A 121,933-nucleotide genomic window follows, 5' to 3' on the forward strand; every position below is an offset into this window, starting at 1 on the left:
TGGTAAGTAGATCTAGAAGCTTGACCAGATTCAGTTTTCAATTGTTGGCAAATCTGCTTCATAGGCAGTGGTATGTGTTTCTATCAGAAGGCTCATGATGTCTAGTTGGTTCTCTTTTTTTGATATTAGCAGCCACTGATGACCATGGCTTAGGTTTGTTAATTCTTTAGCAGTTATAAATTGTTTTTCTAATTCTATTATTCTTTCTTCATCTATTATTTGGGACACTTTGTGAAGATAAACTTCTTGTCATCAACCATTTGGTTAACCTTAGGTACTGCTCATCAAATAGGAAAGACAGGATCAGTTGTTGTTTCTTTACATTAATTTACCAGTTTTCATTAATGAGTTGATTCTCTAGCATCTTCCAAAGGTGACTAATAAGATTTTTAAATATGTTTTCTATGTGTTATAAAATCATGGTTTTAAAGTAGATGATGTGTTTCCATCCATTGCAGTTATTATCCTTATTAATACTTAAATTGTCCCATTCTTGGCCAATGACAGCCTTTTCAGGTTGGCTTCTAGGTCTTTTCAACACGATCTCAGTAGTGTTTCATAATATTCTTGCCTTTGATATGACAAGATGTTCCAAGTTTGTCTTATACATTTCCTTCCTCAGATCGTGAATCAGCCATTTCTCCAAGGTACTCTAGTTCTTCTTAGTGCACAGTGGTGCTTATAAACCACAATCTGTGAATAGGGGTCCTCATTGCTACTAGCTTGGCTGTTGCTACCAAATCTTTTCAATGTAAGGAGCTAGGAAATATTTTTGATTCCTTGTTTTGTTTTAGGACAAATTATAACTTTCAATTCAAAGTCAAGACTACAGGGCTTTTAGTCGCCTTTTGATTTTATATCTCTATCTCCTTTCTTTCATGCTGAATATATCAGTTCTCAATGACAGCAATATGATTCCTTTTTTATTTGCCTTATCCTACATAAAAACAGTCTTAAGAATAACAGAAACAATATTACTGTAAAAAATATGATAACTGAAACAGTCTAAGATTTTTTTTTCTGAGAGCCCTTTTTGTCTTAGAGTATATACTACTAGATAAAATTGTCATATTTATTTTATTTTATTTTATTTTGGTGACAGGTTCTTGCTCTGTAGCCCAGGCTGGAGCACAGTGGTGCAGTGAGCTGTAAAGCTCACTGCAGCTTTGACCTCCCCAGACTCAAATGATCCTCCCACCTCAGCCTCCTGAGTGGCTGGGACTACAGGCACATGCCACCACACCCAGCTAATTTTTTCTATATTTTATAAAGACGAAGTTTCATTATGTTGCATAGGCTGGTCTTTAACTCCAAGGCTCAAGCGTTCCGCCTGCCTTGGCCTCCCAAAGTTCTGGGATTACAGGTGTTAGTCACTGCACACAGCCTATTGTACTTTACAGTTACTTGAAATAGTTTCTCTCTGTGTGGTAATGCTACCAACTGGACTTATGGTTTGGATCATTTATTTCACTTTTGCTTTTTTAAATTTAGTTTTATTTTAGAATTATGTTAGAATATAGAGTTTATTTTAGGATTATTTTAGAATATATTTCAAAGGCCATATCTATAGAATTAGGTATATTTTAAGAATTTATGTTCCCATGACCCACTCCACTCTGTTTCCTCTCGCTATATAGAAACTTGTTTTCATGGTTTGTTCTTTTTTTATTCTGCAAACAAGTGTGTGTATATGTATAGACAAATATCTGCACTTATATGTGTATGTGCATATGTACATATGTATGTGTATATATAGATATATATGCACACCTTCCCACATACTTGTGTATATTAATATCTTACTTTCTTAGATAAATGGTGGCATACTATATGTATTGATCTTCATGTTGTGTTTTCATTTAGTATATCCTGAAAATCACTCTATAACAACAGGTAGAAATATTCAGATTCCCTTTAAAAATATTTTTTGCCCAAGTCTAATGAGGTATCACTGAAAGACAATAGTAAACTACAGGTATTTAAAGTATACAATTTGATCTCTTTTGACATGTGCATACACCGAAACTAAGATGACAAACATTTCTATTACTTCCAGAAATTTCCTTGTACTTCTTTATAATTTATTTCTCCAACTACCCATTTCCAATCTCTGATCAGCTTACTGTCACCATAGATTAAATTTCATAATCTAGAATTTTATGTAAATGGAATAATAGAATATGTTCTTTTATTTCTGGCTTCTTTCACTAAGCACAATGATTTTAAGATTTATCTATGTATCAGCAGTTTGTTTCATTTTATTCCTGAGTAGTATATTGAATGGATATACCACAATTAGTTAACTCATTCACCAATTTTTGGATATTTGGATTGTCTCCAGCTTTTGACTCTAACACATGAAGCTGCTATGAACATTCATGTGTCAGTACTTGTATGGACATATCATTTTATTTAAAAGTTAAATATATATGTATCACACAAGTCAATCATTCCATTCCTAGGTAATTACTTTTTTGTAGCTGCTCAGTGCTCTGTTGTGTAGATGTATCATAGCTAATAAGACAAGTTCCCTATGGGTGGACATTTAGGGTGTTATTAGTCTTTTACTATAATAAATAGTACTGCAATACAACATCTTGTGCATATGTCTTTTGGTATTTTTGTTAGTGTATACATAGGGCAAATTCCTAGAAGTAGGAAACCCCAGGCTTTTCTGAGAAAATAGCAGCAGAGGAGGGGCTAATAAGCAGAGAAATCATGTAGTTCCATGCTTTCTCGTAGTGATTCGATTCTGGACACTTATCAGAGTCAAATTCGAAGGTGAACCAGAAATATCTAAAATTGTATTCAACACTCTCCTAGCCCAAATAATGAGAAAATCAAGGACAGATGCACTTTGAATTCAAAGTCCCAATAGGCTAAAAGTAAAAGGATGAAAAAAGATATATTATGCACACAGTAATCATAAAAAATCTGATGTGGCTGTATTAATATCAGACAAAGTAGACTTTAAGGCAAGAAGTAGTGCCAGAGATAAAGAGGAACATTTTATAATAGTAAGAGGATCAATTTCTCAAGAAGACGTAACAATCTTTAGTCATACACTAAATTTTCTTTCCTTTTTTTTTTTTTTTGAGATGGAGTCTCACTCTGTCGCCCAGGCTGGAGTGCAGTGGTGCGATCTCGGTTCACTGCAACCTCCGCCTCCAGGGTTCAAGCGATTATCTTGCCTCAGCTTCCTGATAGCTGGGACTACAGGCGCGTGCCACCATGCCCAGCTGATTTTTTATTTTTAGTAGAGATGGGGTTTCAACATGTTGGCCAGGCTGGTCTCGAACTCCTGACCTCAGGTGATCTGCCCACCTCGGCCTCCCAAAGTGCTAGGATAAAAGGCGTGAGCCACTGCGCACGGCCCATATACTAAATTTTCATATGTAGTTGAGTATTCCTACATTTTTAGAAAGTTTGTTTCATTGTTCTGTCTGTCTAGTCATAGGCAAATGCCATCCTGTTTTCATTATAGCTCAGAGAAGCTTTTAATATGCCTTAATATCTGGTAGGTCTAGACCCTGGCCCCACTACTGTTCTCAAAGGTTTTCTATCAATTATTGTTTATTCCCCCTGCAAATGGAATTTATAATCAACTTGTGTAGATACAGAAAAAGAAAAAAAATCCTGGTGGTATTTTTTATTGTGTTACATTGGGTTTATAAATTTAGGAAGAAAAGATGTTCAGTCTTCCTTTTTAAGAACATGTATTTTCTTCATTTATTCATCTCTTTTGTTTATTAGTTTTTGACTTTTAGAATAAAGCTATAGACAAATAGCACACTTAATAGTAGTTACAAAACAGAATGTTATCAATCTTATTAAGGTTAAAAAAAAAAAGTATAGCTGATTGCAGTTGAGGGATAGAAGGAGAGGAGAAGGGGTGGAAAGAAGTATAGGGATTTTAATATCCTCAACTTACAAAGTAGGAAATCAGAGTTTACAAAACAAAAAAGAGGGGTTTATGTATTTTTAATAAAGGTAGAGAAATAAAAAAATAGTTATATAACTAAACTGTAGGAAGGAAGAAAGTCCAGGAAGGTGTATAGAGCTAAAGCATTGTCCACCTTGACAGAAGTTAACAGGTAACATCTAATGTGATACTCCTGTAATTTAGAAATATGGAAGGAACCACTTTAAGAATTCAACACAAAAACAATTAAAAGTAGTTGCCCCTCAGAGAGCAGACTTGGGTAGCCAGGTAAGAGCCTGTGGTATTTTATTATAAACACCCTTTTGTACTATCTGACTTCTTAGCTATTTGCATATAACATCTAGGTAAAAATATTTTAATAATTATAGTATATCATAAATTAAAAGATAGCTGTATATTGCTCAACTTCAAGATAAATATTTTATTTATTAACTTATTTCCTTAAGTAGGAGAAAGTAATTGAGTAGTAATTAGACATCTCTTCTGCCTGGATATTAGAAGATAATACACAGTTAACGATCAGCCTCCTACTTCTGATATAATAGCCTTGGGGAAGCCAGACCACAGTAAAACGATTATTTAATGGACAGTTGTGGGAAGTAGGTACCCTTAAAGACCTGGGCCCTGTTCTCAAACCTGGGCTGCTGCCACTTAAATTGCCTTCACCGGACCAGCACCTTTAAACCCAACCTTGTTTTGGAGGTTTTTCGCCTGAACAGCAGACAGGAAGTTGCACACCAATTAATGTGCAATAATTCCCCACCCTAGGAAGAACAAGATGGATTGAGGGTGAAGAAACAAGAACTAGACAATGAGTGTCTTTCTATCTTTTTCATCTTATCCCTGTACTCCAAGGACTTTTTTTTTCTTTTTATTAAGTTCCAGGATTTAATTGGATTGCTCATGCATACTAGGGGAAAATAAGTAGGCTGTAAATTTCTGAAGTGAGTTTACTGAATTCAGTCTACAATCACAAGTGGTGATTTGGGGAATTATTTAATAGATGATGGTGTAAAAGGACGAGGCTCCCTCAGTTAGTGTTAGAAAAGGCCCCAGCCTCAATTACACAACCAGCGCCTAAATCCTTCCATGACCTCCCAGCAAAGCCTCTCTCCACTTCCACCTGCTTCCTTCTGGCCACAGGTTACCCTTTTATGCCTTTTATTTTTTATCCTTTAGGGCTGTCCCTTTACGTATATGGATTAAAAATATGTGGGGTGGTGAATAGAGGTGGGGTTTGGGGAATGAGTAATAGAGTACAGAGTGCCATCTCTAGTCTTTTATCATTTTCCCCGTTTCTCCCAAGTTACATTCCAAGTTTTAAGTTTACCACCAGAAAGATTATTATTAAGAGTGGGCATGGAGGCCCATGCCTATAACCGCAGCACTTTGGGCATCCAAGGCTGGCAAATCGCTTGAGCCCAGGAGTTTGAGACCAGCCTGGGCAACATGGTGAAACCCCGTCTTTACAAAAATACAAAAATTAGCCAGGCATGGTGGTGCGCACCAGTAGTCCCAGGTACTTGGGAGGCTGAGGTGGGAGGATCACTTGAGCCTGGGAAGACAAAGTTACAGTAAGCTGACACGGAGCCACTGTACTCAGGCCTGGGCATCAGAGGAAGACTCTGTCTAAAAAAAAAATAAATAAAAGATTATTAAGTAGACTGGATTCTCCACTTTCCTGGCCTGCATATCTTCTTCCTATGGTGAGCCTACAAGTGAATTGTAATTTGAAGAGCGCTTGGTGATTATGGTGATCATGAAATAAAAGTAAAAAGAGCTGGAGAGGGCAGAAGGACAGCTTTTCCCATGAATAAAGGAAAATCGCAATATGACAAGCACCCTCATATCTCCCAGCCTCTCACCCCTGGCCCTCATGGAGCATCTTGGATATTAGCTTTCCAGGAAAGTGTCCAACCAGGGCTAAATAGAGTGCTACTTTGTTTTGGAGATTATTCAAAGCCAAACTACTGAAACAGTACACTTTTGTGTTTCTATTCCGCTCATGATGATAGAGTGTGGAGGCAGTTAGCACAAGGTCCCAAAGACTTCATTCCTGAATGCTGTGATTTGAAAACCACTCCATCCTACTTAACTTTCCTGATATTTGTCATTGAGAATTACTGTGTGTTTATTCCGGGAAAATGAATCATGGTTGTAAACATTTGCCTGGAACCAAGAGGCTGTCAGTCTGGGCATTGGAAGAATTACTAAGGACAAGATGACCTAATGTGACCCAGATATGGGAGGGAAGGAGAAGAAAAAAAGGAGAAAAATAATAACAAGAAAGGGGAGGGAAAAGGCCAGCAGCAATGATGGAAAACTAGAAAATTTTGTGTCTGAGAAGGAATTATGACAGAATACAAGTTGGGGGACAAGTTTGCCTTTGCTTCAAGCTCCTCCCTCCCTTGCCCTTCCCAGGCCAAAGGACCAGACTACCCTCAGAACCACCTGCAGAAGAATCCCATTCCCTCCCACGCTAAGTTTCTGGGTGCACAGTTAGAGGTCTTGCCTCTCTCTAACCCTGTTTTTCACCTGGCTTGGGATAATGCAAAGATAATGCAAAGAGTTGGAGCCTGTGCTCAGCTCTGTTAACTACTTGTGAGAGGTGGACACAAGCACAGGCCTGTAGTCAACATTTGTTTGCACCATGAATTTATTATTTATTATTGTGTCCCTGAGACAATATGACCCATAAAGAGGTGGTGCCAGTTAATCTTAGGTCAGTCTCCATTCAAATAAAGTCCACATTCTCTTTGGAGGGCAGACATCTTTGCAAGACTACTGACTACCAGACATCTCCAGCCTTTAGCTTAGGCTTGATCACTCTGACTCTGATAAGCTTCTCCTTGGCATACTAGCCTCACACGCTCTCTCTAAGTCTACTCCAACAGGCTTTCTGGCAGCTCTATTTTGTAGGCTTGGTCTGTCCCACCCACATATTTTCTATTGCTGATTGCCAAGATGCCTGTAGCCAATGTTTGCTTGCATCATGAATGTATTCTCTAGTAGGAGGAGGGATAAGAAGTTCAATAGCAGAATTAGTATACAAAAAGGGCAAAAAGAGGTAGGGTGGAAATATAAATTAAACTCTGTGGGATCCCAAGAGAAAAGATGATTAATTACAACTAAGTGAATCAGGAAATGCTTCATGGAAATGGTATTCACACTGGGCTTCTGTGGGCAGGTTTCAACAGGCAAGGCGGGAAAAAGGCATTCCAAGTGAGAACAATGTAAGATGGGGACAGAGCTGGAAAAGTTCAGTGTAGGTGGAGTTCTGATCATCAAGGGCCTTCAATGCTGTGCTCAGGAATTTGAACTTCATTTCATAGACAGTTGTGGACCAGTGGAAGCTTCTAAGCAGAGGAATGGTATCAGATCTGAGGATAGTGACCATTTATTGAGTACTCACTATAATCTAGGCCTCATGCTAAACACTTCACAGGAATTCACTTAGCCTTCATAATCACCCCATGAGGATGGTGGACTTGGACGGTAGTTTGAGAATGGGTTAGAAGCAGAATGAGTGGTTAGGGATGATATAGTAGGAGAGGCCATGGTCTCAGTGATTTAGTCTCTTGTCCCTAAATTGTAAAGTTTACTAATAATGGCAATAAGAACTGGAGTTAGAAATCGGAGGTGGCAGAATCAGAGGACCTGGTGGCCAGTTAGCTCCTGGGGTCAAAGGAAGCAAGTGATTAGGGGGTCTAGTAAACAATGCCAGCAGACCCTTGTCTTGGGAACTTAGCTCCCCTACCTTCCACCAAAATCCCAATCTCAGGAGAAAGAGGCATTTTGCTATCCACTGAATATGAGACTTGAAGATTCAGGAGATTATAGCCATGAAGGCTTTTCCAGTTCGTCCGGGTGGGAGATCGGACAAGATGTAGAAGCAAATCAATTAGGGGCAATAAAAACACTTCCCTATATGAAGCACTAACCATGTGGCAGGCACTGCACTAGGCACTTCACAGACCTTATCTCACTGAATATTAACAATAACCTCATGATTATGGTCCCTGCTGTACTCTAAGATATCCGAGATTTAGACAGATTAGGTAACTAGCCTGGGCTCACATACTGAGAAGAATTGAGATACACACCCAGAGTCTGTGCTTATGACAGTGCAAGAAACTGCCTAAGAGGAAGACAGACTTCTCAAAAAGCAGGCAAGACAAGTCTGGCTCAAATTGGATTCATTCTCATGTCTACTAATGCATTTATTAATTTACCCTTTCATTTATTCATACACTAAACAATTGCTGAACACCTGCTCTGTGCAGGCATTGTGCTAGCTATTTAGGATAAAAAAAAAAAAAACTAATAAGACACCATGCCTGTCTTCAAGGAGAATATTCTAGAAGTGAAGGCAGGCAAATGAACAGATAATTATAATGCACAGAGGAGGAAAGCAGCTAACCTGGCTTGTGGGGCTAAGGAAGGGAGTTGGAGAAGACTTTCTAAGGTGATACCTGAGCTCAGTCCAGGAGTAGAGGGTGGCTAGGCTAAGGCAAGGAAGTGAGAAGAGAGCAATGTTCCAGGCAGTAGGACTGGTGCAAAGGGGTTTGGATCATAATCCTGAGAGACATGATCCAAAATGCCATAATCCTGAATATTGAAATCCCAAAAGATTTAAACCCCTGAAGTCTAAATTACAATCACAGTATAGACGTATTATTTTAGGCAGAACTATTACCTTGTTATTGTCTTCATTGGAAATGAGGTATGTTTAAGGAGATGTGTGTGAGTGCCAAGTTGACAAGGGGTGAACTTGTGGACTTAATTTTAAATGTCAACTTGACTGGATTAAAGAATACTTAGAAATCTGGTAAAGCATTATTTTAGGTGTGTTTGTGAGGGTGTTTCCAGAGGAGATTAGTGCCTGAGACTGAGTGGATTAGCTGGGGAAGATCTTTCCCCAATATTAGAGGACACCATGCAATCGGCAAGGGTCCTGGAGAGAACAAATACAGAAGGCTATTGGTATCTGAGAGCTGGAACAGACTTTTCTTCTGCTGCCTTGGACATTAGAAAACACTGAAACTTCCTCAACAAATGAAGAGATGTCCTTTTTGTGCACCTGTATTTATGAAAGATAAGATTTCTCGAGATCGGCCGGGCACGGTGGCTCACGCCTGTAATCCAAGCACTTTGGGAGGTCGAGGCGGGCGGATCACAAGGTCAGGAGATCGAAACCATGCTGGCTAACACAGTGAAACCCCGTCTCTACTAAAAATACAAAAAATTAGCCGGGTGTGGTGGCAGGCGCCTGTAGTCCCAGCTACTTGGGAGGCTGAAGCAGGAGAATGGCATGAACCCGGGAGGTGGAGCTTGCAGTGAGCCGAGATAGTGCTCATCACGATGTGACTGTCAGTATACCTGAGTAGTTATGCTTGCAAAAATGTATTACTTTTTTCTATTTCATTGTATAAAGTGGCCTGTGAGTGTTCTGTCATTTTTATATGTATCTCAAATAAAATATCTTTAAACTAATTTTAAAACTACTTTTCCCAGAATTGTAATTTTGTGATTTTGATTTTTGGGGATTTCAACATGTGGGATTATCACATTTGAGATTGTGTCTTTTGGGATTATGATTGGCTCTTGGTGCAAAGAAACAACAGACAGAAACAACAAGCTCTATACTGAGATCTACAAGCAATTTGGATTGTCAAAGGCAATGATGAGAGGCAGGGGAGACAAGAGGCTGGAGTAGGGGCAAGAGAATGTTCCATTCAGAGTCATGGAGCTTGGATTTCATCCTACAGGCCATGGGGAGCCACTGAAGGGGAGACTTAGCTTCATTAAAGCTCACTCTGACTGTAGTGGGACAACAGTGGGCCAGGAGGTTGGGGAGGAGCCTGTTGCAATGATACAAGTTAAGGATGACGTTGATCTGGACTAGGGAATGCTGACAGAGGCCCAGAGGAAGGGCAGGTCTGAGTAATGTTTAAGGGTGAAATGGGCAGCACTTAGGAGTGATGCTGGGTGGGGACAAAGGGTTGAGGCCCCTTGAGGATGACTCATCCTTGAAGGAATCCTCCAGCAGGTTTCCCACTCTCAGCAGTAGCATAGGTAGTGTGGACACTATCAACCCTTATGCCCAGCACACATGGTCTGACCAAATGTGCATGGTTACCAAGACACTGCTATTGTGGGGAGCTGAGTCTCTATGCAGAAAGGCTTCAGTCCTGAGGCCACTGGCCAGAAAGAGTCCCTCCCCCTCCAAACTACCCCTTCTTGCTGGGAAGGAAAGCGTTAGCTCAGGAGATCTGAGTTGCTCAAACCCTATACATTCCCAAGAAAGGCCTGATTTCCGCAACGGCCCTTGGCCAGTTTCCGGGAGATGAGCTCTGAGTCCCTGGATATTCTGCCTGATAAGGGACATTTTGTTTGCTTGAGGCCTTGGGTCACATGTTACCAGTTGGATCAGATTGTGCTAACAATGTGACTTGTGGCAAACACTTGCTTTTGGTCTAGGAGTGCTGGAGTCTGAGAAGCTGAAACCAGTCACACAGGTACAGCATGCCTACATGACAGATCCCCAATAAAAACTCTAGACACCAAAGCTTGGGTGAGCTTCCTTGGTTGGCAACACTTTATATGTGTTATCACACACTGAGGCTGAGAAAATTAAATACATCCTGTGCAGCTCTATTGGGAGGGGACACCTGGAAGCTTGCACCTGGTTTCTCCTGGACTTTGCCCCATGTATCTTTTCCCTTTGCTAATTTTAATCTATATCCTTTTGCTGGAATAACCTGTAACCATCAGTACAACAGCTTTCTGAGTCCTGTGAATCTCTCTAATGAATTGTCAATGAAGCCTTGAGCACTTGGGGACCCCTGACACACACCCAACTCTGGAGTGACAGAAGAAGGGACTGTTGGGAAAGCATGCAGCCAGAACCTGGCATTTCACCACAGAGTAGGTTCTGTGCAAACAACACAAGTGGGGCACTTATGTATTGCACAGAACAGATGGGCAGGAATGAACACTTGCAGAAAACACTGGGAGGATGTTTCCCAGCTTATCCAGTGTCCAAGGCCATGCCGCTCTTCTCCAAGTGGCCTTGGGGGGTCTTGCTTTGTTTCTGACCTTTTGTCCAACACAGCACTTCACCTTTTAATTTTCAGCTTTTCCAAAAAGTCTAATTGTCCTTCTTCAACTCTGTAGCATATTTCTTTTGCCAGATAGTCATGTCCAAACTGGGCCCAGAACTGTAGGCAATTTTCAGATACTGTAAAGCAGAATTTACACTGAACAACAGTTGCAAGAATCTACAGTATGTCCTAGAAATGCAATATATTGCTGTGCCAGCAACTTATAGGTTATTTGAATAACATGCTGTAAACAACTGGTAAATTAAACTTCTCAGCAATGGGTATAATCCACAGCCAGAAAACCTGAGGTTTGATTTTATGCAAATACAAGCTTTTTGTGCACAATCTTACACCTTACTTTTATCACTTTGTCAGCTGGTTTATAAACCATAAGATATATTTAATAAATGGTGCCCACCTCCTCTACACTTTATCCAGACGAGGACTTAGATTAATAGGTATGTCTGCTCACCATGTAGTCCAAGCCCGTTCTTGTTTTTCAATGACAAGCCTAGGCACTATGAACATTTTACATTCCAGTTAACATGATGACATCCTTGTATATATTTGGAAAGCCTCTCTGAGGTCTCCCCACAACCAAGTGTAACAGCACATGTAACAGCACACTCCCTTCCCCTGGCCCTGCCACTTCCTGGCTTGGTTTTCCCTTCATTATCTCCCACTCTCCACTACTGTTGGGGCCCTCAGTTCTGCACCTAGGTTAGTGGCAAGCAAGACAGGAATTTCTTCATTGTTTATGACCTCGTAGAGGCAGCGTTCTATGCAGAATACAGAAAGTCGGTTATTATAAGCACACAGAAATGCAATACAGCAAATGAAGTAATACAAAGTGATCGAAAGGGTGGGAGGAGGGGATTCTAGGATGGGCCTCCAGAAAGCCACCACTGGAACTGCTGAGTTCAAAGACACGCTGCCATGCCTGCTACCCAAGGATCCACATCCTCTGCTGCATCCACCACCTCTTGATGCCAGGAAGCTAGGGATGGATACTACCACAGGACATGCCCTCTGTCCTCAATCTTGCTTACCAGCAACAACAGCAAATGGGACAGGAAGGCAGCCTCTGCCTTGCTTCCACTATTCAAATCTCGCTTGTGCATGTAAATGGCAGAACTTAAGTGTATGTAAGACCTTGCTTGCAAGGAAAGCTTGAGAAATGAAATGTTGAATTTTTCAGCACTCACAGTACAGGAAGCAGACCAGGAGGTGAGAGGATGGAGGTTGAGTCAAGCAGTTTGCTATATTCACAACAAGCTGGTAAGGTCCCTTTAAGATCTAACATTCCATGTCTGACCAGGATCCTGAGGAAGAAAATGCAGTAATTTTAAGGAAATAATACAGAGAGGGAAATGTGCCTTCTACTACCATCTCCTCTACCACTACCATCTACAGGAAGAAATAATTTCCAGATCACATGCTGGAGTGAAGAGAAACCCAAAGAAACTTGAATCTGAAGCTTTGCCTCTACAGTTTGGAGGCTTTCATGGGAAGAGTACATAGCTTTTTAAAACTATGATTTCAAACTTATGAGCTGTTTCACGTCTTGTAAGAGGTGGAGGTGGATATATAACAAAATTTAGATACGTAAGTAGAAAGTAGGATCCACGCCTGTAATCCCAGCACTTTGGGAGGCTGAGGCAGGTGGATCATGAGAGGTCAGGAGATCGAGACCATCCTGACTAACATGGTGAAACCCCGTCTCTACTAAAAAATACAAAAAATTAGCTGGGTGTGGTGGAGGGTGCCTGTAGTCCCAGCTACTCCGGAGGCTGAGGCAGGAGAATGGCATGAACCAGGGAGGCAAAGCTTGCAGTGCGCCGAGATAGTGCCACTGCACTCCAGCCTGGGCGACAGAGCGAGACTCCGTCTCAAAAAAAAAAAAAAAAAAAAAACATGAGAGAAAGAAAGAGAGAGAGAGAGAGAGAAAGAAAGAAGAAGAAAGAGAAAGAAAGAAAGAAAGAAAGAAAGAAAGAGAGGGTACTTGGGATGGGGGTGACGGGGTGGAGACTTGTCTAGTGAGAGAAACACATCTGGGACATGTGATTTTGAAGGATATAACAGAACTATTTACAGGATAACTCTGAACGAAGAGTTCAAGAAATTTGAGAGTGTGATTTTAGGAATTCAGATGAAAGAAGAATGATGGGAAACTAAGAGTTGGAGAGTTTGTACAATTCAATATCATTGTAACTTGCAAACAAACAAAATATTGTTTTAAGGCAGGATTTATTAACCTCAGCACTACTGACATTTTGGGCCAGATAATTCTTTGTTGTGCAGGTGTCTGATCACCAGCAATGTCTCCAGACACTGATAAATGTGTCCTGAGAATAAGGGGTAGGGGGTTGGGGGTTAGGGGATAGTTGGGAGCAAAATTTCCTCCAGGTAAGAACAACTGTTTTACAGTTTAGGCTTGGGTATCAGTGTGTAGACTCACATTAGCAATGGGAATAATAGGGAAGAGAACAAAGTTGGTAGAATTTGGAACTTGGAAAGTTAGCAGTTTCCTTTTAATCTTACATATTTGTTTTAAGGGTGTCTTCAGGACCTCAGCAAACACTTCCTCCTAGCATTTCCTGTTCATTCCAACATCCCACAGGTAGCTTCATTGATAAGGGCTCCCCCTACTGGGCATGATGTCCTTAGGCCTTCAGTTTCCAAAAGCTAAGATCTTAGCTAGGCTACTCGAGCAACCACCCCCTTTCTCCCCTGTCACTAATGTACTAAAGAAGTTCAGAGGCCATCTACCATCCCATTAGTGGAATAGTTCCACGTAAGGGCCTTTTAAAGTCCTAGTTAGATTCAAAGACTTCCTGGAAGAAAGGACAAAGTTCAGTGCAAGCATCAGTGACCCCTCTACTCTGAAATGAGATATCAGGGTTCAAGTCAGCCAACAGTCATACAAAACATTGTTACCTGGAGTATCTCCTTGCTTCATTACCAAAGCATGTGCTTATCTGTATCCTCAGTGAGTCTCTGCCTGTGACCATGTGTCTGACCCTGAGAAGTGTTTTCTTAATTCAACAACTGGAAAAGGTTCTATAAAAATATCCCTTCCTTTTCTCTCTTTATCTCCTCTGTGGCACCATGGACTTGGGAAACCAGTCATGGCTAAAATACTACTTGTTTCTGAGGCCTATACTGAGTCCAATAGGGTGGCAGAATTTCTAGAAGGAATGCCTTTGATATTAGCAGGGCTTTAAAAGCCCCTGAAACACCCTAGACATATGTAACCCAAGAACCAATTTATGGCATGCATCCATTGGTTTCAGGAGATGTTAGGGGCAGAATTCATTCATTCAATAATTATCGAATACCAACTATATGCCAGATATCGGGTTAGGTGCTGAAGACAGGAAGAGATATGACCCTGACTTGAGGGAACTTACCATCAAGTAGAGAAAATTGAGGAATAAATTGTTGTACTAGGGAAGCACAGCATGCCAGAGAAACACTTTCAAGAGCGCAAACAAGGGTTATCCATGACATCTAAAACCACTAAGTGAAAGGTTGATGGAGGACTTTATAATACATGGTTCAGCTAAATGGCATCAGAACCCAATGATCAATTCCAATATCTCTAAAAGTGAAACAACCAGTAATAATGTTCCCAGCAATGTGATGGAGATAAAAAGCACACAGCTTTAGAGCATACCATTTAGAGTATTACTGTAAAAAAAAGGTACATAATCTAGTTAAGTCTCTGGATTTAACTACTCATTTACAGTAAATACAGGGAATAAAGGAACATGTTAAATGACACCATGTGGATACAATCAGGCAAATTCAGAATGAGAGAAATTCTACAGGGCAAATAACCTAGTTTTTTCAATAAATAAATTGAATGAAATAACAAAAGAAAGAAAGAAATAAGAGAAACTGTTAGAGATTAAAAGAGATTTAAAAGTCAAATCAATCAAATGCAATGTGTAGCTGTGATTTAGATCTTGATTTAAACAAATTAACTATAAAAAGACATTTTTGGGACAATCATTTAAAATTGAATATAGACTAGATATTAAACAACATAAAGGAATTATTATTTGCTTTGTTGAGAATAATAATGGTATTGTGTGTGTGGTTTTTTAGAGTCTTTATGTTAAAGATAGATAAAAAAGAACTCATAGATTAAATGATATGATGTTTGGGTTGGCTGAATACTCCAGATATATTCATGTATTACTGGTACAGTTAAAAAGTAAGTGAAAAGCGAAAGAGAAAAAAAGGAACCTGGCCTTTCTTATTCGTGATTAACATACATTAGCATGCGAGAGGGACCTCATTTAATCTATGGAAATGGAGTGAAAGGCAGGGCTATAGAAACCAGGTTCCAACAGGTGAAACCTTCAAGAGGGAAGCAGGGAACAATGTGGGATGTGTTCTAAGCCCTTGCATCTAAGAGTGGTTCATGGCCCAGCAGCACTGGCATCTCCTGAGTTATTATAAATGCAAAATCTCAGGCCCACCTCAGACCCACTGAATCCAAAGCCATTTTAACAAGATCTCTAGGTGATTCACATGCACATTAAAGTTTGAGAAACACTGCTCTAGGTGCATGCTCATGTTTTAATTCAGTTGTTCCATTTTCTAACTCTGAAAGCTCTTAGTGACCAAATCTAAGATTTCATGCAGGATCCCCTGAGAGCAAAGATTTGTGTATTAACCTGCTGCAACACCTACACTGGTTCCCTTACTAATGGCTGATCCACCAACTATTCCTGGCCCCCAGCCACACAACATCCTCCCCGCCATGCTTCCTAATTGGTAATCTGCCACCCATGACCTTGGCCAGATGGTGTATTGCCTTGGGACCCCTGGCCTCATCAGCTGATTCCACACTCAGGCAGAACCACATTACAAAGGGAGGCTAGTGCCCAGAGCATCCATAGAGATAGATGGGCCCCCAAAGATTGTGGCATGCAATTAAAGGGAAAGAACTCTATTAAGTATTTTTATGAGAGGTTAAGGCCCTTTACAGATAGGGGTCATCAGACCTGCCATTAATCTAGTCTTGCTCTGTCCTCCAAATAGAAAATACTTTACATATGAAGAGATATGAGGAGGGCATAGGGGCAGCTCTGGAGTGCTCCAAATCCATTCAGATAAGTGGGACTTTTTTCTACCCTCCCTCTTCTCAAGACAGGAAGGAAGGTTTGTCTCCATTAGTGTTATCTCTCCTTTTGGGCAGAACCAACGTGGGAGTAGCATCTATGTCTTCTTTGTGATTAGCTTTTGTTCATGCACATGGCTGTTTAATGAATATTGATTCTGGTGATGGGTCTGATTAATAGGATCTGAGGTATTTCACACTTAGTACCTGAGTGGAGGTGAGGCATGTGGCATATTTCAATTCTCGGGGAACTGGCAACCACATCCTAGCCTGTTTTATGAAGTGTCTCAGAAGCAATCTCTTCCATATTTCTGAACATTTGCCATCAATATGCCCAGAATCTTCAAGTCTAACTTTTTCGGTGTTGCTTCAGCTGCCTGAGGATCAAGAAGACAGGGCTGAGTAGTGTGACTGTGTATGGGTAGTGGTTTAGGATATGGGTTTAAATCCAGTTTTGTCAGCTGTATAACACTGAAATTACTCTCTCTATGCCTCAGTTTCCTACATGTAAAATGGGGATGATAATGACATCTACTTCATTGTTTTCTTGTGAGGATTAGATGAGGTGATACATATCAAGCATCCAGAACAGTACTTGGCATAGAATGAGTACTCATTAACGTGATTTGTTATGACTTTCTACTTTCTAACCTCAATTCTCCAACACCAAGTGGATATCTTAGAATTCAAATCAATTTTGACACTAACTACCCACAGTTAGAGCAGACTGTACAAGTTAAGGGCAAAGTTATTTGCTTTTGACACTAACTACTCGAAGTTAACATTAGATACCACAAGTTAGAAGGCAAGGTCCCCAATAAGACTGCCCTTTCTTCAGATGTCAGCTGAAAGTGGTGTCCTTGGATACCTGCAATTCTGTCTGAGTTGGCTACAAATTTAGAAGTTCCCATGACCACATTCTAGTCATTTATTAAATGACTCACAGAATTTACTGAAGGCACACTAAAATTAAGGTTTTATTATAAAAGCTACTATCGGAGAACACCCCAGTGGAAGAGAAAAGCAAGGTCTGGGAGAAAGGCTTGGAGCTTCTTTGCCCTCTCTGGGTGTGCCAGCCTCCTAGCTTATCAACCTCTTCACCAACAAGGAAACTCCCCTGAACTATGGTGTTCAGAGTATTTATCTAGCGTCTCATTACATAGATATCATTGATTAAATGATTGGCCAAGTGATTGAACTCAATCTCTAGCTTATTTGCCCTCTTTGGAGCTGAGGAGGTGAGGCTGAAAATTCCAACATTCTCATTACATCTTGGTGTTTCTGTCATGGTCAGCCTCTCCCTTAAAACTAAGGTTTTACCATGAGTTGCCTCATTAGCATAAACTGAGGTATGATCAAAAGGGGCTCTTATGAAAACAAAAGACACTCCTATCATTCAGAAAACTCCAAGAAATTTTGAGCCAGGAACCATGGGCAAAAATCAACTACACTCTTTATTATATCATATTCAATAAATATTCTGAACATTTATCTTGAGCTAGGTACTATTGTAGGCATTGGGTATATAAGAATAATAATCTATGTTTTCAATGGCTTTCTTTAAATCATAAGACAGTGCCATATTCAGATCATGAATTGGGATCACCAACCTTGCTTCACCTTCATAACTAATCATATAGAACAGCATCTCAGGGGTTTTGAGAATCAGAATATTTTCAAGCTGTGGGGCACCTAAGAATTTGTTAATACAAATCCACTCCTTCACAGACGGAGAAACCAAAAGTTAATTGACAAAATGTTACCCCATGACAATGTCATGGCTGCCAATCTGGAGCTATTTCCACTACACCATGATCATGGGATCAGAAACATTGGCATCTTTGACAACGGAAGGCAGTAGATATTTACAATCCTTTGGATTAAGGACCTACTCATCTTCCTCTACCCACTTACTTATTATGGCCTTCAGAGTTGGTTCAGATGATGTATAGTACATGCTAGGGAGAACTGTGGTCTGGAAAATAGACTACCATTGCACGTTCCCTTCTCTCTCTTCTTCTTCTAAGTAAATCAGCTCTTCCACCACCAAATTCCACTGCTGGAGTAAAGATCCTAAAACTTTAGCTAGTCCATTCAACTCAGTATTTTGGGGGACATCTACTATGTAAAAAGCATTCTACAAACTGTTGAGCACACAGAGCTGAATAAGACTTTGTCTTACATACTATATGTACTTAACTTGAATGCAAAACCCAATGTGAGAAATGTGGTACCAAAAGCATAATTTGCTATTAGAATATAGGGGAGAGGGAGATTAATTACTGCAAAGAGTCCTAGTGAAACATTATTTTACAAGGTACTGACTCCCCTGTTAGTCTGAAGGCCAATGAGGAAGGATGAAAAAATATGTTTAGTATCTCCTATGCCATGCAAAGATATATTTTATTTTACTCTTCTTCAATATCCTAAATGAGAAAAGTTTTCAAACAATTTTGATTATGCACTCCAATTTATAAAGCATTCTGACAATGTTATAAATATATACATATTTAGTTATGTATAAAATATGAAGACGTACTGATACGTTGTGTAAAACACAAAATGTTGTATGACAATAAAATGATAATTTTGTAAGATTGCATTGTTCAAAGATGGCCATATCAACATAATTTGTTCCTACCTTTTCATCTTGCAGTGCAACATTGATACTACTTGACTGAAAGGCTATGTTCCTTCCCCTTGAACCTGGCAGAACTTTATAACTGTGCTGGCTAACTAGACTAGGTCATAAAAGAAGATAATGCTTCCGCCTAGCTCTTTTTCTCTTGGGACACATGCCTTGGGAGCCCCGAGCCAGCATACGAGAAGATGGCCCACATGGAAAGGAGCTGACAGTTAGCATTAGCTCCCAGCCTTCAAGCCAACCAAACTGACACCATGTGGAGGAGAGACAAGCTATCCCTGAAAGCTTTCCCCAACTTGCAAAATAGTGAGCAAAATCAATATTGTTGCTGTTCTAAGCCAGTAAGTTTTGGGATGAATTGTTCTGTAGCACAGTAACTGGAAAAAAATAAGAAAGATGAAATTAACGTTTCTAAAATTATTTTTTATTAATGATACGGAAACTTTTTGTACTCTTTTATAATTATAATTCACAATAATATTTTTAGTGGGAGTAATGTAGTTGGATACACTTTATTTTTAAAAATCAAATGTAGTTTAATGTTTTACAATGTAGTAATTCAAAGTTGTGATTCTAAGCCCAGTTTATTTATCCACTAGATTTTCATGGCAGATATGGCCAGAAAGATACCTCACTTCATGAAAACATAATACACACCATATAGCTCATACCCTGTGGTTAATGATACAAAGCTGTATTTCAGAAACTCCTGATAATTTTTAATTTTTTTGGCTGACTTTTTTCAGAGTTTATTATTCATCTTGGCTTTAATCTAATAACATGGCTGACAAAGAACTCAGGCTAAGAGTAGAACGCTGGCTCTGCCATTCTGTTGTTTGCTTTAGTCTGCTATGTCTTTGCAGGAATCTCTCAATGCCACTAATTCATTTAGTGAGACAGAATTTGGTTAAACTAAAGAATATACAGTTGATTCTAGAACAACCCAGGGGTTAGGGAAACCATCTCCCCATCCCCCCCACCCCCCTATCCTGCACAGTTGAAAATTTGCATATAACTTTGACTACCTCAAAATTAAAGTATTAATAGCCTACTGTTGACCATAGCCTTACTAATAACAAGTAGTCAGTTAAACATATTTTACATGTTATAGGTATTATATACTGTATTTTTAAATTAAAGTAAGCTAAAGAGAATAAAATATTATTAAGAAAATCATAAGGAAGAGAAAATATATTTACTATTCATTAAGTAGAAGTAGATCATCATAAAGATCTTCATCCTTGCTGTCTTTATTTTGAGCAGGCTGAGGAAGAGGAGAAAAAGGGGGGTTGGTCTTGTTGTCTCAGAGGTGGCAGAGGTAGAAGAAAATCTAAGTATAAGTGGACCTGTGCAGTTCAAACTCCTGTTGTTCAACGGTCAACTGTAATTGCAAATACAGGCATACCTCACTTTTTTGTGCCTCACTTTTTTGCACTTTACAGTCTTTTTTTTTTTTTTTGTACAAATTGAAGGTTTCTGGCAGCCTGTGTCAAGCAAATCTATCAGCTCCATTTTTCCAGTAGCATATGCTCACTTGATGTCTGTGTCACATTTTGGTAATTCTCACAATATTTTAAACTTCTCATTATTATTACATTGATTATAGTGATCTGTGATTGGTGATCTTTGATGTTACTATTGTAGTTGTTTTGGGATGCCATAAACCTTACCCATATAAGAAAGTAAACTTAATTGATAAATGTTGTGTGATCTGACTGCTCCACCAACTAACCATTCCATGTCTTTTTCTGTCTCCTCATGTCTCCCTATTTCCTGAGACACAACAATATTGAAATTAGGCTAGTTAATAACTCTAAAATGGCCTTTAAGTGTTCAAATGAATGGAAGAGTCACACAGCTCTCTAAACTGAAAGCTAGAAATGATTAAAGTTAGTGAAGAAGGCATGTTGAAAGCTGAGATAGGCCACAAGCTAGGGCTCTTGCACCTAATACTTAACCAAGTTGCAAATGCAAAGAAAATGTTCTTGAAGGAACAGTTCTTGAAATTCTTGAAGGAAATTAAAAGAAAATATGAATGATAAGAAAGTGAAACACCCTTATTGCTGATATGGAGGAAGTTTTAATGGTCTGAATAGAAGATCAAACCAACCACAACATTCCCTTAAGCCAAAACCTAATTCACAGCAAGGCCCCAAATATCTTAAATTCTATGAAGGCTGAGAGGTGAGGAAGCTGCAGAAGAAAAATTGGAAGCTAGTAGATGTTGATTCACGAAGTTTAAGGAAAAAAACCATCTCCAAAACAAAGAAGTCCAAGATGAAGCAGCAAGTGTTGATGCAGAAGCTGCAGCAAGTTATCCAGGAGATTTAGGTAAGATTATTAATCAATGCAGCTACACTAAACAACACATTTTCAAAGTAGATGAAATAGCATTGCATTGGAAGAAGATGCAATCTATTGCTACAGCCACTCCAACCTTCAGCAACCACCACACTGATCAGTCAGCAGCCATCAACACTGAGGCAAGACTCTCCACCAGCAAAACAATTATGACTCGCTGAAGGCTCAGATGATTGTTAACACCTTTTTAGCAATAAAGTACTTTTAAAATAAGGCATGTACACTGTTTTCTAGACAGAATGCTATTGCATACTTAATAGACTTCAGTATACTGTAAATATAACTTTTATATGCACTGGGAAACCAGAAAATTTGTGTGACTTGCTTTATTGTGATATTCACTTTATTGCGATGATCTGTAGCTGAAACTGCAATATCTGAGGTATGCTTGCTTCTCAGTGATCTGCTCACACCTTCTCTGTTTTCCACTTCTAGTGCCTCCTCATCACCCTCTGGATAAATATCCAAGCCCCAACCTGGCAGACCATATTCTCCACTCCCTCACATGTACCTGGACACAGCATTTTTTAATCCATTACAGCCTTTATTTAGTGTCTCACAATTAATGGTCATATAATAAATTGATATATCTAAATTCAAGTCTCACAGTGAATGGTTATAGAATAAATTGATAAGTCTAAATTTAAGTCAAATGTGAAGAATACATTGCCTCTTTAAAATGTATATATACCTCACCAATGATAACAGACAGAAGAAGTCCCATTTACTTGTATAATGACCTCATACGAAATGGCTGAGAAAACTACAGAACAATTTTTTTTTTTTTTTAAGTAGCCTGAAACTGCAGTGCTAGGGGCACGGGTTGGGGGAGTCCTTGTCATACCTAAGGAGTCTGTCCCAACCATGGCATGTTTGTCTCTTGTGGCTACTGTGGACAGCATAGTGAAAATCCTCCAATGGAGATCATCCAGTAGTTAGCTTTGATCATTTTCTCAACCTTAAATGTACTATATCATTATGTGATTTTTCCAGTGGGTTTTTCCTGCCCACTGCACAGACAAAATCAATTCTCTGAGACCACAGCATTGGAGTAGAGAAAGAGTTTAACTGATGTGAAGCCAGCTCATGAGGAGGAACTGAATTTATCACTCAAATTAGTGTCCCTAAAAACTAAGACATTAGGGGTTTTAAAGGATAGTTTGGTGGGCAGGAGACTAGGGGATGAGGGATGTTGCTTGGTTGGGTATGAAATCATAGGGGTGTGGAAGAAGGTCTTGATGTGCTGAGTCAGTCTCTGGGTGGGAACCAAAGGACCAGTTGAGACATGAGTTGGGGGTCTGGGTAGGGTCAGCCCTCATTAGCAATGCAAAAGTCTGAAAAACATCTCAAAAGGCCAATCATAGGTTCTACAACAGTGATATTTACAGGAGTAATTGGGGAAGTTACAATTCTTGTGACCTCTGGAACAATGGCTAGTTGTCATTTAACTACGCCTATGTCTTAGCAGAATTCAGGCCCCTCATAATCCTAACCTTGTAAGCTTTCATTAGTTTTACAAAGGCAGTTTAGTTTTGGGAAGGGCTATTATCATCCTTGCTTTAAGATTAAACTATAAACTATATTTCTCCCAAAGTTAGTTTGGCCTATGCCCAGTAATGACCAAGAACAGCTTGGAGGTTAGAAGCAAGATGGAGTCAACTACATCAGATTTCTCTTACTGTCATAATTTTGCAAAGGCAGTTTCATTTAGAGTCATATTCTTTTGTAAATATGGCTCCTATTATCTCCAAGAGCAAACTTTTTACATGGTATACAACTTTAGTTTTGAGATGGACATTCATGGCAAAATCTAATTTTGTTAATAAAAAAATTTTTTTTGTAGCTGACCCTTTAAAGAGCTCAGGTCTTCTATAAAGTAGGCATATTTATATTCCTGTTTTCCTTTAGGAATAAAGGAGGAAAATGGAATAGGCGAATGCTTTCAGCCGCCAGTTATTAATGTTGTGGATTACATTCTCTGTGGATTATCAAGGGTGTGTTTTTCATTCCGGGCCAACACTGACTGTTGTACCAAGAGAATAAAAACTCATTTTAAAATTAGCCCAAGCAAAAATAAATAATGAGGAAAGAAAATGCTTTGTAAAAAAAGAATAATATGATGCAGGTGAAAGCCAGATAATATGGTTTTGCTCAATCACCACTTTGGACTGTCTTTTCCCTGCTTTTGCTTCCATTTGCATGCACAATTGAATGTTGATGACACAATAAAAATGAACATTTATGAGAAAATGTTCACTGAGATAATCAAGATTTGCTAAACTTGTGCTTTACACAAGCTTACTTATCCTTCAGAGGCCACCCCCATCATTCAGGAAATTTCTTTTCCCTTAGATTTCAGGTTTGGTTTGCCTTTCTTAAGTAGCTGATGGCCCTTCTATGGAAGGACCCAGACTTTGTGCCTCAGCGTGTCCTAGGTGTTCTAATTGCATTTCCTTATAAAATTTTCTCAGGCTTTCACGTTTCCCAGGAGGTCCTAAGATGACATTTCTTAATGCTCACATTTACTTTTTATTTTCCCCTTCCTTTCTCTTTTTTTGTCATTTGGGAAATATCCTGAAGATGTGGATTTTTTCTTTTTCCAAATATATAGTGACCTAAACATCTTAACTCCTGGCAATCTCAGTTTGTGAATATCTTCATCCTTTCTTATTTTCCTTTTTACAGAAGTGATAGCATCAAAGTTAACTCAAGAGGAGAGGGTAGAATTTATTTTATACACTTTCAAAAAAATGGTAAGTCTGTATGTATGTGATGGTAATGCAGCTATTGTGGTGACTGACTTAAAATATACGGTTTATAATACAGATAAAAGAAAACTGATTGCAAATTCACCTTCCCATGGATGGTAAGATGGCCCAATAGCTCTGGCTTAAATTGTAGAGTAAATACCCAGGAAATCGTTTCTTCTCCTGCCTTAATGAACAGCAGCATGTACCAGGGCATTGGCAAATCTTGTGAAATAATCCCTTGAGGGTGGCCTATTGGGATTTAAGCAGCCGTCTCTAGGAGCCAGTCAGCCTCAATGAACTGCTCCAGGGAATGTTGCTCTGACCTTCCAGAGTTGCTTGCCATGCTTCTGCGGGCAAGCCGCTAACCTGATGAACCGAAGGCAACTGGTTTTCTTGTCCTCAACTGGAAATCACAATATTTTCACGGACTCTTCTTAGGAAGTTAAGGAAGTGCCTTTTCTTTTTTAACTCCTTTTATTATAATGCTCATTACTTGTCCTTCAACTTCATTCAAAGTAAGTGAAATTGGTCTTCTATGACTGTCTACACAGGTGAATTACTCAGCAGATTTCAGTACAAACAAATTGCTTTTTTCCTTTCCTTTCATAGTTCTCATTTTTCAATCTAGACTTACAAATGTAGTTATTTAAAAAAAAAAAAAACGACCTTTGGGCCTAATGTATTTTTTTTTTTTAATTTTAGTTTTAAATGGAACCTACATTGGCCTGACTTCCTTTTGTCTGAATAAAAGCTTAAGTACAGTATAAAAGGGTTGCATGTGCTGAAATGTTGCCCAAGGATATGTGTTATTATTCCTCCCCCCTTGACCAGCAGGGTCTCAGTTCTCTTTCCCTTTCAGCCTTTTGTTTGAACAGATGGGATTGGGGAAGCTTGGGGAAGAAAGCCATTCTGTTCTCATTAACTTTCCCCATACACAAACACAACCTGGGCTTCAGGGACTCAGAAACGGGACAGCTCCCACTCCATTGCCATTGAGACCTGATGTACCGAGATACAAAGAAAGCCGGGCTGAAGACCCACATCACCATATCAACGAGACAGCTAAGCAGTGAAGTCACATTTATAGATGTTTTTAGACATACATTTACGAAAATAGCACCTGAATAATATACAACACAAATATTATGGGTATAGAATAAATCAGTCTGTCATATACACTATATTTAATATATATTATTTTCAGAAATTCATTCATCATGGAGAGTGATATCTTGAGTGTTCTCTGAACTACACAATCCTTTTTATTTTTACTATATCTTTTCTGTTTACAATAGAGTCAAAATATATGAAGAATGATGGAGTTTCTCTTATTTCACGCATTTTTGTGCAGTTGTAATATAAAAATTATTATTAAAGTTCCTAGTTTGGATGATCTTGTTTGTTAAAGCATTCCTGACCAAGAAAAAGTCACACAAAATTTTAAACTATAGACCAAATATTGAAGGCTCTCTCTTTATGGTCCTTTTAAAAGTATAAGACTTTTTGAATATTTTGAGAGGAAGGAAAACATTTTCCACAACTAGATGAGAGTGTTTCTTTCCTGAGGAGTTAATTCCAGGAAGTGCTATCTTTTGTTCTGGATGTGGATTAGAAAGGGGTCTGGCCTATTTGTTAGATCATATTTGCTTTTAAATCTCTGTCCATCCTCATTACTATGATGAGGGTACTGAGGCAAAGATAAAGAGAGCTGAAAAGATGCCTTCTTATGGCTAGATGCACCTGAGCTTTTGACGCCATGAGCCCTGCGTCTCAGGAGAGCAAGGGAAAAAAGAAAACTCTGTCCAGGAAGAGATGCATTTATATTTCATAGCACATCCATGCATTCAGAAAGCAGTCCCAGCGGAGTGATATGCTCCTCTTCTTCTTCCAGGCCTTCTAGATGTGTGGAATACACACAATAAAAATGAAACAGATTTACCCAGCATCTTTCTTGGTAAGATCCCCAAATAGGGGGAAATAATTGTGTCAAAAGACAAAACATTTCTAAAGGATAAACAATCCTTTGTAGTCCTATCAAACATTTCTTGCAGTTTGTTGTAAACATAAATTAGTTCATTTTATTTACATCTGAAGAAACTGAAGTACAAAATGCCTCAAGTCTGAGTTTCCAATCAAAAAGAGAAACTGAGTGAAATTTTTACTTTTTATTAGCAAACGTTAACTCATGAAGACAGGATACCAAAGAACTTGTTGAAAATAAAATATTAAGTCAACAGTCCAGATTATGGTTAACATAAAAATATGTTGATATTTAATATGGTGTTATTCAGTTTTTACACAAAATTGTTTCTTAATGTATAGAAACAGACATAGATTTGGACTTTAACTGGAAAAGCTTGGGATATCTCTCAACATTTTTACTCTCACATTCGGCTCTAATTGACTAGGCTGAGGACAGGGGGAGGTGACTGTAAATTGGACAAAAAATTGCAAGAAAAAAAGGCCAATGATAAAAGGCAGCCAATCCCAAGGGGGGCTGTCTAGCAGGGTGCAGCAGGGGTCAGCCCTGGGTTTAGTCCTGTTTAATATTTTTATTACCAGTCTGAAGGGGGAAGGGAAACTGCATAAAAATGAATCTGCAGATGGCTGCTCATTACAGAGGATTTGCAGACCCCAGGAAAAGCAGGAACATAATTCTGAGGTTAGTTTGGAAAGATGATCAGAGAAGAACAAAGATAATACAGACTGGAAAGCCATGAAGTGGTGAATCTGAGGGAAGTAACTCCAGTGTGGTGGGTGAAAGGCATCTCATGCTGCAGGAATTCTGAAAATGCCCTGGCAGAGGTCATTCATACAAGCAGGTTTCGCCTCTGCTTGTTGGGGAGCACACACATAATTTTAGGTACTTGGACTGGCAAGGTAAAGCTCTTTTCCACCTAACATTTATGAGATTGTCCTTAGATTGCTGAGTTTGGTCACACGAATAGAAAAGGAATTCAGGTTAGAATATTTGACTTCATAATTGCAGGTGCTCCTGCTGAGGGGTGATTTAAGGGATATGGAAGGCTAAAAAGACCGGTATGTGACCAGGGTCTGTGCCATTGAGACATAGGAAGGCCATTCTTTGATGTGCACAGGCAGCCTCCATCCTCAGAGCCTGTCACTCCACGCAGTTGGCTCCATAGACACATATTAGCACAAAGCCTTTCTTCAGCAGAGCCCTCCCTACATGCCTAGCCTCCCTAGGACTGAAGTTTCCCAATGGTGTCATTGTTTGAAGTGCTACCCCTGAAACTTCTGCAAGTATTTCGTCTATCTTCCTCATTTGCTCAACAGAGAGAGTTCATCATCAACTTATTAAATCTCCCCTATACTCAGCAATCCTCTGTGGCTCCCCACTGCCTGTAGAAGTCAGGAAATCTTAAGCATTCTTTAGTTTAGGATTCTGATTATCTCCCAAAGAACATAAAGATTATGGCATTGTCCCTGAAATCAGATTGACTGACTTCAAATTGTATTCCTCACCAAAGGCCCATGACTAGGCACTTTCTTCACCTACCAAATGGGAATGATAAAAATAATATCAGCTGCCTAGCATAGTTGTAAGGGCCAAGGGAGGTAAATATATATCAAATGCTTATACAGTGTCTCATACACTGCAAGCTCAATGGATGTCAAGCTTTCCCTTTGACAATTATCCAAATCTTTTAGAAGTAATCTTCCTTTGTTTACTTATATGTGTTTTATTTTACAGGAAAATATTTAACCTATCATATAAAAGTAATATTTTTATATGAAGTAGAAGCTTCATGAACTGCTTCATGTTCACACAGGTGCTGGTGTTTGCAGCTGATGCTTGTAACTCTCCCTGCCTCACTGCATGTCAGATAGCATCCTTCACCCTCTATCCTCAGCCAGACTTTCCAGCCTCAGCCACCTCTCCCCTGGTGTCTTCCAGGCATATCTGATTACTTACCTTCTCTGACCCACCATGGACGTGATTACCCATGCTGTTCCCCCTACCTCACTTGCCTTGGATCTCCATGCCTCTGTGTGTTACTCAGCTACACATAGTAGCAAACCCCAGTTATTCTCTTTAAGACCCACCAAGGTGGCACCTCTTCTGTGAAGCCTTCCAGAACTACTCCCTGCCACCCCTTCTCTGAGAAATCTAGTCTCTTCCTGGGGGTTCCCACTATTGGAACTGCTGCATATCTGTCTCTATCTCTATTCTGACAGCTCCTGGGGTCAGAACTGTGTCTTACTCAACTCATGTCTCAACTTCCCGGCACAAAAGTCCTCAATAAATGTTTGCCAACTGTTTTAGTTAAACTTGTTGAATTCATGAATGAAAGTTATTCTTGCTACAGAAAGTACAGAAAACCAAGGATCTCCTAGGAAAGGGGCAGATCTGAGGTGTGGAGAGAGACAAGAGCCTGGTCTATCCACTAGGACCCCTGCTGGAGAGAGAAAGTGCTTTGAAATTAACAGTGGAACTCAGAGCCAGTCACCTGTGGGACTGGGTCTGGGTTAGCCAAAGAGAGGTGTTAGAAATGAGACCCCAAATGCAATTCCACTATTGGAGCCGCCTCCTTCCTCCAGCACGCAGCAGCACGCCTGTCCTGGGACAGGCACACAGACTGTGTAATCAGGCTCAGCTGGTAATCAGGAAGCTGCCAAACAGACGCGAGACTAAATTATCTCCCTGTCCCAGACAAAGTGGCCTTCTAGATGAGGGTTAAAACCAGTGATGGTAGAAAAAACAAAGGAAGGAAAGTGGCAGCTGCTACCAAACACCTGGCCAGTGGACGGCTCCCAATCCATCCTTATTCACTCACAGACCCTCTGAAGCCAGGGCTGCTTAATAAGAAACTGGTGTTTCAGACCTATGGTATTTGGTGCCAAAGTCATCGTTAGAGGAGGAAAACAATTTATGCCCACAGCGACGACATAAGGGGGCAGAACCAATTTCCTGTCAACAGCTCTAACACTTGCCAATGGCTGGCCAAGTAAACTCGGATGAGAGAATGTGCCTCAGTTTCTTCCTTTCTTAATTGAAGGGGTTGTGTCCTCACATCCAAGATGAAGATGGTAAGACCTTTTTGTGTGATTTCTTTGTTTCTATGACCTTGAAGGGCTGGGAGAAACCTTGCAATTGTGGTCAGAACCGTATGAGTTCATGAGCTGTAGGATAAAAGTGCTATAGAAAGGAAAGAAAACCCAGGTAATCAAATGATTACCTAGAAAAGGGGCAGCTCTGAGGCTTGGAAAAAAACATAAGCCTATAAGTCTAGTCTATTCAGCAGATACTTATTAAATGCTCCATGTGCCAGGCATGGCAAAAGCAACCTGAAGCTTGCCCCTGCCTTCATGGAGCTCACATATTGGGACAAATGGACAGTAAACAAATCTTCCTATGAGTGAGTGTGAAATTGTACCTCTAAGTGGTGTGAAGAAGAAAAGAATTATGGAAGTGGCTAGTGGGGGACTTTATCTCCTCAGGGAAGGCCACTGAGGTAGTGTCAACTGTGCTGAGAGCTGAAGGGTAAGTGCAGTTCACTCCACAAAGAAGGGAAGGATGGGCATTCCAAGCTGCTGGAAGAGCATGGCAGTTCCAAGTGTGCCAGGTCTTCTTATTCACTGCAATTATTTTCTGGTTCAGACATATTTTATACTATGCTATGCTATGCTATGCTATGCTATGCTATGCTATGTTATGCTACGCTATGCTATACTATACTACTCTTTAGAGCAAGACTGCTTTCCACTGTGGGAGTGGGCATGTGTGATGTGGCAGGGGTTCTTCCTGAGCAGGATGAAAAACTTAACACTTCATCAGCAGCTGGAGGCAGGTATCAGGTTTTCCTCAGTTTCACTGGCCAGTAGGAACGAGGTCAAGATGTCCTGATACAGCACCTGGGTAGCAAGCAATAAGATGGGCAGGACTTCCTCTAAGGAAGGCATTTTAGACAAGACTTGTGATATTACATCATATGTATTAGCCAACTATTCTTATTGGAATGCTGAGAAACAAGTTGGCCTAGCACCCAGTGGTCACCACAACCAGCCTTTACACTCATGCTTATGATCTGCAGGTTTTCTACAATTTAGCTGCTCTAGGATGAGCCGCCCAGGAGTCTCTGCTTCAGGCTGTGGGTTTCCTAGGTGGTGCTCCTGGCTTCAGGTTGGGCTTAGGTCCAGTCCACATGTCATTCTAGGGTCTAGGCTGAAGGGGAAGTGCTACTGAAGGCTTTTCTTCTCATGGAAGATCACTGGATGCAAAAGCCAAATGAGACATGCACATTTAACGCCTCTGTCAATGTCACGTCCATTAACATTCCATTGGTCAAAGAAAGTCAGGCATGGCTCAGCATCAATGAGACAGGGATGTATATTCCATCCACAGTGGGAAGGGATAGGGAATGAATATTTGCTGAACAATAATCTAAATTATCACACTATCCTTAAGACCACCCCGTGGTTACCTTAGGCTCAGAAACCAGTACTCTGGAAAGTCGCTGTTTGTACTGACTGCTATAATTTCATTTTTGTTCTCCCTTAGTATTTAGTTAAATTCATTTTGAAAATGTCAGGTTGTCTCAGCTGTGCTATGAAGAACCAAGGGAAACAATTTTGTCTACCTTTGAACTTGACTGTTAAATGGAAACTGATGTGCCCTAGGGTGAGAATCTCAAGTGGGAGGTGAAAACTCAGGAGAATGGTTTCTAAAAATTCTTGTTCAGTTGCCTCTCCTGCTTGGGTGGATTCTTCTTCCAGCATTCTTCTCTGCTCACACCTTGGAGGATACTGGGGTTTGATTTCAGAAGAAAACAGTTTCTTTGCAGTGTGCATGATGTGTCGGACTACAGCATAAATATATGCAATGTACTATCCGTACTATGCCAGCATCCTTCTGGTTGCCTTGCCATCCACAGCTGCATTGCTATTAGTAGAGCAGGGGAGCTGAGAACCTCCCTGTAGGCCCACTTAACACATCCTGGGGCATTTCCGTGGAAGCCAACAGCTCCAGGAATTTAGTTTGCAAGCCACAACAAATTATTGGCCTACATGACCTCAAAGGTCCTTCCCGTTCCAAGGCAGGGCTCACCTCATCTGCTAGAGTGCCCTCTAAGACAGGCGAAAGATTGAAACTAAACCCCTCCCAACAGTGGGACACCTGGCTATAAAAGACTTGGCCCCCTGCCTTTTGCTCTTTCACACACAAATTCAGGTTTTCAGGGATAAAGAATATATGTTAAAAATTCTGAGCATAGTGTACTATTTTCAAATCTTTAATTGCAAAGGACAGAAAAAAAACATGATCCAGGTTAAGCAAAATAGGGAGAATTTATTAGCTTGCACATTCAGCTTCGGAAAGATCACGGAGATTTGATCTGAAGACAACGGAAATGAAAGATTCAAAAACCTCTCTTCTCTTTTCTCTGCTTTTATTATGTGTTGATTCTCTTATCTCCTCCTGATGTGTCTTGAGTCAGCTCTGGACTGCCATTCTTCAAGCTTAGTAGAAGGGGGAAATATCTTTTGGCATACTATATCCAGTTAAGAAACATCTGCTTGGGGGCTCTGCTTGGATCATCCTGGGCTGTGTGTCTCTCCTAGGACCTATCACTATGGACAGAGGGTGGGGGGGGCTCTTCTTGGATCATCCTGGGCTGTGTGTCTCTCCTAGGACCTATCACTATGGACAGAGGGTGGGGTGTGCTCTGTGTGGGGCAGAATCCACTGGTGCAGCATGGCTGCTGGCAGAAGGCTACTACGAGAAGAAGGGGGAAAGTAAGAAGAAAGAGAGATAACAGAAATCCATCACAGCTGTCATTCTAGGCTTCCTTCAGCCGGGATCCAGCATACGTTCACAGCATTATTGCTCATTAAGGCTATACACAGCCTTCACTCCAGCCAGACTGTCCCTTGGTTTTTGCTTTTGTTTCTTGTGCCTGGCATGTCATTTTCTTCCTTCTCTATCAGGCTAAATATTGTACGTTTTCCAAGGGTCAGTTCAAATCCAGCCTCCTCCAGAAAGATCTTTTCATCCATCGTATATATTCCTTCCTTTTCCTGAGACAGAATCTTCTATGCATATATTCAGTGGTATGCTGGCAAATGTTTAACAGTGCTCCTGGAAAACAAACAAAACCCTAATTTATTATTTGCCAGTTTCCATGGTGTAAATATTCTCATCATGGTCAATTTCATGTTACCAACACGACATCACTGAATGCAGAGTTGGTAAGAGGTGTGCAATAGAGCACCATTATACAGAATTTCTACAATACAGATACAATAGATTAAAATTATTTGAAGAGCATATCTATTAGGAAATTATAGTAAAATAAGCAAGAAGTGTATGACTTTGGGGTATTTGTTAACTTTGTTTTAATATAATGTATTTAATCATGTTTATATAATTTAATTTTCAACATTGGTCATATTTAATAATCACCTCATAAAATTTTCACCTATTGAAAAATTAATAGCTATGGCTTGTTTTTTCTACAATTTCATTTATATAGAATCATATGCTATGTAGTCTTTTGACTCTGTGTTCTTTCACTAAGCATGACAACTCGTGTTGTTGCATATATCAGCAGTTTGTACTTTTTTATTGATGAGGAGTAGTCCATTATATGGATACACCACAAAGTTTTATCTGTTCATAATTTAATTTGTTCCCAGTTTTTGGCTATTATGCATAAATCTGCTAGGAATATTCATTCATTCGTTTACAGGTCTTTGTTCATGAGTTTTCACTTGTCTTGGATGAATATCTAGAGGATCGTTGAGTTGTTCGGTAAGGGTGTTTAACCCTAAAAGAAACCATCAAAATGTTTTCCAAAGAGGATGTACTATTTTGCATTCTTACCAGAAATGTCTGAGAGTTCCAGCTGCACCACGTGCTAACACTTAATGTGGTCAGTCTTTTTAATTTTAGCCATTCCAGTGAGTAATGCAGTGGTATCTTACTTTGATTTTTATATACATTTCTCTAATGATTAGTGATGTTAAGCATTGTTTCACATGTTTATTCACCATTCATGTATCTTCTTTGGTGAAGTGTTCATTCAAATATTTTGCTCAATTATTAATTGGGTTATTTGTCTTATTATTGTAAAAATTACTTGTATATTCTGGGTGCAAGTTATTGATCAGATATATATTTTGCAAATGTGTATGTTCATGCAGTCTATGGCTTTCATTTTCTCAATGATACCCTTTAAAGATCAAAGGTTTTTAATTTTAATGAGGTTGAATATCCTTTAAAGATAAAAGGTTTTTAATTTTTATGAGGTCCAATTTATCACTTTTTAATGGTTCTTTATTTTTATGTTCTACCTAAGAAGACTTTGCCCAATTCACAGTCACAAATATTTTCTGTCACATAACTAAAAGTATCATTATTTTTTAGCTCTTACATTTAGGACTGCAAGGCATTTTTATTTAATTTTTGTGTATAGCATGAAGCAAGGTTTAAGTTTAATTGTTTTGCAGAGGGATATTCAATTTTTCCAAGGCTATTTTTGAAAACTATCTTTTCCCCATTGAATTATCTTGACATCATTGTTGAAAACCAATTCATCATATTCATTTGAGTCTGCTCTCAGCCCTCTGTTTTGTTACATTGTGTCTAGGCTTATGCCAATATAATACTATCTTCTTTAATGTAGCTTTACAGTAAGTCTTGAAGTCAAGTAGGGTAGGTCCTCAAGCTTTCTATTTCAAAATTCTTTTGACTAGTGGTGATCATTTTTATTTCCATATAAATTTTAAAGTCAGTTTGCCAATTTCTATAAAAATGATTTCTGAGATTTTCATTAGGATTATATTGAATATATAGTCCAGTTTGTTGAGAATTAAAGTCTTAACAAAATGGAATTTTCCAATCCATCAGCAAGGTGTATTGCTTCATTTGTTTAGGTATTTTTTTATTTCTGTTAGCAATATTTTATAGTTTTTAGTATAAAGGTTTTATACATGTTATTAAATCTATCCCTGTAAATGTTGCTATGGTAAATAGTATTTTAAAATTACTTTCTAACTTTTGATTACTAGCATATAGAAATAAAGTTGATTTTTGCATACTGACATATCTTTCAACCTTGCTAAACTCACTGATTAGTTGTAGAAGCTTTTATTGTAAATTCCTTAGAATTTTCTACATAGACAATCATGTCATCTACAAATGGAAACAATTTTTTTTTAAATCTGTATATGTTGTATTTCTTTTTCTTGTCTTATTGGATTGGCTAGGCCTCCAGCACAATGTTCAATAAAAATGGTGTGAGTTGAAATTCCTGTTTAATTTTAGGAGGAAAAATGTATTCAGTCTTTCCTTATGAAATAGGAAGTTATTTATGATTTTTTGAAATTGCTCCTTTTCAAGTTGAGGAAATTCCTTTCTATTTCTCATTTGCTGAGAGTTCTTTTTTTTAGTCATGAATGGATGTTGAGCTTTCAAATGCTTTTTTATCCATCTATTGAAATGATCATTTTTTTGTTCTTCTGTTTATATGATAAATTACATTGATTAATTTTCAAAACCAATCTTGCATTTCTGAAATATATCCCACTTGGTCATGATAATACACTGCTGGATTCAGTTTGCTAAGGTAATTTTAAGAATTTTTGTGTCTGTGTTCAGAAAATATATTGGTTTGTAGTTTTCTTTCTTACAATATCATTTTCTTGTTTTCTTGCCTTCCTAAAAATGAGAGGGGAGGGTTTTCTTCTTTCTTGTTTTCTCGAAGAGTTTGAGTAGGTTTGGGATTATTTCTTCCTTAAATGTGAAGCCATATGGGCCTGGAGTACTCTTTGTGAGCAGGGTTTTAACAACACATTCAAATTTCTTAATAGATATAAGGCTGCTTTGCTTATTTATTTCTTCCTGAACAAATTTTGGTAGTTTGTATCTTTCAAGGAATTTTGTAAGATGTGTAATGATGTTCCTGCTTTCATTCATAATTTTGGTAATTTGTGTCATTTTTCTGATTAGTATTGGTGAAGTTTTTTATCAGTTTTATGTATCTTTTCAAAGAACCATCTTTTGGGTACATTAATTTTCTCTATTTTCTCTTTTATTTCATTAATTTCTGCTCTCATCTTTATAATTTCATTCTTTCTGCTTATTTTGGAATTAATTTTGCTTTATTTCTGGTTTCTTACAAGTGAAGCTGAGATAACTGATTTGAGACCTCTCCTCATTTCTCAAATAAGCATTTAATGCTATAAAATTCCCTTAAAGAAATACTTCAGAAGTATCTTACAAGTTTTGATATCTAGTGTTTTTATGTTTATCCAATTCAAAATGTCTTTGAATTTTTCTTGTGATTTTACCTTTGACCAATGAGCTATTTGGAAGTGTCTTATTAATTTCAAAATATTTGATGATTGTTTTCATATTTTTGTTATTTATTTCTTTTTTTTAGACAGAGTTTCACTCTTGTTGCCCAGGCTGGAGTGCAATTGTGCCATCTCAGCTCACCGCAACCTACAGGTTCAAGTGATTCTCCTGCCTCAGCCTCCCGAGTAGCAGGGATTACAGGCGTGTGCCACCACTCCCAGCTAATTTTGTATTTTTAGTAGAGACAGGGTTTCTCCATGTTGGTCAGGTTGGTTCAAACTCCCGACCTCAGGTGATCCACTCACCTCGCCCTCCCAAAGTGCTGGGATTACAGGTGTGAGCCACTGCGCCTGGCCTTTGTTATTTATTTCTAATTTAATTCTACTGTAATCAGAGAACATGCTCTGTATGATTTCAACATTTATATCCACTGACGCTTGTTTTATGGCCCAGAATATGGTCTACCTTCTTGATCCATGTGTATTTAAAAACTATGCGTATTTTGCCACATTAAAAAGTGAAGTATTCCATAAATATCAGTTAGCTCAAATTCATTGACAGTGCTATTCAAGATGTCTATACCCTAATTTTCAGCCTACTTGTTACTGAGAGAGAAATATTAAAATATCTGACTATATAGAAATATTAAAATCAGTTATTGAGAGAGAAAAATTAAAATATCTGACCATAGTAGTATATTATCTATTTCTCCCTTCAGTTCTATCAGGTTTGTCTTATTTATTTTGAAGTTATATTATTAGGTGCATACAGACTTATAGATTTTAGGTATATTGGTGAATTGACCCATTTATCCTTATGAAATGTTCCTCATTATCTCTGGTAAATTCCTAGTTTCAAAATTAATATGGCCATTCCAACTTCCCTTTGATTAGTATTAATATTTACTTGAAATTTCTTTTTCTGTCCTTTATCTTTAACATATCTGCATTTTATATACTGCACTTCATATATAAAATAACAACCCCACAACAGTAAATCTCCATCTCTCCCATACTATTCTTTACGGTATTGTTATAATACATTTTACTTTTTAAAAAAAGAGTCAAGGTCTTTTTACTTTTATATAGGCTATATATCCCATAATACATTTATATAATTTTTGCTTTAAACAGTCATAGTTTACCAGATTCTTCTGGAGCTACTCATTCCTTTGTTGAGTTCCAAATTTTCATCTGACATCATGTTCCTTCTTCCTGGGGAAATTCCTTTAACATTTCTTGTAGTGAAGGTCTGTGGATCATGAATTTGTCAGCCTTTATTTATCTGAAAAAGTCTTAATTTCTCCTTTTTATTAATAATTTATATAGCATTATTGATATATAATTTGCCTATAGTAAGTTGCACTATGTAATGTACAATTTTATGTACATTTCTGTGTATGTATATATAACCAAAATCAAGATTATAAACTTTTCCATCCTCACAAGATTTTTTATGCCCTTTTAAAATCCATTCTTACTTGTTACTTCTGAAACATATTTTCTCTTAGCAAAACATTCTAGGTCGACAGTTTTTTTTCTTTCATTTTTCTCTACAGTTATTTGGCTTGGATAGTTTCTAGAAAGAAGTATGCTGTCATTCTTATACTTGTTCCTCTGTAGATAAAGTATTTTCTCTAGTTGCTTTTAATAATTCTTGTTATCCTCTGTCTCCAGAAATTTCATTGTAATTTGCCTTGTTTTCCTTTTATCCTTTCTCTGATGGGGTTTGTTAAACTTCTTGAATGTGTAGGTTTATAGTTTTCATCAAGTGTGGAAAGCTTTTAGCCATTTATTTCTTAAATTTTTTTTTTCTGATCTCTCCTCTCTCTGCTCTTTCAGGGCTTCCAATTATATGTATGATAAGCTATTTATCACTGTCTCATAGGTCACTGGGATTCTATTTTTTTCAAATTTGTTTGTCTGTACTCTATTTACGTAGTTTTCATTGCTATTTCTTCTGGTTCACTGGTCTATTTTTACCCCAATGTCTAATCTGGGTTTAATCCCATATAGTATATTTTTTATTCCATATACATTTGCTCCTCTATTTGTAACAGGGTTATGTCCCGATAAATCCATTCTAAGTTGAAAATAAGTTGAAAATGCATTTAATATACCTAGTCTACTGAACATCTTAGCTTAGCCTAGCCTACCTTAAACATGCTCAGAGCTCTTATATTTGCCTATAGTTGGGCAAAATCATCTAATACAAAGCCTATTTTATAAGAAATAATTGATTATCCTATGTAATTTATTGAATACTACATTGAGAGTGAAAAACAAAACAATTGTATGGGTACTCAAAGTATGGTTTCTACTGAATGCATATTGCCTTTGCACCATGGTATAGTTTAAAGATTGTTAAGTTGAACCATCATAAGTTGGGGACCATCAATATTTTATTTTTCAGATCTAGAAGTTACATTCAGGTTTGTTGGTGCAGACATACCCTTGTTGCTTAGATACTTAGATCACTTAATTAGTCCTATCCAGTATTAAATAAGGCCAAGGAATTTCTTGGTAATAACCTAGCAGAGAGTAGTGAATGTGAAATATATAGACATGGATCACCTAGCTTATTAGTTGTGTCACCTCAGAAAAGTCACTTAACTTCTCTGAGTTTAAGGATTCTCATCTATAAAATTGGAGTGAATGATAATAATATTAACTGACTGTATAGGAATTCCTTGGAGCAGCAAACAAGTGGAGTAGGTATTTAGGACCATGAGGCCCCTCCCTCAAGCTCTGCAACCTCACCGCTTTGAGAGCTGGCTTTAGTTATGAGTCAGAGGGAGGATTAGCAGTTCCTTTGCTCTAGGAAGGAGTGGCAATGGAATGTTTCTGGATGCTACAAATGCAGACCACATGTTGCAAGATACAGCAGCTATTCCTGAAGCAGTGCTGAGATGCTGCCCTAGCAGATATCATTCCTGTTCTTATGAGCCCACAGGCCTCGGGGTGCCACTGCACCAACACCACAAGGACCTGCCCCATGCTTCACTTCGGTCATGTGTCTGTGCACTCCAAAGCACCTGAGAGCTCTGACAAAATCACACAGAAGCTTGAGCACCTCAGCTGCATCAGGCTGGTTGTGTGCTGAGGATGACAGGGGATTTCAGAGACTGGGTGGTTGCTACCACAAGAACCTAGCAAACAGGACAGGCAGAAAGAAGAATCAAAGGACTATATTAAAGCATGACTCAGAAAACTTAAAAGAGCCAGACACACTGAGGATGCTTGTCCTGGAACACTTAAGGAGAAAGTATTCCTCCCACTCTAAACTTATCCCGTAGCTTGTGAGGCAAGGAGACAGGGCTATAAAGGGCGACACAAGCTGAACCAGTGCTCATATACCAAACAAGGAATGAAATGTGCCATGTATTCTTCAGGCTCTGTGAGCAGGGTTAGGCACGATGACTGCTACTCAAGTCACAGGAACAAAACTCCGGGAAGTGTCCACGTAGAGGGGATCTCAATGCGCACATTGCAAGCTCTGTTTCAGTGTAGCTCAGGGTTTTTCAACCTTAGCACTAGTGACATTTTGGTTTGGACAGTTCTTTGTAGTGGAGAGTTGTTTTGTGCATTGTGGAACATTTAGCACATCACTGAGCTCTGTTCACTAGGGGCCAGGAACACCCCAGCCAACACATCTCTGAGTTGTGGCTATCAAAAATGTTTCCAGACACTGCCAAATCAAAATCACCTCTGATTGAGAATTGACTAATTTAGACTTCTGGTATTAAGCCTCAAAAGAAGTGAAAGCACTTGCAACAATACTTCCTGAGACTAGAGCTTGGTGTAAAATACAGAGACCTCTGCTAAAAATCCAACACTTATGTTGATTTATTGATATCTGTGACGCCAAAGCCATTATTTATCTAAAAAATTTGCCCCAAGCACTTAACAGAAGCGTACAGTGTAGTGGTTAATTACACATACTCTGGTGCCAGAATCCCAGCTGCTTGGGACACAACTTTACTGCCTACTATCAGGCGACATCGGGCAAGGGAATACCACCTCTTTTCAATTTTATTTATCTGTAAAATGTAGACAATGCCAGTGACTACTTCTGGCATTCTTCTATTCTGCCTCACAGAATATATATCTGTGAGGATATATATTCTTCACTGCATGTAAGATGGTTGGTACAGCACTTGGGACATGGTGAGTCCTACAAATGGCCTGTTTCAGCACTTCTCAGCTGGGGGTTGTGACAGTGTTCCCAGGGTTCATGACATTAATGGCACTAAGTCGTCTTATTCAATTTTATTTTTTTGTAAGTATCTAAAATACTAACCGAAATGTCTTGCCACTTAAAATAAAACTGCTGAGTGCCTCTGATTAAATATATTAGTCCACGTGGCCCTTAGTGGGGTCAGATGGGCCAGCTCCTGACTCAGGCTCTCAGATGATCACTCAGCTGCCACAGTGGTTTTGACTTTTGCAGAGCTTTCAATTATCTTTGTTCTTAGTCATCATATTGCCTAATTTGTGCCTATAACACATAAAGACAAGAACATACAAGAAACTTTGGTACTGAAACACAAGGGAAGAGGAACATACCAATATTATTAATTCTGCAAGTTCACCTCAAGATGATCTTCATAACTCTATTAGTTTAATTTGTCTGACCTAAATCCCATGTACACATCCAGATGTCTCCAAAAATATCTAAAATGAGAGTGCAAAAGATACTATCATAATTATAACAAATTTGGCTTTTCATTTATTAGGAAGGAAGAGATTGCTCACACTTATGTTATCTGTCTCAAAGCATTTACAAATGGTCTGATGCCCACCCAAGTGGACATTGTGATTGCAGTGTCCTCAGTCCCCTCAATCCTCTGAATTTTGACCGTGATCTGAGTATTGTTTGGGTATTCCACTCCTCTCTGGCAGCCCAGTTTTCAGGGAACTGACCCCACTGGAGTCTGAGTGGATTCTATTTTTCAGTTGTGAGCACATGATTCAATTTTAGTTTATGAGATTGGAGAAGATGACTGGGCTGGTTTCTGAGGGGAAAAAAATCTTCACACACTCTTTCTAGAGGAAAAATTAAGGAGCCCAGGAGTTGTTTGCAGTCATCTTTCAACAACCAGGCTTAGCCACTACTATGATGAGGGTTTAAGACAAGAGAAGGCAGTCTTCCTAACTGGTGTGAGATGGTATCTCACTGTGGTTTTGATTTGCATTTCTCTGATGACCAGTGATGATGAGCATTTTTTCATGTGTCTGTTGGCTGCATAAATGTCCTCTTTTGAAAAGTGTCTGTTCATATCCTTTGCCCACTTTTTGATGGGGTTGTTTGATTTTTTCTTGTAAATTTGTTTGAGTTCTTTGTAGATTCTGGATATTAGCCCTTTGCCAGATAGGTAGATTGCAAAAATTTTCTCCCATTCTGTAGATTGCCTGTTCACACTGATGGTAGTTTCTTTTGCTGTGCAGAGGCTCTTTAGTTTAATTAGATCCCATTTGTCTATTTTTGCTTTTGTTGCTGTTGCTTTTGGCATTTTAGTCATGAAGTCCTTGCCCATGCCTATGTCCTGAATGGTACTGCCTAAGTTTTCTTCTAGGGTTTTTATGGTTTTAGGTCTAACATTTAAGTCTTTAATCCATCTTGAATTAATTTTTGCATAAGGTATAAGGAAGGGATCCAGTTTCAGCTTTCTACATATGGCTAGCCAGTTTTCCCAGCACCATTTATTAAATAGGGAATCCTTTTCCCATTTCTTGTTTTTGTCAGGTTTGTCAAAGACCAGATGGTTGCAGATGTGTGATGTTATTTCTGAGGCCTCTGTTCTGTTCCATTGGTCTATATATCTGTTTTGGTACCAGTACCATGCTGTTTTGGTTGCTGTAGCCTTGTAATATAGTTTGAAGTCAGGTAACATGATGCCTTCAGCTTTGTTCTTTTTGCTTAGGATTGTGTTGGCTATAAGGACTCTTTTTTTGGTTCCATATGAAATTTAAAGTAGTGTTTTCCAATTCTGTGAAGAAAGTCATTGGTAGGTTGATGGGGATGGCATTGAATCTATAAATTACCTTGGGCAGTATGGCCATTTCCACAATGCTGATTCTTCCTATCCATGAGCATGGAATGTTCTTCCATTTGTTTGTGTCCTCTTTGATTTCGTTGAGCAGTGGTTTGTAGTTCTCCTTGAAGAGGTCCTTCACATCCCTTGTAAATTGGATTCCTAGGTATTTTATTCTCTTTGTAGCAATTGTGAATGGGAGTTCACTCATGATTTGGCTCTCTGTTTGTCTGTTATTGGTGTATAAGAATGCTTGTGATTTTTGTACATTGATTTTGCATCACACCAGTTAGAATGGCAATCATTAAAAAGTCAGGAAACAACAGGTGATGGAGAGGATGTGGAGAAATTGGAACATATTTACACAGTTGGTGGGAGTGTAAACTAGTTCAACCATTGTGGAAGACAGTGTGGCGATTCCTCAAGGATCTGGAACTAGAAATGCCATTTGACCCAGCGATCCCATTACTGGGTATATACCCAAAGGAATATAAATCATGTGACTATAAAGACACATGCACACGTATGTTTATTGCAGCACTATTCACAATAGCAAAGACTTGGAACCAATCCAAATGTCCATCAATGATAGACATCAATGATAGACTGGATTAAGAAAATGTGGCACATATACACTATGGAATACTATGCAGCCATAAAAAAGGATGAGTTCTTGTCCTTTGTAGAGACATGGATGAAGCAGGATGGTTCATGGATGCTTCCTCAGAAGCAGGAAACCATCATTCTGAGCAAGCTATCACAAGGACAGAAAACCAAATACCACGTGTTCTCACTCATAGGTGGGAATTGAACAATGAGAACACTTGGACACAGGGCAGGGAATATCACACACCAAGGCCTGTTGTGGGGTGGGAGGATGGGAGAGGGATAGCATTAGGAGAAATACCTAATGTAAATGATGAGTTAATCGGTGCAGCAAACCAACAAGGCACATGTATACATATGTAACAAACCTGCACATTGTGCACATGTACCCTAGAACTTAAAGTATTACAAAAAAAAAAAAAAAAGACAAGAGAAGGCAGAGCAGAGAGATGAAAACAGAAAACATCTGAAGGTGTTCTTGAGCAGACAAATCACACTGACCCTACAGCTCTCCCCATCTCTAGTTACACAAGCTGAGCTAGCTTGCATTGGATTTTTGTTACTTGCATTCTAGCATAATCTTACTGATATACCATTAGCTTTTTTTCTTTTCTTTCTTTTTCTTTTCTTTTTTTTTTTTTTTTGAGATGGAGTTTCGCTAGGATTACAGGCGCACACCACCAGGCCCAGCTAATTTTTAAAATATTTTTTAGTAGAGATGGGGTTTTGCCATGTTGACCAGGCTGGTGTCAAACTTCTGACCTCAGGTGATCCGCCCACCTCGGCCTACCAAAGTGTTGGGATTACAGGCATGAGCCATGGCACCTGGCCTATCATTAGCTTTTCTAATTATTTAGAAATAAACAAAACTTTATACAAACTAAATTACTTGAAATAAGCAATCTGCAAGAATACCCACCATCAGCTCATGAAAGCAGTTTTTGTCTACTTTTACTTGTATGATACATAGATAAATGCAGTGGACTGAAATTTTATGGCCCCTTCCTCATTGATACGTTGAAGTCCTAAACCTCAGTGTGATATTTGGAGGGGGGACCTTCAAGAGGTGATTAGGTAATGAAAGGTAATTCATGAATGAGATTAGTGTCTTTATAAAAGGGACCCCTGTAAGATTCCTCAGCCCTGCCACTGTGTGAGGACACAAAGAGAAGACAGTTGTCTATGAACCAGATAGCAGGCCCTCCAATGGACACCAAATCTGCTGGCAGCTTCATCTTGAACTTCCCAATATCCAGAACTGTATGAAATAAATGTTTGTTGTTTATAAGCCACCCTGTCTATGGTATGCTGTTATAGCAGTCCAAATTGACTAAGACACAAAATTTCAATTTTCTAAGGCTTCTGCTTCCAGGCAAAATGGAGTAACAGGGACCAATTTCCCCTCCCATCTGAAACAACTAAAAAATAAAAAAATAAAAAACATTTGAAGCAACAGTTTTTAAGATACTGCACAGTAGGCGACAAAAGAGCATAATCCCTGGGAGATAGGAAGCAAATCATTTAAAGCCTACAATTGCCCCACAGAATGCCTGAAGAGAGCTTTTAGGCAGTGGCACAGGGAGGGGTAACTAAGGTGGAATCCTGTGTTGGGAAGATAGAACTGAGGATCCAAGGAGACCAAGGAGTCTGAAAGCTTCACAGAGAGACAACCTGGAAGAGTGGCAGAGCATTACCCTCAGGTTCTTGAGCAGAGCACTGATCAATGCATGTGTTTTAAGGAAACTATGTCACACTAGGGAAAAGAACAATCTAAAGGATTCAACTAGAGAGAATAGTACCCATTGCCCACAGAGAGCCAGTGATGATGCCGACTTTCACCAACCAGGCTGGAAAACCTCAGAATACCTGTGTATTCTGATTATGAATACACTGGATGAGCTTTCAGAAAAATCTTGCCTCAATAGTGAAGAATAACTAGTCTTAGGCTCATTGCTGCTTTTGTCCCACCAAAAACAAAACAAAACAAAACAAAATCTTATTATTAAGACTTGAATGGATCAAACTGTTTCCAAATAACTTAACTGCATTTCAGAACAAAAGTAGAAAAGATTTAAAAATATTTTTAAAATCAGTAACTAATGAAGTAAAATGTACAAGGTCTTGCCTCTAATCAAATATTATTAGGTACTCAAAGAAGCAGAAAAATATGAATCATAATGATGAGAAGAATAATAATTGAAACTGACTCAGAACTGACACAGATATTAGAATTAGCAGCCAACAACATTAAAATGGTTACTGTAATTGTATTTCATATCTTTAAAAACCTAATTCAAGACAAAGAAATATTTTAAAGACCCAAATCGGGCTTTTAGAGGTGGAAACCATAATTTCCAAGATTAAACAACACTAACTGGTATTAACAAAAGATTATATGTTAAAAAAGAAAAGATTAGTGAATTTGAAGACACAGCAATAGCAACTACACAAAATGAAGCATAAATAATAATAATAATTTTAGAAAATAAAAAGAACATAAATTAGGAAACCCCAAGTGGCTTAATATATATAATGAGAATCCCTTAAGAATGGGGAGGAGACAGAAAAGCCATATGAAGAAATAATGGCCAAATATTTAACAAATCTGAGGAAAACTATGAATGCACAGATCCAAGGAGCACAGGAAACATGAAAAGAAAAAAAAAACCAAACACAAAAACCTAAATCATGAAAGCAAGGCACATCATAATCAAATTACTCAAAACTATTGATAAAAACAGCATCTTGAAAACAGCCAGAGGAAAAAAGAAATTATATACAATGGAACAAACATACGGATGACAGTAATTGCTTATAGAAAAGAATATAAGCAAGACAACAGTGGAGCAACTCTAAAGTGCTGAAAGAAAAAAAAGTCAACCTAAAACTTTTAACCAGTAAACATATCTTTCAAAAAAAAAAAAGCAAGATAAAAACATTTTCAAACAAACAAAAGCTAAAAGAATTGTCAGCAGACCTGCACCACAAGAATGTTAAAGGAAGTTTTTCTGGCAGAAGGAAAATGATACCAAATGGCAATCTGGACCTGCACAAAGCACTACAGATCAATATTCATCATGAACAAAGGTGCAAACATTCTAAACAAAATTCTCATAAATGAAATTGAAAAATTTATACAAATGATAATACGTCATGACCAAATGGGGTTTATACTAGAAGTCCAAGGTTGATTTAACTTAAAAAAATCAATTTGGTAATTTACCAAATCAACATAGTAAAAAAACAACAACAACATATGATCATCTCTATGGATGCAGAAAAAGTATTTGGCAAAATGCAATATCCATTCTTGAGAAATACTCTCAACCAACTAGGAAAAGAAGTCAATTTCCTAACCCTAGCAAAGGGCATCTGTATAAAACAAACAAACAAAAACTGTAGCTACCACCCTGCCAGTAAGTGAACTGAACTCTTCTCCTAAGATCAGGGACAAGACAAGGATGTTTACAGTTACCATGTCTGTTTAACATTGTACTAGAGGTTCTAGTTAGTGCAATAAAACAAGCCAAAGAAAAAAAAGGCATCCAAATTTCAACTGAAGAAATAAATAGGCCTTTGTCTGCAGGCGAAATAACATCTATGAAGAAGATCCAATGAGATCTACAAAATAGCTTCTAGAACTAATAAATTTAGCCGGTTTACAGGATACAACACCAACACACAAAAATCAATTATATTTATATTTGCTATCAACAAACAAATTGAAATAAAAAATTTAAAACTTTATAATTTTTTTAAAGCACAAAAATATGAAATACTTAAAGATTAAATCTGATGAAAGATCTAGTACCTAAATAGGGAAAACTATAAGACATTGCTGAAAGAAATTAAAGACTTAAATTTATAGAGAGATATATCTTGTTCATGTTTCAGAAGACTCAATGTTGCAAAGATATGAATTCTCCCCAATAAAACTCCCAACAGATTTTTGTTTTAGAACTTGTTGAACTGATTCTAAAATTCATATGGAAATGTAGGGGACCTAGAATAGCCAAAATAACTTGAAAAAGAAGAAGAAAGTTGGACAGCTAACAGTACCTGATTTCAAGACTTTCAGAGCTACAGTAATAAAAACTAATACACAGCATTGACGTTTTAAAAAGATAAATAAAAGGAACAAAACAGAGAGCCCAGAAACAGACCAACATATATATGGATGACCACTTTTTTTTTTTTTTTTTTTTTTTGAGACAGAATTTCGCTTTTGTTCCCTAGGCTAGAGTATACTAGTGCCATCTTGGCTCACTGCAACCTCCGCCTCCCGGGTTCAAGCAATTCTTCTGCCTCAGCCTCCAGAGTAGCTGAGATTACAGGCGTGCGCCACCACACCCAGCTAATTTTTGTATTTTTAGTAGAGATGGGGTTTCAACATGTCGGCCAGGCTGGTCATGAACTTCTGACCTTGAGTGATCCGACTGCCTGAGCCTCCCAAAGTGCTAAGATTACAGGCATGAACCACCACATCTGGCTGGGTGACCACTTTTTAACAAACATGTTAAAGCAATTCAGTAGAATTGGAGTCTTCTCAAGAAACAGTATAATACAGAACAATGGAATATGCCAAAACACCCCTACTTTGATTCATACTTAGTCACACTATATTAACTAGATTGAATCACAGATTTTAATTTTAGCCTTATGTGTAAAAATGACACAAATTTCCATTAATGGGGAAAGAATAAACAAATTGTATATGTTGATACAGTATAATTCTACTTAGTGATAAAAATGAAAGACAATATAGGCAACATTACTGAATATCAAAATAGGTACGCTGAGCGAAAGAAGCCACATCAAAGAAAAAAAAGAGAATAGGTAATGTATGATTCCATTTACATAAAACTATAGAAAATAAAAACTAATCTATAGTGACAAAAAAGATTGGAGGTTGCCTAAGGACTAGGCGGAGGAGGAGGGAAGAAGGATGGATTATAAAAGGACTCAAGAAACTTGTAGGCAGTATATATATTCAATATCTTGATTGTGGTGATAGTTTCATGCATGTATGCATATGCCAAAATGTATCAAATGTCACACTTTAAATATGTGCAATTCCTTGTATATCAATTATATCTCAATTAAAAAAATTAAAAAAAGGAAAAACTTCAATCTTTATTTCTCATATATATTTGTTTCCTAAACCAATATGTCATTTAAACATTTGCTAACAAATCAACCTTTCTGTTGTCTATTTTAATTAAATTAAACAATGAATCATTTATAAACTGGCAAAGTATAATTTATCTTCATTCTGTATATAATGATTATTAAGAATGATATTAAAATGAATTTTATAAGAGTCTGTAATAATATGTCAACCTAGACATATTTGAAAATCATTTCTTTTTAAATATATTACACAAAAACGGCAAGTTTAAAAAAACTCCTAAGGAGAGATATTGAGAGATGGTATATTACCATAAAAAAGAAAGGTCAAAAACATAGGAGAATGTGGATCTAGATTATTTTAGAGGCCTTCAGAGGTGTTAGTGACTTGCCTCAAGAGACATATGTCCCAGCTCCCTCATGGAGTGAGGATCAAAGGAACCATAAATGTAAATGACCCTATCAACTGAGCTGTGCTGAGCGGTTTTCTCATCTGTTTGGTACAGGCAATGGGGCTAGGCGAAGGTACAGGTTACTTTGCAGATAAAACAGCTGAGGCTATAGGATAGGAAGCTTTTTGTCATTTTAGGAGTCGGTTTTCACTGTCACTCTCTATTAGTTCCCTATTGCTGCTGTAACAAATTACCACAGACTCAGTGGTTAAAACAACACAAATGTATTGTCTTATAGTTATGGAGGTTAAAAGTCTAAAATGGGTTGCGGGGCTGCATTGCTCCTGGAGGCTTTCAGGGAAAATCCTCTCCTGGCCTTTTCTACCTCTTAGATAGAGGCTGCCTACATGCCTTGGCTGCTGGCCTATGTCATTCCAGCCTCTGCTTCCATCCTCCATCTCCTTCTCTCACTCTGACCCTCTTGGCTCTGTTTCACAAGCATCCACCAGGATAATCCAGGCTAATCTCTCCATCTCAAGATCCATAACTTAATCACATCTGCAAAGACTCCTTGGTCACATTAGGCAACACACACACACACACACACACACAGGTTCTGAGGATTATACTGGACATCCTATGGGGGGGGATGGGGGAATGGGGGGGCACTATTCCGCCTACCATACCCTCCATTTGGACCCTTTGATATGACCTCCATATTAGGGCTTTTTTTTTTCTGTTCTTTTACTGCTACCCCTGAGAACCCTGTATTTCCCCCCTAGTTCCAGGACAAAGTAGCCCTAAGCTTTCCATTTATCTGTTCTTGTCTACTGAATTAAATTTTTCCTTCCTCCCTTCCCCTGTCCTTCCTTCCTTCCTTCTCTCTCTCTATCTCTCTCTCTTTCTCTTGTTGCTGCTGTTAAAATACCTGGCTTTTTTTTTTTTTTTTTTTTTGAGATGGAGTCCTCGCTCTGTCGCCCAGGCTGGAGTGCAGTGGTGCAATCTCGGCACACTGCAGTCTCCGCCTCCCGGGCTCAAGCGATTCTCCTGCCTTAGCCTCCCGAGTAGCTGGGATTACAGGCAGCTGCCATCATGCCTGTCTTTTTGTATTTTAGTAGAGATTGGGTTTAGCTATGTTGGCCAGGCTGGTCTCAAACTCCTGACCTCAGGTGATCCTCCTGCCTCAACCTCTCAAAGTGCTGGGATTACAGCCGTGAGCCACCGGGCCCGGCCACAAAGTAATGCTACAGATTTATTTAACAAGCATTTAATGAGAACTACTACTTGCTATGAGGATGCTGTGAACAGATGCTGCCCCTGCAGCAATGAGGTTCAGCGGGGAGAGGGAGAAGGATCTCCCGTGAGAGGAGTGTTTCCAAGGAGAAGTACAGTGTGTAAGGGGAGTGAGTGTCAGCTCCTGGTCTACACTGAGGGCCTCCTTGAGGAGGTGACATTTGTCAAAACCTGGAATCATATTGGTGGAGCTTTGGTGCTCTTTTCCAGGATAGCATTGATCTCTTTCTGCTCGTTTCTGTTGAGGAGTTTCCTGGTGCAGAGGAGGCAGGAAGGCTCCAGGGATCACCTATTAAAGTTGAGAGAAAAGGAGGGCCTTGGGATTGCTAACAGGCTTGTTTAGATCTGGCCAGAGGATGCTAGAGGCTCATGGAGCACAGGGCTCTAGACCCGAGCATTTCTGCACTCTTTCTACCAGGCCAATAGGCTGTGCTTCCCTCCAGGAACGGGAGCAAAGAAGTAGGCCATTTTCTGTTTTGTCCACTGGGTGGAGTATTTTAGCCAAAGAAGGGGCCTTTGGCAGCAGTGACATCGTAGGCGATCTTTGCCTTGGAGAAGGGGCAAGCTTGGATTCGTCCGGAGTCACGCCCATCAAAACCCTCCTCCGCAGCTAACAATCATCAAACTTCATCACACCTGTGTGTTGGGCTGAGGCCTATCCTGGTAAAAGAAAACCTTGTAACAGATTTTAACATCTTAGAGCCAGAAAGCGGGCCGTAGGAGCTTGGTGACTCTAACCCTCTTTCACAAATTGGAAGTGCTAGGGCCCGAGCCTCAGGGCTCCTGACCTAATCACACAGGCTGGCGGAACCCAGGTCTCCTGCCTTTCTGGGGGCGGTTCTTTCTCTCTAAGCCGCCTCAGAGGCGCCCAAATGGAGACCTGCAGACCTTCCAAGGGAGGCGTGAGCACATACGTTTCTCTTCGTAGATAAAATGGTCTGAGAGAAAATCATTCTGCCACCTGTCAAGAATAAACAAAGTAAATGAGCTAGGTTAGATTAAGGGACTCTAGTTGGCGGCCACTCACAGTGAAGGACTGGAAATGGTTAGCAAAACAAGGGGCCTACGGCATATATTGTGACAACAATGAACATTTATTTGTATTGATTTGTGTGTTTTGTTCTACCCCTTCTTGTTTAAAAACAAAACAAAAAGTACCTACTAATGGCACATAAAAATGCACACATTTCTGCACAACCACATAAACTAAAAGTGCATGACACATTGGCTTGGGCCGCAGCTAAAGCTGGAACAAAACAGCTGATTTGCAGGATGCAAGGTTGACTCAGAAATGTGTGAAGCATTCTTTGTTTAAAAAATAAATGAATTGGCTGGACCCGGTGGCTCACGCCTGTAATCCCAGCACTTTGGGAGGCTAAGGCAGGCGGATCACCTGAGGTTGGGAGTTCAAGACCAGCCTGACCAACATGGAGAAACCTCGTATCTAATAAAAATACAAAATTAGCCAGGCGTGATGGCGTGTGCCTGTAATCCCAGCTACTCGGGAGGCTGAGGCAGAAGAATGGCTTGAACCTGGGAGGCGGAGATTGTGGTGAGCCGAGATCGCGCCATTGCACTCCAGCCTGGGCGACAAGAGCAAAACTCCATCTCAAAAAAAAAAAAAAAAAAAAAAAAAAAATTAAAGTTGGTGAGCAATAAGACAGAGGAAAAACAAAAATAGGAAAATGAAAGGCAGGCAGAAAATAAGCCTGGTACGTTAAATGTAAACTATGAAAACCTACCTCTTGCTGAGAGTGGGGGATGAACGTAGACCTCATATCTACCGTGGATGCTTGGGGGAAACCTGATCACCACAGCATATGTCAGTGGCTGCGTGTCCTCAGGCTGGGCTGCCTGGCCCAAATCGAGTCCATGATCTAGGGGCAGGAACTTTCTACAGCTCGGGCTTTTTGTAGTAAATCAGACTTGAAGGCTAAACTAAATTTTACAAAATTATTTCTTTTCCCTTATAGTTTTGTCAATTATAAGTCAGAAGGAAATTAAAAGACTCTGACTTTAAATAGCTTCCAATTTTTCAGTAACAGTTAAAAAAAACTTACTCACATATTAAGGAAAGTGGAGCAAATTCTAAATAAAGGTAACCCAGTGAGATTGAGACAACTGGGAACAGTTTGGGGAGGCTGACCTCAAAAAGACAAGACACACATTGTTTCACTCGGGAATCTTTTTCCCCTTAAATTTCCTAAAGAAAGCAGAGATCTTGCATGCTTGCCACTCACTTGGAAAGGTAAGTGCACCTTAGAATGGATATTCTTGGCTCCATCTTTTGAAAACTTAGAGACTACACCATTAGAAAGAACGGAATACCGTCAAGGGTTTTAGTGATGGGTTCTTCAAGGCCCCAACTTTCTACACATGAAAGTGTAGCATCAAGACAACCCCTTATCAGCCTGACTCTCGGTGTAAGTCCCTCTGACTGCAGGGGAGCCTTGCTTTACTCAGAGAGGCCACGGATCTTCTCTTTGCCTTCTAGACCCTGCAGAAGCTGTGCGTGACAGACAAAGTTGTCTTTCCAAAGCTAATTTATAACTGAAGGAGAACAAAAACTTGGTCAGAATCATGAATGCCCTAGATGCCTTTGAAGAGTGGAGAGACATGACTGGACTAGGGTTGGACTGGAAGAGATGGTCAAGAAGGTACTTAAAAGGGGTGTCTGCAAGGGAATCACCCAGAGTCAGAGGCAGAACAACCAGGAGCAGCAGCTTTGAGGCAGCGTTGAATTCTTGCTCCGGCAGTTAGAAATGCTGCAAACTCAGACAAGTTGCTGTTAGCTCAGCGGTAGGATGAGCCCTGATCACTTTTGCCCCAATTGCCTACTGGATTCAAGGAGAAAATGGACAAGAAAGGGTTCACAAACCATTCATATTAGGAACAGACAAATATCCATTATATAACCAATGTTCCACCAGTTCCAATGAGAAGTAAGTATAATAGCTACCATTTTTGAGCACCTATTTTGTGCCATGCTTTTTTGTCTATGTGTTTTAAACTTTATGGTTATTATCAGCCCCACTTTACATAGAGGGGAACTGAGAATCAGACGGGGCAAGTGATCCTCCAAAGTTCATTAGCTGTTAAAAGGCAGAGCAGGGATTTGAACTGTGAACCTTATTTCATTTTATTTTAATGAGGACAGATTCTTCTGATGTCAGCTGGGTTCAGCAGGGTGTGCCTGCACCCCTTGCCCAGTGGCTGGCAGAGGATTTTTAAGAAGAGAGGATGGAAGGCAGAAAAAGGCGGGAGTAGAACATGAAGAAATCTACCTCGGGGCTCCATTTTGTTCCATGTTGCAGTGAGGAACAGAGGATGAGCAACCACCGTGAGGGGACAGGCTGAGTTACCTCCCTGGGGTGATTTAACAATTCAGTAATGCATGAGTGTCATTCCGTATGTTTGAACTCTCCATTTGCTTATTGGCACCATAGTCCCTTATCTCTCTCCCTCTTGAGTTTCTTTCTCTTCTTTGACCTTTCTAGCCTCCTTATTTAATGCATGTACATTCTTGTCTTTTTCTTTCTGCCTCTTCCCTCTTCACCACTCAGACAGACTGTATCAGCGAATCCCTCTACAGTGTCGTATCTAACTTTTTTATTCATTGCATGATTTATTTTTAGCTTGAAACAACTGCATCCTAAAAATGGAGTTCCTAATGAGACAGAGGCTGAGCAGAGCTATGTAAGGTATCTGGGGCTTGGCCTCCCAGCCTCCCTAGCTTGGCTGTTTTTCTACTCTCGCGCGTGCGTGTGTGTGTGTGTGTGTGTCTATCTGCTCTTTGTCCTGAGCTCACGATTCCAGAGCTGGCTGGACCCAAGGAGGTGAAGAGTCACTTCTCATCCCCAGGAAGGGCAAAGAAGAGAGACAAAATCAGCCTGTCTGCTCCCTGCTTGGCTCAACAAGGCCTCTAACAGTCTTCTGTCCTCTCTTCCGCACACAGCATATTTGGGAACGAGAAACAAAACTTTTCCCAAATGAAGAGAACTCACTTGTTTATTGTGGGGGTTTATGTTCTGTCCTCTTGCAGGGCAGAAGAGGGGCTTAATTTCCCCACATATGATGGGAAGGACCGAGTGGTAAGTCTTTCCGAGAAGAACTTCAAGCAGGTTTTAAAGAAATATGACTTGCTTTGCCTCTACTACCATGAGCCAGTGTCTTCAGATAAAGTGGCGCAAAAACAGTTCCAACTGAAAGAAATCGTGCTTGAGGTAAGTAATCAAAGGGCATGCTGTCTGCGCTGCCTCAGTGAGGTGCCAAGGGAATGCCTTTGGCCAGGGGTTGGGATATGGGAACAAGAATGCAGAGAATATATACTGAAGTCTGCTTTATTTTGGCCTCACGTGAATCAGATTCCCTTGTCGCACAGCTGGGATGTGTGAACAATGAGGGGTGGGTCCTAACTCTTCAAATGAAGGGGACCAAACATGCTACACTATGATGGGTCTGATGTAAAGTCTTTATGGCCCCCTTGACTTTTCAAGGGCCCTTGTCCCAGCCATTGTTTACCAGATAGAATGTAGAAACTATTGTTAAAGCTGTTGGCTGAAATGAAATCCAGGGACTACTTGTGGATTTCACTCAGTGTGCCCACTCTGCTCCCTCAAATCTCCCCGTGATCCTGAAGAGACCAGAGTTACTTGACCTTGCCTCTCTCTGGGGGTCAGATGGAGAATATCACTAAATGACTTTCCTCTCTCATGATTTGCATCAGTCAGCATTACAGAATGTAGTTGTGTGCAGATCTTCTGAGCAGCATATTCATTTATGTGATTTTTTTTCTCAGTAAGTTCTTGGTGTGACTTTAGGGCAGAGCTGAAGTCAGTTCTTATTTTATCCGCATTACATGGCCTGCCTGTTTGTAACCTGGCACTGGGGCCCATTTTCTAACCCTTTGCGAGTGCCCCAGAAACTATTCCTGCAGCTCCTCCTGGACAGCTTAAGATGGCTTACACTTCAAGAGGGCCTGAGGGTGCCAAGAATGCTAGTGGGCACCAAGATGCCTCATCAGTCCCCATGCCTAGCTCAGGCGCAAACCTGTGAAAAGGATATTTAAGAATTACAGTTTATTAACCAGCACAATCAGAGAACTCAGGTTGATGAAATAGTTTGATTAACAGAATTATTGTATAAAACCCATGTGGATTTGAATTTTTTCAAATTGAAAAATTGACTGTCATAAAATCCAGCAAAACTATCCCAAATACATCAAAAGTATATCTCCAACCTTGGGTGCTGAATGTGGAATTCCAGTTCTCTCTGTGGGTTGCAAGAAAAGAGAAAACAGCGATAGTTATTAAGACTTTATTTTATAGAAATGAGCAAATCACAAGCTGGAAAAGAACGAGACATAGAACTTAGCTGCTGCTTAGCTCATGAAACCAACACTTACATTATATCTCCATCTCAAACTGCCATACTCAGTTACCAAGAGACATTGCTATGAAAACTTAATTGAAGGCATAAGGATTCTCCCCTCTATGCTCATCGCTGTCCAGTTAGCCTAGAACTCCAAAAGAATGCCTTTGGGTGGCCAGTACAGGCAAGGACATTCATTTCTGATTCTAATTTTTTTTTAAAAAAGAAATCTCCTTCTATCATCCATCCATCTATCTATCTATCTATCTATCTATCTATCTATCTATCTATCTCTAGCTCCCCCAAGTATATCTGTCCCCAAAGACTATGCAAAATCATGAACAGAAACTTCCCCTGGGCTTACCATCCCTCCAGACACCTTTGATCCAAGCGTGCCCTTTTCACAGTTGGGTGCCGGCCCAGCAGAGACCGATAAGGAAAAGTTCACCACAGGAGTTAATCTGATGCCCCTCAGGCTGCTAAAGCTGGAGTGAGGCATCGTTAGGAGAATAAGAACACAGAACTTGAAGTCAGGATATCTGGATTTAAGTTCTGGCTTTGTCTCTACTAGGCACAGGACACAGGGCAAATTATGTAATTTCTCAGAGCCTCATTTTCTTATCCATAAATATGGAAAAATAATAACTATCATGCAGGCTTAAGAAATGATTAAATAATAATAATGTTTATTAAATGCTTACTAAGTGCAGGGACTGTTCTAAGCACTTGGTATGTGTTAGCTTGTTTAATCCTTACAATAATTCTATTAAGTAGGTACAGTTACCAATTCCATTTTATAGATGGGGAAACTGAAGCAGAGAGGCTAAGTTGTACAAGGTCACACAGCTACTGCAGATGAAGGCAGTCGTACGTAACACCTACACGGCACTACTCCTGAAATCAGTGCGAAAACGCCCAAGGGGCTTCTGGGTAGCCTGTTTAAGATGGTTTCAAGAGTCTTCCTTAAACAGAGTTGCTCAGCCTCTGGGCCCGCATCTGATGATGCCAGCTGTACACCAGCATGGCTGAGAAGTACATGGCCTGGAGGCGCTGCTCATGCAAAAGTCCAAACTGAGGAGGAGGCCTGGGCTCCATTAGTGAAGGTTGAGGAAGGGGCAGGCCTTTGTTGAGATACTTGTCAGGTGCAGCATCAAGGGTAAAAATGGCTCCAGGAAGTCCATGAGTGGAAAGAGCGAACATGCCTTTAAACTTTCTTCATGGTCAAAACAACTATTTTGTCCTCTTAATCCTCTAGACCCCACACTTGCACTAAGAAAAATAGTCTTCCAGCTTCCAGGGCTGTGGCTGTTAGGGGGGTAGGGGGAAAAGAGGAGGCAGTTCCCAGTGTCCATCCATCAGGCAGTGCGGTCTCAGCCACGGGCAAATAGCTGGAGGGGAGGTGGCTCCCTTCTCCCTCGCAGCTTAAGGCGGCTTCTGACACTTTTTATCATGACCGACTATGACACAGTATATACAGACACACACAGACACACACATACATACCAGAAACAAAAATTTCATATAAACTATACTTATTATTATTACTTGGGGAATTAAAATTTTTTTCTATTTTTATCCTGTTCTCTTCTATTTCACTTTAAAAATTGATCTCAACCTATTAAGTTGATTTCGCTCTCCAGTGAGGAGTTGCCATCCCCAGGCTGAAACACCTGAGGAATTTCTAGGAATTAGAAACTCATAGCTCTTCACACTAGGGTCACCCCATTCTAAGAAACTCCGAGGGCCCTGTGGCCAGTCATGTATATTTTGTCTGCATCTCTAAGGGATGTCAATGAAAAGAGCCAGAAACAGCTCCATCCACAGAGCAAGGAGGTCACTGCCTGATGAGGGGCACTTGAAATACCATTCAATTAGTCATGCATCTGCCACCTAATTTTTGTTGGGGCCCTGGGATAGATGCTGTGGATACAGGGAAAATGAGACCCTCAAGTGGCTCACAGCTGAACGTGGAAGAAAACATGCAAACTAAGAGCTACAGTGCAGGGAGGTTGCTGTAACAACAGAGCAACTTATAAGTTTCTCAGGGAGAGTAAAGGAAAGAGGAAGAGCCAGAATTGGTTTGTGACATGAGTAGGAATTTACTGGCAAAACAGCAAATATTCTGATGGCTCTCAAGTATTTTTCCACCTGCTAGCTTTTTCCTAAAATTGGCCAAGCGGGCCTCATTTCTTTAGGGTAAGATTTTTGTCCCTACTTAGTCAAGGTCCTCTGGAAGAGGTAGACCTTTGAGATGTTGCCAATTACTTATATCCCCTGAGTCTGAATTCTGTCGTGAGAACAGGGCTTGACAAGCGGAAGAGGAGAAGGGGGAGAAGATAAGGCCTATACAGCTTAGCAAGAAAAAGGCAAGTAATATGACACCAGGAGGCAGCAAACTCAAACTTTGCTTTCCAATCTGGCCAGAGTCCAGCTCTGGAGGGCCCAAGGGTCAGTGTATGATCCATAGTTCTATGCAGATGTTCTACACATGCTTGTTGAATGAATGAATGAAATGTTAGAGCTCAAAAGAACTGTGGGAGTCATCTAGGTTGCTCTGAACCCCTCATTTCATAGCTGTAACCCCGACTTAAACAGCTGGCAGTTCTGATTCCTGCTTGGGTATTCTTCATCAACAAAGTAGCATATACTGATTTAGAAATTTCAGAGTATGTGGAAAAGAACTAAAAGGCAATAAAAGTAATCACACCAAAATAAACATGGATAATGTTCTGGTAGATTTCTTTCCAGTATTTTTTTCTATACATAAATATACATTTTTCAATTGGGGATTATACCATTTATATAGTTTTGTTTCCAGCTTTTTTTCACATCTGTTATTGTATTTCTATATTATTAAACAGTAATGTTAATACCAGCATAGTATTCCACCGTATCATCATACATATTTTTAAAATAATTACCCTATATTTGGATCTTGACACAATTTTTAGAGTTTAAAAAATCCCTTATCTTTTCATTGTTGTTTTAATGAACACTTCTTTGATTTCTGGATAAAGTTTTCCATAAAATTGTTTTGCCATTTATATATTTTTTCTTTCATAAATTATTTTTCTATGCCTTTTCTCATTTTTCTATTGGGGTGTCAACACAAATTATAAAGGGAGTTGCAATTTTGTATGCTGTCTCTTACAGCTTCCACCAAGATAGTAAATTTAGTCACACCACAGTGGCCAACTTCCATTAGCATTACAGGACTCAGAGACAGAGGACACGGGCAGGTAATTCAGTTTCTCCTTGCTGCTTTGTTTCCTGCTTCCTCTTTTTCCTTGAAACTGCTGTGCAAGCCACTGCTCCGATCATGTCGTATAAATATTGCCAGAGAAAGTCCTTCATTTCTCAACCTGAGTTAAGAAATGTCACCATTTCCCTCAGGTTGAAGTGCTTGAGAGATGGCATGCTCTAACACGGGCTTCCAGATCAGATAGACCTGGCTTCCTTATTTGCAAGGTGGAGATGATAGTACTGTTGTGAGGATTGAATGAGGCTGCCCAGCAAGAGCATAGCTCTGGCACACAGAAGATAACAAATGCTGGCTTCTTTCAGCCCACCCTCACTATTTCATCAGGATTCTAAACACCATACAGCTAACCCTATCAGTTGACAAACTGAGGAAACCAGGCCTTGGGAGCTGGGGACTGGAAATGCAGCCATCTTGCTTATTCACAGCCAGTTTGATTCACTCCTCCTCTTATTGCTTATTCACTCCTCCTCTCTGGGGCTGGAGGGGAGGAGTGAGTTGCCAGCGGTCACAGGTCGCTCTCGATGTACCTCTGTTTGGCGTTCCCTCTGCTCTCAAGGCTTTGCTGAGCCTGTGTCGGTTATGTCCAATCACCTCATCCATGCCATTTATTAAATTAGGCCTTGCCCCATTTTCAGTCATGGTTCAGTCTCACCTACTTTGAGAGGTGCTTCCAGTTTCCTTCTAATCCTTTCTACCTTACTCTTTCCCCCCATGGAGACATGGGTTGGATTTTTCCCTCTAGATTAGAAGCCTCATGAGAACAACCTGAATTAAAATCAAACTTGGTAATAGGGGAAGCGAAAAGCAAAGCAAAACAAAACAAAAGCAAACTGAGCCAAGTTCACATTGGGCAAGGATCAAGAAACTGCTTGTGACTCAAAAACACAACTAAATGAGTGCACTGGTCACATGACAACGTGATAGGTGGAGCCCCAGCTGGCCAGGCATGAGCAACATGGCCTCCGCATTGTGAGTTCCTGAGCCCTCTATACATGGCATTACCGTTCTGGCTAGCACCCAGCCCGGGATGAGGAATCATCGACTCCTTCCTCTTCCCCTTCTACCTTCACACATATCCTATCCCTAACTCCAAGACCTTTATCTTTTCCTCTACACCACTTCACTACTAGGAGTCCAGCATTCCAACCTGAAAAAGAAGGCAAGAAAAGGACAAAAGCTTTTTCCAGGTGAGCTTCACACTTACATAGAAACAATTTTATGGCCCCTTAAATCGTCTATAGAAGGAAAGGAGGAAGGAGACATGCAAGGACCTCAGAGCTCAGTTTTAGGACCTCTGGGCACTTTTCATTTTATATTCACATGTTTCGTAGTTAAAATTGTTGCTGTTAGCCATGTATATGTGTTTTGGGTGGCAGGGTGGAGAGGGGGGAATAGCAACTAAATAGACTAACCTGTAACCAATATGCATTTATTGGATTAAGGAAAGCTATGGGGAATTTTTTCAGGCAGCTAGAGAGTGTTTCAGAACATGAAAACAAGTATTGTAAATCCCTGAATAGAAATATTCATTCATTTATTAAATATTCATTGCTATTAACAGACACTCAATAATCTTTGCATGAGTCAACGAATGTATCAGTGAATGTATGGATAAGGAACAAGCAACACTTTCCAGATTCTGAACAGCAAAGCTTGGTTCATTCATTTAGGGTGAAATAGGTCCCTTGCTCAGGCAGGGAATCTGGAGTCTTGGCACAAAAATGGCCACATCTTCTTGGAAGTTGAACCAGGTCTACCTGCCGGTCCTGTAGTTTTTCAACAGGCTGCAACTAGAGTTCAAATTCTAAGGCTGCTGCCCGTGTACCCTTGGTGTGCTGCTTCTGCTTTTCCTGCTTAAGAAGGTCTCACTTTAGCTCACCAATAGAGGCTGTTGGGATGCTCTGCTGCCATCCACACAGTGCATGTCCAGGGGATCTCTCCTAAGCTTTCTTGGGTATTAAATGGCAGGACCACTACCTAAAAATGCAAACCAATTTTCCAGTGCTGAAACATAGGTTACTTTCCAATAATTTTTAGAGGATGACTCACACAGATTATCTATTAGGCCCTGTAGGGGAGAGGGATGCTGGTTTCATCATCTATGACAGGATCAAGAATCATAATCCTGTGTGATGTAGGCCTCTGAGTTTTGCAGCTGTTTAGTGGATCTCTTGATGCTGCTGCTTTCAGTCTGCCAGAGCCCCTAACAGACTGAGCTTCCTTCTTCCTTCAGGCCTCAGTCTCCTAAACTATCTGTATATCAATAAAAAGTAAACTTTAGCTGAGAGTGACTGTAGCCTCTTCAGGCTTTGCAATGTGCCCAGCATCATCATTGACAAGACTCATATGCACTTTATGAACACCACTCTTCTTCTTCTTCTTCTTCCTCCTCCTCCTCCTCCTCCTCCTCTTCTTCTTCTTCTCCTTCTCCTTCTCCTTCTTCTTATTCTTCTTTTTCTTCTTCTTCTTCTTCTTCTTTTTTTTGACTGAGTCTCATTCTGTTGCCCAGGCTGGAGTGCAGTGTTGCAATCTCAGCTCACTGCAACCTCCACCTTCTGGGTTCAAGCAATTCTTCTGCCTCAGCCTCCTGAGTTGTTGGGATTACAGGTGCCCACCATCATGCCCAGCTAATTTTTGTATTTTTAGTAGAGACAGGGTTTCACCATGTTGGCCAGGCTGGTATACCACCACTTTTCTATGTCCAACCTCAGATGAGGTATCAGCGCTTGGGAAAACTGAGAGCCGAGCACCTGAACTTCTCTCTTCTATTTACCCACTATCCTGAGCAAGTCACACAGATTCACCTCTTTACACTGACCTATGAAATCTTTGTGTAAAATCATCTATAAAATCAACCATTAGCTCCTACCTCCATGAATTAGGAGAATTAAATGAAAACAGGTGAATAAGAATCTCTTATAAAATTATAAGAATGTATAAAAGATTCAGGTTTTATTATTTTTATTACATTAGTTACCACTGAAGAAATTCATCTATGTATTAATAGAATGACTAATTGAGTGCTTGAAGTATAGTGGGTGCTTATCAATGTGAATTTCTTTCACTAGTCACTTGAACTTTTATACATGTTCTTAGTCAATTGTAGTAGTTCTCAACTTTGGCCACATATTAGAACCACATAAGGAGTTTTAAAAAATACTGATTCCTGGGTCTTATCCCCACAGGTGCTGGTTTAATTGGTCACTGGGTAAAGGCTGATGTCCAGATGCTACAATTTTTAAAAGCTCTCTGAGTGCTGTTAGGATGCAGCCAAGTTTGAAGGCCACTTGAAACCTGATGCTTAGAATGTGGACCCCAAGGTTGAAAGCAGCCCAGCTACTTGGGAGGCTGAGACTAGAGGATTGCTTGAGGCCGGGAGTTTGAGGCTGCAGTGTGTTATGATTGCATCTGTGAGTAGATACTGCACTCCAACTTGAGCAACATAGTGAGACCTCATCTGAATAAAAAGGCGGACCCCAGACCAGCAGCAAATGGTATCACCTGGACCATGTTAAAAACAAAGAATCTCAGGCCCTATCCCAGAATCAAACTTAGCATTTAAATGAGATCCCTGTGTCGTTTGTAGGCACATTAAGGTTTGCAAAGCACTGCGACAGTCTATTGGGTTGGGAAAGTTTTCCAGATGACCAGAATCATGTTGTTACCTGTTTGACCTTTGGATCATCCATTCTTCAGAATGGTGTTGGAACTGTCAGTATAGCTCTAATTTGGAGAGTCGCTGGGATGTTAAGTTGGTTCTAGGGGTGCAGGGATTCATATCTGATTTGGGACTCAGCCAGGCCTCCCAGGGTTCTCCCACTGACCCATCACTCACACAATCAGTGACTAATCCTTTGGACCTCCTTAGAAGGAAATGATCTGGGACTTGAGAAGTCTTACCCTATTTGAGATCTTTCCAGTTGAATTGCCTGGCTTTTAAAGACCAACTCAGAAGGTGGCCTTCTAACTATCCTCAGGTCAGGGTTCAGAGTTGACCTTCAGAAAGAGAAGACATGCATCTATTTGGTTGCTGTGGCACATTAGCCCTTTCCCCAAAAAAGATGGCAAATCTAAGAACCCTGAAGGTAGATGGAAGTGGGATATTAAGATGTTATGATGTTTAATGGAAAACCGTGGGAAAGCTTCTTAGAGAAAACTGGTGAGTATTTTGTAATATAAAACTAAGTCTGGTGAACACCTGAATAGAAATATTAATTCTTTCATTTATTCATGAAATATTCATCTTACTTAGTGTCTAAGTCTGCTTAGTGTTGCTATAACAGAATACCTGAGGCTGGATCATCTATAAAAAGAGGTTTACTTGGCTCATGATTCTAGTGGCTGCAAAGTTCAAAATTGGCAGCTGCATCTGGTGAAGGCCTCGTGCTGCTTCAACTCATGGGAGAAAGCAGAAAGCAATCGAGGAATGGTCAAGGAAATCATGTGATGAGAGAGAAAGAAAGACAGAGAAGCCAAGGAAGCCAGACCCTTTTAAACAACCTGTTCCCTCAGAAAATAATTTGTTCTCATTAAAACTCACTTACCCTTGAATGAGGGCATTCATCTATTCATCTGTTCATAAGGGGCCCACCCACATAACCCAAACACCTCTCACTAGACCCTACCGCTGAACACTACCATATTGGGAATAAAATTTCAACATGAGTTTTGATGGGGACAAACCACACCCAAATCATAGCATTTACAAAGATGCAGATGGAATGGCCCCAGTGTCTAGGGAAATGTTCCTCTTTTATTGATGATAAGAACTCACTTCCTTTAGGTCTATGCTTAAATGTCACCTTATCAAAGAAGTTATCTCCCTGACAACCTATGTAAATCACACTTTCCATGCACTCATCTTACCTCCTCTACCCTCCTCTATACTTTTTCTACATAGTACTTGGCGGACATGTTGCATATTTTCTGACACCCCTTCTTTCAGTACATTTGTGTTGCTATAAAAGAATACCTAAGACTAGGTAATTTATAAAGAATAAAAGGTTTATTTGGCTCACAATTCTGATGTCTGAAAAAGTTGAAGATTGGGTATCTGTATCTGGCTAGGGCCACAGGCTGCTTCCACTCATGGCAGAAGGTGAAAAGGAGCTGATGTGTGCAGAGATTACACAGCACCAGAGGAAGTGAGAGAAAGAGAGAGAGAGAGAAGGTGCAAGGCTCTTTTTAACAACCAGCTCTCAGAGGAACTCTAGGAGGAACTAATAGAGTGAGAACTCACTCAGTCACTGCCCCACCCACGGAGGACATTAATCTATTCCTAAGGGATTCACCTCCATGACCCCAAGACCTCCCATTAGGCCCCACCTCCAACATTGGGGATCAAATTTTAATGTGAGATTTGGAGGGAAAAACGTCCAAACTTCAGCACCTGCTATAGAATGTGACATTCACAAAGGCAGGGACTTTGTTCTACTCATTGCTATACCCCAGCACCTAAACCAGTGCCTGACTCAGTAGGTATTCAACAGCATTTGTCAAATGAATGTTGAACGAAGAGAAGAGGAAGGAGGAGAAGGGAGAAGCACATATTATGAACTTACCATAAACCATGCCAATATGGAGCTTTACATATGTTATTTTATTTAATTCTTACAACATTACAGACAGAGAAATGAGCCAGAGAGCTAAGTAAAAATTGCCTAAAGTCACAAAGCTATGAAACATTAGATTGTGAAGCAGGGTTTGAACCCAAGCCTATTTGGTTTCAAATGACATGTTCCTTCCAGTATGCCAAGGAGCAGCTGAAAGGGATTGCTTCATGTTTGTAAGCAGTGCCAACTTACGAAGGGACAGATGTCTTTAGTTTGGATTTTCACTCACACTTGAGCTGCATTAAATTGTACAACTAGACTATGTGTTGAACCTAAATGACCAATGCGGGCCAATGGGCTGTTACTTGGCACTTGGAATTTAATAAATGTTTGCTGGATGGATGGATGGATGTAGAGGGGAAGAAGGAAAAGGTCAAGAATTAGAAATAAATTGCTTATACTGAAAATATACTTCTCCTTGATCTCTTTTTAAAATTGAGTTAAATTTTTTAAAGTATTGAGTAAAATTGTAAAGAGGTTGAATTTGCCAGATTCAGGAACTGTTTGCTACCCTTGCTTAATCCCACCAAAACATGGGTAAAATTGATTTTTTTAAGCCATGGGTTTCTTAGCCCAAAATGTATATACACATGGGCAGAAGCCTCCAAGCTTTATAAGGCTGACCCTTGTTCTAAACTTATTTAGCACTGGCAAATATCCCAGGGGTGGTTGCATTTCCAAACCCCGAGAGAGGAAGGCAAAATGAAGTTGCTGGAGTTGAGCGAATCTACAGATGGAGCCACGTGGAAAAGCTGGGCAGGGAATAGCAACACACACAGGATTCAGGTATTTTTTCCAACTGTTCACTGCCCAAAAATGGCAATCTCCAAATTCACACCTGCTCCACTCTGAAAAATTAGATGAGGTCAGGCTTATTTTGGTTTGGCTTGGAGAACGAAGCCTCTCACAGAGCCCATACTCTCTCAGGAGGTGCTCACTTTTAAATCGCAGTTCTCTGTGAAGCCCAAGTGCTGTTGAATTCTGTGTGGAGGGTTGCTGGGCACATATCGGTAATACAGGGGATCCTTGGAGTGAGATGGTAAAAGAACAGAAATGCTAGTTGTAAAAGCATGGATTGAGTTGATTACAGTTAAATGTTTCCTTTCACCTATGGAATTATAAGGAAATAAAGGTTTCACGAACTGGAAAATACATTGTTGATTCAGAAGTTTTTAGACCATTGGAACCTTCTCTCACTACTCCTATCTCCAAAGCCCCCGGTATTGCCCAAGCCCTAATAGGACACCTATTCATCACATTCCTGAGGTAGACCTCCTCCCAAAGGTATAAGTTTATTTATTTATTTATTTATTTATTTAGAGACGGAGTCTCACTCTGTCCCCCAGGCTCCCAGGCTGGAGTGTGGTGGCACGATCTTGGCTCACTGCAACCTCTGCCTCCCGGGTTCAAGCAATTCTTCTGCTTCAGCCTCCTGAGTAGCTGAGACTACAGGCATGTGCCACCCTGCCCAGCTAATTTTTGTATTTTTAGTAGATACAGGGTTTTGTCATGTTGGCTGGGCTGGTCTCGAACTCCTGACCTCAGGTGATCCGCTTACCTCAGCCTCCCAAAGTGCTGGGATTACAGGCACGTGCCACCATGCCCGGCCCCCAAAAGTTATACATTTTAAAATGGGGACGTGAGATACCATGAAAGTCACCACTGCAGAAATATTATAAGGGCTATTATGATATAAGGCAGTAAAATTAAAAGTAAGAAATGAAATCTGATTCCAAATCACAAGATTTTTCTTTACTCAGCAGCCCTACTCTGTGGCAGTTTGAGCTTTACAGGTTGGTGCGGAGTATTTTTGCATAATTGTCAGCTTAGCTTTAGTGCGCATTCAAAATGACTTGTTTCTCCTAGAAAGTCAGCCCCCTGAAGAACTGAGCCTGTTCAAAGAAGCCTCTAAGGCTTTCCTTTTTATAAACTGGATGTGGTAGGCCAGAATTATCCAGATAAGCTGTTTCTGTTTGGACAGCCATACAGGAAAGGGGCCAGTACGGCATCTTGCAATGTGATGGGCTAGGCAAGCCAGAGCCGCTTCTGTGTGCCCGGAGTGCCAGTTCCAGGAGCTCCCACCTGCTACCCAGGTGCCCCAAGCCAGACAGGCCTCTCCTCACCATCTGCCATGAGCTGGGTGGCCAGGAGAGCCAACAGGTACTCCCTCACGTGCTCACCTGCTTCTACCTATACAACACACACAATTACTCTGGCCTCGGATATCTAACTGTTAGCCTGACCACACACCTCTGATTTATGAAGGGAGTGAAGCATCCTCCAGACACAGATGAAGAAGTGAATGCAACAATGCAACACACAAACGACTATTGGCAGTAGCACCTAGCAGTGTGAGATGCACAGGCTTTGGAGTTAGAGCCAGCTGGGATTGAGTCCTTGCACTAGCTGTGTGACTGCAGGCGGGTCACTTAGCTCCTCAAGGGTGAGTGCTTCCTTTATAAAATCTAAGCCACAGTACCCTCCTCATAGAGGTTTTAAGAAGACAAAACAGGTAACATGTGTGAAGTGATGGGCACATGCTTGGTGCTCAGTGAAGGGCTGCTCCTGAAATCATTGTGTATGTGAAAGCACATTGAAAACTCCCACTCTCCACTCAAGTTAGTTATCCATGGCATTTGCTGTCATTAGCAGATGCTATCAAAATAAACACTAGTCAGACATTTCAGAAAGTTCAGCCAAGCAGGAACAGGTTCCTCTTCTGCTTATTGCACTGTGGAAGCAATAAGTCAAGGATCTCTTCATTTAATCATTATTTTACATTTATGAGGCCTCTCCATGAGAGGAAGCAACCCACCCCCTTTTTAAAATGAGGTATACCAACCTCCACTGAAGGTTAGTTTAAAAAGGGATGATCCCTCTGGCTCCAGAAAGCACTGACTATCGTGTGGAACTTTTTCCCAAGGAGAGTCGGAAGGAGGGACTACCAGAGGAGGTCAGGGCCTGGGCTTCCAGACTGCATTTTCACAGGCTCTGGGGCACAGAATTCTGTTGAGAAAAATTGGTAAAGGGCATTGCCTTGCCCCATGTCAGTCAAATTCAGTCTTTAAAAATTCCATTGCAATAATATTTTTAGATAAAACAAAACAAACCTGGCCTTCAGGGACAGCTTCCCTCATTCTGTCAGTTTGGACATGGCAAAATGCTACGCAATAAAAGATTGTGATTTTGTGTTAGAGACTGGAAGAGCCACAGCTCTCAATGTGTGGGCCCGAGACCGGCAGCCTCAGCAGCACCTGGGACCCTGGCAGAAATGCAAATTCTTGGGTCCCATCCCAGATCTGCTGAATCAGAAACTCTGGGGTGGGCCCAGCAATCTCTTTTTACTGGCTGCCCCTCCAGGGAATGCTGATGTGCACCCAGGTTCTAAAACCACTGACTTAGTGTAGTGGGGTTTGCCCTGTAGTCAATTGGTAGGGAACTTTCACTATGTACTTGTATACATGATACTCTTGTGAGATTGGATCTCATAAGGAAATTGAAGATCAGTTAAGTTGTGACTTGCCCAGAGTCTCACAGCTGGTAAGTTGCAAAGCCAGGTTTTGGGCCCAGGTCCCTCAGAGGCCCAGGTATAGGAACAAAATGTAATGGATGAAAGTTTGGGCTCTGGAGCCAGAGTGTCAGGGTTGAAATCCTAGCTGGGTCACTTAAGCTCTGTGTGTCCCCAGGCAAGTTGGTTAACCACTCTGTGCCTCTATTTCCTCATCTGCAAGCCTCTACCTCATGAGAGTTTTGTAGAGAGTCAATAAGATAATTCTTATAAGGCAGTTGGAGCAATAGCTGGCATATAGTAAACACCCAGTAAGTGCTTTTTTTAAATTGTTGTTGTTATATAGCCTCTCAGAATTGTGGGGTGGAAAAAATACATAGCATCTTCCCTTGGGTCTTTTCCTTGGCATTGACCAATGTGATAGTCCAAAATGCCAATAAAAACAATCAACAGCCTCCCTCTTCCCGAAGGCTCTTTCAGAGGCCACCTATTCCAGCCCTAAAGAGGCCCCCGATACTCGCTTGAATCCCATAAAATAGCTGTCCCTTCATTGAGCCAGCCTCCTTCGTGAACACATCACATGCCAACTGCCCAGCTATACATAGCTCAGGCCTACTTTGAGGGCGGCAGAAAGTGACAGGAGATTACCGGAGCGAAACGTCAGCTCTCTGGTTTCAGGGGAGGACACACAGTTGTTGAATTGCTTGACATGTTGCCGGATGGCATGAGGGACAGTGGGTACAAATAGCCGTTTGGCTCTTGGCTTACATGAAAAGAGCAGGGTTACAGCCAGGGTGTTTTTAATGACTGGCCTGGGGGACATTCACTTGGAGCAGAGATCTGTGACATTTTCCCCGAGGCTCAACTTTTTTTTCAGATTCTTGGCCCTGCAGAAAGTAATCCCCACCCACCTCCCTTCAACAAGTAACCACCTCCTTTTTCTTTATGACCCTCCACCTCCCCACCTTCCCTCTGACTGTGTAGTAAATTAGTCTTTCTCCTCTACAAAGACAGTTCTTGGGAAATGGTACAAATGTAACTTTCTTCCTGTCTTTCCCTGGGTGAGAGCTGGTAAGTCCTATGAAGAGACTGGATTGGGTGGGGTCTTTATGTAGGTATTGGATGTGCTGTTCTGGGAGCCCCAGGGGCAGTCACGCAGCACAGGGCGCCCCTCTCGCTCCTGTGTGACGCCTTGAATAAGCTAGCCACACCTGCTGTAACATGTTCTTGCCACCCACCCAGCAGTTTAACTCCCAGTACTTTGGCTTCTGTCTCAGCTCTTCTCTAAAAGGTCACGCGTGACTTACCAGTCCTGAGATGAGAGGCCTCATGGGGGTCCTACCCCTCCTTGACTCCCTGCAACGTTTGATATGACCACCTGCTCCTTTGTGACTCTGGAGTCACAACACCAGGATCCTTTCTCTCCCCGCACTTCTCCCATAGCTCCGCTCTGCCTCCAGGGTAGGCTTCTTTCTCTTCCTTCTGAGACAGCCAGCCCTTGACCCTGTGGCTTTCTCTCATACTCATCTTCCAAAGATGTCACCTGTCCTCAAGCCTTGATCTCTCACGCGGGACCTCTCCCCTGAGCCCTAGATCAGCACCTCCGGGTCTGGGCTGGACTGCCGTGACTGTGAACTCTCTGGGTCTGAATCCACGCTGAGAAGCTTCCCCAGTTCTTTCATGCCCTCCTGCCATCACTGTGTGTCCTCCACTTCGTTTCCTCATGGGAGAACCTCAAACTATTGTGCCTCCTCCCTCTTCTTTGATCTCTCTCCCTTTTCTCTCCAAAACCAAGGAAGACTTACCAGGTCTGACTGATTCTCAACTTGTAGCACCACCTGCATGAGTCACTTTTTCTCCCACTGACACTGTCTTGGTCTGAGGTCAGAGACATCTCTCACACAGAATAGGACATTAGCCTCCCAACTGGTGGCCTTTCCTTTCCCCTCTCCTTTCTGTCTGCTGTACGCACTCAGATCCACTCTTGCCAAACACAACTTAGTCATATTACTCTTCTACTCAGACAACCCCCAAATCAGAGCTTCCAGTCCTAGTAGTTAAGTCCTTCACACTTTTTTTCTAATGTGATTTTAACACAGGACTTCTTTCAGCACCCCAAATAAGCCCACTGCTCAAGTAGGTCAGCCTGTTCTGCACACCCCTGCACATTCCCACCTGCAAACCTTTTCTTATACCATTTCTTCCTCCTGGGATGTCCTTGCAGCCCCCCTCCACCTATCCACACACTCCTCCTCCAAGGTCTAGCTGGCCTCCCCTTTTCTAAACAGCCTCCCTCTTCATTCATTCATTTACTGAAGAAACTACTGTTTTTATTTATTTTTTATTTTTTATTTTTGAGATCTAATCTGTCTAGGTATCATGCTAGGTGCTAGAGATAGCACGGGAGAAAAACAGACATGGACATAGAGCTTACAGGCTACAACATGGACAATTGCTAGACAAAGAATCATATAAATTAATGTGCACTTGCAACTGTGAAATGGTTGCGAAGGAAAAGCACGGGGTGCTATGATCAAGGGTAAAAAGGGAAAAGTTGAGATTGGGAGTCAGGGAATGCCTTTTGAGGAACTGACGTTTAAATGTAGACTTCAAGGAAAGTAGAAACGAGCAAACAGTCGGGGAAAAGGAATTCTATTTGGAGTGAGGGGTGTGTGTAGAAGCAGAGCAAGTGTTGGTGCCTTTGTGTGAATTAGAACAAGGCGTCCCTGCAAGAAGCTGAAGCTTCAACTGGCCTAGGGCTTGAGAGCACAGCTGAAGGAGGTGATCCTGTGCAAACACCTGAGCCAGGAATAAGCTTGAAGTTTTGAGGAGCTGAAGACAATTGTATTAAGTAAGAAATAGAGTGACCCCAGATGAGGCTGGAAAGACAGGTGGGACAAAGAGTGCAGGACATTCTTAGCCATGTTAGGGATTTAGGTTCATCCTGAGAGCATGGAAATTTAATCCACGGTATTCATCACAGCCCACTGGGCTCTGCAGGATTTCACCTCCCAGCCCACAAACTCTCTAAGTCTCCATAGCTCTTATTTTTTTGTCCTACTCCTGTGGCACCTAGAGCTATTTTTTTTTTTTTTTTTTTTTTTTTTAAGATGGAATCCCACTCTATTGCCCAGGCTGGAGTGCAGTGGCGTGATCTCGGCTCACTGCAAGCTCCACCTCCTGGGTTCACACCATTCTCCTATCTCAGCCTCCCGAGTAGCTGGGACTACAGGCTCCTGCCACCAGGCCCGGCTAATTTTTTTGTATATTTTTAGCAGAGACGGGGTTTCACCGTGTTAGCCAGGATGGTCTCGATCTCCTGACCTCATGATCCGCCTGCCTCGGCCTCCCAAAGTGCTGGGATTACAGGCGTGAACCACCGCGCCCGGCCCTAGAGCTATTTTTTTAATGAATTTCCTACCTTATTAAATCACAAGGTCCTTGGAGCTGACATGTGTCTTACACATTTTTGTTAACACAGTAGGTTCTCAATTAATAATCGTTCTCTTTCCATTACAATACTTTACACTATGGCATTTTTGAATTGGCACAAGATCCAGAACCCTAGCCAGCTGTCATAATATTAAGAAGAAAAATCTAATGTTTACTAAGCACTTACTGCATGCCAAGAACTGTGCCAAGCACTTTACATGCATTATTTCTGTTAATCATTAAAACAGTCCCATTGAATAGATATTGGTATTGTCCACTTTTTACACTGGAGTCACAGCACAGGCTTGTGGACAAGTCAAAAATCCAGGTCTCTGATTCCAAGCCCTGTGCACTTAACAACTGGGACATAGTATCCATGAGTCATTTATTCATTCGAAGATGAGATCTACTTGGATCCACCCTGTCATTACAGGGGTAACAGTGGTGCGATAAATACCTACAGGATACAATCTTTTAACAAGAGTAAAGCTATATTATAAATATCCACTTCTTTCCTATTGAATTATGCATATTATTTAAATAGAACTTTTTAGGCTGGGCATGGTGGCTCATGCCCGTAATCCCAACATTTTGGGAGGCCAAAGTGGGAGGATTACTTGAGCCCAGGAGCTCAAGACTAGCCCTGGCAACAAAGCAAGACCCTGTCTTGACAAAACTTAGAAAATTAGCCAAGTGTGGTGGTGCAGGCCTGTAGTCCCAGCTACTCAGGGGGCTGAGGTGGGAGGATTGCTTGAACCTGGGAGGTCAAGGCTTCAGTGAGCCGTGATTGTGCCACTGCACTGCAGCCTGGGCAAAGGAGTGAGACCGGGTCCCAAAACAAAACAAAACAAAACCTTAAGGACCTTAAAAGAACTTTTAAAAAACATTTTTTTGTACTCAAAAGAATCAGCAATGGTTAAAGCAAATCCTAATGTTTCTAGAAAGAATGAGCACTGACCAATGTCCAGAGGCTGCATATAACCAACCGATAAGAGACAACCCCATTCGCTAGGATGGACTATCTGAGAGGTAACTAACCAAACAAACAAAACCAGCAGAGAAACAGTTGTACGTCAACAGGAGAAAATTGCAATCCTATCTGAAAAGTCTGTACTAGTTTTCTGGGAATTTAGGAGATATATTGACTCTACCTTTTATTCTCACGTATGTAACTCTTTGTCACTGTATTTGATGACAATTGCTTCTAACTCCTTGGCTCACAAGGCCCTGAACTTGTGAAGTATTTGGACCAATCCACCCATTCATCCACAAGCATGCTGAGTGTCTCCAAGAAACTGCAAGATACAAAAGAAGCACAAAACAGGATCCTTCTTACGGAGGAAAGAGTCACAATGTAGAGACTATACACAACTCTAATGATTACACAATAAGTGCCAGAGTACTGTGCCCTTGTGAAGGGCTTTTGGAGTTCCAGAGAGGAGAATGGGGTGAAAGATGAACCTGGAGCTGGGCTCTGAGCCAACGGTGGCCAGGACTGGTAGCGACCCAAGAATGCAGTGAGACTAGGCTGCAGGAGAGAAGGGAACATGTGAGCTGGAGATTTAGGGCCAAAGCAAAGGTGGAGGCAAGGCCAAGCCAAATGTGAGAGGTAGACAGACTCCTGCCTGCCCCACTGGCCCAGCAGAGGCTCCTGGCTGCCATGTCAGGAGTCACCTACCTGGCACCCTTGGCTCCCATGAAGGAGACTTGCTAGGACTGATGGCAGTGATCACAGAACTCAAGTGGGCAGGCTTTGGGTCTTATCAGCGCGGGAGGCAAGTGTGGTGGGAATTCTGGAGGGATTTTGACGAAGGGAGCCAAAAAGGAGGTGCGAAATTCTCAGCTAGGCATGGGATCCTGGCCCATGTGTTATTGCCTGCTCTGTCTCTCCATCTATGGCACAGAACAGTGATTGGCTGTATTTAGTTAACCAGGGAATCAGGAAAAAAGAATCGAGTTCATTTGAGATAGCACCTCCCACTCATAAATCTTCAAAAATCACATATAAATGTCCATAAGATAACCAGAAGGCCATGCTTTACATGCCTATGAGAGGCACACATTTGGATCTACCCAAAACCAAATAAAACATGGTAGTGCATACCTAGGAGAGATCAGAGTTAAATTCTCTGTTTAATTCTCAGAGTTAATTTCTTATTTTATGTCATTGGTTATTCTTACTATTATTAATACATCTCTCCTATGCAAAAGGTAGACAGAGGGGCTTAAAGAGCCCAGCAGTTAGAAGAGCACTGTGTCATATCACTTTGGATGTGCTAACAACCATTTATAGCAGTGTTTTTCAGAGTGTGGTTTGAGATCTGCTGTGTTAGAATAATGGGGTGTGGTAGTGTGGTTTATAAAAATGTAGATTCCTGAGCCCCACCCAGGTCTATTTTCTACTGTATTGTGCTGAGGCCCAGGAAGCCCCACTTTAGTCCCTGGGTGATTCTTATGCACACTGAAGTTTAAGAACCACTGTCAGAGGCTCACGTACTAGGAGTAAGGAAACTTACTATACCACAAAGCCATTAGGTCCTATCATTACTGACTCTGAATGATATACAAGGGAACATTCAACTTAAGATTTTGACAGCACTAAATAGAACACAGGGGCTTATGTTGGAAACCAGAAAAGTCATTAAAAAATAGCCTTGTCTAACTGATTAAATGCAGTGGAGTGAAGCCAAGTGACTTGCAGAAAGGTTGGTCTGTTTAGGCACTGCAGAAAATCTCAAGATGAGTCATACATAAACACTGATGATGCCTTTCATCCTAAGTGTTGCCTAGTTGCAGCCAAAATAAAAGAAATAAGAGAAAGCTGAATGAGGGGTGGGGGTGGGGGTAGGCTTATTTGTTACCTGCCATTCCATTCCCACCCCCCAGTCCCCAACCACCAGAGGTACTCCTCGGAGCTGCTCTTGGTGCTTCTGCTCACAATCCTTGCTCTTTGAGGAAGGGAAATGGTTAGAAGCCAGAGAGAAAGAAACAGGCTGGGAACAGATGAAAAGGTCTGGGAGGGAAGAATAAATATGCAAAGAAAAACCTCAAGATGTTCAGAAGAGGAGCTCTGAAGGAGAAGACACAGATTCTAGGAACAATGAAAGGAAGACATAAACTTGAAGAAGATATGAAAGAAACAAACATAGAAAAGAAAGTAGAGGGATTTATAGTATGAGTTGTAGAGCCAAACAGACCCAGGGTCAAAGCATCAAGAAGACAATAAATCCTAAATGTGTCTGGACCAAACAATAGAACTGCAAAATACGAAAAGCAAAAACTGATAGAACTGAAAGGAAAAATGAACAAATCTCTAAGAATGGGAAATAAAAAATTTAAGAAAACAAGACATTCTTACCACTCTTATTCAAAATAGTGCTAGAAGTTCTCACCAGTGCAGTAAGAAAACATAAAGAAATAAAATGTCATGCAGAAAAAGGAAGAAATTATTTGCAGGTGACAAAATTGTCTGCTTAGAAAAATCCCAAGGAATCTACAAAACAAAAACTTCTTAAAACTAATAAGTGAGTTTAGCATTAACATTAACAAATTAATTGTATATCTATATACTTGCAATAAACACATGGACATGAAAATTAAAAATACAATACAATTTACAGTAGCTGAAATAATTTAACTGATTAGATATAAATCTAACAAAATGTGGGCAAGACTTGTAGGCTGAAAACTATGCAATGCTGATGAAAGAAACCAAAGAAGATCAAATAAATGGAGACATACCATATTCATGAATTGGAAGACTCAACATAGTAAATATGTCACTCTCCCCAAGTTTATACACAGATTTAATGCAATTCCTACCAAAATTCTAGTAAGATTTTTTTGTGTGTATAAACAAGATTATTCTGAAGTTTATACAAAAATGCTAAAGGACTAGGATAGTTAAAGCAATTTAGAAAAATAAAGAATAAAATGGAAAGAGATAGTCTACCTGCTTTCAGATATACTTGATCCTAGCTACTGCAATCAAGACTATATGGTGTTGGCAGAGGAACAGACATATAGAGCAATGGAACAGAATTGAGAAACCACAAATAGACCCACATGAATATGCCAACTGATTTTTGACAAAGGTACAAAAGCAATTGAATGGATGAAAGACAGCCTTTTCACCAAAAAATAGTGGAACAGTTGGACATCTATTGGCAAAAAAAGAAAAAGGAACCTCAACCTATCTTAAATTTTATCAAAGTGAACCACGAACTTAAATGTAAAATGAAAAACTATAAAACTTTTGGAAAAAATAGGAGAATTCAGGATCTGAGGCTAGACAAAGGGTTCTTGGACTTAACATCAAAAGTAAAATCCATGAATGAAAAAAGTGATCAACTGGACTTCATCAAAATTGAAAATTTTTGTTCTGTGAAAGATCCTATTAAGAAGATGAAATGATTAGGATATTGAATGTTCTCAACACAAAAAAGTGATAAATATTTGAAATGATAGGTATGCTAATTACCCTGATCTGATCACTATACATTATATGAATCAAAACATCACTGTGTACCCTATGGATATGTACAATTATTATTTGTCAAATAAAAAAAGAAGATGAAATAACACACATACAGAGTAAAAAAAAAAAAATGCTTGCAAACCATATATCTGAAAAAGGACTGCTATTTAAAAAAACTCTCAAAATTCAACAATCAAAAAGCAATCCAGTTGAAAAATGAGCAAAAGATGTGAACAGGCATTTCATAGTAGAGAACATACACATGGCAAATCAGCATATTTAAAAATGCTCAACATTATTAGCCATTAGGAAAATGCAAATTAAAACCACAATGAGATAGCACTACATACCTGTCAAAATGACTAAAACGAAAAATGGTTATGCTACGAAGTCCTGACAAAGATGTGGAAAAACTGGATTATTCATACCTTGCTCATGGGAAGGTAAAACAATACAGCTACTCTGAAAAATATTTTGGCAGCTTCTTTAAAAACTAAATATGTAACTACCATACAACCCAGCAATTGTACTATTAGACATTTATCTCAGAGAAATTAAGACTAATATTTAACTCAAAAACCTATACACAAAAGTTTATAGCAGCTGTATTCATGCTAGCCAATCACTGGGAACGACCCACATATCTTTTAATGAGTGAACAATTAAACAAACTATGGTACATTCATACCATACATTCTACTCAGCAATAAAAAAAACAACATCAGCGTATTGATACATGCAACAACCTAGACAAATCTCTACATAATTATGCTGAGTGAAAAAAGTCAGTCTCAAAAAGTTACATACTATATAATTCCATTTACATAACATTCTTGAAATGACAAAATTATAGGAATGGACAACAAATTAGTGGTTGCCCAGGGTAAAAGAGGGGATGGGGACACGAACCAGTGGGTGTGACCATGAAGGACAACAGAGGGATCCTTGTTGTGATGGAAATGTTCTGTATCTTAACTGTATCAATGTCAATATCCAATTTGTAACATTGTACCTCCATTTTGCAAGATGTTACTGTTGAGGGAAACTGGATAAAATGTACAAGATATCTCTGTATTATTTCTCACAACTGCATGTTAATCTACAATTATCTTTTTTTTAAGTTTAACTAAAAAAAGTAGTAGTAATATTTCATGATCTGTCTGGTAGCATCTCCATTCTGTTTCTGTTTCAAGTCCCTGTTCAAACAGATGGCAAGAATTAGGTCTCAGTCCTGAAGTAAGCAAGTGTTTCCTACTTGCTCATATCTGCATTGCAGGAAGCTTAACATAATGCCAATCTTGTGCTTGGTGTCATCATCTATGCTGGTGTCTACCCAGAGAAGTTTTCAGCTATCTGTCCATCTAGGACACTGCTGCATCCTCCTGGCCTTTGGAGCCGAACCCCTGACCCCCAGTACTCTACTAGTCTCAGTGTGCTTCAGGGAACCTTGAGAAGACATCTCAGGTCTATTCACCCAATGGGCATTCCTACTTCACAAGCCCAGGAGTTGGGGAATTGAGGGCAATGCTTGGATATTGAGGACATAGGCCTCCTTTATTCTTAGGTCCTCTTGTGTTCCCACTCTGCCCCAGGTACATTTGGCAGCTAGAGAAGGGCTCAGGGCCCCTTGTCAGGCACCCATGCTTCCTTCCTGCTTCTTCTTTCTCCTGATCCAGGTTTTATCTACTCCAAGGGCAGAAACTGGTATGTGGATATATTCTTCCAAATTTTCTGTCTTAGGTCCGCTCCTCAGATTTTCCCTCCTTGATTCTCAGCATTCTCCTGAATCCTCCTTCTCCTGAGGGGACAAGAATACATTTCCTTTGCTGCTGCTCAACTTGGTCACATAGTAACAGAAAGCAGAGAGGAAACCCTTCCATTGATACATGAGGATAGTAATGTTGTAATATTTTCTACCATCTTTCTGCCCTTAGCACACTCATCTTTCCATTTGTTTCTTCAGCTTGTGGCCCAGGTCCTTGAACATAAAGCTATAGGCTTTGTGATGGTGGATGCCAAGAAAGAAGCCAAGCTTGCCAAGAAACTGGGTAAGTGTGATTTTTGAGATACTGTATGTGGGAAAGAAATGAATGTGTCTTGCAAAAGGAAAAGTACAGTTGCAATTATTCTTGCATAAGCGGACTATCTTTTAAAATATATAAAATGATCCTGCATACCTTCATCTCTGGTTGGAGAAGAGTTTCATAAAAGTAAATATAGGCCTGAATTGAATGGTTTCACATTAATCATGTAAGAGATTGTTGTATCAGTACAATGAAGAAGGTTTCTTCCTGGAGAAACTGATGCTAAAGAGTCAAGCTTTTATTTTCAGCTTTTAAAGCAAGCTAAAAGTCCAGCTTCTCTTATCTCACCACTGTGGTGATCTCTCTGAGAGAGTTAAAAATTCTCTTCTTTCATCACATATTATTTCGTTGCCTTGCGGCTGAAGCAACCAACAAAAGACAGCATTAATAGTAATAATGCCAGGGTAACAGTGCTTTTTAAATTTAAGGCTAAACCCCAGTTGGGCATTGTCACCAAGGATGAGAAGGAGGACGTAGGTGAGGTACGGTTAAGTGACCGTACATGGAAATTGTACTCTCTAGTGTCGATATGTCATGCTTAAGTGCAGTGCACTTTAGGATTCACAACCCTGTAATCCCAAAGAGAGAGAATATAGGTATTTCCTCTGGTTTTCTTTTTCTTTTCTTTTCTTTTTTTCTTTTTTTTTTTTTTTTTGAGACAGGGTCTCACTGTCACCCAGGCTGGAGTGCTGTGGTGTGATTTCGGCTCACTGCAACCTCTGCCTCCTGGATTCAAACGATTCTTGTGCCTCAGCCTCTTGAGTAGCTGAGATTACAGTCACACACCACCATGCTCAGTTCATTTTTTTTGTACTTTTAGGAGAGACACGGTTTCACCATATTGGCCAGGCTGGTGTTGAACTCCTGATCTTGAATGATCTACCTGCCTCAGCCTCCCAAAATGCTGGGATTACAGGCGTGAGCCATAGCTCCCGGCCCGCTCCTCTGATTTTCAAACACTGACACACATGTACTGCCCATTTGGCTTTTTCTGCATGATCAGTGAAGAATGGCTATTAAAAAAATAGCGGGTTATAAAACAGGATCTTTGAAGAAAGGTTAATTGGATTTGGATAGTAAGTACAGAAAAAAAAAAAAAAAGATTAGTGGTGGCTCAATAAATACTTTCAGGTACGTAAAAGTCCATTATCCTGGAAGATTGCAGACAACTGTTTTCTATTTTATTTTCAAGAAGACTAGCCTTTTTTTTAAAAAAAGATTTTAATTATAGGAAACTATTAAGGACTATACAATGATAATGAGTTATTAAGAATGTCTGGGCACTTTGGGAGGCCAAGGGCAGAGGATTGCTTGGGCCCAGGAGTTTGAGACCAGCTTGGGCAACATAGCAAAACCTCATCTCTACAAAAAATTTAAAAATTGGCTGGGCATGGTGGCATGTGCCTGTAGTGCCAGCTACTTGGGAGGCTGGGATGAGAGAATGGCTTGAGCCAGGGAGGTCAAGATTGCCGTGACTTCTGCCTGCATGATTGTGCCACTGCACTCCAGCCTGGGCAACAAAGTGAGATTCAGTCTCTGAATAAATAAATAAATAAATAAATAAATATAAAGAATGCCTGGGATGTCTCTTTCCCTGGAGACATATTGAGGGATATTTTTCTCCCTTGAGTATGGGAGCAAAATATGTTAAACTCTTTCCCTAGAGTCAAAAACAGTTTAATGGCTGGGCACAGTGTAATCCCAGCACTTTGGGAGGCCGAGGCGGGCGGATCACAAGGTCAGGAAATCAAGACCATCCTGGCTAACACGGTGAAACCCCGTCTCTACTAAAAATACAAAAAAATTAGCCGGGCATGGTGGTGGGCGCCTGTAGTCTCAGCTACTCGGGAAGCTGAGGCAGGAGAATGGCGTGAACCCGGGAGGAAGAGCTTGCAGTGAGCCGAGATCGCACCACTGCACTCCAGCCTGGGCGACAGAGCGAGACTCCATCTCAAAACAAACCAACCAACCAAACAAACAAACAAACAGTTTAATGAGTTCTGTCTCCTCCCCCAGCAGTCTCTTGATTCCTCTTCTGCCTTCCCATTGTTTTAATGAGAAGTTGAATTTGGGAGAATTTCCAGCAAATTTACTTAGAAAAAAATACCAGTGTCCCAGTGATCTAAAAATTTTGGGTGGACAAGCTGGGCAAGTATACATAAAAATAGACTAGCAAAGAATATGATGGGGCTTGATACACTGAAACAAGCTCAGTTTGGAAGAGTTGGGGCAGGTTCCTTCTGGTTATTTGATCCCTGGGGGTTTATAGGACAGTGGAGGTATTTTGTGAACCTGCTCCTTCATCTTCATTCCTCTTCCATTTGCCTTATTTTGGCCTCTATCAAGTTGTGCCTGAACAATTGCAGTAGCCTTCTTACTGTGGTTTTGCTCAAGACAAAATCCAACAGCAGGACACTGGCCAGTGTTCCCTAAGGCACCTTTTGAGATTGGCCATCATTGATATCAAGAAAATCTGGCAGGGCCAGACATGGTATCTCATGCTTGTTTTATATATATATAAATATATATATATATAAAAATATATATAAAAATATATAAATATATATAAATATATAAATATATGTAAATATATATAAATATATATATAAATATATGTAAATATATATAAATATATAAATATGTGTAAATATATAAATATATAAATATATATAAATATATGTAAATACATATATGTAAATATATAAATATATAAATATATAAAATATGAAAAAATATATAAATATATATAGTATAATTTTTCATATATATAAAAAATATATAATTTTTCATATATACGTATGTATAAAAAATATATAATTTTTCATATATACGTATATATGAAAAATTAGCCAGCATCATAGCACATGCTTGTAGTCTCAGCTATTCAGGAGGCTGAGGCAGGAGCCCATGATCATGGCCCTGCACTCCAGCCTAGGTGACAAAGGGAAACCTTGTCTCAAAAAACAAACAAACAAAAAGAATACCTGGCACATTGCTCCTTTTGATTTACAAATGGTGCCTCCACTATTTCCCGCCCATGTGCCAGAGACTGCTTATACCTCATGCATGCCTTGGGACACAGCAGGCGGCAGTCCAGTCTTCCTGTCCCTGGAGGTTCTGCAGAAGAGTTCATCTGGAGAAAACTTTGTCCAGCTAATAGAGTTTTACAACAATCTAAGGAATTAAGGATGCCATGCAATTGGACTAAATGCCAGTTTTGATTATTTAACATTCCTAAGCAGGAAAATGCATTTTTCCAACAAGCATTTGTTAAGGTACACAACATCAGATCAAGGGTGCTAAAGGGCAGCAAAATAAGAAGACGCTGAGTCTGTCCTTGCAACATCTACCAGCCAACTGGATAAAGAAGATGTGTGGGATTCAACTGGAACAGGAAAGCAAGCTGTCCATCCTGGCCACATATGTTAATGGGTTGCTGATGTACACAGGCTCTGTACAAGGCGCTGGGATACCAAGAAGACAATGAGCCTACTCTCGGAGAACTCACTGTGATAGTGAAGACCTGAAAATTGAGCTGAAGAAAGATCAATAATGGCATGAGTTCAGTGAGACTGAAGTGACCTTTCTTAAGAAAAATGAATCCTAAGCTGAGACCTGAAAAAGCTAACCAAGATGGAGGTCATTCCAGGCTGGGGGAACAAGAAAAACTAAGTCTAGAGAATAATGCTCAGTGACTTTTCCTTTACTCACCTTTTCATATAAGCATGTGGGCAGGAAGCAAAGGGAGTCCCACAAGGGACAAGAGAGCAGTTCTCAAAGGAGTACAGGTCTACCCAAGGGAGAACAAGAGGGATAGATTTGGAAACAGATTTTAGAGGGACTTTAACACAAGGCTAAGGAGTCAGGTGGACAGTGGCCATTACAATTCTTTGATAAGGAGAATGACATGGGGTCAGCTGTATTTTTGGAAAACTAAAGCAGTGGTGGGGTGGAGAATAGACTTTTCTTTTAAGTCAAAATCCAGCTGGAATTGTTCTTGACTATTTCCAATTAAATGTCCACTTCAGGAGCTCTTCAAAAGTGTTATTTCAAGGCAACTGCTTCTTGGGTTAATGCTAGTTCCACTAATCCTGACCCCACTGTCACCCAGAAACCGAGTCAGACCTCAGCCAATGCAATCGCTCTTCCTACATCAGGATGACCTTCTCTGTGGGCCTCTTTGTTTCTTACAGGTTTTGATGAAGAAGGAAGCCTGTATATTCTTAAGGGTGATCGCACAATAGAGTTTGATGGCGAGTTTGCAGCTGATGTTTTGGTGGAGTTCCTCTTGGATGTAAGCGTTTATACACAGTGACCCTGCATGGAGCTGCCTCTGCTCAAATATAGGGAGAGATAGAACCCCAAAGAACGGACAAACTGGAGAACCTGGCCTCATCTGTGACAGGTTTTTCAGGATTTACAAAAAACTAAGGAACACCTATATTATTGCACTGTCTACTCTACTGGGAAGGTGATCTTTAAGTCACGCTAGAAACTGTTGGGGGCCATGTAGTAGTAATATGCTAATTCTGTTACTAGTTATACATAGACATCTATTGAAATCTCCTTGGCTTTGCTCCACTGCTGCTGAAGAGGAGCTGGGGAATGTGGGGAGAGAGGGGGCTAACTAGCCACCTGAAGAGAGAGGAGGGATGGGAGTACCAATCAGTCAGGTCACCCTGAGTTAGCTACCCTCAGAGCAACATAGAGAAGTGGCAGAGCTAAACAGCCCCCCAATATCACACTTTTTCAGCCATGGACATAGCACACCCTCATATCCATATGCTTAGACAAACATAGGAACAAACTTTATAAAAATATTTCATCCATAGATAAACTCACACTTTCAGTAACCACTGTGAAGTTCAATGCTTTGAACACATATTCTTGCACAGATAAAGAACCTAGCATTGAGCATCCATGCCGATGATTCTTTATCTACCAGCCAGTACCCAGTGGTCTATCATTCTTTCTCTACAGTGTCAAAAACCAGAGGGAAGGTCAGAAGTGAGTTGGAAGCTAACTTTTACCAAAAAAGTGACCCACTGTGCTTGGCCATCTCATTGACTCACACCCACCAGCCCTAAAAAAGTTGAGAGGGGTAACAGAACAACTCTGGGACAGCATGGTGCTTCCCCAGCTTAATCAGCTAGGAGGAGGCTTTTGGAAATAAGACTAACTGCTTCAAACAATAAACAATGTGATTGACTTACCTAAGTAGAAGGCTCCAGTTAGAGGAGACTTTAGACTTGATCGAATCCAGACACTGGCACCATTTTTCTCTGTAAATCACAGATAACTGTGTTTTCAGTATGTTGCTTGTGTCCTCAAGCTGACTATTCTCAAGTTAGCTATAAGATGGCCAGCAGTAGGAATGAATACATTACATTTCCTCATTCATATTTCATGATAGAAAAATAAATTTGGCTTCCCATTGCCCTTTTAAGAGTAAAGAACTTTTCCCAAAGCCTTCAGCAAATCTGTCCTTATTGGGCCAGTTACTTGCCCATTCCTGAATCAATAACTGGCAGGGGAAGTTATGAAATCCACCTAAATGTCCATCAGCAGATGACTGGATAAAGAAAATGTGGTATATGGCGGGGTGCGGTGGCTCAAGCCTGTAATCCCAACACTTTGGGAGGCTGAGGTGGGTGGATCACGAGGTCAGGAGATGGAGACCATCCTGGCTGACACGGTGAAACCCCATCTCTACTAAAAACACAAAAATCAAAAAATTAACCAAGCATGGTGGTGGGCGCCTATAGTTCCAGCTACTCAGGAGGCTGAGGCAGGAGAATGGCGTGAACCTGGGAGGCAGAGCTTGCAGTGAGCCTAGATCACGCCACTGCACTCCAGCCTGGGCAAGAGAGCAAGACTCCATCTCACAAAAAACAAAAAACAAACAAAAAGAAAATGTGCTATATACACAAGGGAATACTATTCAGCTTTAAAAAAAAAAAAAAAGAAAGAACTATCATTTGCAACTATACAGATGGAATTGGAGAACATTATGCTAAGTGAAATAAGCTAGGCACAGAAAGACTAACACCACATGTTCTCACTTATTATATGTGGAATCTAGAACACGAGAACTCAAAGAAGCAGAGAGTAGTTACCAGAGGCTGGATGGGAGTGGGGGTGGTGGGAATGGAGAGATAATGATCAAAAGGTGCAAAGCCTCAATTAGACAGGAGGAATAAGATTTTGTTCTTTGAGATATATTGTACAGCATGGTGAAATAGTGAATAATATGTATTACATATTTCCAAATCACTAAAAGAGTAAATTTCAAATGTTCTCACCACAAAAAATGATGAGTATTTGAGGTGATGGATTGGTTAATTAGCTTGATTTAATGATTTCACGTATTTATAGATCATAGCAACACTTTACATCCAATAAATACATACAACTATAATTTGTTAATCTACAATTAAAAATGAATGTTTTTTAAAACTGGCAAAAGGAATACGTTGCCCCCGCCAATCATCTCACTCTTTAAGTTAAGGTCTATTCCTCAGAAGGTACTGCTGGTATGCTCACTGGGGGTTGTGGGGAGAATGGAATAGATACTTGAGGCACCAACCACAAAGTCCGCTACAACTTCCCTCCAACGCACTCTGTTTCCCCAGTGAAGAAGGAAATCTCTTGTTTGAACATGTGTGTATGTATGTGTGGCATTTCAGCTAATTGAAGACCCAGTGGAGATCATCAGCAGCAAACTGGAAGTCCAAGCCTTCGAACGCATTGAGGACTACATCAAACTCATTGGCTTTTTCAAGAGTGGGGACTCAGAATGTAAGTTGTCTGCCAACCCCAGCCGATCAGTCTAAAAGCTAGATTCCAAACAAGGTATGTCAGGTTACCCCAAAAGAGGATGGGTCTTCAGCACCTCTTTTGCTGGGTAGAATAGAAGTTAGAATTCTTCCTGAGCCTAACACAGTGGAGTACATGTGCAAAAACTGTACAAAACAGTCAGGAAACCTGAAAGAATGTTAAGGAGGGGCCAGGTTCTCTGGCTTTAAAGCAAGCTGAGTGTTCTACAAAAAAGAGAAAAGCTCTTTTCCACTTTTCCTGCCTACCCACCTCCCAGTCGGATTCTCCCCTACAATGGGAGAAGCAATGGGCTGTCTCCCTGGCATTGGTAGCTCCTATGGTCACCAGCTGGAGAGCTTTGCAGTCAATTGGAAAGCATGAGTGGAAAATTGGGGTAGGGATGGGCTTAGCAGTGGCTACAGAATGTGAAAAATCGCTGGCCAAGCCCACAGCTGACCACCAAGGCTGCCTGTCATAGTGCAGCCACACCCTTGGGCATATTCCCTTTGAAAGCTTTGTGACCAGGATTTGGGTGGACACAGGACCTATGATAACATCACTACAGCCCGTATAGGGATGAGAGGGTGGTGGGGGTGAGTCAGGAAGAGCAGGCAGAAGGGGCCAGGAGGAGTAAGCACCTGAGTACTGTACATATTTAAAACTGCTTTGGCAGCATGGCCCCAATGAGGTAGGCTTTTTTCTGGTATCTCAGCCTTGGAGAGAGGAACAGCATTAGAGCGGGTGATTATAACTCTGGTAGCATTCATACACGTAGGAAGTACAAATATGGGCTGCTTATGACTATTTCTGAGAACCCCAAAATATTCTGAAATTGTCTGCAAACCCATTTCTTTAACCAGTCTTCCCACTAGCATCCTTAGTCACCTCATCAACAACCCATTCATTTTCTGTCTCCCATGCCCCAACTTAACCCTCTTTTCATTTGCTTAATTAAAACCTCCATTTACAGTGCTTAAAATGAATGTGCTAGAGGGAGGTGGCTAACCGGGGAGATTTGCCCCAGTTCTTCTTTAGGCAATTTTATTTTAGTTTGTACATTTCCATATCAGTGCTGACTACTCTGGGGTGCTTCTCCTTCCCCTTCCTTTTCAGTTCCTCTGTCTCAATTTGTTTCCATCTTTATGTTCCTCTATCCTCTTCATCCATGTAGCTCAGGATGGCAGATAAGAGGGAAGCAAAACAAAGTTAGGATAAAGAGCACACCTTTCAGTACCCCTGGCGTCTTCCCCCGCCTAGATGAATCATCATAATAATACTATTTAATTAACACATTTCATATGCTAGGGCCTATGCTAGGAGCTTATATGGATGCCTTAATTTCATTCTCACAACAAGCCTGTGAGGTGATTATCATTATTATCTGCATGTTAATGATGATGAAAGGATGGAACAGAAAGGTGCAATTAACTTGCCCATTATCACATGGCTAGTATGGTGTACAAGGTAATATGAAATATATTACATATTGCATTGTAAAAAAACTCCAATTTAAAAAAAAATTTTGAATGAGAATCTTATGCTTGCCTCAAGAATATAGCTTTTTTTTGAGACCTAGTTTTGCTGTTGCCCAGGCTGGAGTGCAGTGGCATGATCTTGGCTCACTGCAACCTCTGCCTCCTGGGTTCAAGTGAATCTCCTGCCTTAGCCTCCTGAGTAGCTGGGATTACAGGTTCCCGCCACCACTCCTGGCTAATTTTAGTGTTTTTAGTAGAGACGGGGTTTCACCATGTTGGTCAGGCTGGTCTTGAACTCCTGACCTCAAATGATCCACCCGCCTCAACCTCCCAAAGTGCTTGGATTACAGGCATGAGCCACTGTGCCCAGCCCAGGATATAGCTTTCTGATATTAGGTTTTATGCTTAAAATAGCAACATGAAATTCCTGATCAAGATTTTAAATGATGATCTCTTCAAATTCTTGATGGTCACCATGGACAAGAGACTTCACTTGTACATGTGGATAGTGACAAATGGGAGGACAATATCCATTGCTTTTTCTATTTTTTTTTTTTCGGGATGGAGTTTCACTCTTGTTGCCCAGGATGGAGTGCAATGGTGCAATCTCGGCTCACTGCAACCACTGCCTCCCGGGTTCAAGCAACTCTCCTGCCTCAGCCTCCTGAGTAGCTGGGATTACAGGTGCCTGCCACTATGCCTGGCTAATTTTTTGTATTTTTAGTAGGGATGGAGTTTCACCATGTTGGCCAGGCTGGTCTGGAACTCCTGACCTCAGATGATCCACCCTCCTCGGCCTCCCAAAGTGCTGGGATTACAGGCATGAGCCACTATGTCTGGCCTGCTCTTTCTTTGACTGATGAGCTTTCTTTTTTTGCCATTGGACATAATTCAGATAATTCCGTCTCTAAAGTGTCCTTCAAGGGCACTTAGTTCAATCTGACAGCTATCGCTTTTGTTTTCATTGACAAATGTAATGCTCATATTCCTTATAATAATTTGAATGAATTTGAAAGGATTACAGATCTTAATTAAATTTTGTATATCATCAATATTTCAAAATAATAATGAAAATTTTCCTTAGGAATACACAGATATTGCTCTACTGGTCTTAATAATCATTCTTAAAATTTAATAAAATTGCTAGTGAATCATTTTAACCTCTTTTTAAGGTTGAATTTTTGTTTTTAAATTTATAAACTTTGTTAGTACATTATATATTTCATGTAGTCCTTGCAATTTTCAATTAAGTACATTCAGGTAGGTGTTTAGCAAGATCTAGCCTTTTTTGAAGCCAATAATGATCCCTCAAAATATTTTCAAAATAAGTATAATTCATAGCATAGTTTTAAATCTAGTTTTTAGCTGATAAACTCTTTGTAAAATTCTTGCCCAGTTAACCCACTTTAGGATGAAAGGGCAGGGAGAGGTCTCCTGAACCCATTTCTTCACCAAAAGCTATAAAGAGAAGGAGTTATACAGGTTTGAATGTTATTGGAGTCACTTTTTAAAAATAACAACCTTTTTGTGGAATGCAGATTCACAGGCAAACCTTTATATGATGAACTTTTTCTCTGAATAAATATTATTTGAATCTCAAGATCTTCAGAAAGAACTTGATGTAAAGCCTTTACACCTTGTCATTGTAGCTGTACTATCAATATGTGAACTTGGACATTCAAAATCTGACTTCAGAGTGTAACTGTGTATAGAATTCATACACTATAAAGTTTATACATTTAATTGTGTACACTTATTTTGTGCAGTGCTTTCAGAACCTATTTTGACATGTTTATCTACTTCTTTGAATATTTCATCCCCAACAACTTGGTTTGGTTCTTCTTTGTAAGACAGATGATATTATTCCAAGCATTTCTGGTCAGGGTTTCCAACTGGTGCCATCAACCACACCTAGTAACTAAAATCTGTGATACTAAATATCCAGTATGCACAACCCTGAGAGAGGGGAAGAAAGGAGAGAAAATGCTAAGATAAGTTTTTAGGAAGCTGGAGGCTGGGAACTCAATGTTCAGGAGCCTATTCCAGAAGCCAAAAGAGTCATCAGAGAAAGTGGGAAAGGGGTCTGACTGGAAGGGACCAGGAACAGGCTGGTCAGGAGGCAGGGAAAGCCTAGAGATGACCTGAGCTCCAACAGAGCAGAAGACAAGAGGAGGCTTCTTGGAAAACAACTGCTGTTTGGCTGAGGCTAAAGGTCAAGCCACATTTTGAATCACGCATCTGGAGGTCACCTTGCTCCATTCTTCATCTTAAAGTGATGTAGACCAGCTCTCTAAGAGAGGATGGGAAGCTCCTGACACAGGCCTAAGCCATTCTTTCCATCAGGGTGGGAGTTCTTGGAGGGGAGGAGAAATTCATCGGGGACATGGGGATTGGAAAAGAGGGGGACAGAGGATTCTGATAGAGCCCACTGCTGCTTTAGACACAGATGGCTTAGGTGTTGCTTTAGCCATTCTACTTCCTTACCTTCACTCCATTCATTCTTCAAATGCTCTCAGCCATCTTCTCCCCTCCACCCAATTCTCGACCCCAGCTATGAGGTTACAGGATATCTTTTCTGACTACCCACTTACTTTTATGAGGACAAGTTAGTGTGAGTGTGTATCAGTATGTGCAAGTATTCTCATGACTTTACAACCCCTCTCTCACCTGTGCTTGTGGCACTCACCTCTGTTGTAACAACTGTCATGCTGCATTTTGATTCTTTAAGGATCGATAGCTCTCTCCAGGCTGAGAGCTTTTGAAGATCAGTATCTTTGTCTTATTCATTTTGGCATCCTATGAATTAACATCGTTCTAAAAAATTTTTGATAGAATCTTAGTAAATTCTGCATGGTCCCAGAATTCTAACAAAGGCTTATACTTCTGATGGTTAAGGGAAATGGAATTCCATGAAATGGAAAGAAGTTAATCTTGTTAAGAATAAATCACAGGCTCATTGACTCTCAGGCTTATAGCATTTATTCATAACCACCACCACCACCACCACAATTACCATCACCCTCACAACTAAGGCTTGAGGACCAATCTCTTTCCCAAGTAACTCCCGGGTGTACCAAGGTACACCACTCCAGCACTCACCTGATATCATACTGCCTTGGCCGGTATGGACTCGAGTTTGAGACCATAGTCAATCAAGGGCTTGATTAAGTTTAAGAAATCCTCTTGAGGCATCAGAATAAAAAAGAAAACTTTAAAATGAAAAAAGGGGAAAGAAAACTAGAATTCAGCAACAGGGGTACTTCCATTAAGAAGTTTAAAATACTTCTGTGATGTCAATTGTGATTGAGGTTACTTTACACTGTGAGATGAATTTCCTTCTTACTTAGGGCTCATTTATTCTGGCAAACTGCACTCTCTAGAGGGCATGATTATAAGTAGCAGTGAGTTAGAGTGAAAGGCCTTTTTATTTCGGTTTGGAGTTTTACGTGTCTTTTTCTCTCTCTTGCCCTCCCGGTTCCCTCTGTTTCCTGCTTTCTACCTGCAGTTCATAAAAGTGTGGTGAAGGGGTCTTCTCTTGGGCGTTTGAATGCCAGTCAATTCCAACTCCTTGGGGGAAACTATGGGTTTAAATAGTATTAAATAATACCTATCTAAACAATATCTGCTAAATTATTATCCAATCAGGATTAATTGGCTTTCTACTCTCTATATCATTTACAAAGAAGATTCTTCAGTGTGCATCTTGAAAATGTCTCTCCCTTCATCTTTATTTTTCCCCTTAGACTACAAGGCTTTTGAAGAAGCAGCTGAACACTTCCAGCCTTACATCAAATTCTTTGCCACCTTTGACAAAGGGGTAAGTACCTATGAAACCCCAATTTGAACAGTTTTGTAGACATGAAGAATTAAAGTTTGAACTCCCACCACTCTTTCTCTTTCTTTTCTTTTAGCAACATTAACCATCCTCCCTTGCCTCTTTCTCTAGAAGGGTTAAGAATTATATCACTAAGTCACTATTGGATTTAAGATGAGTACAAAGATGACTAAGTCAGAGGATGTAAGAATATTTATAAAAACATCCAAGGAAAAGTGATGGCTCGCTGTTATCTTCTCAAACACTGAGATGGTAAACGTGTGGGCCCAGAGTGTGCCAGCCCACTGAGCTACTGCTTCCTTTTTCCTTAGGGGGTATCCTCTGTCTTCCTGGGGTTGCATATTTCCCCTTCTACTGCGTCAGGATGGGAAGTAGAATGAGAACTCCTCTGTGATGAGTTCAAGCAAGTGTTCTGTGAGAAACAAGAGGAAGCCAGTGAGCTGAAGCAGGGAAGGGGCACGGTGGGATGAGATTGCGTTCAGTTCATGTATATGATGAACCACTTCTGTGACCGTGGCCCTGTCTTCAAGCCTATGATCCAGAAGAGTGGTCTATAATCCAAGTAACATAATCTAAACTTGAAGAATGTTTATCCTAATTAGTTGTATTACAGTTGGGAGGGATCTTGAGCAAGAATATTCAAAAAAACTATCAGTATTAAGTGCCTATTATGGGTCAGGCACTGTGGCTCACACCTGTAATCCCAACACTTTGGGAGGCTGAGCGGGGTGGATTGCATGAGCCTTGGAGTTGGAGACCAGCCTGGGCAACATAGTGAGACCCCATGTCTACAAAAAATACAAAAATTAGCTGGGTGTGGTGGCACACACTTGTAGTCCCAACTACTTGGGAGGCTGAGGTGGGAGGATCACTTGAGCCCAGGAGGTTGAAACTGCAGTGAGCCATGATCATACCATTGTACTCCATCCAGGGCAATGGAGTGAGATCCTCTCTCCAAAAATAAAAATGTAAAAAATAATAAATTCAAAAAAAATTTTATGTGCCAGAGTCTGTGCTAAGAAATCTCTTTGTGCCAGAGTGTGTGCTAAGACGTTAACATGGATTTTCTCACTTCATCCTCTCAACACTCCCATAAGGGAGGAATTAGTATCCTCATTCTACAGAGGATGAAACTGAGGTGCTGAAAGATTAAGTGATTTTTTCATGATCATGTAGTTACTGAATTGAGAAGCTAGCTATAATCTCAGACCAGCCTGACTTCAAAGTCAATGCTCTGTCCTACTTTACTCCAGAGAAAGAAGCAATATATGCAAACTGCCTCGCTGATGTTTGGCACACAGGGAGCATTCGTAATAGTTAGCCAGCTATGAGCACCATTGTTCATAAGAAGGCAATCATGAAGGCTCAGGAAGTGGGAGGCTTGGATAGGATATTAGTAGAGAAAGAGAGGTACAGAGAAGCCGAAACTGAATCCATTACTGACATATGGTTCTGATGGAATACTTAGTTCTGATGGACTAAGTGTGGCTAAAGTGGCTCCTGGGTAAGAATCCAGCTGAAAGGAAGAGAGAGGCAGGCCAATTAACAAAGCCTTAGTTTTTAGAGGGGTGGTTCAATGTTGAGCTCAGGGTAGTATCTGTTTGTAGAAGTGCCTCCTAGTGCAACTGTATAGCTTCATGCCTGTGGTCCATGAAAAAGGTGAGGTCAGGCTATGATTAAAAATTCAGAGAGATGCTTTATTATAACTCTGTAGGACACTGGCCATAAGTGCCAGTGTTCATGTAGCCTTGTTGGATTTCAGAACATTTAAAAAGACAAAGGCTCACAGAGGGGAGAGCACTGAGAGGACTCTCATGCCATCTGGTGCTTAAGAACTTGCACCCATCAGTTGGGGTGAAGGGGGTGTCCAAGGGGAGATGGTGGGGTCCAGAAGGCACCCGATAGAGCCTCAGTGGTTTCCAGCAGGGAGTGCTAGGACAGAAGAGGGAAAAGTAATAAATGTGAAGTGGCTGAAAAGACCTGTTTGTACAACACACCCTAGGGAATCTCAGAGGGACCTGGAGGTGCTTTGTTGAGGTCTGAAACCAGGAGAGGCAAGGGACAAGAAAGCAATAATGCAGTCACAAAAATGCAAAAAACAACTGGCACTAGTAAAAGTGGATATAACAAGAAGATCTGGCCATTGATGAGATGATGAGAGAAGGCCTCAAAATAACTTAAGATAGCAAGTCTTGGTGTCAAGACAGCAAAAATTATGAAGCTACTGGAAACATTAGGAAATCTAGGAAGAAGAATCTATTGAGGAACATGAGATGGGGTTATGAGTTCTATCTTCTAAAAGTTGGGGAAACATTCAACTGGAGATGTCTTTAATTAATTAATTATTCAGTCATTCATTCACTCGACAAGTATTTATTGAATGCCCTTTATGTGCCAGGCACTCTTCTCAGTGCCAGGGACACAACATTGAGCAAAGCAGATTCCTGCCCTTTAGAATTTAAAGTTTATTGTTGGAAAGAGAAGATGGAAAGACAGAAAGTTCAAAAGTAAACAAACCAATAAATACATCATATGAGTTGCAGGACTGTAAAGAGGGTGAGATGTCATGGCTGCTGATGTAAATTTAACAGTCAGTAGTTCCCAACCACTATCCATATTAGTATCCTCCAACAAGCTTTGAAAACCATTAGTCTCTGGGCCCCAGCCCTGGAAATTTTAATTTTTTAGGGTTGTGGCGGTGTCTGGGAATCTGCATTTTAGAAAGCCTCCCAAGGAATTTTAAAGGGTATGCAGGTTTAGGACCAGTACTGATCTATTGATACTAATCCTAAATCAAGCCACACGAAGGCCCAACCTCTCTGAAGAAGCAGTTAGAGCAAGAAAGTGTCAGAGGGCCAAGGATGGTTCCACTCTGCTGCACCTCACAGCCTGAAAAATATCAGTTCTTATAATCCCATGTCCCCACCCACTGACCTGTTCGTTCCTCTCTCTGTCTGAGTGAACAATGAGATGAAAAATCACTTTCTTTTTTAAATCACACTGGAGCCAAAGGGTGCTGTGACTAAACAAAGTTAGTGGAGAAGATAGATGTTGGGAAGACCTAAATTTAGTAATGGCAAAAACCATTACTTTGGGCAAAAACTGCGATTACTTTTGCACCAACCTAATACTTGAGTTGGTTTCATTGGCAGCAACTAAAATGACTTGCTAACTGGAGGAAAAATGATTTGTATCAAAATTCATACACATGCACATGTCAGAAAATTGGTATTGTACTTTGTAGTTTTCTTATCTTTGTTAAAATCTATTCCAACTAGTTAACAGATAAAAGCATGAAAGAATTCATTTTTATGGACCCATTTGGTTCTTAATAATATAATTCATTCTTACATAATGCTAATACCCATGAACCAGATCTCCTCCTGGAATAATGCCTTGGATTCAGTAGGCCCCACTAAATACTTACTGAATAAATGAATGAATAAAAGCTTCAACCAATCAAATCCCCTTCAGTCCTTACCATCCAAGATAGGAATAATAAGAATGAAAGAGGGGGGTCGGGCGCAGTGGCTCATGCCTGTAATCCCAGCACTTTGGGAGGCCGAGGGGGGAGGTGGATCACCTGAGTTCAGTAGTTCCAGACCAGCCTGGCCAACATGGCGAAACCCCATCTCTACTAAAAATACAAAAATTAGCTGGGTGTGGTGGCCTGTGCCCATAATCCCAGCTATTCGGGAGGCTGAGGCAGGAGAATCGCTCGAACCTGGGAGGCAGAGATTGCAGTGAGCCAAGATTGTGCCATTGCACCCCAGCCTGGGCAACAAGAGCAAAACTCTGTCTCACAAAAAAAAAAAAAAAAAAAAAAAGATGAAAGAGAAGGATTCTCTGAGATACAAGATGAGGGCACTCCATGATGGTGGTAGGGAGACAGTGAAGAGATCCCTGGGAAATTTTACTCAGCATTTCCAAGACTTAAATTAAGGACACAACAATCCAATTTTTACATTCATAGCACTGTGGACCCAGACATTGGCATTCAGAGACTGGAGACTATCACCACCACCAGGTGGGTTTGACTTCTGGCTCTGCACCCTCCAGATATATGATCTTGACAAATTTCTTACCCAAATTGTGCCTCAAATTCATCATTTGTAAAATAACTATGATAATCATTCTTACCACATACAATCCAAGTGAGAATTAAACAAAGAATCAACCTAAAACACCTGGCAGCAGTGCCTGGCACGTGATAAGCACTCTATATGTTTGTTATTATTACTGTTTTCATTCTGATCACTTCTCTTTTCATGGAAACAGTCTTCTGGTTCCTAGAATACATAGTAAGTGAACTCAGAAAACCAGAATTCAATGTCATTTTCTTGCCCACTCTGGCTCCCTGCCTCATCACCTCATCATCTACATCACCCTCCTACCCCTGAGAAAAGGGAAAAACAGTTAGAAAAAACTCCACGTTTCCCTCTCTTGAAATTAACCTGACAATAAAATCTCCCTTGACTGACCATAGCTGTCAACACGGCCTGTTTTCTTGATCTCTGAGTAGGATGCTGGAATTTCTCTCCCTTAAGTACTATATGAAATGCCTTTCAGAATATAGTGACCTGGAATTCATAGAAATTGATGACAAAAACCATATGGATATCAGTGTTTCCTCAGAATGGATCTCCTTGTGTAAGAGCTTATGCAATACCCAGCTCCTCCCCTTCCCCAGTTAGTTGCAGCCGCCCTGGGTCACGGCACCACGGGTTACCACCACAGAGCGTCAGCTCTTAGGCAGTTCCTCTTCAGCTTAAAGGGAACCACTGTTCATCCCTGTGCTTTCTTGAACCACAGCTCTGAACTAGAAAGAGTGGCATTTGGTTTTCTATAGAGTGTTGCACATTCCAGGCCTCTCAAATCATTTCACAAACAGAGGTCCTGAGTTCAGCAGCTGTGCAGGCAAACAGCAACCATTCTGCCTTGACAACACACTGAACATGTGGCTGCTTTAATCCAGAGAGAAAATGTCTTGCAGGCTATGGGCTGGCTCTCCGAGCTCTTTATCTGTTGTCAGATGAGCAAATCATCCTGGCTTACTGGGGTCTGTCCAAGTTTTAGTACTGAAAGTCCTACATCCCAGGGAGCCCTTCCACCCAGAACAAAGCAAGATGGTCAGCCACCTCATAACTGCTGACAAACTGGGCGGCTCCCAAAGCCTGACAAACCACAAAGCAAGCTGGGTACTGAGAGATTTAACTGTAGGGCCAGCACTTCAACCTAAAAAGCAATTAGGGCTATCAGCAGATGAAAGACAGGCTAATGGGTTGGGTTCTGATTCTGAGTACCTATATGCCTTAAGGATCTCCATCAATTGCCTGTTTTATCAACATTGGTTCCATTAAATCCATACAACACAGGATAGTAAATATGCTCCATTGGTATTTGCTTCCCATCCAGCCCTGGCAAATGCAGTAGACGGTGATTGTAGAATTAAATTTCCCACTTCGCATCTCAACTGCTCCCTGCCCCTGCCTGACCCTCATTTGCTAGATAAGTCTTTTTCCTTCCTATCCTTCCTTCTTTGATCACAAAAGAAGATTGGTCTAGCCAGGCCTTGGGTGATAAGTTCCTATCACTTCAACATTGAATTAAAACTGCACATCTGTTTTTATGTCTTTGCCAGAAAACATACACACTACACACTTATCTTAGATGGACAACACATTGCTATTCTAGACTAGCATTCAAATAAACTTTGTCTTATTTCTAATGGTTACAGGTTGCAAAGAAATTATCTTTGAAGATGAATGAGGTTGACTTCTATGAGCCATTTATGGATGAGCCCATTGCCATCCCCAACAAACCTTACACAGAAGAGGAGCTTGTGGAGTTTGTGAAGGAACACCAAAGGTGCCTGAGATGGCATGTGGGGGCTGGGGGCCTGGGGTCTGGGGAATGGAGAGGAGCCTCTCTGTGCTAACATTTCAGACCTGCCAAGAGCAACAACCTAGTTAGTACCCCAGCAGTACAGAACTCAGTAGTATGGCTTTGTTGATCAGTGATGACTAGCAGGGATGTTATTACTTCTGAATCTAAGTCTGCACCTGCAAGCAGAGTTTGATAAATCCCTCAGTCAGCAAATCCCCTCAAAGCCAGGGCAAGATATAAATAAAATTCTATACTAGGAATGATAGCAATTTAGTGAAAGTTCCTATATACCAATAACCATGCCAAGTACTTTAGGGAAACTATTTTATCTAATCTCCAACCTTACGGAGTAATTATTATTATTATCCCAATTTTACAGATCAAGGAATTGGACTCAATAGTTAAGTAGCTTAGCCAAGGATGAACACTCTATGCATAGAACTTCTGGGAGAGAAATGCTTGATACCACTTAGTGTAGCTCTAGCATGGATCAGCAAACTTTTTCTGTAAAGAACAAAATGGTAAATATTTCAGGTTCTGTGGGCCAGATGGTGTCTGTTGCAACTACTTAACTGCCGCTGTGGCATGAAAGCAGCCAAGGATCATGTATAAACAAATGGGTATGGCTGTGTCCCAGTAAAAGTTTATTTAGGAAAACAGGAGGCCCTGGCTGGATTCGTCCCACCAGCTGTAGTTTTTTGACCCCTGCTCTTGAGGGAGGGAAGATATGGGAATATGGAACATGGTAGTGGACTCACTGGCTTGTCCATCCACCCTACCTGGCTTGTACACGAGTGTGTTCATTGGACCTGCAGTACTGTGATCCCCCTCACCTGGACAGTCCTAGTTCCTTCAGGAAGGCAGGACTTGGAGGAACAAATATTAATATGTCCAGCACTATTTGCCAATATTCAGAAAGAAATGAAACTATGAGCAAAATATAGATCCTGTCTGCTCCCCTAAATATCCCTAAAGGACTTTCAATGTGTACCCCAGATGATAAAACAAAGGCAGTTTTAACCCACAAAATCCGAGATTTCCTGTTTTTCCCCTCAGGTTTCTCATTCTAGGCCTGCTGTGGGCTCTCTGGAGTGGTGGCTATCTGTGAGGAGGGAAATGGCATCTTGCCCTGGGAATGAGCTGACCCTGTGCCCTCTGACCCATTGTTTGTAATAGACTTTATAATTCTTGGATCAGTGGGTCTATGAAAAGGCTGAGTGGCTTGGCCCAGCTCGCTGTCTGACACAGCAGAGTAGAGCAGTTCTGTTTCCTTAGAAGATAAGTGGGTTTTTAGGGCTCTCCATGCCTTGCAAAGGAACCATCATCTCATTTTACATTTCATGATGCTGTGGCTGCCGTGGCTGCCACAGTGATCCCTACTCAAGGAAGCTCCCTCTTTTTTTTTTTTTTTTTTCCAGACCCACTCTACGTCGCCTGCGCCCAGAAGAAATGTTTGAAACATGGGTAAGAAAGAGGCAAACTCTCTTTGCCCTGTAGAGATGAGTATGGTCCCAAAGAGGAGTGCTTCTTAGATTAAGTCCCCAAACTCAAACCAAGTTTATTTGGCTGAGGTGGATGTCTAGATGAGTATTTGAAACATGGACAGATTGGGTACGAGGGCTCAGAACTGTAATCTCAGCACTCTGGGAGGCCGGGGCCGGGGATCACTTGAGTTCAGGTGTTTGAGAGCAGCCTGGGCAACATAGCAAAACCCTGTCTCTACAAAAGAAATACAAAAAGTAACCGAGCATGGTGGCATGTGCCTGGAGTTCCAGCTACTTGGGAGGCTGAGGCAGGAGGATTGCTTGAGCCTGGGAGGTCAAGTCTGCAATGAGCTGTGATCCTGGCGCTGTGCTCCAGCCTGGGCAACAGAGTGAGACACTGTTTCAAAAAAACGAAACAAAACAAAACAAAAACATGGACAACGTCATGCTCAATTAAAACACAGTTCTCCATGGATCAATCTAAGCCTCTTTGGTACTACTTACTAGGCGAAATTGCTCTTAGTTAATTTCCCACAGTGACTATAGCTTCTGTTCATTGACCATCAGAGCCGCACAGTAACACAGTGGAAGGAACTCAGGCTACAAAGTAATAGAGACTTGGGTTCAAGTCCAGAATCTGCCACCTAGTAGCTTTGTGTCCTACGTCAAGTCCTGTGGCCTTTCTGAGCTGTCTAAGTTTCTTCAACTAAAATTGGGACTTTTTATAAGGATGAATATGAAGAGTTCAGAATACGGCAGCTGTTTTTTTAAAATATCGACTGAAGGCACTGGTAAGCAGCCGAGCCAACTTGTCCTCTAGGTCTGTGTCATGGATAATATGTCAGGCAGCTCAAATAGTGTTAGATAGAGGGCCTTGGAGATAAACCCCCAACCCACACCTTATGTACAGAAGTTCATAAATAACAAAGGCTTTGGAGCATTTTTCAAAGCATTTCGTGCATCTTTTTATTTGGATCTTCCAATAGCTCTAGAAAGTGATGTAGAACAAGTATTATTAATTAGTCGGGCATAGTGGGGCACACCTGTAGTCCCAGCTACTTGGGAAGTTGAGGTGGGAAGATTGTTTGAGCACAGGAGCTTGAGGCTTCAGTGAGACATGATAATGCCACTGCACTCCAGCCTGGGCAACACAGCAGGACTTTGTCTCCCCAAACAAACAAACAAAAACCAAATACTATTTTAGCCCCGTTTTACATAGTCAGAAACTGATGCTCATACAGATTAATCACTAAAGGACACATAACTAATAACCATTAGTTCTTGGAACTTAAATATAGGCCATCTGGAGCCAAACCTGGTGTTCTCTGCAGAATGCCTCCCCAGAGTGACTATGTCCCCACAAGGGGCCATTTGGGGTGAGGGCTGGGGAGGAGGAGAAAGGAATTAACACAGAAGTATTTATCTATTTAATTCTTTGAAGTGATGGATGAACAGAACCAGGGAGTAACTTGACACTGTTTCACTGGTCTGTAACTTACTTGGATGTTTGAAGGTAGAGCAAACATTTCACAAGATACGAAAGGGTAAATAATCCAGTCCAGAGGAGCGGGACTATTTAATAACAACTCAGCACAATAGAAACAAACTTTCCTAACATTTAAACCTTTCAAAGATATTAAAAGGGTCTTATTGCTAGGCATAGTGACTCATGCCTGTAATCTCAGCACTTTGGGAGGCCAAGGTGGGCAGATCACTTGACGTCAGGAGTTCGAGACCAGCCTGGCCAACATGGTGAAACCCCATTCCTACCAAAAAATACAAAAATTAGCCGAGTATGGTGGCAGGCGCCTGTAGTTCCACCTACTCTGGAGGCTGATATAAGAGAATCACTTTCATCTGGGAGGTAGAGGTTGCAGTTAGCTGTGATTGCACCACTGCACTCCAGCCTGGGCAACAGAGTGAGACCCTGTCTCAAAAAAAAAGAGTCTTTTTAATGTATTTTAAAATAGTAATAGCAAAAAGATATAATAGTGCTTTAAAATAGTATTTTTTAAAATTGTTTTTACTTTTTACCCTAAAATAATTTGTTGTACCAAAATAGTGCAAAGAACTTCATTATCTCTTCACCTAGATCTCCCAAATGTTAACATTTTACCATGCCTTCTAGCTACATAGATACATAGATAGATAGATGATAGATAGATAGATAGATAGATATAGAGAGAATTATCAAAATCAGGAAATTAACACTGATATAATAAGTCTACTACCATTATTCAAATTGGCCAGTTGTCCCATCAATGTCCTTTACTGCAAAAGAAAAACATCTCTTTTTCCTGGCCCAGAATCCAATCCAGGATTCCACACTTGCCTTTGCCTACGTTTCTCTTTCTTTTTCTTTTATTATTATTATTTTTTTGAGACGAATTCTCCCTCTGTCACCCAGGCTGGAGTACAGTGGCACCATCTTGGCTCACTGCAGCCTCTGCCTCCCAGGTTCATGTGATTCTCCTCCCTCAGCCTCCCAAGTAGCTGGGATTACAGGTGCATACCACCACGCCTGGCTAATTTTTGTGTTTTTAGTAGAGACGGGGTTTCACCATGTTGGCCAGGGTGGTCTTGACCTGCTGACCTCAGGTGATCCTCCCTCCTCGGCCTCCCAAAGTGCTGGGATTACAGGCATGAACTACCACATGCGGCCTGCTTATGCTTCTTTAGTCACCTTTAATTTGGAACAGGGTCTTGGTCTTTGTCTTTCATGGCACAAAATACCACTTTAAATTGAAAGTCATTATTGATGTTCTCTTCTGCTATGGCTTTATCTTCAGTTTTTTTCTTTTTATTGTCTTTATTCCTAAGAGGCAAGTCTCAATTATCTAGGTTCTAGGAAAGGAGGGAATATAACACTGTGGATCCCTTCTCCCAGGTCTTTCCTTCCTGTCATAGCAGTATCACTCAAGACCATGGTGTTCTGTAGATGGGGAGCCTGTGTCCTCACATATCCCACACTGCTGCAGAAATACTCCCTGTTGACACATTAGAGGCAGATGTTCAGAAAGGAAGTTCAGTGTCTGGTTTCATTGGAACTCATTCTCTCCTTTCTTTTCATTTGATGAATAAGATAAAATACAGCCTTTTTGCTATAATATAAAATAATGGTGATGGCTCATATTTTCCACATTATTGCATACTGAATTGTTCTCAACTTGGGGAAGAGCAGCGTATTGAATTTAACCAGGTAGAGAAAAGGGCGACTGAAACGGTTTATTCCTTCCCTCCCCATTCTGGAACAACCCCATGTCTTACCCAGGAATCCTAACCAGACCTAGTCAGCCCCTCATTCAAGTCTCCAACTAGAGTGAAGGCAGGACAGGCCTCTCCAGTGTCATCTTTGTTTCCTTGAAAGGGAGAAACAGAAATCAGTCCATCCAAAGGACCCCTGAGGAGCCACTTTCCATACCCCCTCCTCTACCTGGGCCCCCTAGCAGGTCACTGCTCTAAAGAGTGCCATCCCTGTGGGCCACGTGGCCACAGCAACTTAAACCACAGATGTGGCTGTGGAAAGTGACCAGTTAATGAATTTCAAAGTCTTTTTGGCCAGGCAAGGTGGCTCATGTCTATAGTCCCAGCACTTTGGGAGGCTGTGGTGGGCAGATCGCTTGAGTCAAGGAATTCAAGAGCAGCCTGGGCAACATAGCGAAACTCCGTCTCTGCAAAAAATATAAAAATTAGCTGGGTGTGGTGGTGTGTGCCAATAGTCCCAGTTACTTGAGAGGCTGAGGCAGGAGCATCCTCTGAGCCTGGGAGGCAGAGGCTGAAGTGAGCCGAGATGTGCCACTGCACTCCAACCTGGGCAACTGAGTGAAACCCTGTTTCGAAAGAAAAAGAAACATCTTTATCTTCAACATCCACTTCCCCAGACATCTACTTCCAGAGACATTGAGAAATATTTAAATAAGATGGGAAAGTCAGCTAGGACTAAAACAACTATTGATCTTTCTCTCTCTCTAATTGTGCAGGTTTTTAAGATGCAGGCCATAGAAAACACATCACATATGATTACTAAAGAAACTGGTGCCTGGTAATATTTGCTATGTGTACATTGGAAAGCTATTTATTTATTTTAAATACTCAAAGAATGTCAAGCTGAGGCAGGGCAAAAAGAGACCCAGTGCTGATCTGTCATTCCCCTTGGAAACCTCACCGTCGATCTAGCCAAGTGGCCTGCTAGAGTCCTGGGGAACTGCCCACAGGGAAGGAGAGTCAGCAATTTCTTCTAAAAGAAGCCTCTCTATATCGCAACAACAAAATACTTTCAAGATGGGGTCAGAGACCCCCAGACAAGCATCTAGGTCGCTCCACTGCACCTTAAATAGGGAGCCTGCTTATTTTAACCGCATTTTTCTTTGCATCTCTTCATTCAACATGAGAACAAACATTCAACAGAGACTGGAAGGAAACTGAGTAAGATATTAAGTGGTAATATATGTTGTTGGTAGGTAATTGATAAGCATAGTTTCTTCTTGGTATACCTAATATTTTCTAATTTTCTTCAGTGAGTAAGGTTTTTATTGCCATACTCCTTTTTTGAGTCTATAGGCATTAAAAAGAACCTCTGTGCTAAACAATGAGATTATAAAAACTAACATTGCTGTCCTGTCCTTAAGAGCTCAGATTAAGTAGATGAAACAGTCTCAAGACATATAACGCCAGCCCAGTATGCTCACTGCTGCAACAGAGGGGCGTACAAAGTGGTGGGGTATCCAAAGGAAGGGATTCACTGACGTTATTCCCAAATCTCCAGTTCTTTGGGAAATCTTGCACTCAGTTACTTTATATACAGGTCTCTTTCCAGCCTCTTTCAACTTAAGAGCCATTGATCCAAGTTTACAACATCTTCTGCAAACCCTGCAGGGGGCAATAAATTCATGGAGCCTGTTCTGCTGGTGGTGGTGAGAAAGAGTACAGGTTCTGTGGTCTGAATGTTTGTGCTCCCCGGGCAAATTCATACATTGGAATCATAGCCCCCAAGGTAATGGTGTGAGGAGATGGGGCCTTTGGGAAGTGATTAGGTCTTGAGGGCTGAACCCTCATGTTGGGATTAATGCCCTAAAAGACGCCCCAGAGAGCTAGCTGGTCCCTTCCGCGTGAGGACACAGCAGGAAGGCACTGTTTCTGAGCCAGAAAGCAGGCCTTGCGAGACACCAAATCTGCCGGCGCCTTGACTTCCCAGCCTCCATAACAGTGAGAAATAAATTTCTGTTGTTTATAAGCTACCCAGGTTTTGATATGTTGTTATAGCAGCCCGAATGGACCAAGACAGTGGGCTTTGGGGCCAGACAGAACTGGCTTGAATCCCCCTTCTGTCACTACTAGTTCTGTGGCCTTAGGTAAGTCACTTTGATTCTTCAAGCATTCAATAAGAATAAGACTTGCTTATGAGATTTTGAGATAATGTACTTACAAAGAAAGTACAGAAAAAGTGGCAAATAGCAGATATTGCTGCCACTTTAATAACTGTTGTTATCTTAAGGCATAATCCCTTCTTTTAGTGAGCTTTCCAACTAGTTGAGGAGGGAAGATTCATGCAATTAAAAACAGAATTTCCAAGACAACGTGACCTAAAGACCAAATGAGAGATCTGGGTAGCAAAGGCTGTGGGATTCAGAGAACTCCCGGGGGTTCTCAGCCCTGAAGTCAGCACAGCTCTTCCTCCCCTGTGCAAGCTGGGTTCTCACTGAGTAACCCCAACTTGCCGGCTTTCCCATGGGTTCTGGCTCTGTGAGTTTATTACTTGAAAATGCCTGGCACCTAGCGCTGGCCTGCTTCCTTGTGGATGTGGAATACAGGTCTGCGTGCTGAATCTTTGTGACGCACACAGAGACAGGCTCTTTCCCTTGGTGACGGTGCTCCCTCCAGGGACCATCTTGGGTCTGGGGAGTGACAGCCGTATTATGAGCAGCCTCCTAGAAAACAAATATGGATTCTTAATTCTAAAGCCAATTTCCAAATGTGTTCTAGCAGGGCACACAGAAATGAAGCCTGCTTCACAGAGTTAACAGCGCTCACTCCCATCTGATGGCAGGAGACAGAGACACAGGCTAGCCTAATGAGAACTGATCGGGATATTCTGTCTGGTGATAATAGCAAATGTAAAACAGTGAAACCTCAGACTCCCCTTCTGGTTGCTGTCGGATTTGTGTAATAAGCCGGCACACACAGGCACACACATGCGTATATCTGTAAAATTAAAGTCCCCAGAGAATCTGACCAAGGCAGTGCCCACTTTCATGTTTTTAATAATAATATTTTCCATTTAATCTTTCTTAGAATTTGTGGAGGCTTTGTCCATTCCAAACTCAAAGGAAAAAGATTAGCATTTAGATAGGATTGCACCAGCATTAAAAGAGGTCATGGGAAGGTTGAGACGCCTGGAGGTTTTTCCATAGGATGATTCTGATATGACATTCAGGGTGCCCAAAGCATACCTCTCCCCGTGTCTCATCATCAGTATGCACTCCGCCTTGTCCCCAGGTGCCTCTTTCTCACACATATTCCTCCCCAAGTCTCCTGAGAATCACATTTGTGATAGCAGAGCCCCTTCCAAGCTCTAGCTCCTATTTCTCCAGGAATAATAATTGCAAAGGAGACACAAGGCATAGGGTCCTTGCTGTCCAGGGTGTAGAGACATGAAATGCCCCTCGTTTGCCCCATAGGCTTAAAATACTCTCTCTAGATTCTTCTTCCTGCCCCCGCCCCCACAGCCATACCCCACTTTTCTCAGTCACACACCCTCAACCTTCCTTACACTCAAATTCCAGACAGTTCCTGCAGCCTCAGAAATGCACTGGAGGCCTATACTGACTGGGCAAGGACTTCAAGGAAGTCACCTAGAGGTCACAGTCAGCAGTGTACCCTACACACTACATGGGTTCTGTAGGCAGGGTCCTAACAGGGAAGCACAACCCTTGTCTGTGATTCTTGTGTGAACAACACCAGCCCACATCCTAATTGACCTCAATGATTCCTGTCTGCCATCCATTTGGATATAGTTTCAGGATCTGTCCACAGCATTTAGAAGCCTCCATAATCTGGTGCATCACTGACTCTATCTGCCAGTGGTAAATTCTTGAAACAGAGACTGACAGCTGCTTTTACTGAGCTGCCTCTAGAGCCATTGTTGCCCTCAGATCTCCTGATAAACCAGACTCATATTCTTTCTCATTTTGCCTTTTACTGCTGCACTCCTGGAACCACCAGACCACAGGAGTGAGGCTCATTTAGTGCTAATGTCTTGCGTGTGGTTGGTATTTTCCTGTCTTGCAAACTCATTTATCTGAGTCCCTGATCCAAACCCTATGCATTCCTGGCAGTTGCTCCTCAGCATTCCTTCCTTAATGTGAGCCCCACTGTACTCCTCTGTGTCTCTGTGTTCGTCCCCGCTTCCACACCTCTCCCTACCTCTCCTATTTCCATTCCGGCTTCTGAGTCCCTGCCCCCGGCTCAGTCCTTTGTATCCCTCCAGCTGGAAGTGTAACTTTTGATTCTTTTCTCATACAGGAAGATGATTTGAATGGGATCCACATTGTGGCCTTTGCAGAGAAGAGTGACCCAGGTAGGAAACCTTCAATCTGCTCTTTACAGCTTTAGAAAGAACCGATTTCTTACCTTTGTCAGCCTTCACCTTTCTCTTCTCTCACATCCCATCCACAATGCAACTGCAAGATATTGGGCACCCCCTGGTGGTCGCCCATTAAGTATGAGTTCGTTTTCAGTTGTGCACATGGCTAAGAGAAGAAAAGGTGTGAACAAATCAGAATGTTATAGACTACCATGTTCCTACACCTCTGCACAGCAATGGACCAACACACTGAGTCAGTGGGATTTGCAGCAGAGAAAGAGTTTAATAATCTCAAGGCTGCCAAATGGGTAAGGGGACGGATTCTCAGGCCACAAATCCAATTCTTCAAGGGGTTCTGGGCAAGGGTTTTTAAGAAGATCATGGAAGGTGAGGGCCTGGAAAATTGGGGTCATCGATTGATCTGGGTAAGGGGATGAAATCGTGACGATGTGGGAACTGCATTCTTCCATAAGTCAGCTCCTTGCTCGCCTTTTAGACCGGCTGATGTCAATAGTTTTACTGGTATGCAGAACCTAAAAGAGAAACTCAAATGGAAATCTTATTGTATTAGTCCATTCTCACATTGCTATAAAGAAATACCTGAGACAGGGTAATTTATAAAGAAAAGAGCTTCATTGGCTCACAGTTCTTCAGGCTGTACAGGAAACAGGATAGTATTTGCTTCTGGGGAGGCTTCTGGGAGCTTTTACTCATGGCAGAAGGCAAAGCGGGAGCAGACATCTCACATGGCAGGAGCAGGACCAAGGTGGCGGGGAGGTGCCACACAGTTTTATATAACCAGATCTTGTGAGAACTCACACCAAGTGGGGCATGGTGTTAAATCATAAGAAACCACCCCCACGATCCAATCATCTCTCACCGGGCCCCACCTCCAGCATTGGGGATTACATTTCAACAGGAGATTTGGGTAGGGGACACAGATCCAAGCCATACCACTTTTAATCTCACCGTGTCTTAAATTTTATCTATAGAACAGAGAAGGGACAACAAGTCTTGTGACAAGGGCTACATTATCCTGGGGTAGTACACAGTGAAGAGAAGTGGGCCAGAGGGCAAGCCAGCTTCACCATTGCTGCTGATGGTGTGGGAAGCCTAGCGGGATTTTATTTTTTTCTCCAGTTGATTTTATAAAGTGTTTTTGGAGATGCTTTCAAAAACCTCAAACATTCTGCTTTGCTGCCCAAACATAGAAAGGTACACTGGGCACTGGGGGAGATATTAAAACATACCAGCTTTACAGGGTGTGTGTGTGCTTGTGTGTGTGTGCACGTGTGAACTTCTGCTCACATTAAGTTTATTTACCAATTTTGCCATCTAGCCTGTATCAACCACAATTCTACCTGAAAATAGGATAAATGTATACTTTGATCCATAAAATATTGTCTGTGCTTAGGAAATGAAGTAGGAAACATTCCCCTAAATAATGAGAACTGGGGAAAATGAGCAGCTTGTTTTGAAAGTGCAAGGTGACCCTGTAAATGGATGGGTAACTTTGTTTTTGGAACTTGGACAACTTTTCTCTGGTTTCACTCTTTTCAACACCAGTGGAGAGTGAAGTGCAGGAAAATTAATTTTGCAGGTAGCAATTCCCTATGGCAGTGCTCTGTGAGATAGAGAGTCCCCAAGAGAAAGTGGAAGCACAGATTCTGAAGTGCATTTTGGAAACCCTGGGACAACCCAGAAGGTAACCAGAGAAGACAAGGGAATGTAGACTTTCACGGTATTTGCTGGGGGCTTCAATCTCTTGTATACTCATAGGGAGAGATCTAGAGATGTTTCTACTAGACAGATCAGGAAACAGCGGTTTAGAGAAGTTAAACAAACTGCCCAAGAGAACACAGTTAGTGGCAGATCATGAACAGATCGCCTTTTTCATCAATATATAGCTGATTCTTGCACAGTGTCTTGACTTATGGTAGGTGCTCAATAAATAATTGTCTGGCAGATGATTAGAGAGTTAGATGACCAACCAAGACAGACCCCCAAACTCTTCACTGGCAAACCAGCTTTTCCTTCCCTTTTTTGGCAATACACTAATAGCCTCCATAGTTTCTTACAGAGTGAAACCCACATTTTTAATCATATAATTTATAAAACCAAGATATAATCCATATACCATAATAGTAACCCTTTTAAAGTGAAGATTTCAGTGGTTTTTAGTACATTCACAAAGTTGTGCAAACATAATCAGTATCTAATTCTAGAACATTTTGAAAAATAGCCATTAGCAGTCACTCCCATTTCCCTCTCACCCACCTCTGCAAGCAGGAATTACCTACTATGTCTAAAATTTGCCTATTCTGGACATTTCATATAAATGGAATCATTTAATATGTAGCCTTTTGTGTGTGGCATCTTTCACTTAGCATGATGTTTTCAAGGTGTCCCAGTGACATTGCACATATCATTCTTTTTAAGGGCCAAATAATATTCCACTGTATCAAAACCAAATTTATGTTCCGAATTATCTGAGCACTCTCTTGTTTTTTTCACTTTTCAACAAGATCTAGCCCTTGTCTCCACCCTCTCAAAAAAAGCCAGTGTGGTTTCAGTGGGTTTTCCACAGATTCTGGCCACCACTCTTCCCTGGAGGAGCAAATAGCAAAGGAAGCCAATTGCCTAAGGTTTACAAGCTATAATCAAACAGAATTGGATCCCTGGTGTTATGTGAACAGAGATGCAGTTGCCATAGGCAGCAGCCTGCTGGCCAGACTCCAGAGGTCTCCTTCCCCACCTCACCTGCCCCCTTCCAGGATTGTGGGGAAGCCTGTCTGGCTCTTTGGAACAATAGAACAAAGAGGCCTCCCTGAAGTTGCAGGAACCTGTTTGACCGAGATTGCTGCTATAATGAATCAAGTTCCAGAAACTACTTCCACCTCCTCCCTGCACAAATATCCCTGGGCCTGAAGCTGTGCCTTTCCCCAAAAGAGCCCAAGCTGGGGCTTGTACTGGGAAGCTGTAAGCATGCACTGAGGTGAGGGCAGGGGGATGGGGAGGAGCTCTAGAAGCATCTTCTGTGAGCGAGGGCCTTGCTACTCAGGGTTGGGAAAGGGCAAGACTTGTCTGTGAAAGTCCCTGACTCTGAATTTGTGGTTAATCAGTTATTTACCTGCAGAGCACTGATGTGTAACCTGGGGCAATGGGCCTGACTGCAGGACTAGGAATTTCATTCCTGCAAAACAGTCCCTCTGCATTCCTTTGCTCTTGCTAACGAGTTAGACATGGCCTTTCACCCCAACCAAACACCTACCCCCACCACCCCAAGGAAAAAGCTCATACATCCAGGAAAATAATACAGTTCTTCTTAAAGAACTAACAGTATTGAGGAACTGTGTTAGGAGCTTTATGTAGATGACCTTATTTAGCACCTAAAGCCACTCTGTAATACGTGCATGATGATTATTATTCTAGTGTCAGATGAATAACGTGAGTTTTAGAGGTTAAATAAGTTGCCCAAATCACTCACTGTACCTAAGCCAAGATTCAAATTCATGCAGGCTATCTTGACCTCTAAATACATCATGACTATGAGGCAGATGATGATGATTGTCACTTACTGTGTACTTATATGTACACAAGAATCCCATGAGGAAGGCATTATTTTTATTACAACTGAGGAAGCTGAGGCTGAGAGAGCTTACCTCACTGGGAAGCATAAAGTTGGAATGATGCTGAGGATGTCTGGCTTCCCAGCCCACACCCTTAACCACAAGGCCCTGCCATAGAGTTATATGAAGTCGTCAGGGTAGCAACTCTGAGTGGCATATAAGTCTGTAGCAGGGCCTTATGCTAAGTGATCATTCAGTCCTCCTTCCTGCCTCTCTATTGCCCTTCACCACCTTCTCCACCTCCAACATTTGAAAGACAAGAAAGTGGAGACTCAGGGCAATGCAATGGCATGTTCGAGATCACAGGGTTATAGGAATAGTGGGAAATCGAGCTTAGATTTCCCAAGGGCCCCTCCTGTGCACAGTCCACCCTATCACACCAGCTCCAAACAATGCCCCAGCCAGTGCAGGCTCTGAGCATGTGCAGTGCTGCCACATGTACTGGGGAAGGGGACACGAGCAGGCAGAGCAGGCGGAGGTGAGAAGAGCGCAAAACCACCTGGAAGCTTGAGAGCCTAGTTAGGGAAGAAAAGTCCGGCTTCCTCCCACTGTCAGTCCAGGTTTGGGATCTAAGATTACACAGCAGCAACAACCACACGTCCCAGTGATCCAGCTGCCCCAACCACTTTCTTCCCCCAGCAGTTCTGACATGACCCTCATGGCCAAGAGCTTGAGTTCACCCAGTGTAGAAAGCTGAGGGCGCGCAGCAACCCTGTACTCCCACCTCCACCTGCCAGGAGGCAGGGTCTGCTCTCCTGGCCCTCGAGCCTAACCGCTGGATCTCTCCTGCTGTACTCATCCCATGCCCTCAGGCAGGCCCGGCTGGGAAGGACATTTTCTAGCCCTGTGCTCTTGCCTATTGCCTGGTGGTGCTGCCAGTCTTCCTCCAGCTCCTGCGCTCAAAGTGCCCGCCAGAGCCGCTCGTCTGACAGGTTTGAAAATGAATGACTCTCTTCCTCACCACCCTTAGATGCGTCTGTGTCAGGCTGACATCTTCTTTATAACATGTGATGAAAGGTTTGCAAAGCAGCGTTTCTACATGAGTGCATGCTAGATGGATATCCTCAAAGGGCATGGGGAATATTAGCGCTAACAAGCTGGAAATGCAAGGACAGGCTGCTGTCTGCACACGTGGAACAGAATTAGTGACAGGCCCTGGAAGGAACGTCTCCAAGCTCTGTTCCATTCAAGCTTCCACTGCTTCAGGTTCTTGTAAAAATCTTTTTGAGACCAATTGTCTCAAGTAGGACTACTAACTGCCTCCTTGAGCGTTTGATTGTAAGTTTGGTTTACCAAATTTAACATTTGGTTCTTTCTTTTTTTTTTTTTTTGAGAGAGAGTCTCCCTCTATTGCTCAGGCTGGAGTGCAGTGGCACCATCTCTGCTCACTGCAACCTCCACCTCCTGGGTTCAAGCGATTCTCCTGCCTCAGCCTCCCAAGTAGCTGGGATTAGAGGCATGGGCCACCACACCTGGCTAAGTTTTGTATTTTCAATAGCCTCCCAAAGTGCTGGGATTATGGGTGTGAGCCACTGTGCCCGGCCTGGTTCTTACTATGTGTTGAATGTTATTCCAAGCACTTAACAAGTATCAACATATTTAACCTTTGCACCAACCCAACGTGTTAGGTGCTGTTTTTATCATCTTCCCCGGTATACAGATGATAAAATACAGGGACAAAGAAGTTAAATAATGTCCCCAGCTCACATGGCTAATCAGTGATAGAACTGGGCTTCAAACCCAGCAGTCCAGCCCCTAGTCTGGGCTCTGTAACCATCAGCTTAAGCTTCTCTTCATCACAACACCATATCATTTGATTTTTTCACCAATTCTGGGATCTTAGGGCCAGGAGAAGACAGGTAGAGAAAGAGGGTTGTGGTAAGCAGTGGTAGCATATTCACATGTCTCAAGTGCCATCTCACAGCTGTGGGGCCCAGACAATGTCCCCTGTCCTATGCGGATGTCTGACTCTCACGGGTGACTTCTTGGCAATTCCATCTTGTGACAGGAGAGCTCCCGGCCTTGTCTGTCCCTCTGAGGTTTCCCAAAGGATCCAGTTCAGATGCTGGGCTGCTTTTTGAGAATTCCATACTTACCGAGTGAGCTCTGGCCTAGAGACCAACAAGGTCTTTCTGAGAGAGGACCTGTCCTATACACCCTTGTGTCTCAGCTCCTGGCTCTGGGCTTAAGATGTTGTGGGAACTCAAATTATACCTGCCTGATGAAAACAAACAAACAAAACCCTTATGCCTGTAATCCCAGCACTTTGGATTACAGGCAGGTGAATCACAAGGTCAGGAGTTCGAGACCGGTCTGGCCAACATAGTGAAACCCCGTCTCTACTAAAAATACAAAAATTAGCTGGGCGTGGTAGCATGCACCTGTAGTCCCAGCCACTCGGGAGGCTGATGCAGGAGAATCACTTGAACCCGGGAAGCAGAGGTTGCAGTGAGCCGAGACCACACCATTGCACTCCAGCCTCGGTGACAGAGTGAGACTCCACCTCAAAAACAAAAACAAAACAAAACAAACAAAAACCCTTCCCATCAATGAAGGATCAAAGTAGTGAAAAAAAAAAAAAAAAAAAACACCTTAAAATGAGTAAGAGTTTGATGGGGGTGGAGGAGAGAAAGGAAGAAGACAAAGTCTTTATGAGGCCCTTCTGCATGTGTGTCCCTACACACTTTACCCAACCCACATGCTGATAGCATCTCGTTATATCAACATGCCTGAGAGGTCATGTGGCAGCTGTCCTCTCCACTTTCAGAGAAGGAGATGAAAGGGGAGCAGTTAAGTGACCTGTGCAAGGTCTTTAAACTCCAGACCCAGTGCCCTCTTTAGACACAACCTCTAAGCTGTGTGGTTCCAGCCCCGGCCGTTTATCTGTCCACCTGCCACACAAGCAAGGGCAGGACCCCACTCTAAGAGCTTGGCCCTCCCAAGCTCAGGCCTCTCCTCACAGGAGCAGAGATCCTGAGGCCCAGAACTTCCCACGGCATGGAGTCAGGAAGGGTCCCTTTCCAGGCCTTTGTGGAGTGAGCACAGCCAGCTGCCCCAGGAGTGGGGCCATGATGACAGATAGCAGGGCAGGGCAGGCTGCGTGCTGTGGGCCTGTTCGCTCCTGGGCCACTGCTTGCTCTGAGACACAGGAGCCTCTGCCGTATGTGGCCTTGGCTCCTGACTTGGCTGTGCCTGGCCTGGGACCCGTCCCCTAGGGCTTGGTGAAGGCTCATTCCCACCAGTTCCTGCCAGGGAAACAGGAGAGGATAATCATCAGTTTCTCCTCCCACAAAGATGTGATTCCCAGAGGCCAGTCGCTTGCCGTGGGAAACCTCCTGGTTCAATGTGCATCCTTTGGCTGTGGGTCATGGTCTCTCAGGACTCCAAGCCTGAGTGGCAGGAGAGGAGTTGCAGTTCTCACAGCTCCAGGTCTCTTTATTTACATCCATCTCTGAGATGCCAGTCCCACTCAGAGCCATCCCTGAGTTAGCCAACCCATCATACTACAGCTGCTGGGAGGGGAGGGCTTGGCAGCGTGGTTTGAAGGAGGGGAAGGGACCCCTCCATGGGAAGGTAGAGGCCAGCCCACCAGCCCTGGGGCTGACCCCATGGACAGTTTCCTCAGTGTCCCAGCCCCTGCTTCCCTGATATTGAAGCTTTCACACTGGGCTTAAAAATCTCAAGCACAAACTCGAGGAAGGAAGATGGCAGCAACACTGGTAGGAGTGCGGAGACCTCAGAGGGTAGGAGACAGTGGAAGTGGCTCCAGACGTGCAGACTTAAGACCTGAGTTCAACTCCCAGCTCTACCATTTGCTCCCGTGTGATGCTGGGCAAGTCATTTGCTCTCCTTGGGTCTTAATTCTATCCTCTTTAAAATGGAGATGATAAAATCTTCCTAACTTCCATCAAGACTAGTTGTAAAAATCAAATGCAAAAGTACTCAGTACCCAGTAAGTGTTCAATAGACACTCAGAAAATAAAGGTTGGAGCAGCGTGATTATAGACTTTCTGCATATGGAGAACAATGTTCTGGGTCCTGGCTGGGCATGGTGGCTTTCGCCTATAATCCCAGCACTCTGGGAGGCTGAGGTGGGAGGATCGCTTGAGCCCCGGAGTTCAAGACGAGCCTGGGCAACACAGAGAGACTTCATCTTTACAAATAGTAATAAAAAAATTAACTTCATGGTGGTGTGTGCCTCTGGTCCCAGCTACTTAGGAGGCTGAAATGGGAGAATCACTTGAGCCTGGGAAGTCAAGACTGCAGTGAGCCATGATTGCACCACTGCATTTCAGCCTGGGGAACAGAGTGAGACTCCATCTCAAAACAAAACAAAAAAGAACAATGTCCAGTGTCCATAAAGGAAGAAACTGGGGAGTAAACGTCATGTGAAAAAAGATTTCAATTGGATGCAAGGATAAGATTCTTGGCTGTTAGAATGATCAACTCCGTAGTCAGCCTTTAGCAAGGTCAAAGGGTCTCACTCCTGGAAATATTCAACAGACAAATGTTCTGAGTGAGGGCTATTCAACTACCTGGAGTTTGGAATGTCTGGGTTGCGGGGGTCTCTTCTGATTTTGAGAACCGATGCTTTTCTGATAACTGCCGAGAATAGTCCTCTACTTGCTTTGTCTAGATAACTATTAGCCTACACATCTCTGAATAGTGTTTCCCCCTTTTCTCTATATAGTTTTTTGAAGTATAGGCTACATTACTTATGAAACATACATGACCACAGTCTTGAAAGGGCTCCAAGCCATGTCTACGACTGATAAAGGAAACATTTACTCATTTTAAACTCAGTCATTCATCCATGTAATTTTAACAGTGGACTAGTCCTTGCTTAACATTGAATTACTAAAGTGAAATGCAGCTTCCTACACCTGCCTTCCTGGTCAAAAAGGGAGGATCCACAGAGAATGTTTCTCTTTTCCAGGGGACCTGACAGTTTTACAAAGAAACAGAGGCTCTCTTTGGAAAAAACTGAACTTGTAACTTACAGCTTTAGCAACTGAATACATGTGAGACCAGGTTAGCTGCCTTAACTCACTTTCACAGATTGACAATCCATTTTAACAGGTCTGCACTCAAGGCTGGTGTCTGAAGAGGGGAGAGCCTCGGAGGCTCGTAAGCCTTTGATCAGGAATATCCACATAAGCTAATGCCTTAAAAGCAAAGGAATTAAACCTTTCCCTGACCCAGTTATCAAGGCAGGGTTCTTGTGGTCACACCAGCTGGCACAACCATCCCTGAAGCTTTTGGTCACAGAATCGGCAACAGGAGCTGGAAGGAGCTGCCCCACGCTGTATACTCTTGTGATATAGTTTTCTGTGAGCATGTACTGCGTGGATCCAAGACTGCCTCTACCCCACTCTCGGTGCCCAGATCACTGAACCTAATACCGACGTGGTAAATGAACAGAGGGATGGCCAGGCTTAGGGAGTTCCAACCAGCTTCCTTGCCTTTGAATATAGAATGTCAGGTAATTTAAGTAAAATAATGGCTAAACCTTACTATACGCCAGGCACTGTCCAAGTGCTTCAGAGATACTGATTCATTTAACTCACAACTACCCGATGAAGTAGATGCTATCATTTTCATCATCCCTGTTTTACAGATGAGGAGACAAACATTAAATAACTTGCTCTAAGTCACACTCTAAGGGTATATCCGGGACCTTGGCCAAGGTCATTTGGCCCCAGAGTCTGTGTGTTTAAGGGCCATGCTGGGCTGACTCCCTGAAGAATGGGCTCTGTTCTGTCACTGAAAGTATTCGGGGTCACAGACATTGTCCATTACAGAATTCATCACCCTGAACATCAGAAACCTGCCCTTGGATCTAGAGGAAACTTTTTCAGCTTTAATGTCAACCTTTTTTATTAATTTATTCTGGGAATGGTTTTTGAGATTTCTTTGCTTCTCCATAGACACGAAGAATATTCTCCTTACAGAAACTTTTATTTTCTTGAAAATGGGCATTAATCCACACTTTTGACTTCACTCATTTACATAAAAACTGCAACCCATTTGATTTTTCTTGCACAGTTCAGTTTTTCTTTTCAACTCTTAACCTGCTCTAGAATGTCAAATAGGAATGTAGTAGATATGTTCTTGTATACCACATTCCTTTTGATGAATCCCAATGTTAAGAGAGTTTTTCCCATAAGAAAACAACAGCGCTCCGTTGTGTATTCAGCTTGTAGTTTTCGGTCACAGATCCTGTCCCTCCACAACACTCGTGCCTGCCTAGACTCTCCTTTCCTTTATGTGAATCAGTCTCTTGCACCACAAGTTTACTTTCTACTTTCATTTGAGTCTGTGTTTTTGCATTTCATTCTCTTTGTGGATTTCAGTTTTGTCATGTCCCTTTTACATTTGGCTCTCTCTCATCTTCCAAAGTATTGGCAGTGTCACCTCATTGATTATCATTTCTTTATTTTCTGCAGCTAAAAACAGTAACTGAAGTTGTTTTGGAGGAATTCCTCCTTGTGGTCTTTGTATTATGATTCCTATCTCTACAGATAACCAAGATGGCACCATATTTCCCTCTCCTGTGACAGACACATGGCCAAAGGAGGACCCATAGTGTCCACACATGTCAGCCAGTGATACACTGGAGGGGCAGGACCTTCTCAGTCCCACCTACAGGCAGCAGGAGTAATGCCCCTACCCCACCTCACTCCCAGCCCCACAATGACAGATAAGTGAACTCTAATGCTTAGGGCCCTGTCAATCTCTGGTGTCTGTCATAATCTCATTTGCAATATGGCTATGAGCACAGATTAAAAGATCACCCAGGTCCACTCTGTATTTCTTCAAGAAGTGGCCACCGGCCATGAAGACCCCTTCTAGGCCTGACACAGTGACTCACGTCTGTAATCCTGCACTTTGGAAAGCTGAGGCAGGATCACTGGAGCCCAGGAGTTCAAAACCAACCTGGGCAACAATGTGAGACCCCTGTCTGTACAAAATAAAACAATAAAATGTAAAAGACTAGCTGGGCATAGTGGCACACACCTGTAGTTTTAGCTACTTGTGAGGCTGACACAGGAGGATCACTTGAGCCTGGGAGGTCGAGGCTGCAGTGAGCCCACCACGCACTCCAGCCTGGGCAACAGAGACGCTCGAAAAAAAAAAAAAAAAAAAAGGAACTACTTCTCCACTAGAGGTCGCTGTGCTTCCCAGGTAATAAGGCCTAAGGGGGCTCAGCCTGAATCTTCAGTGTGAGCTAGCAACAGTGGCTACACCAACTCAAAAACTCAAAGCAGAGTTGCTAAGAATAGTATGCGTTTTGCCTGGAATGCATTAGAGATAAAGAAGTGCAGAAAAAAACTTTTACCAAGAGTCCAAAAGAGCCAAACAAAAGCTAGCATTCCTGGAGAGAGGAGAGGATTGCTAAACAGAGGCCATAGGGAGGAGCTCAAGTTTGCTGAGACTCCAGACAAAAGAAGAAAAACTTTGCAAAGAAAGCAGTTAATTGAATTCCCAAGTAGCTGATGAGTCATTTGTATTCAAGGTATAAATTTCAAGCCACAAATTCAGCTGTGCAAGAAATGTAACTTTATTACTTAGAACTGAACCTAAATTTCAATTTTGAGTGTATACCACTGAATGGTGGAAGCTGGGGCTGATAATTAAGGTCCTCCACCCCAACCCCACTATCCCGAGGGATCCAGGGTCTCTCTGGTTCCCAGGCATAGCTGAGTGGGGTGCACATCTGGTATGGGTCATTGTTATCTGTTCAAGTTCCTCAGAATGACAAGACAACTCCATGGGGCCTTCTGACAGGCTTTTCTGCCCTAGTGCTCCTATACTAGGGGGTTCTCTAAGGGATTCTGGGATCTTTTCATTTGCCTGAGTTTAATTCTGAAACAAATCATGGGTCTTCTATACTCTGGGATTCCCTGAAACAATGGAGATTCTGTACTTGGACACACATGCACACATGGCTTGTGTTTCTGCACATGCACACGCATGCACACACACACACATACACGCACACACACACATACACACACGTGCACACACACATACAGGCACAGTTTATTATTCTCAGGGACCTTCCAGAATCTAAACTATTTTTTCAGTTTCTAGCTGGGGGCTGGGGAGTGGTGCTGAGGGTTGAGAGTATGCTATCTCTTACTAAACGTTCTCCTAAAATTTTTGTTTATGGCAAAAATTGTATGCTCCTAGTCCTTCAAGGTTTAGGCTTTTAAAGCTAAAAAGTTTGTGTTATTGAAGCTTATAAAGCTCCTCTCTGCTTTTCTTATGAATCATCCCGCCCCTGGGGCAATGACTGCTGCTGACTGAACAGAGGGAGGGCCCAGTATACAAGGAAATAGGGAGGGAGGGAGGGAAGCCCCGTTTACTATCTCAGAGCTGTGAAACCAACTGTAAATCAGAAGCTCGTTTGAAGGTTTTAGCAATTCCTGGTTGTAGAAAACTAAGGGTCCAGGCTTAAACATTCTTGGTCCATAGAGCAAATGTTATTGGCGACTCTAGGGGACAGCAAAGCATCTGTTTCAAGAGATCGCACAGGATCAGTAAGGACAGGCAGGAATTTCTCTGTTCCGGGACTGACTTTCTGACCCGAGGCTGGGCAGTTTTCACAAATGAAATTTGGCTTCCAGTGAAAAACCAGCCAGTTCTCTGGGAACTTTTAATCCTTTGTTCAAATTTTTTATTGTTTCCTTTGTATAATCTGCTTTGTGCCTGGAGCTCTCATCTGACTCATTCTATAGAATAATCCTATAATTGAGGGTAACCACCAAATGTCCTGAGAAGTCCTCGTGGAAAAATCGCACTCTGCTCTCCATGTTAGAAGCTGTGTATGTGCAGGGGTTACTCAACTCTCTTGAATCCTGTTTCAGATGGCTATGAATTCCTGGAGATCCTGAAACAGGTTGCCCGGGACAATACTGACAACCCCGACCTGAGCATCCTGTGGATCGACCCCGACGACTTTCCTCTGGTGAGTGGCTCTGGCCAGCGCCCCACCCTCAGTTGCTGTCACAGCCTCATGATTGCGTTTAGCATCCGAGGAGGTGAAATAGGCAGGGGCACTTGAAGAAACCTAGTGGCGGCCCTCATCCAACGTGGGAGGTCTTGGCCCTTGGGGCAGTATTGAACTTGGGGCCTGGTGCTGACCCTGAAAGGATTAGGCTTACTCCCTGGAGACCAGGAGTTGAAAACCCTTGACCCTCAGGGCCCCACCCAAGTGAGCAGGGTAAACTCCTTTGGCAGCAGCTCCAGAGCTGCCCCTCATCACTCCATTCCCAGTCCCCGGAACTACTTTTATTTTCTGGGTGGGGACCATCGTTCTGAGGCCACCTGAATTACTGAGTAATAAAAATCAGAGGTGCACATTTTTCAGCGAGTTCAGAACTTTGTGGAGAGAAAGAGTGTGCCTGTCATGTTCGTCGTGTTCTCCCCAGGACCTAGCATAGTGTCTAGCCTACGATGAATGTGAAAGAAACTTAAAGTCCACACTTTTGCTAGTGTCCATGATCAACGGCCCGAAAGTTTTGATTATACTAAGTTTTTAAAAAAGAATAAACAGAATTTGTACACTACATGTATTGAACCCTGGTACTGGTTCTGGCACTGATAATAAGTACTAGTACTGATAATAAGCGTAGCTGATACACTCTACTGCATGCCTGGAACTATAGTAATGCTTTACATGCCTCATCACAGCGAATCCTCTCAACAACCCTGTGAAGTAGGTACTATTATAATCCCTGTCACAAGGTGGAGAGAATGATAGCTGGGGAGGTTAAAGCTAGTGAGTGATAGATGTGATATTCCAATCTAGGTCTACATGATGCTAAAGCTTGGTCTACCAACTGCTTTAGGTAAATGCTTATTGCGGTAATCAGTACAACTTTAGTTATCATTAGGTTATGAATGATGACTTTATCTTCCAGGAATTATCATTAGTTGCATAGGTCATGACTGATGATACTGTGATTAAATAGAGAAAATTGAGAGGGATCTCAAGGGTCCTGAAAATCAGCCCTATGTAGAGGAGGGGGGTGAATCAAAGGCAGAGGCTTCCATGACACTTGAGACCAATGTCATAGCACTGGGTAATTATAACAAAGTCATGGCCATATAAGACTGCATACAGTACAGCTTTGTTGATATAGCTTCTGCCTGGTTGTGTTTCTAGTTTATCTGACTGTTTTGTTGTACAAGCTTGCAGATGGTTTGCAGTTTTCCTGGCCAGTTCTTTTTTTTTTTTTTTTTTGAGACAGGGTCTTACCCTGTCACCCAGGCTGGAATGCAGTGGCATAATCTCAACTTACTGCAGCCTTAAGCTCCCAGGCTCAAGCAATCCTCCTGCCTCAGCCTCCTGAGCAGTTGGGACTATAGGCATGTGCCACCACGCCCAGCTAATTTTTAAAATCTCTTGTATAGACAAGGTCTTACTATGTTGCTCAGGCTGGTTTCAAACTCCTGGACTCCAGTCCCAAAGTGCTGGGACTACAGGTGTGAGCCACCATGCCCAGCCTCTCTTCTGGCCAGTTCTATGTGTTTGCCTTGGTTTTTGCAAAGAAGAAATCTTCAGACTATTCTGATTTCCAGATTCCTGAATATCCCTAGTCCCCACTAGGCCATATATTTGCGTGGGAGATTTTCTACCACTGAACATCTCCATTAAAAAAAAAAAAATCCTGTGGCCCCTTGCTCCTTCATTTTTGCCCCAGTCAGAGATTTGTGCACGTGGAGTCCAAGCCTGGTTGAATGAAGAAGCCTTCTTCTTACTTGGCAACTTATGACCCATCATGGCTTTCCCTGCTATCTCATGTAGCACAAGATAAGGTATTTTTAAAACTGGGACATTAAAAAAGAGGTGGAGGGAAATGACTCTATAAACTATAAAACAGCCACAAGTAATTTGGAAAGCAACATTAGACCACCTCTATAATTTTCTCTCTTACAGCTGTAGACACATGTTTCCATAATTTATGCTATGTCATCTTTTATTTAATGCTTATTTGAAGTGCTTGAAGGCTGGGGCCAAGTCTTCAATTTGCTAAGTGCTCACAGCTGTTTTGAAGACCTTTAACCAATGGTGACCTAGTTACTGCGATGGGACGGCGGGTGGGTCCTTAACAGAGAATGCCCTCTGCCTGCTGTCTAATCTTATTTTTTTGTTGCTGCAGCTCGTTGCCTATTGGGAGAAGACTTTCAAGATTGACCTGTTCAGGCCACAGATTGGGGTGGTGAATGTCACAGATGTGAGTATCCCCTATGAAGGCTTGCTCAGGCACCCTTGGCCTGGCCTGACTTCTGCTACACAGCTTAGATTGTGAGAGCATCTATAGCAGCCCAGCCTTTTCAGAAGAGGGCAGGGGTCCTGCTCAAGGAAACTTGCCAGTGTATTCCATGCCTGGTCTCCGAGCCAGTCCCAATCTGTGGTTCCATGGCTCTCTTCCATGGGCACATTTTCTTGCCTATGGGGCCAGCCTTTCCTGAATCACTGATTTGGAACCTTCCCCTCAAGTAAACTCTCCTGTATTTACCCCCAAAGTCAAACAACAAACAAAAAGGTCTCTTTACAAAAGGGAACCCACACCAGGAGCCATCACTGCACAGTGGGTGATGGGGCCGTTGTGGCCTAGAATCCCGGGCAGGCAACTACTCCACAGGCAGGAGACCAGGCCTGCAGAAGGGAAGGAAGAAAATCATATGCAAGTTAAGGGGCTTCTCCTCAGAGTTCAGGCATTGTTGAACTGAGGGTGGGACAGGCTAGTGAGGTACACTGGCAGAATGCGAGGAAATCTTAGATCTCAGTCCATACATCTGATACAACTCCACCATCATAAAACTCAAGTGGGGACAGATACAATCAGGCAAATAGTGGACAGAAAGGGATGATCACAGAGGATTATTAAAGCCATACTTCTTAATTGAGGTAGAATCTCTTAAGAATGGGGGTCAAGCCAGGCGTGGTGGTTCATGCCTGTAATCCCAGCACTTTGGGAAGCCGAGATGGGTGGATCACCTGAGGTCTGGAGTTCGAGACCAGCTGGCCAACATGGTGAAACCTCATCTCTACTAAAAATACAAAAATTAGCCAGGCATGGTCGTGGGCGCCTGTAATACCAGCTACTTGGGAGGCCGAGGCAAGAGAATCACTTGAACCCAGGAGGTGGAGGTTGCAGTGAGCCGAGACCATGCCATTGCACTCCAGCCTGGGCAACAAGAGCAAAACTCCATCTCAAAAAAAAAAAAAAAGAATGGGGGCCAGTTAGCAATGTCTTTCTCCCCTGTTGATAGGTGTTCAATCACCTAGGGAACTCTACATTCATTTATTTTGTAAGCTACTTTAAAATTAATAATAATACATAACTTTTAAAATATGCTCAAGTGAAAACATTTTAAAACAGAACAGTAGAATAGAAGGTCAAAGTAAAAAGTATTTCCTACTCCCCTGACCCAACCCCTAGTCTCATTCCTGGAGGGAAACACTGGTGGTTCTTGCATGGGTATATTACCAGAAATGTCATATATATTCCACTGGGTAATGGAATACACATTTCCTTTTATGCAACACGAACAGTATACTACACATACTGTTTTGCCGTTTGGCATTTCCATTTAACAATGTGCACATTTCTAATAAGTGTAAGAGAGTCGGGGGGGCACTCAGCATAGCTATTCAGCACGGCTATCCCTGGTCTGGTTCAGCCTTCATGCATTTACTCACGCATTCATTTTGTCCCTCACTGCAGGCTGACAGTGTTTGGATGGAGATTCCAGATGATGATGATCTTCCAACTGCTGAGGAGCTGGAGGACTGGATTGAGGATGTGCTTTCTGGAAAGATAAACACTGAAGATGATGATGATGAGGATGATGATGATGATAATTCTGATGAAGAGGATAATGATGACAGTGATGATGATGATGATGAGTAGCCCAACTCCAAACAATTCTGATGAAAACAAAATCACAGCTACCCACTACCATACAGACAGCACAAGGTGGCAGCAAGCAATTCTGCCCCACACCCAGCCAGCTCCTTTCACTTTTCCCACTCCCTTTGCATCAGGAGCAGTATCATTCAGCAAATGCCTTTTCAAATGCAGCAATCCCACTTAGCAGGGACAGGAGGAAAATTATTCCCATGTTGACTGTCTTGACTGTCATGGAACAGATCTTGTTCTTTGCTGGACCATCAAGGGTCATGGCAGTGCCTCAACATGGCAGTCTGGGGTGAACAATCCCCTAACACAAGTTTATTTGTCTTTGATTATGACAGTAACAGAATTGACAGCTTTCTAACTCACAGGTATAGAGTGACCTTTTAATCAGAGCCCAGGGAAGACACATGATTAATGATTTAGCTCCCTCCATACCTCGAACATCAGTTGGGATCCCTCCTCTAGCCAAGATGATCCTTCTTAGAGAAGGCTCAGCCTTGGAAGCAAACTTATAAATCACATTCTCATGGTTCTGTTAAACTTATTTCAAGTGATGGTCATTCATTTCATTATGAACTTGGATATTCAAGCCTTTGGATGGCTATGGAGAGGCCTTGAAATGTATACAGGTGTCACCATCATTTCTAGTATATTAGGAAACTGGGATGGGAGGTTGATTTGCTCTCTAAACTTCCCTCTAGTTGGCAAGTCTCACATATTCATCAGCAGGAGTGGAGGGTGGGGGAAAACTAGAAAGCTGAAAGGTTTTACATTTTTCTGATGGGTTCATGTCTCTGATTGGGTCAGCTGGCTTCCTAGCCTAAGCTGGGATCTGAATACCCCTTCTCTGTAGCTGCTAGTGAGCCTTCCCATTTAGATTAAAGATTGCTTTATCCAGCAGTCAATTAACTCTCCAGTTATCAGTACTCCCACAGTTGGCCAGGGCAACAATAAGTGGAGTTCATACTGATGCCCTGAGGCACTGAAAAAAAAAAATCCCAAAGTGCCTTCTGAGCTGTCTAAAAGTTACATTGTGCTTGGTAGTTTAGTGTTAAGTGTGCAGTATAATTTTCTAATTTATTTTCTCAATCTTTTAGCACATGTTTAAGACACTGCAAAGTTTTTGAAAATAGAGCAATACTTTTTGTGGAATACTAGCTAACTAATTCTGTCATTAAACTCATATTTTGAAAATATTCAGACAATGTCAAAAATCCTATCTTGATTTTTCTGACTCTGCTCATTCTCATCTGGCTCCAGTCCTACCTCCTTATTTCTTCTCTATTTTCCTTTCTAGCCCCTCTTCCTCTTCCTGCTCTTTAAATGATGGTGTTTCACAGCATCTCAACTCTACATACTCTTCCAAAATGATGTCATCATGCCCATCAATACTATCCATGTGCTAATTACCTCCAAATATGAGTCTCTAACCTTGACTCCTTGCCTTATTTTTAGACACATTCATTCAACTGCCTCTGGACATCTTGACTTGCTGTTGTACAAGCACTTCAGACTCAACACAACAAAACCTGAACTCATTGCCTTCTCCCCTAAACATCTTCTCCTCTTCATGGAGTCCTAGTTTGGGTGGGTGATAGCACCATTTATCCAATTGTCTAGGTGACCTGAAGGTGCCTTTTCCCCCCTGTGCTTTGTGCATCCCTGGATCATGTCACTCATCATTTAAGGTATAACATATATTTGCATGTCTGTCCTTTCACTAAATTGCAGGCTCCTTAGAGGCAAGGAATTTATCTTAGAATCCCTAGCACTTAGCGCTTTGCCCATCACAAAGTAGATACTCATTTACTGAGTTGGTGGATGAATAATTGATTAACCAGAATACCT

At 41.4% G+C, this 121,933-nt stretch overlaps 1 protein-coding gene and 1 long non-coding RNA gene across 3 annotated transcripts; one reads left to right on the forward strand and one right to left on the reverse strand.

The window, feature by feature from the left end:
* The first annotated feature begins 52,449 nt into the window (after positions 1–52,449).
* On the forward strand, positions 52,450–121,299 carry CASQ2 (calsequestrin 2). The gene is given in 11 exon segments (NM_001132214.1): positions 52,450–52,924; positions 76,326–76,410; positions 80,640–80,740; positions 83,133–83,244; positions 88,481–88,554; positions 94,310–94,440; positions 95,877–95,922; positions 103,464–103,518; positions 116,024–116,124; positions 118,322–118,396; positions 119,894–121,299. Coding segments are annotated over 11 exon segments (1,200 nt in total). The 5' UTR covers positions 52,450–52,690; the 3' UTR covers positions 120,080–121,299.
* Positions 69,763–83,726, reverse strand: LOC129049561 (uncharacterized). 2 transcript variants are annotated; one of them, XR_008512756.2, is made up of 3 exons: positions 83,533–83,726; positions 81,660–81,728; positions 69,763–71,180 (listed from the first exon to the last, which is right to left on the reverse strand). It is a non-coding gene; the product is annotated as an uncharacterized LOC129049561 (long non-coding RNA). The 2 variants fall into 2 exon arrangements; XR_008512753.1 differs by lacking the exon at positions 69,763–71,180 and adding an exon at positions 79,441–79,981.
* Positions 121,300–121,933: the final 634 nt, after the last annotated feature.

Source organism: Pongo abelii, chromosome 1 (assembly GCF_028885655.2).
Source record: "Pongo abelii isolate AG06213 chromosome 1, NHGRI_mPonAbe1-v2.0_pri, whole genome shotgun sequence".
NCBI classification, from domain to species: Eukaryota; Metazoa; Chordata; class Mammalia; order Primates; family Hominidae; genus Pongo; species Pongo abelii.